The sequence below is a fragment of the Mytilus trossulus genome, chromosome 8, assembly GCF_036588685.1.
Source record: "Mytilus trossulus isolate FHL-02 chromosome 8, PNRI_Mtr1.1.1.hap1, whole genome shotgun sequence".
Lineage (NCBI taxonomy): Eukaryota > Metazoa > Mollusca > Bivalvia > Mytilida > Mytilidae > Mytilus > Mytilus trossulus.
Genome location: NC_086380.1, coordinates 24,764,306 through 24,908,484, shown reverse-complemented (window position 1 = coordinate 24,908,484; position 144,179 = coordinate 24,764,306). Strand labels below are relative to the sequence as shown.

At 32.1% G+C, this 144,179-nt stretch overlaps 1 protein-coding gene and 3 long non-coding RNA genes across 4 annotated transcripts; all 4 read left to right on the top strand.

Annotated features, from left to right (window-relative positions):
* The first annotated feature begins 59,123 nt into the window (after positions 1 to 59,123).
* On the top strand, positions 59,124 to 106,411 carry LOC134680735 (probable serine racemase). The gene is made up of 9 exons (XM_063539945.1): positions 59,124 to 59,364; positions 78,027 to 78,068; positions 78,873 to 79,039; positions 80,469 to 80,550; positions 82,433 to 82,559; positions 83,419 to 83,469; positions 84,855 to 84,982; positions 87,715 to 87,765; positions 106,228 to 106,411. The coding sequence occupies exons 1-9, from the start codon at positions 59,182 to 59,184 to the stop codon at positions 106,387 to 106,389; spliced, it is 993 nt and encodes a 330-aa protein (XP_063396015.1). The 5' UTR covers positions 59,124 to 59,181; the 3' UTR covers positions 106,390 to 106,411.
* On the top strand, positions 73,922 to 77,100 carry LOC134680736 (uncharacterized). Its single transcript, XR_010100490.1, has 4 exons — positions 73,922 to 73,971; positions 75,857 to 75,961; positions 76,266 to 76,547; positions 76,582 to 77,100. It is a non-coding gene; the product is annotated as an uncharacterized LOC134680736 (long non-coding RNA).
* LOC134681766 (uncharacterized) lies at positions 99,392 to 103,932 on the top strand. Its single transcript, XR_010100683.1, has 3 exons — positions 99,392 to 99,548; positions 102,311 to 102,398; positions 103,068 to 103,932. It is a non-coding gene; the product is annotated as an uncharacterized LOC134681766 (long non-coding RNA).
* A 12,539-nt stretch (positions 106,412 to 118,950) lies between the features above and the next one.
* On the top strand, positions 118,951 to 121,255 carry LOC134681765 (uncharacterized). The gene is made up of 5 exons (XR_010100682.1): positions 118,951 to 118,998; positions 119,263 to 119,290; positions 119,743 to 119,786; positions 120,382 to 120,518; positions 121,091 to 121,255. It is a non-coding gene; the product is annotated as an uncharacterized LOC134681765 (long non-coding RNA).
* The last annotated feature ends 22,924 nt before the right edge of the window (positions 121,256 to 144,179 follow it).

The window sequence follows — 144,179 nt, the reverse complement described above, 5'->3', positions numbered from 1 at the left end:
TTTATTATGCTATAAAAACGTAGGAAGGGATACAAAAAGGTTAGCCTAAAATTGACATATGTGCTTGTCAAACATTTAAAGATAGAGGTCATCATGGCTTGCTCTGCTGTGTTATAATTTTATAATATTAAAATCGAGACATTGAGTAATGCATAATATTATACACATATTTATCTTTATATTTGCCATTTCATGGTTTTTCTTAATGTGAATGAAATGATTGCAATTGGACGTTAAGAAATCGATAATTTATTGATTTAAATCAATTAAACGTTTATATATCTACAAACATTATCTTGTGGAGAAAGAGAAATTTGGCGGACAAAAATTATGTAATATTACATACAAAACATTTTTGTCAGAACATTATTTTTGAAACTGTAAATTGGCATTTTAGTTGTATTTTGTTTTTATAGTTTTACCTTTACCGCAAACTTTGTGTTAGAAATTTTTCAAATGAACTCGATTTTTTTTCCCTGTCATCAGTTTAAAAGAAAAATTTAGCTGAAAAAAAATAGAATTTCATTATTTTATTTGCCTTTTTAACTTTTTTAATAGAGTGTCGATTTACATGTATAAATGAAGTGTTTGTATCTTTTAAAGTATTTATTTTATGATGTATAATCTTTTATCATTTTGAGTGTAAAGATGTCACGTGAAGTATAAATATTTAACATCGTTAAAATCGTGTAGCAATTCATTATTTGAACATGTTGAAGAAGAAGCAATATTATTAAAGGCGCTTAGCCTTCAACAATATGTCAACTCTGGATGTCACTAATGCATCAGCTTCTAAACAGCAGTATTTTTGTCTTTTAGATTACTCCCACAATGCAATAAAATCAATTACAAAATCAATGAATTATCATGGAAATTTCAAACCAATACATCCCTTGAAAATTGATGGATGGTGGATGCGTCAAATAATTCACTTTCATCGTTTATTGATGCCTCATCATTGCGTTTCCTCGGCTTTGAAAACCTTCTATTTATCGGGAGATTGTTTTCCTATGGATTTGACGGTAGAGATAATTCTTGGACTTGTGATTGTAATATTTATCCATTTGCAATTGCAGCAGAACACCTTGCGTCTACAATGACGCGAGATTACTTCGACGTTAGATGTTTTACCCCGAATAGTTTCAAGGATGTGTCAATCTTTACAATTATCAAAGAACGCCGATATGATGGATTAATTTGTAACTTGTCTTTAGCTGATACATGCCGCTGTATGTATCAACCAGCTGTTAGAAATAGGACTTAGGTTGATTGTTCTGCGTCGAATGTTACAAAGATTCCAAGTGTACTCCAAAATAACAAAGTCTTAGAGGTTGATTTATCAAATAACTACTTACAAGAACTGCAAATTCAGTTTAGACATGAACATTACTATGACACGTCTATTAAACATTTCAAACAACAAAATTCATGTATTACCACGCCTACATTGGTTTCGCTTTAGGTCAGCTGACATAAATTTAAGAGGAAACACTATCGATTCATTACACAGATCTATTGGGGAACTTAACCCTTGCAACATATATCTTGACACTATATTAATGCAATGCAAATGCAAAGATGTTTGGTTGCAACAATGTCTTCCAAAGAGTGATTCTAAATGTAACAAAAATGTACAAATGCTTTGCCGTTTCAAAGGACAATTAATTCCCATACAGAATATGACAAAGAACACCCTTGGCTGTAGAATACCGGATTATAATGCTTCATGGATCAGTACAGTTATTGTTGCGGCGTTCCTTACTGTCGTACTACTATCGGCATGTATATTTTCCTTTCGATTCGAGATATTTATAATTGGACGGAAATTCATAAAATATTTCAGGGGAACTTCTCATCCTGTGACATTATTTTACGACGTATATATTGCCTGCAATGAAGAAGATGAAAAGATTCGTTTGTGGCTGTTGACGCAATTACTACCTACTCTAGAGAAGAACAACATACTTAGGGTGTTTTGGCCCTGCAGAGATAGTGCAATAGGAGTACCTCGAGAAGAGGTAAGGATAAACGTTATGTCACACACCCAAACCTTTATCATCATTTTGAGTGAAGAGTACAAGGGACCTGTTCGTTGGAATGAGAAAGAATGGAAACATATCTGGCATAATTATACACATGATCTGAACAGGGAAATTATCATTATTAATTACGACCTACTAGAGGCAAATGAAATCGCAAAGCGATATCTGGGAGCTTTTCTACGAATTGGACAATATATTGACTTTTCTAATCACAAGAAGTCGATACAGGATGAAATAGCCTCCTTACTTACAAAACAAGATAAAAATTTAAAGAAATACGAAAGCAAAAAAAAATCTCATTCTCAAATAGATGATGAAAATTTCCCATTTCTGAAACAATATTCTTTATATTCAGAGTTTCGATGCAAGAAATAACAGATATAAATGAAATATTGTATTATTTTTCCTTAACGTATTATTTGTTATATGTAAACACATCTAAAAAATCTAAAAGTCATTTCTCCCATTATGTATTAGCAGAAATAAATTTTGTTTATGGATAGCATTACACTTTTTGAAGTGATATGTTGGTTTAGTGTAGAGGGAAGACTTCCTACTTCATTTTAAAAAAAAACTGCTGCACAGAAGTTAAGTATTTTATTACATACCATCTTGAATGTTAACATTTGAAATATCGACATTCATTGCAATTTATGAGTAGTTTAAAACAGGTCGGGACCACTCCCTTATATGGAAATGCATAAGTTAGCATACTTATGTTCTCGCACATGTAATTGTTTATTTACATGTGACGCAATTTATTTTTACCTAGGTTTTTCACCAATCCACTAGATGAATCGCAATGCATGATGGACTACTACGGTACTGTAGCAACTTTACCTAACCATATCGGGAAATAGGTATTTAGTCGGATCTTAACACGTACTTGTGATTTGTTTAAACCGGTTTTCGATAAAAATATACGAAGAAATGTCAAAATGTTTAGGACTTAATTAAATCCGTATTTCGGTAAGATTGTGCAAGCATACGATTTTTTATTGCGTCTTACACTTTGAGAAGCGAATAATCTGTAACTACTTTATTCAAATATTCTGTAAAAACGTTAATTTTGAGCTATGAAAGTCAAGTGGCTCGAGATTTTTTCTGAGGAAGTTTTAAAAAAGTGCAAAAAAATATTTTTACAGTGAGTTAGCTTTCATTAGTTTTCACTATCTATAAATTAACAACTTTTGGTTATATTTATAATTCAGAATCATCATTGCAGGTGGAGCACGATTGCGCCGTTAATTAATTATATGGATGTGCCAGTAATAGTTATACACCGAGGGAAAGGTATGTCTGGATAAGAAACCCCGTCGGCCGGAGGCCGTAGGGGTTTCTTATCCAGACATGCCGTATCCCGAGGGTGTTCGTTCACACTTTGACTAGTGAGTATGTTTTACCTATGTCAAGGTTGTTTTGCATATTCCAAATACATCCTTGGGTTGATATGGATCAGCAGGTCAAGGTTGACCGTATCGTGTATTTATATCAAAAACAAAAAATACGTCATGCTCCTTAATAGTTATCCCATAAGGACGCGGTGTGTCAGTGTCAGATCACCCCGATGGCCGGAGGCCAGATGGTGATCTGACTCTGACACACCAAGTCCGAATGGGATAATTATTTTACATCCCCGCTGTTTTAGGTTAGACGGAAAACCATTTACAATTCATAAAATCTAGTTTAGAGGGCCACACGACCATTATAATATACTTTATATATTACTATATGATGTATACCCTTAATGAACCTCAAACACGATGAGTAGATATCAAATAATGTCAACTCGCCCCACTTGCCAATCGGCCCACACTATATCGCCACTTTATAAAAAAATCGCCCCACTCTTGTTTACCGACTCGCCCCACTTTTGAAAAAGTGTAAAATCAAATTGAACAATCAGTCTGAAAACTCACTTATTCATGTTATTAACGAAAAAGGTTTTAACCCCACTGAATAAACTTTAAGGTTTGACAACTCGCCCCACTTATAAAAAGATCTTGCTTCCTTTAAGTATGTCAACTTACTATTATTTCGTATCCAGTCGTCCTGGTGTAGTGGTATGTGTCGTGGCTTGACATGCTTAAGGTCTTGAGTTCGAATCCCAGCATGTACACTGGATTTATTCTACGTGAACTTTGATAGATAGTCTTTTCCGTATAATTAATTATAAGTTTAATAGTGGATTCGACATTCCCGCCAAAATGTTACAGAACAAAGGAAAGCATGTATAACAAAGAACTGGGGTGATCTGGTAGGGGTGATCCGGCTCAGATCACCCCTGATAGAACAAAGGAGCTGGGATGTAATTGTATTAAGTTGTCAATATGGAAGGATATGAGACGGACGACATTTCTTAGCAAGCGTTGGATTTGGTAGATGAGACTTATTTAAAAGGATAAAGGCAATATTATAACCCAAAGTACTTACCTGTATCAGTTGAATAAAGGTAATCATAACTATATTTTCTATCTTACGGTTTTATGGAAGAAAAAAAGCTCCCCTCTTCTCGAGAATGAATAAACATTCATATTCGGACCTACAAAGGGATAAGTGTGTCTGCAATAGAAACCCGACTTCCAGGCACGCTCAGCATGCAAAGATACAGATTTAATATTTCGTAACTCTCTCTTTTACGGAAGAGGGGCTGGTCCAGCTGGGGTTCCCAACTCAAAAGAAAGGGGCCGGGGTTCAAAAAAGTCAAATACATTGATCTTTTAAGATCTGGTCCAACCCGCGGAACCCCTACCCCTTTGCGGGATGTAGAAGCAGGGGTTTCCAGAAACCCCGCTTGTCACAGCCTGTGGTCAAAATCCATTGTTATTCGTAACAATAGATCTATTCAATTTACACGTGTTTCAAAAATAGAAACTGTGAAGTATAACAATAGAGCTGGGGTGTAATTTGTATGATGAGTGACATTCCGTGGTATTATGTACCAATTCGAAAAAGTTATACGAGAATTGTCTCCCCTTAACAGGTTCATTTTATAATTATGTTTAGGTTTCTGATATAATTTTGAATAATTACAAAATGAATCAATGCAATATATTTCAGTTTTTGTTATTGATGTATCAAAACAATTGATGTACGAATATAATTTAATAAATTTGAAACATTTAAAATTTTTACATACCAATATAAAGAACTTTTTATCATTTTTGAAATAGACTATGAATTGCCCACCGTGCAAGGGCTGTATAGCCAGTCAAGGTCGTTATAAGCTTCCATTATATAAGCTTCCATTTGTTTATGCATGAACTTACTTCCCATTATTATAGATTTATTGGGAAATGAGATAATAAAGATAAATAAAAAGATTGGGAAATGAGCCAGAGATATCTATTTGTGATGACACAGAGGGACAAGCAAGCAAATTTTAATTGTAGCTAATTCATTGTTAAAACAATCTTCCACTATAAACGAATGTTATTTTATACAAATATAATGACTTGGGTAGCTAAATCTACAAATTTTATTTGAAATTATGAATTTGTATTGCAATAGATTAATATGCTATACTACGAGTTTACAATCAACCAAGAACAACACATTTTTTCGTGCAGTGCGGGATTTACAATTTCGCTTAGTTTTTCATTTTGTGTATCCTCATTTATAGTTCGTGATAAAGAGTATTACTTCCATGCTCAGATAAGCGAAGAGTTGTTTCTATGCGAAGAAAAAGGGGTTTGAATTACCCGATATATAGTCATTAACATGTTTGATGATGGCACAGAGATTTCATGTATTTGTCCACCAGACAGCAACGAAACAACAGAGAAAAAACACAATTACCCAAGAGACAAACTTACTAGTGTAAAGTAAGCCGTCGCTGATATTCACGAGAACAGCAATGTTCGTAAAGATAATTAAAGGCAAATGTGGGATCCTTGAACTTTGTGTTCGTAAAAAAGGCGAAGAAATATTTACATACATGTCAGTGTTAACAAAATCTATAAGTATTTTTTTGGTCACATTTCAGTATATGGGACTTCCAAACTGTTCCCTTTGTTTTGAAGGTAGTGAAGTCAGCAACTGTAGTTTCAGTTTGTTCGTTTTTTAACGGGCTCGGACATTTGCCAAACTGAATAAAATCATAACAGCTGATTTCTTAAACCTGCAAAGTAAAACTTTGTTTGGCTTGCTTGCTTTGTTTGTATAGTTGTTTATACAAGCTTTGAAAATAAGATTGACATCTTTAAACAATATATATATAGGCATTGTTTAACTTGTATATTTTATATTTTGTACAATATGCAAACAAAGCAAGCAAGCTAACCAAAGGTTTGCTCTACATGCATTATGTAATAAGCTGTAATGATTTTATCCATATGTATATGCGACAAGGTGGAAAATTTGATATGTTTTGTGAAAATTGCAGCGTTTGATCTATAATAAAAAAGAAGATGTGGTATGATTGCCAATGAGACAGCTGTCCACAAGAGACCAAAATGACACAGAAATTAACATTTATATATCACCGTACGGCCTTCAACAATGAGTAAAGCCCATACCGCATAGTTAGCTATTAAAGAACCCCGATATGAAAATGTAAAACAATTCAAACGAGAAAACGAACGGCCTTAATTATATATATATAAAAAAAATGAACGAAAAACAAATATGTAACACATAAACAAACATCAACCACTGAAATACAGGCTCCTATACAATATATATTTTTTGATGGGATATATTTCTGGTCCTTTTATATCTTTAATGGGGCCGGTTTTTTGTTTAATTTTGTTTGAATTGTTTAACACAAGTAGTTTTTGGGTCATTAATAGCTTACTTTTCAGCATTGAACCTAAGATGACTGCTTACTTTACTGAATTATGTCTTTGTTGGAAAGATGTTTTATTTGGCACTCAATCCTCATCTTCTTATTTCTATATATACAAAGCACGTTTAAAGAAAAAAAAATAGATAATATGGCACCCACTATGATCCAGAGACTTTTAATATTGGAGATGTTTTACATATGTCAACAGGACAGCAGCCGAACGATAAAAAAAACCTCTGAGGTATATTTTGTAATAAAATTAGCAACGAACGGATATTATCGATGGATGAAACTATAAAAAATGTATAGAGCTATATACCGTACCCGCTCAGTGGCGGATCCGGGGGGGCGGGGGTTCCGGGGGATGGACCCCCTTTTTTGGACGATCAGTGCATTTGGATGGGTACATGTAGTTGTAACCCCCTCCCCTTTTATCCAGGGTTAGGACCCTCTTTTTAAAATGGCTGGATCCGCCCCTGCCGCTTTCCTAATACTTATTTTAGCATACTGAATAATATGATGTTCTTACATATAGTTCATGTCCTATTAAAAAAAAATACATATTCAGTACAGAAAGAAGTGTTTCAATGAAAGTTTTCGTGTTTTTCTAGGCAGAAATGATTTTGGAATCACATTATACAGGTTCAAAAGAGCTCAAATGTTTTTCTTACTGGACAGTGGTCACTTCATTGGATATTTCACTGTGTCATGTCGTTAAATTAATGCATGTTCAATTCATAACAATGCACAAAACCGGTTAAACTACTTTTGCAAGGCGAAAAAGAAAGTCGAATCGTGAAGCCAATAAACAATATTTTTTTAATCTGAGCATGCAAATTGAAGATTACGTTATATATTTTACATTAAATATATTTGCAGAATAAAAACTTTGGTAATGAGAGTCCCAGACAATATATTAGTAGACTGTTTCCCCACTAATTCCACGTGTTTTAAGTAGTAGTTTACTCGTAGTAGCCACAGTGCATTGTAGTTCATTGAGTCGATTGATAAGTTTTTGCAAGGCCATATTGGTCTTGTGTTTTGGAAATTAATATGCAAATATATTCTGACGTCAGAAAATCTAGAGTTCTCGACAAGTTAAAATAAACAGTTAAATGACATCACATGGGTGTACATGTTTATCATAGTTTCACACATTTTTGTAATGTTGACCTTTGTAAATAAACTCATCATAATCACCAGGAATTGAAAGTGTGTTCGTCTGACGCGTGTTTTGACGACAAACGACTCATAGAAAAAAATACAAAAATACAAAAAAAAAAGATATAGTTAGTGCAAATGAGACAACTCTCTATCCAAGTCACAATTTGGAAACGTATAGTTCAAAGTAAGGACTTCCAAAAAACAATCTATAAAATGCTCGAATTATTACTAGTGAAGAAGAAAAGGATGTCAGCGTTCAAAGAAAATTCAAAAATAAAGATGGCATCTGTTAAATCCAATTAGTTGCCTAATTCGTCATACCAAAAATATGAAAAATGCAAGTATAACGATGATCTACATTAATCATATATATAACTAAGGACCAAACACATCAATAGAATCCAACAGAACACAACAACACTTAGTGTCTGAGCTAGAATGTTAAAATTCTTGTTTACATAAGGTCATTATACTGTCAGTAGTCCTCGGAGATCATCTCGATGGTTTATTTAATGACTTCTAGTCTAAAGTACATAGGGAAAAAAATAAACATTGTAACACAATTGTATTATTGTGGACTTTTTGTAATTCGGATACATGTTTGTATATATCTATAATACTAAAATTACCAGGTCCAATTTGTCAGCCGTCATCACGTGAAAACGACGAATCAAAGAATTCAACTTTATATACAACTTATATAGTACAAAGGTGTAGATTAAAAATTGCACCACTCCAGGCCCTTTTGTTTTCCACGTAATTAATATTGCCAATAATTAAGAAGTTCCGGGTCGAGTCCGATACCGATACCAATAGTATAATCACCTGTTACTTATTACCTTATCTGTACGTTCCACATCTGACAGGGGCACCACCAAACAGTGTATGCAGGATTAATATGCTATATACACGGGTCGTAATCACAGGGTTGATACTACTAAATTGTCAAATTGTTACCTATTGTAGTATTTTAATCAGTAAGACTTTCTAAGATAACTAAAAATCTGGACTAAAAATAAGGCGTATAGGTACAGTTTTCAATTTGTTAGCGGGCATGAGTGACGTAAAACAGCGAATCAAAGAATTCAACTTAATTTATAAATAATATAGGACAATGCTGTTGATTAAAAAATACTCCATTCCAGGACCTTTTGTTTTCCAAATAATTAGTATTTATCATGACCAATAATTGATAAGTTCCAGTTCGACGGGTTCAAACAGAAAGATTTGAAAGCAGAGAAAACTGTGTATCTTATAATCGGCATGATTTTATCAGATGACAATACTAATACTAAAGTAAGGCTTGCGCATAGTTATATACTTTAATTCAGTCACGGACCCGCGATGTCACGGGTGTGTTCTAGTATATAGAAAGAGGATGAGGTATGATTGTCAATAAGACGACTCTCCACAAGAGACTAAATGACACTGACATTATCAACTATACGTCACCGTACGGCCTTCAACAATGAGCAAAGCCCATACTGCATAGTTAGCTATATATAAAATACCCCGAAATGACAATGTAAAACAATTCAAACGAGACAAGTAACGGCCTAATATATATTCAAATAATGAATGAAAAACAAGTATGTTACACATAAACAAACAACAATTACTGAAATACAGGGTCCTTATAGTCCCGACTTGTCACCTGCTTTTTCTTTTATAGAAAATGGTTGATTTTGCCTGGTTCTATAAATAGCTTATTTTTTTATATGTACATGTAGGACAGTAGCATAAAGTTCAATTACATGGACATCAATGTGTAAACAAAACACACAGACAAAATAGGTGAACATGTCAAAAAGAGGGATAGAACAATTATCATTGCGTTATACTCTTACTGTTAATATAAACAAATATAATGTTGCACTATTATTTCATGTTAGGGTTATAAACCAATGCATTTGTTTTCACCTATCCTAAGCCAGGAAACTGTTGTGCAAGGCTCCTTCATGACCTATGATGCAAGCAAAACGAAAAAAAAAAACAAAAGAAATTACCAGAACATAATAATACAATGCATATAACGGGATATATAAATTCGGAGCCATGTCGAATGGATATTACCATAAACAGTAAACAGTTGACTATAGTTGTCAACAGTAGATATAAATTGATGATTATGTATCTTACATATGTATGTTCTGTGTTTTAATGGTATGTACATTTTAGCTACATTCGATAAAAAGTTCCCAAGAGCTTATGTCTGTATTGTTATATTTGAACCGAATCAAAATAAAACTTCCGTATACGTATCCTTATATAAATTGCTTAAAGGTAACTATACATGTGGAATCACGTGGGAGGTTAATTCTAGCAGCGTTCATCGTACGAATGTATTAATGTGAGCCAATTTGAAGCATAACTACATATATATCGGTAATGTTATGATGTTGTTGTTACAAGGCAAACAAAAAATATATGGTATATTAGAATTAACTATATTGTGGCATATTTTTTTTTTACATATTTGTTACATATTTGTGTTTCGTTCATTTTTTTACATAAATAAGGCCGTTAGTTTTCTCGTTTGATTTGTTTTACATTGTCTTATCTGGCCTTTTATAGCTGACTATACGGTATGGGCCTTGCGCATTTTTGAAGGCTGTACGGTGACCTATAGTTGTTAATGTTTGTGTCATTTTGGTCTTTTGTGGATAGTTGTCTCATTGGCAATCATACCACATCTTCTTTTTTATATTTGTACTTTTCTGGTTTAAAAGCCTCTGGTAGCTCTTTTGTGGACATAGCGGATTGCCTTTTTCATGAATTTTATAAATATATTTGAAATGCTATTTCTCATTTTATTTCTGTGTCTGTTTATTTTTTGTTTTACATTAGAAATACATGACAGACGCAGTAAAAATGGTACTTCGGGAATCGCACTTTATATATACTGTATTTTTGAACAACTACTTTTCTTATAACAGAAATTATTCGTAAATCTGAACATATAACATTCCTGTAAACGGAAAATACAAAAAATAAATAAAAAGTTCAGAAGATAGTTTGTTTCCGGTAATCTGTGAAACTTTGAGAGGTATAACCACTAAAGCAGACAAAACACCTGCTTTATTACTGCAATTTTTCAAAGGAAAGTTTAGGTATTTTATAACTTATAAAGTAAACAAATAATAATATTGACAGAAGAAATATCAGCTAAATTAAGCATGGCAGTAAAATGTAATGTACAAAACACAATAAAAGATAACGCCATGGCAAAAAAACGAAAAAAAACCCAAAAACTATAAAAAAAAAAAATGCGATGCGAGATATTTAAAAATCAAATTGGAAATAAAATGCTACCTTTACGAGTTTAAGAAACCTCAAACTTGCAACAACACTTAAAGGGTCTGAACATGACCTCTTGCAACACAAAATCAGTGTCCCCATTTTCAATACCATATGCTTTCCGCATTAGACGTTAACCAACTGCCTTGACCCAAATCGCGCTACTATGCAGAACTTGGGTATTGAAAATTTTAATGTTTTATTACGTTTCGTCATTTTAAGACATGAACTATTTGTAAAAAATCCATCAAAATGTAGTCTAATGAAAAAGTCATTTTCTCAAGAGATCTTTTTCAGTAGTGAATTGTCTCCCCTAGATAAAAATCGTGTTGATTTCAATAATAGGGATAGGCAATTAAAAATAAGAAAATGTAAATCAATTTTAGTTGATGATTTTAATTTCCGCTGACCAAATAAACACTAGACGTCTAGTTTTGTTTTATAGTTCATTTGCAGTTGACAATAATCATTTCTAGAAAATAAACTTTTGTTGCAACTGTTGTTCAAAATGAAATTCATTTGATTAATTAAAAATATTTCGGAGTGGATTGCGTTTCCGCTAATTTTTCCAATACTACGTTTCCGGATATTTTATATTTACATACGTCTTAAGAATTTGTATTTATTACTTTTCCGAAAATATTGAATTATAAAAATCACTTCCTGACGCCGGGCAAAACAGAACGACCAGAGAAGAACGAATGGTGCCGAGTCTTTTCGTGGACACTAGAACGAGCAGAGCAGTTTTATACTAGTCATCTGAACATTTTAACTTTGTTGGGATGCTATTAAAACTGCAAACAGCATCATACACGAGGATAAGGACTTTATCTTTTAAAGCACCCGTTCGAAAATAGGAAAAGGAGAAGATGGTCTTCCTTGTTCCACACAAAACCTGTAAACAGTGAAGGTAATGCTACGGACTGTATATGACGTTTTGGCTACAAATGCTTCACCAGAACTGATTTATAAGCTGATTAGTGCTGACGTTTAAACATACGTTTTAATATTAAAGTATTCTACAAATAAAAAGATGTTTACCTTTTAGCTTAAATATGAAAGTCAAAACCATTATAAAATTAGTAACTTTTAACCGTTATACTAACACATTCATAGGATTTTTAATTTATAAATAGAAAGATATATAAGTATCTTAACAATTTAATTCAATTATTCTTCTCTAAATCTATATATGTCAATAAGTATATAATAAGCTGAGTTGTATGTTTCGATTTTTCTCAATAATAGCCGGTTAATTTTATAAACAAACGATCACAAACATCAACACAGTGGGTGGTCATGGTTCGATGAAATCTATCAGTTTCATCTATACGAGTATAACAGGTCAGATTCAGTACACGTAATTAAGAAAAGTAAGTACGTTATTTGTTTTATTAATATTTATTGAATAAAAATAATGTAGATTTTCATATTTGATTAAACAATGCTCGATATGGTTTTTGTGTCCGACACTTTTTGTATTATTTTTTTAACACATCGACAATTTTGCTTTCATTTAGGCACTTATTTATCATTTTTTATTTTATCTTATAGAGAATAAAGAATCAAATTTTACAGCAATTGTATAACTACGATTCTAAATAGAACCCAGTATTTTTTCACACAAAAATGCACATCCTAAAAATATTTTTATATAGTGTAGTGTACTACTTATGGGAACAGATTATATCAAAATTATATAAAAAAAAGGGTATATCAGCTTTTATAAAATATTTCTTGTTTTAAATGGTTTTTTTCTTAAATATTTTTTTTTTTATTTCAATTACTTCTGAAAGAGATTGTAGATTTACTATTTTAAAACTTATCAGATGGCTGTCAAAAGTGCGAAACTTAGTACACGCAACTTCAAAAGAAGCAAATATCGCTATTTTTCTAAGTTTAGCCGACGAACAATAATCCGTTTATGATTACATACTATTAGACAATGCTAGAGGAAGTTTATGGGGATCTTTTATAATGTTTTAATATCCTTAACTTTGGATTACTTAATTATTGTATGTTTTGTAAACTGTTGCTTGGGTACTAATACTATAATATTTCAACTCGTTTGGCCGGGTGAGATGTATAAATACGCAACAACATTCACAAGGGATATGGATGTTAAATGACGACGAGTGCCATGCTCTCTGTAAGTTAAATATAGTTGCACAACTGTTACTCCCTGACGAGTCCATAGCAAAGCTGTTGCAATATGAAACGCTTACATTCTAATCTATATACTACTGTCGATTATAATATGACGTCTTTCATTCGCTTTATGAACAAAGTAAACCCATGCTTTAAATCCAATCAAATTTGTTTGCACATGCGTACATTGCCTACTACAGAATAATAAATTTTATCAAATTGGCAAGCATTAAATAATTTGATTATATTAAAACATTTCTTACTTATTATATGATGCACATGTTGTTACTACATGTAATTCATTTATTGTGACTGTAACGTTTTACACTTCCTAATTGACATATTTGACCTCGATACGACAACCGTCCATGCTGCTTGTACAAACCCCTCTCTCTGAAAATTCACATTGCCAGTCGTTTGCTTGTTTAAAAACAGTAATGGCGGTTCATGGAAGAGCATACACAAACGTTCTACACCTACAATGTATACACAATGAACATAGAAATAACCTTAATTGTACATGTCCTTATCAGAATCGAAATAATTGATGCAAGCTATACTTTATTTTAGTTTTAACATGGGTTGACATTATATTCGTGTTATTTTAACCCTCTCTATCGCTCGGGCACAGAGGCTTGTTACAATTGCCGGGTTTACTATCCATACGAACCCCTAAAAAAGTGTGTTTTTTAGGCTTGTTACAATTGCCGGGTTTACTATCCATACGAACCCCTAAAAAAGTGTTTTTTAGGGGTTCGTATGGATAGTAAACCCGGCAATTGTAACAAGCCCCTGTGGCTCGGGCAAACATAATCACGAATATAATGTCGACTCATGTTAACATTACAATAAAGTATTATAGCTTGCATTATTTATTCCTTAATTCACCCTTCAGATGAACTTACTTTTGAATCGGTAGTTTTCTCTCGTTCTGAAAATGCATGAGACATTTGCCACTGGAAATAAAAAAATGTGCGAAATTCAATTGTCATTTTTCCAATTTACTGAATTGATTTTGTTTCAATCTAAACGATTTGATAGATCGTAATTAGACAATACTCTTTAAAGATATGTGCAATACTAGAATACGCGGGCTTACAGCCAAGACATGAAAGAAAATTGTATCAAATAGTGAAATTATCAAAAATCGTTTGACGCACAATCGTTTAATGGCAGAATCTCAGATAGATTTACAAAGACAACTGGACTCCTTATATGAATATTGTGAGTTATGGAAACTAAGAGTAAATGTGGAAAAAAGTAAGATTGTAATTTTTTCACAAGGTAGACTACCGCAAAATATTGTTTTTAAGTATAATAATATAATACTAGATATTGTGAGTGAATTTACTTATCTTGGTGTATTACTGTCTAGATCAGGAAATTTTTCTAGTAAGAGCTAAAAAAAAGCAATGTGAAAAAGCAACACATGCTATGTACGATATTATTCGAAAAGGTAGAATACATAATCTGTCAATTGAATGCCAACTTGATCTATTTGATAAAATTGTTAAACCAATACTTCTGTATGGGTGCGAAGTTTGGGGTTTTGGAAATAATTCAATAATCGAGAGGGTTCATATTAAATTTTGTAAAATATTACTTCGAGTAAAAAAGTCTACTCCTGATTTTATGATTTATGGTGAATTGGGAAGATATCCATTTGCTATTTCAATTAAGTTACGAATGATAAATTATTGGTTCAAGTTGGTAACCGGAGAACCTGACAAATTGCCTTTTATTTTGTATAACTTAGCAAATGCCAAATATGGTACAAATATTTTATGGTTAAAACAAGTCAAGTCAATTTTAGACACGTGTGGCTTGTCATATGTATGGGACAATATATTTTTTGTAAATAAAACATGGCTACATGTAACCATCAAACAGAATTTAATAGATCAATTCAAACAAAAATGGCTAGCAAGCCTACAGGAATCACCAAAAGCATTAAATTATCGTTTATTTAAAGATACTTTGGAGTTTGAAAAATATTTTAATATTTTGGATGATAGGCAAATATCCTTATTTTTTAAATTTCGAACTTTGAACATGAAATTTCCAATAGAAACTGGAAGCTGGCAAAAAATAGAAAGAGAAAACAGAAAATGTGTATTATGTAATTCAGATGCCATTGGTGATGAATACCATTACATTTTTAATTGTTCAGCTTTTGATAACTGTAGAAAACAATGTATTTGCATTTTACTATAGAAATAGTCCAAATACATTGAAGTTTTATGACTTAATGAATTCAAAAAAATGTTCAGAACTGAACGAACTATGTAAACTTATTAAGGAGATCAATAACAAATTGAATTTTTCTGGGTGAACAATTGTGAATGCCTCTATCTACTTTCGTACATTATTTATTTATGTAATTTTGAAATATGTATAATTATCTCTATACCTTTGTAATTTGGTTTGTGAGAATAAAGATATATATATATACATATTGCAGTATTCAGAGTACCACCCTGAATAGAATACCATCATTCAAATTTGTGAATGTATAGATACTTCCCTTCCGGGCTATCAATACAATGTACTTAAAACGTATTGTCTATCGCTGACATCTAAACATCTTGATTAATTAAGCATGATCTTTATTGACCAATCAAATAAAAATCATTGGTCAGTGAAATTAAATTTGACAAGATAAGTTTAATATCATAACTTAAAATCTTTATTTGATTAAACAATTTATAAATCAAAGAAAATAGTTCATTGGGGACGATAGTGACGAAAGAGACGAGATATAATATTTGTCTTTCTTAATTAGGCGTAAAATTCAACCCAAGGCCTAGCCAGTATTTAAAAGTACAGCTAAAGCAGAGTGTAGATAGGTATTGCAGTTTAGAGAATGCTGGCATAAAAAAGTATATGTAAAGAAAACAGAAAACATCATATAAGATCATATAAAAAAGGATGGTGTATACTTTATTTATAAAATAAATTAGGAAATAAAAAAAAAGATAACAGAAATATACCTTGTACAGAATATAGATTTCAAATAATTACAGGTAAATTCAATAACAAACTATTTTTCATGAGAATTTTATAAATTAGGGGATATTTGTAAAAAAGGATGAAGCATGTCCCATAAGGTGGTATGGGGGTCTTTCGCCATCTTGGATTGTATAAAAACAAAGAATCTAAGGGCCAGATTTTCAATCAAATAATCAAAATTTGATGTAGGAATGCAGATAAATAATGTGAAATTAGATTTAAGAGAACAAATTAATTGATAATGAATTATAATTATCAATAATTTGTAGATTGTGTAGATTGATTTGTTTGATTTTTCAATGTTTTCAAATTTGTATTTTAAGGGGAAGTAACTCTGAAAAAGTTCATTTTCTGTAGAAATCTACATGAAATTTTGCTTTTTTCAATTTTTGCCGAAAAAATACTCATGATGACCCTATCTTTTCTTCTGATATTCTCAAAGAATTTTCTAAAAGCTATCTGCTCGTATTTTATTTTACAATTCTATCATTTAGTTGTTTTTTATGTTTTCCCCTGTATAATCCTTCCAATTAACCACATTAACAAACGACAACCATGCACTTAACATCAGGTTCCTGACTTATGCAATTTATAGGAATTTTTCATTTTTCAGTTAGTTTTCCACCGCTGAACAACTCATCACCTACGGAATATTGACCGGCTCTGCGGTATAAATTGTGAGGGTCTAATGTTTCCTCTTTGCCATACCCTTAATTTAGTTTAGAATAATATTTAGACATAAGAAAACATTACAATGCGTATTTGAAAACAATTTTAACATTTCACATTTGACCCTTTGTAAGATGACAAACGGAACAAGCAGCAAACTATTAGACGTCTTTGTAGACATAGAAGAAGATGAGAGAATTAAACGTATTCCGGTTGCCGTGTTTATTGGAATTTTAACCATAGTTGGTATCCTTGGAAACTTTAATATACTTGTTATATTTTCTCGAAACTCAAAACATCATAGTACGTACCACGTTTTAGTTTCCGCATTAGCAATGTCCGACCTTGTAGTGTGTATTACTCATCTTCCTGTTGAAATTATAATGGTGATGAAGCCTATATCTTTTGATTTCGACTTAGTTTGTCGTCTAGTTATGATGAATAGTTACGTGTGGGGATGTTGGACCGTGTTTTTAATATTATTAATAGCAATAGAACGATACAGACGCATTTGCTATCCTTTTAAAGATCAAGTGTCTTGTGCGCATGCTAGGAAGCTTTGTGTTATACTGTTTGTACTTGCCGCCATTAATGCTGCACCAATGGGATACATATCCGGTACTCATACATTTCCGTTATCAAATGTAACCAATGGTTTTGAATGTTTTGTTAATGACAGTCTGCAGGATTCATATTTTCCAGTTACATATTTTATTATATTACTAATTGAAGTGGTGTTAATAGGAGTTGCCATTTTCTGCTTGTATATTCCCGTTAGAAGTAAAATAATAAAAAGTAATATTATTCGAAAACAGATGACGAATAGACATGTATTCAAAAATACTCTTAAGGGGGAAGTATCTTGTACTAGCATAAGCAAATGTTCATTCACAGAGCCAGCTAAAAAAAATTGTCAAGACGAAAGACAAATTTTCGAATCATCATCTAATTCTACCCTTAGTTCAATGTCGACACATTGCAACACCAAGCAGGAAATTTTAGACAAGTATTCGACTAATAAAGACTTAGATAATACCGAGATCCTGAGTCCTAGCAATCTGTTACCTAATTCAAGCGGTTTACACAACACATTGAGTGTTGCGTCATCAGTAGATAGTATGGATACAAGTATTTTACAGAAAACTCGAAGATCGTCTGCTAAAATGCTTTTCATTAAGAACAAATATGAAATCACTAGCAACGTAACAAGAGTTACAATAGGCCTGGTTGTTATCTCGGTGATATTCTTTGTTACGCTTATCACGTTCATGGTACTGACTTTAATAAGGATAGTTTACAAGGAAGCTCTCAGTATAATGTCACCAACTGAGGCATACATATTCCTGTTTGGATTTGAGCTGGGATATTTGAACCATGTTGTTAATAGTTTTATATATTTTTATAATGACAGACGATTTCGAAAGGAATTGAAGTCACTTTATTCATTTAAAAGAAGACAAAATGAACCAAGAGGATAGAGTTGAAATAAATCATGATCATTGTAGCGTCTTCTAATATGTGCAAATCATTAGATATTCGCAACCATAATTACCATGCTTGGATATATGGTCACGTATGATGACAGAGAAAAAAATATTTAGGACTATACGTCAAACTCTATAAAAAAAATACTCCAAAAATTAAAAAAAAAAGGTGTTTTAAGGATTATAAATCAAATACTACATATGAGATTGCAAACTTCAGATATGGTCACATATTTTGAGGTCAACACGTCAAAGGTCAAAGTCATACTAAAACACCAACATTTTGTTGAGATACGCGGGTTCCAGACGCTTAAACATATATGTATACATGTACTACATGCAGATTGCACCCTTCATTGGATATATGGTCACATATAGATCGAAGTCAAAAAGTTACTTTTATAGATTTGCGTAACATAATAATTCTATTTGAAATCATTATTGAAAAGAATCATACATTAATTTAAACATAATAATCTATATGAAGCATGATGTGAAGTTTGTGATTTAAAGATGAGTTGATGTAGTACAAACATAACAGACATGAATCAATGAAAATCATAGCGCTACAACCTCCTGATTTGGAACAGGCACATGACAAATTGGACTAGATTAAACATGTTTTCACATATGTAACAGCACAAGAACGAACAGTAAAAGACAGTTTCGATTGGCTTAACTCAGAATATTGCTACGAGTAACATAAACCACTAACATAAAAACATCAGTCTGACCCTAAGCACTTTATTCAGAGAATTCGCAGTTACTAAAAACCTTTCTGCCGGGGCACTATTGAGAAAACTTGAAAAAGCTAAAAAAAAAAAAAAGATAATATAAGGACTGAATTAGAACTCTTACGACTTAACACGTCAATTATTCAATATTGCTTGATGGAGTTGCATCCTCAGCTTTGACAACTCTATGATTGTATTGACTACAAATGTAGGAATTTGCAAAGAAAATGTATCATAAAACCAAAGACACTGTACTATTGGTACTGTAAATTCAGAAATTATTGCGTGCATTTATTATTGCGATTTTGTGATTTTAGACTAATATGCGATATTTTTTTTTAATTTTTGCGATATTTAGATAAATCATGTTTGATTCATATATAAAGTTTTAATTATGGCGATGATAATCCTGTCGCATTTTTTCGCAATAATAAAAACATATAATTCCTGAATTAACACCTTATAAGACTGCTAGATTAAAAATCTGTGGTACTGAACGAGTGGTATGGTTGACCAAATCTCTTTGTATGCCCAAACTAGGCAGCAGGCTTATAATTTTTTAATTTATTTTTTTACAGACGATTTAGAGTTTGGCATATTGTATTGGACACAATAGTCGTTTATTGTTTAAGGTTGTGTTTATGCCTCTATAATACTAAAATTACGAGGTCCAATTTTTCAGCCGTCATCACGTAAAAACGATGAATCAAAGAACTCAACTTTACATATAACTTATATAGTACAATGGTGTTGATAAAAAATTACACCACTCCAGGCCCCTTTGTTTTCCACGTAATTAATATTGCAAATAATTACCAAGTTCCGGGTCGAATCCGACCCGATACCAATAGTATATTCACCTGTTACCTATTACATGTACCTTATCTGTACGTTCTGCATCTGACAGGCGCACCACCAAACGGTGTATTTAGAATTTTGCTGTATACTGTTGAGTAAAAGATACTCCATTCGAGGCCCTTTTTTCCAAATTTTTAATATTACCAATAATTGATACATGTAGGTTCCAGATCGACGGGTTCAAACAGAAAGATTTTGAAAGTAGAGAAAACTGTGCATCTTATTATCGGCATGACTTTATCAGATAACATACCAATACTAAAAAAGGCATACACGTAGTTATATATTGAAATTCAGTCACGGACCCGCGATATCACGGGTGTGTTCTAGTTTAATTTATATTTGTCTGGTTTATTAGGTCTTTCAACCTTTTCGGCTGAAAGACCTATTGGTTTTGTTCTGATTATTATTTTTTTTCTGCCGCCAATTTTTTTTCCTTTGCTGTTTTTTGTTTTTTTTTGTTTCGCAAGATGTCGCTTAGAGAAATGAAATATGATATCGAACAGTTTATGCGCTTTTGAAACTGACACCGCGAAACCGAATACTTTCCAATATAAGAGTTATCTCCCTGAACACTGTTTTGTATTTTGTTATAATTGCTTAATCTTTACAACCTTTTAAGAATCAGACACATTTATTTTTCCAAATGGCGTGTTACATTCTCAGGATGTTCTGTTTTATTTTGACCGAAGTTGTATAGAGATTCCATATGAGTTATTTACCCTTTTCTTTTTGAAATATTGAAGTGTATTTTAAACTGGAAAACCAGAGTCTTTTGATTTGAGATCGTTGGTTCAAAAAATGAAAATTAGGTCAAGGTCAAAGGTCAAGGTCGTATTTAAGATATTTATTTGTCTTTGATTATCCTATCACTTTGAAACGGTTAAAGATACAGAAAATTTACATAGTTAAAAATGCTTAGTACTTGAAGGGGAAACTTTGTGACATTTTGACTGTATTGGTTTAACCATTGTGTAAGGGACATAATCCCCATTGATGGTTTATAGAAAGCCATTCTTAGGCAAAACTCTTAAATAAAATGTCCATGACCCATAAGGGTCTTTTGCAATGACATTGTGCAGCAAGGACGTTGACAAAGGTCACAAGGTCAAAGATCAAGGTCATGTACAAAGGGACAGATTATGTGATTTTTGGCACTACTAAAAGAATTTTATGTGTGTTTGCAAACCAACCAATCAATCAATCATGTTTCCGTCTCATGTGTTTAACATAGGGTCCAAGATCTTCGTTGTTTCTTTTTCGATGTTTCAATTGACCCTATCTAACGTGTTTAATCAACCAACCTACCAATCAATCAATCAAGCAATCATTAATTGATCAATCAATCATGTTTCCGTCTCATGTGTTAAATATAGGGTCCAAGATCTTTTTTGTTTCTTTTTCGCTGTTTCAATGGACCTATTCAACGTGTTTAATCAACAAAACAATCAATCAATCAATCAATCAATCAACCAACTAACTAATCATTGCATGCATGTTTCCGTCTCGTGTCTCGTTATGTCTATTTCAAACCTTAGAATGGCTTTAATGTTTCATCTACACAGGTACCATTATATAAAATCAACAAAACTTGTCTTAGTGGTGAAAGAGCAGACGTTAACCCTACGTTAATATTGTAAACCGAGGCAAAGCCAAGGTGAATAAAGTTTTTTTAAGGGATAACAATCTAATCAATCAGCCTCTAAATTTTGTGTTATTTAATTTATTATTCTGAATATTCAGTTATAATTGTATTTAATTTGTTTGCGGTAAATATAGACATGATTAGCTTTGGTAACAGATGTATGGTACTCACCGTGTATGCTAGACAACGAACATGACTTGTGGTATGTGTAGATTGATGGTGTGCTGCATTTGAGGGCTCTCATTACATAATTTTGATCAGCACGTTATGCAGTAGTCTATAGCTAATAAGCGAACTTCTAAATACACATGTACTTGTATTGCGTACATTTTTGTTTGTTTGTGTAAACAATAATACGATTTCACTTTATATTTTTCATATTTTTAATCATATCTGATAAACAACTTTTTTTGTTGTTTGCTTACTTTTTTTTTTACATAATTCAACCCGTTTAATTTTCTATTTTTATTTTCAATTTTACATTTTGCAAACATTTGTCTCTGAAGAAGAAAAAAAACACCTTAAAAAGTGTATACCTTTATACTGGGATCAGTACATCTCCATATCGTGTAATTTATTTACTATGACCCGACAATCAAATCCATTATTATTAGGTAGTGTCAAGTCCCGTCAGTATATATGCTTCTGCTTTTATATAACAAAAAATTGAACAATGACACTTGTTTGCAACTATTATTTATCAATCATTTCTCGGTATATATTATAAAGTAGATACAAAATGGTACACAACACGTGACTACCTTCGTTGTCGGAATCATTCGTAGCAAGCCTATTAAGTACTTCTATTGTGATCATTTCTTCTTCTCACAGCAAAATGGCAATGTTTGCCCTTCAAAAATGCGAGATGTGTAACTTGTGATATGTAAAGTTGTATACAGGTTAAACAAAGTTCCATATACAATTGCCCTTTTAAAGCTAACTATACGGTATGAGTTTTGTTCATTGCTGAAGGCTGTAAAGTGACCTGTAGTTGCTTACATCTACATCATATTATTTGTGATAGGTAGTCATCACATTAAAGATCATACTACTTTTATTTTATTCTTATTTTGAACAGCTAAAAAATAATGTTATCGTGAGAAAGACCTATTTCTACGATTCAAGTATTAATGCTGGTAAGTTTTGCCTAAATTTCCAAATATTATTATAGTTTAAATGATTGCTTCAGACTAGAAAATCAATCAGGGGCCTGGTTTTGGAAAGTATCTTATTACTGAAAGTATCTTGTAATGATCTTAGGACATGTCATAGTCGTAAGATATGTTTTCGAAAGGGTCACAAGTAACGATTTGTCATAACTTTTGTCGTAAACTTAAGACCACTCACCACATGACTTATGATGGTCTTAATATGATTGTCAACTAAAATTTTAGTTACTTTTCATGTATTATTGCATGTTAATTGTAATCCAAATATTTGTTGTATTTCGCAGTTATAGCTATATAGTTAAACAAATATTTTTCTCAACTACGTGAACTAAAATTTGAATCTCTTTTCTAACTCATGGTTTTGTATATAAGATATACATATTATTTTGTTCCTAGTATATTAAATAGCACGGGCATTTCGTTAAGCGGGTACTCGATGTACCAAATCTAAAAAGTATTCACAGTTAAAAAGCAATGCATGTATGATTAATACACGAAAGCGAAGCTCAAGATTTATTACATACGAAATTTAAACAAATTAATAACTCATATTTCAATTCCTGTGTGTGAAAAAAATTATGTTCATTATAATGAAAGAAAAAAAAATATTCGTAAATATTTAAAATGGTTATAATTAATATGTTCATACTTTTCATTTCCATTTTTATATTTATCACTTTTTAATCATTATTTAAAATAATGTTATTTATGACAGTCATAAGAGCATCATAGCTATGACTCTCTTAAGACAGCTTTGATTTACATCCTATGACATATCATGTGATAGTCATAAGAAGATCATAAACTTTGTTCTAAGATATATCTTATGACAAATCTTATGATACTTTCGAAAACCAGGCCCCAGGGTATTTGGACATACTAAATTAAAACATAAGCCGACGTTTTTTTTTTCATTTCGACTGTCTTCGGTCTAAAAATGGGCGTAGGACATTTGAACGAAAAAAAATTTAACTACTAGTTGACATTTGAGCGCCAACATCAGAGCTCATTTAAGCGCCGGATTAATCCGATCACCTGTATTTTCCACATATTCATGTATAAAGATACGAGGTATAGAGGAATGTGCACCACGATCGAGAAAAGATGAAGAAAAAGAGCAGTTCCTGGTGCAATTCTATAAACAGTATTGTACAGGGGATATATCTAGACCCATTACGTACGTTCGCTAGGTTACAATTCCAGCCTAGAACAGACTTTTAACATTAGTGCTTAATTTTAATGGACATGTTTATATATGTTTTTTTATATTGTGCTGTCTTGAGTCTATTAATTTTTTTAAATTTATTTTATATTATTCATTTACTAAGGGTTAAAATTATTTCGCTAAAATGGGCTTTGACAATTTTAATTTTCGCTAAAATGGGTTAAAATTCTGGCGCTCAAATGGGTTCTACTTTGGCGCTCAAACGTCCTATTTTTCTCGCTCAAATGTCCTATCAATGCACTCAAATGTCCTCCGCCGCTAAAAATTACGTTTGGTGTGAATCGAACCAAGTTCGTTTTTTTCTATCAAGCATTACATTTTATTTGGTTGATTCTTCACTGATATTAGTATTGATTGAAGTTTCAATTTGAAGCTTTTCCAATATAATCAACTACAGAATATTAAAATATCAGAAGCGATGTTAAACAGTAACGACTGATGACTGTATAGTTTAGTTTCTTATTTATTTAAATAAGAATATTTCATTGTGTAGACCAAAGCGTAATTATTAAATTTTTTTCGAAACGTTCTTCATTGTGATTTTAGTTGAAGTAACTTATCGTGAAGAGATAATCATGGTAAAACTAAGTAAAAATTAAAAACACAAAAATACCGAACTCCGAGGAAAATTCAAAAAGGAAAATCAAAAATCAAAAGGCAAAATCAAAAGTCCAAACACATCAAACGAATGGGTAACAACTGTCATATTCCTGACTTGGTACAGGCATTTTCTAATGTAGAAAATGGTGGATTGAACCTGGTTTTATAGCTAGCTAAACCTCTCACTTATATGACAGTCGCATCAAATTCCATTAAATTGTCAACGATGCATGAACAAAACAAACATACTCAAAGAGTAAAAATGTCAAAAATAGGGGTACAACAGTCAATATTGTGTTATCATCTTAATATCTCTACATAAACAACAAATGTAACAAAGAAGCACAAAAAGGCATACATTAATTTAACATTCTCATTTTGCTTTTCTTATACGGCTGAATTTATCTATGTAAAGTCTACCCATAATGATAGAAGGTTTCATTACTGGTTTAAAAATGCGCGTATGAAATTCGCACAGGTAGACATAAAAATAATTTTGTCGTATGACGGCATACATAAATGAAGACTTACGTAAAGTTTATATAACAAAAACAGACTTAACAGTAAAAGTAATAATAATAAATAAAATAATGGTGTGCTTTAAAGTATGACGGGATACATAAGTACAGTTTCACGTCAAATACGCTGAATTTATCTATGTAAAGTCTACCCATAAATGATAGAAGGTTTTCATTACTGGTGTAAAATAGCGCGTTTGAAATTCGCACAGGTAGACATAAAAATAATTTTGTCGTATGTCGGCATACATAAATACAGACTCACGTAAAGTAGATATACCAAAAACCAGACTTAACAGTAAAAGTAGTAATAATAAATAAAATAATGGTGTGGTTCAAAGTATGACGGGATACATAAGTACAGTTTCACGTCAAATGTATATCATGAAAAACAGACTAAACAGAAAAAGTAGTATTATTGAATAAAATAGTTTTGTCATTCATAGTATTCAAGATCCTTAAGTAAAAGTAATATCAATCAATGAAATAATTTTGCCGTTCAAAGTATGTGGTTTTACATAACCACTGAGTCACTTCAAATGATTATCTAAAAAAGACTTATAAAAGAATTCTATAATACGTAATTAAGATGATAACAAACGTCAGTACGCAAAATCTACCCTTCAAGACCATCTTGTATTATTTGTGAAGTTGATACGGAATATTTATCAACAAGTTCTGGGTATCTTCCGATGAACTTTTTTAGAAAAAGGACGAGACGTTCTTTGACATACCCCTGGTTCATCAACTTTCTGCTCAGACACTGGTGACGTTTTACAAAGTCTGAATAGGAGCTGCAAGCTCTTGAATACCTAATAAGTTGGGAAATGTATATTCCATATGCAGGTGAAGTTGGTATATTACTACTAAGGTGGGGGAAATTGATAATTTCAAAATTAAAATCGTCTCGTTTGTCATAGATTCTGGTACTGAGATGACTGTGTATGTCAAATTCGAGGTATAAGTCTAAAAATGAGGCGGAGGAAGCCGTGTCTGTGGTCTCTTTAATTTCTAGTTCTGGTGGGTATATTAATGGAATCCAATCAGAAAAGTTCGGATTGTTAATGGAAAGAACATCATCAATATATCTGAAAGTGAAATTAAACAACCTGGCTTCTTTGATCTTCTTGTTTTTGACAAGTGTCTGAAGGAACTCCGATTCATATGAAAATAAGAAGAGGTCAGCAAGGAGAGGCGCACAGTTCGTTCCCATAGGAATGCCGACAATTTGTTGAAAAAGTCTACCTCCAAATTCAACAAATATGTTGTCAATAAGAAATTCCAGCATACTGATCACTTGTTCCTCTGTGTAGTATGTTTTACTCTTTTGTTCCTTATTAACAAAATATGCCTTATGGTATCCCAAAGTGATAAATTTATAGCGTATGCTACCATTTTTATGATGAAAAGCATTGTGGATTATTTCTTTTAGACGGTTTTTCAATTTCACATGGGGAATGGTTGTATACAAGGTTGAAAAATCAAAAGTTTTAATAGAACTAATTTCAGAAAAAGACCGAGATTTAAAATTATCAAGAAGTTCTTTAGAGTTTTTCAGAATCCACATATGGTTAATACCACTACGTGAGTAAACAGTTTCACAGTATATCTGAAGACCCTCTTTAACTGCGGACAGAATTTTAGTCAGTCTAATGGACAATTCTTTAGTAGAACAAGCAGATGAGCCGGCAATGTACCGTTGTTTGTACGGAATTTTGTGAAGTTTAGGTATCCAATACAAACAAGGTAAGTCCTCCGATTTGTTGTTCAATGCAATGTTCATAGAAGCCATGAAGGACTTATGATTCGCCAAAATCTCATCCTTGTCAAATGATATGTTTTTGTATGTGGGATTACCTGAGTGTTCATTTATTCCTAATTCTTTTATAAGACACTCGTTATAATACGATTTACATACAAAGACAATATTATTTGAAGCTTTGTCCGCAGGAACAACAACATACTTATCTTGAAGAGATGATAGACATTTCACAGCCTCTTTGTCACTGAAAATGGACTTAGGTCGATCATTCACACAGTTTTTCAACTTATGAATGCGACGTTTTATCAGAGACCTGATTGTTTTTACCCATTCTGACAAAGTGTCCAGTTGAACTTCTTCTCGCTAAGGTTTTTCAAAAGCGTTGTTTTTTTCAAATAATTTTACATAAAATTTTCCTCTATATTTGGATTATTTTTGGAGATTTGGATTTGATACCTAAAATTTGTAGCACCATACTGCAAAATAAAAAAAAAGATAAACAAGTTTAAGCAGAAAATTCCGTATTAAATTTGTCTTGAATGCATTATGAACAAATTTATTCTTAACGCTTATATATAATAGCGTCCATTTATACCATTATTTTGTATATTTAAACAGTTAAATATTGTGTCACCTATCTATTTAAAGTTCAAGGCTACATTATACGGTATGGGTCAGTACATTCGAAAAAAGAAACTAAAATAAACATTTGATTTACCTGGTAATCAATAAGGAAGTACATGTATCTGTTTGTCAGGTGCTATTTTCGAAAAGAAAAAAATAATGAAAAAATAAAGATATTACAAAAAAGTTAACAATCAACTGCTCATGGTTATACGATAAAACAGCATCACGACATTTAAAACATTTAAAAATAATCCGTATCTGTTTAATATCTAACGCATAATTTCGTATCGGTTAATAAGTCCCTACAAACTGATAGCAAACGTTTGACCATATCAATATCAGGTTGGAACATACTAACATGTGCACTCTAGCGTTTTAACATAATAAACTGCAAAAAAATATATAAAAAACGACATATTTAAAGAGTGAATGACAATACATAGAGGGATGATATTGGTCGAGGGTTTTGCCATGTTTTCTAAGCTCTATCATATATTTAAACAGGAGAGTATATGTGAACTGCTTTCTGATCCCTAGCACCTGAGTTACCTTATGATTTACTTTTGTCTTGTTTTAAAGTTTAAATTAATTGCTTAATTATTCATCCGAATCACCTGGGTAACCTTTCAATTTGCGTCCTGTTGTTCATAGAAATATTTTGTTTATTGTATTTTTTGTGTGTTTTGTATGGTATTTCATTTAGTTCTTTTTTATAATTGCATTTCGTGTGCCAGAAAATATGAAAGCTCGGCGTCTACAGTGGCGGATTTACCGTGGGACACAGGGGGCACGTGCCCCCTAGTTCATGTCACCAATAAAAAAATATTCTAACATAATTTTATTGCTACTAAATCTGCTTATCTAGAGCGGAAATTAATCACAGCTTGATTTTACTTATCATCTGGTCGTTAATTAACCCCTGCTCAACATACGTGATTTATGACAACTTACTGGTGGGTGTGTAAATATTGACACCTATATGTACTGTCTCTTTTTAAAAGATTTGATGTAAAGTATAATTTGTACATGTTGATTACGAATATTTTATTGGTTTTTTTTTTTATACAATATCATCAATTAAAATCTTCTGATCAGGAATGAAATTAATAACCAAAGTCTGTGTTTTAAGCAATTTATACCAATCGATATATGGGATATGTCGTCATAGCAAAACTCTCGTTTTACCATTTTTGTGATTTTTTTCTCTTCAAAACTGTCTTTTTGTGACTTTATATTCAACAACAAACTTTTTTTTGTCAGGCAAGACTTTTTTTCAAATGAATGAGTACTGAATGTAGTATTTTCTTTTCGCTTCTATTTTTAAAGGAAACCAATAATTTGTTTTTAAAAACTGCCTTCTCCCCCCCCCCAAAAAAAAATAAAATAAATAAAAGTTTGGTTGTCATTGTCAGCGACTTAATGGGACCAATAAATATAAATAACAGAAACAAGAATTGATTGTTTGTTGCTGAACTTCCAGTGGCATATATTACATGCGTGCACTGTCTTCAGGACACTTATGATATTATACAGATCAATTGGCACAAGAATAAAGAATAGTGTAAAATGAGAGAGACAAAAAGACGTACCCCCCTTACTTTTCCCAACATACTAACACACATCATATCACCACCACCATTACCACCTATACTCGCATAATATACATCTCTAAACAAATATTTAATTTGGGTCTCATGGTGCCCCCCCCCCAGATATGAAGGTTCTGGATCCATCCCTGACGTCTGTGATGTCACATGCCAAATATTGATACATTCAATAAATGACGTCACGCCCTAATGACCGTTTCATTTAGGACCCGTTGAGGGAAAATATTTCTTGAGAAGCTTGCATAAATTTAAAAAAAAATCACGGACTTCAAGTAAATTTTGTCGGAATCACTACTGAGCAGGAATGTGATAAGGTGTGGGACAAAGGATAAGGGTGTAATAAATGAGAAATTTGAATAGAGGTGTGATAAAAGGGTGCGCGTTAAAGAACAGGCTATTTATCAAATATTCAAAACTACTGTATTAACTACTAAAATATATGATAAAGAATTATATCTAATTTATATAAATACAAATGACAAAAATGAATATTTTATTATTTTTCTAAAGTCATTCAAAATAAAAAAAAAAATGAATATGAAGGTAGATCAATCAGGTTTAACTCAATAAGCAGTTTTCTTAATGCTGTGACCAAATAGACCTTTTCCGCTAAATTCGAACTTGCGACACATTGTTGTAAAATGCTGCAATAAACTAAAAAAAAAACAGAAATAAATTAATATTTATTTTATAAATTTACTTTTAATATGCGTTATCAACACATTTATTCGTAACGCGAGCTATTTAACTATAACCAATTTAAACCGTTATGTTATCAATGTATGTAACCTATCTATTTAAAGTTCAAGGCTATGGGATTGGTCAGTATATATTACCAGGTATTCAACAAGGAAGTATCTGCTTTTGTCAGGTACAATTTTTCGAAAACGAATAAATATAGATCTTACCACTGTCCTACATTGACACTACATATATAAACCCTTTCATCCACTAATCATAATCAGGTATTACTCTACTTGATAAGACTGGCACAGCTACGTTTTACTCACAGTCGCCTTATACCAATGGCTTTTGCTCTAGGCTTTCGGGACATCGACGTGAAGAAAACTGGTGTAACAGCCACAGTTCCAAATCATGCTAAAGCGCGTCTGATGTATTACTTGAATTGTATGTGCACTGCGTTAGATTTGAGCCGGACAAGTCAAAACCTTCGACGGCTTCGTGATTACAAGAATTATTTCTCGCTCAGTTCCGACGAGACAAAAGAGTTAATAGTACTTTGTACTTTGCTGAATCCTATCATGTTAACCAATAAATGTATTTTTCATTCTGAGGAGGCATGTGGTGATTCGAGTAATGAATTTTACGAAATCAATTCAAGGAGGACCACGTTTGCTGCTGTACAGTCCGTGATGATTGGATCAGTACGCGCAAATGTGTCAAACATAATGTGCTACAAAATGAGCTGGCTTAAAAACAATTATATTGAACCGATGCAAAGCTTGGTTGGTTAAGATTGAACTATGTCTGTAAATAACTTTTGACTTTCATCATAATTACCGTGATATACTGTTAACCAACACATTTGGGATTAGGTTTTATTATGTTTCTTATTATTGATTGATTTTTGTTTGCTGTTTGCATTTTATCTTTATCTTTTTTAATAATATATCATTTGTATTATGAATTGAAAGATTATGTTTCAGCTTGAATGTATATTATTTAGATGCATTAGTATTAATAGAGGTCGGTCATTTACAAACGTATCAGCCGTATCGTATACGTTGACGTATCCGCATCTGTAGATATATCAAAAAATATTATGTGATCCCGAGCTTTTTGATAAGACCATACTTCATTTAAAAAAAAATAATTGGAATCTTTTCGAAACGATCAAACATACACTTTTAATATTTGTAATGGTGGTGTTTTGTAAAACAAAAATATGAGGTTCTAAAACTACTTTTACATGCCCTTAAAAAGGAGCCAATATAGGGCTGGTACACGAATATCCTTTATTAATCTAGTTAAAAAATATTTCAAGATTGTAAATTAATAAACACAGAAAAATCAAATGTACTACTTATGTAAATGTAAGGAACTTTGAATATTGTTCATTCGATATTTTATCATAAAAGGTAATAGAACGTACTGAGTATCACTTTATTTGTCAATTAACAATTTGGTTCTACGTGAGCACAAGTTCATACCGGCACAAACAAACGATTTTACCGTATTCACTCTTATCATACCTGTGAACTGTTCCAACTATCCGGAATATCTTTAAAAGTAGGGTTACATATTCAAATACAAAAACTCGATATTTCCTTATTGTTTTGTAAATTTCTGCATTAGAAATTAAACAGTCGCCCATTTGAATTATTGAAAGTACATAAAATCAAAGCTCGGGATCGTGATATACTATTTTTTTGTAAATCTGCAGATGCGGATACGTCAACGTATATGATACGGTTGATACGTCTTTAAATGACCGACCTCTATTGCTATCATACATTTCGTATTGTGACAGGTTTCTATTAAATTTATTGGCGTTTTGTTATTAATTAGCTGTCGACTGAACAGAGCTTACTTTGTCAAACGGACAATACACTTGTTAAAACAGATTAAATTAAAACATCTACCAGCAAAGGGAAAGTCGTACTGACATAAATGGCATCTTGGCATGGCGTAATAAACGTCGGAAGTGATAGTAAACGCATCAAAATGGTAAGCACATCTACTCGCATGCGACACTCAAAATTATATATATTTTGTTGTACATCTAGTTATCTATTTTCATGAATTTGACTGGTAATTAGACGTTATTATTTCGCTTCTTATCCTTCTGTGTTTTTCAATCAAAGGCATTTGTTTCTTCTTTTGCAATATTTCCGTAATAAGTGGACTCTCTGTCCCCGATGAATCAGAGGTTTTTAAATATGATTGATAACAAATCTCGTTTCATTGTTTGTTGACCATTTTAAGTAATTGGAATTTAAAACTAAAGTTTCAACACACTCAATCTTAACCTTAGATGGACTGCAGTAGCTGTCTTTTGTTGCTGTATATCATATTTGTATTTTCATTGCTTCACACTTTCTATTTCTTGGTCTTTTATACTGACTTTGTGGAATTAGTTTTGCTCATTGCTGAAGCCCGCGTGATGACCTAGAGTTTAAATTTCTATACCAATCGATATATGGAAGAGATTTGTCATGTTTTTATATTAGCTATTATTTCATGTCCCTGTTAGTCCTTAGATTTCAAATATTATGATTTAAGCGTTACTGATGAAGGAACATCCAGAAAGGCGATTCGAACGATTGAAAATTAAAAGATGTGTTTCCTTTTTAAAAAACCAATTACCTTTATCAGATATCAGCATTTGACTGTATTTTGTAATACCATTGTTATTTGCTGCGATGACAGAAAAAGACGATTACTTCAGCAACAGGATTTGCTTATTCTTTAAGATATAACCCAATAGATTTCTGTAGGGTTCATTTTTCTCGGTCGTCCGTTTTGTATGTAGTCTTTTGTGGAATTGCTTATATTTTTGTCTTTTGGGTTTTTTTTCCATTATCATGGCGATTAACATTTCAATATGAAATTTGAGTTCTCAGTGTCCGATCAATATCATATGTTTTGTTTACAAATTAACGATTTCATGTTAGAAGAATGAACATAATTCAGTCCGATTCCACTTATTGAGTCTTAAACCAGAAACTTCACTGATTATCTTCCAAGCAATTCAATATTTCTTTAAGATTTTGTCTAGAAAAAGAAAGTTTTGTCCATGCCTAGCTAAAATTGTTTATTAGGATTTGCTGCTACTTTCTTGTATAGCTAGTTGTGAATGGCCATACTCATTAGTTTAGGGTTTGGGATTTTCCAATATGTCAAATTCGAGAAACATATAAGTAAACATGAGAAAAGACAAATTAAAGAGATAAAACATAAAAGTGTGTACATTTCATAAATTAAAATGAAAAAAAAACGCGACAAGAGGCAAAAGTTAACAAAGAGACATTAAAACTTTGCCGAAAAAAATGATATACATTTAAGTTTTATGTAGTTTTGTAAAACTACAACTGTGTTTGAAGGATTGAAAGTATGCAGTGTAAAAAAGTATTTGAAGCTCGCAACTTTGAGCATCAGTATAGCATTTTAATTCAGGAAATGGTTTTAGACATAAACACAGGAACCTTTAACTGTTTTCAGATAATGTTGTTCATATCTAAGAAGATAATGTCACCAATACTCTGGTTTTGTCCTTCTAGCTATTGTGAAGTTTTCCAGTAGTTCATAAAATGGTTTTCAGACAAACAATGTCAGAAAACAAGGAATTGTATACTTAAATTTAAATATACAATTCCTTGCAGCAAAGACAATTTCTAGCATTTACCTCCATAATTTTAATGTAACAGGTGTTTGATGTGTGTTCAAAATATGTCTTGTCTTGTGTACACGTTAAATGATTTTTATGTTAATTTGTAAATGACGCTGTTGAATATATTAATGATCAATTGTTGTACTTTTTCTTTTTTGGGGTATTCCACTTATGATTTTTTTATTGCTTGCGTTAACGTTGTAGCTGTATGCGTTTCGGTTTACATTCTCGGTGACTTTTAAAGTAATTTTGAATATATAGCATAGGAAGTGATTACTCACAGATGATAAAACACGGAATAGAAAATATTTTTTGCTTCCTATAAGTTTAGTTATAAAAGGGAAACACAAACAAATGATTACAAAAGAAGAAGGAATAATCTTCTATAGTAGCTATTATTGTGTTTATTCAGTCGACAATAACTATTTTAAATGAGATAACAAATACGGAAAAACGGACGGACAAATACGTTTTTTTCTCTCTCTAGCGAACACAATGATACTCAGTTTGCACCTTTTTTGACATTTTTTCTACTTCATTCGTTTATGATTCCCATTCTGTATTTTTTTTATTAGATTTCTTCATATTATTAACTAAATAGCGCCATCGTTTTATTTTACATTCATTCTGAATCATAGAAAACTGGCGTTGAACCGACCTGCTAACAATAAAGATTCTGGAAAAAGGAGTACCTTATTTGCACAAGTGCTTATCCGTAAAAATAAAAAAAAGTTAAAATAGTTTGTTTTATTTCTCTACATTTTCTTTTTAAATTTAGTTCATGCTTTTTTAATTTTATATTTATTGAGTTATGTGACATTTTACTTTCTCATTTTTTTAATAGTCAACCTTTTACAGATGACGCAAGGAACATTTCTGTACATTTTCCTTTATTTCAATGGAGACTTCACCTATTGATATCTAAAGAGACTATAGAGTACTGAAAGAGGTGCATACAAATCAATGATGAAAGTACGGAAGGTTTAGTCTCTTAGAAATATATAAGGTAACAATCGCTTTTAATGAAAAAATGGGAGCAAGTTGTGTAGTTGGTGCAATTTGGATACTGATAAGTTTGACCTCGGTCTACTCGGAACTCGGGAGGTAAATATTTGCCTATATAATTGTGTTTAATTCTTTAACCTCATATACAAGATTTTATATAAACTTGAAATTAAAAGTAAAATTGTGTAGGTCACATTAGAAAAGTAACAAATATAAGGAATTTATTACATTGGTTGCAATGAATTACATTGATTTCCTAGTTAAATAAAAACCCATAATTTCACATGTGAAATAAACGTGGTTATTTTACTCTCTAACGTCATACAACAATATCCGTTGTCAAGGCGTCGATAACGGCGGATCAAAGCAAATTGTGAATGCGTAGAAAAAAATTATAGTTCCTTACATGTTTTACATTTTTTTCTTTAAAAGAAAAGCCATTTGCCAATGTAATAACAAGAATAACTAATTAAAGAATTCAAATATCAAGAAACATTCAGCTCGTGACCGAACAACACTAATAATTAACTCATGCGCTACATGCATTCGTGAAATATTGTGTTGTTCGGTCACTCGTTTAATAGTTTTCTCTATTTAAAATATTCGATTAGTTATTCTATAAATAATACGATCTATACTAGCTTCACAATAATTGCCATTTTCCCAATTATAAAACATATCTACATTCAACAAAATCTGTAATAGCGCAACCATGTACACCTATAAACATTTGAATATCAAATTGTACTTAAACAAGACACTACGTGTGACAACATCGTTCTTTTTATTAAATCTAAATTATCAAAAACCTACCAATTGAATATCCGTTTTTTTTAAAAGATTATTTATGAGTGAATCATACCAGAAATAATATGAGCAAGTATTTCTGTTAAACACACAAAAATTATTTTTCTAAAAATCGGCATCATGGACCTTTCCAAAATGTTACCCATATACAATGTATGTCTTACGCTCTTCTTGACGCATTGTTGTTAGTTACTTGAGACTATGAACAGCTGTCCTTTCAATATCTCGGTTATTATTGTCTACAATGCCAATTTTAGAATTTCGAAAGGTAAACATTTGGTACATTTGCACGTAATTTATGTATTCTGAGGATCTATTTTACAAAGTTATAAAAACACCAATTGCATTATATGTTCTCCTCTGATATATGAAAAGAAAGGTAGTGTGCAGTGCCGAAAACAATAGCTTCATATTACCAGAGCAAAACAAGTTGTGTTAATTGCATGACCTGAAGACGTACCGAGTCATCTCTTGTTTTGAACTATAATAAACTAAGATAATCAGGAGTTTGAAAGACAAGCAAGTCATAAATAGGCACGTAGGAGAACAAAACGTACTCAGTATTTTAAAAATGTATAACTCTCTTCTTTTCACGAAAGAACAGGTTTTTTTTCTTGTTCAAACGATATAAAACAAGATTACCGGAGGTTTTTCAATTGTTGAAATATTATTATATTACAAGTTGCTGGAGGTCAAAACAGATTATTAGAAAGTGCTGTCACAAACAAACTGAAGTACATATTGGTTTAAATTTAAATTTGGGTTCAATATGTTTTCATTAAAAAAATGTTGAAACCAAATTCATATTTTATTTTCATACCGAATGATGATATGTTATTTTTGATGTAATTACACCTTATGTAAGAATATCCTGGATTTTGATTGGTTGATAGCTAGTGTATGTTTCGCCAAGTTACTGTTATCAAATGAATATCGTTCATTTTTGTAACGCCGCCATGGTATTTGCCAAAAGGATATGCCTTTTTTACCCTCTCTGCCGTGGTATCTGCCAAAAAATACTGTATGACTGGACGCTTGTAACGTCACAATCATCAATGTGTTTTTCAACATTAACATTCTGTGTAATTAAACAGATATAGCATGTTCTTGTGGGATATTTGGGAAAAATACCAGTCTTGAGAATGAATTTCCCTCACTTAACGGCTCGCGAAATTTATTTTTCTCTCGACTTGAATTTTTCGCAAATACCCCTCCTTAACATGATATATCTGTTTAGAAACATATTGACTATCAAATTAATTTCGGTGATTTTTTTTACTAGGTATTAAATCAATTTAAAAAATACTGTAGCTGATATAAAGGAGTATTATATGTACTTACAAAAAGAATGTACACCTATAAACATTTAAATATAAAATTGTACTAAAACAAATTACTACGTGTGACAAAATCGTGCTATTTATTAATATAAATTATGGAACACCTACCAATTAAAAAATCCTTTTTTGTAAAAAGATTATTTATGAGTGAATCATACCAAAGCTTGCCAGAAATAATTTGAGGTAGTATGTCAGTTAAACAAACAAAAATTATTTTTCTAAAAATCGGCATCATGGACCTTTCCAAAATGTTACCCATATACAATGTATGTCTAACGCTCTTCTAAGATAATCAGGAGTTTGAAAGACAAGCAAGTCATAAATAGGCACGTAGGAGAACAAAAAGTACTCAGTATTTTAAAAATGTACAACTCTCTTCTTTTCACGAAAGAACAGGTTTTTTTTCTTGTTCAAACGATATAAAACAAGATTACCGGAGGTTTTTCAATTGTTGAAATATTATTATATTACAAGTTGCTGGAGGTCAAAACAGATTATTAGAAAGTGCTGTCACAAACAAACTGAAGTACATATTGGTTTAAATTTAAATTTGGGTTCAATATGTTTTCATTAAAAACATGTTGAAACCAAATTCATATTTTATTTTCATACCGAATGATGATATGTTATTTTTGATGTAATTACACCTTATGTAAGAATATCCTGGATTTTGATTGGTTGATAGCTAGTGTATGTTTCGCCAAGTTACTGTTATCAAATGAATATCGTTCATTTTTGTTACGCCGCCATGGTATTTGCCAAAAGGATATGCCTTTTTTACCCTCTCTGCCGTGGTATCTGCCAAAAAATACTGTATGACTGGACGCTTGTAACGTCACAATCATCAATGTGTTTTTCAACATTAACATTCTGTGTAATTAAACAGATATAGCATGTTCTTGTGGGATATTTGGGAAAAATACCAGTCTTGAGAATGAATTTCCCTCACCTAACGGCTCGCGAAATTTATTTTTCTCTCGACTTGAATTTTTCGCAAATACCCCTCCTTAACATGATATATCTGTTTAGAAACATATTGACTATCAAATTAATTTCGGTGATTTTTTTTACTAGGTATTAAATCAATTTAAAAAATACTGTAGCTGATATAAAGGAGTATTATATGTACTTACAAAAAGAATGTACACCTATAAACATTTAAATATAAAATTGTACTAAAACAAATTACTACGTGTGACAAAATCGTGCTATTTATTAATATAAATTATGGAACACCTACCAATTAAAAAATCCTTTTTTGTAAAAAGATTATTTATGAGTGAATCATACCAAAGCTTGCCAGAAATAATTTGAGGTAGTATGTCAGTTAAACAAACAAAAATGATTTTTTAAAAATCGGCATCATATACTGTTCCAAATCGTTACCCATATACAATGTATGTCTAACGCTCTCCTTGACATTTTGTTTTTAGTTACTTAAGACTATTGACAGCTGTCCTTTCAATACCTCGGTTATTATTATCTAAAATGCCAATTTTAGAATTTTGGAAGGTAAACATTTGGTACATTTGCACGTACTTAATGTACTCTGAGGATCTATTTTACAAAGTTATAAAAACACCAATTGCATTATATGTTCTCCTCTGATATATATATATATCTATATATAAAGGTAGTGTGCAGCGCCGAAAACAATAAGTTTAAACTACCATAGGTCAAAACAAGTTGTGTTTATTATATGACATGAAAACGTACGGAGTCATCTCTTGTTTTGAACTATAATAAACTAAGATTATCAGGAGTTTGAAAGACAAGTAAGTCTTAAGTAGGCACGAAGGAGAACATAAAAGTACTCAGTATTTTAGATTTGTATAACTCTTCTCTTTTCACGAAAGAACATTGTTTTTGTTTTTTGTTAAACGATATAAAACAAGATTACCGGATGTTTTTCAATCGATGAAATACTATTATATTCCAAGTCGGTGGAGAACGAAAAACATTATAAGAAAGTGCTGTCACAAACAAACTGACGTACAAACTGATTTATATTTGAGACTTATTTAATTTTAGATCTATTGTTTTCTCTTTGTTAACCCTTGCAGTATACTTGGTAACTTATTCAATTAAATAATTTAATAACCTCTCTTATTTTCATGTCATATTTCAACATTAAGTTGGAACATACTAGCATGTGTACCTAGCGTTTTAACAAAAAGCTATTTTCAGGAGGTTTTGGCGATAAACCCCTTTTTTTTTTGCAATTCGAACTTGATGCAACATATTGCTGTAAAATACTGGAATATCTCAAGAAAAATTCAATATTCATTTCGTCAATTTGTAGTTTGACTTTGTATTTTAACACATTTATTTTTAACGTTAGCTATTCATGCTATTACCGATTTAAACCGTTATGTGATCAATGTATGTACCCTATCTATCTTAAGTTAAAGGTTATGGGATTGGTTAGTATATATATCCAGGTATTCAACAAGGAAGTATCTGCTTTTGTCAGGTACCATTTTTGGAAAATGAATAAATATAGATCTTACTCATGTCCTACATTTCATCAACATATATAAACCCTTTCCTCCACTATCATGATCAGGTTTTGCACTGTTTTATAAGAATAGTAAATTTTAGTTTTACTCGCAGTTGTCTTATAACAATGGCTTTTGCTCTAGGCTTTAGGGACATCGACGTGAAGAAAACTGGTGTAACAGTCACAGTTCCAAACCATGCTAAAGCTCGCTTGATGTATTACTTGGATTGTATGTGCACTGCATTAGATTTAAGCCGTACAAGTCAAAACCTTCGCCGACTCCGGGATTACGAGAAATATTATTCGCTCAGTTCTAACGAGACAAAAGAGTTAATAATACTGTGTACTTTGCTGAATCCTATCATGTTAACCAATAAATGCATTTTTCATTCTGAGGAGGCATGTGGTGATTCGAATAATGAGTTTTACGAAATAAATTCAAGAAGGACCACGTTTGCTGCTGTACAGTCAGTGATGATTGGATCAGTACGAGCTAATGTGTCGAAAATTATGTGCTACAAAATGAGCTGGCTAAAAAAGAATTATATTGAACCGATGCAAAGTTTGGTCGGTTAACATTGAACTATGTCTTTAGATAACTTTTGACTTTCATCATAATTACCGTGATATACTGTTAACAAACACATTTGGTTTGAGGAATTATCATATTTCTTATTATTGATTGATTTTTGATTGTTTGATTGCTGTTTGCATTTTATGTCTATTTTTTTTAATAATATATCATTGTTAATTTGATTTATAAGATTCTTTTTCAGCTAAATTGTATAGTATTTTGATGCATTAGTATTGTTATTAATCCTTTTTCATTGTCCCTGGTTTCCATTAAAATTTATTGTCGTGTTGTTGTTAATTAGCAGGAGATGATACCGAGCACACTTTGTCAAAAAGACAATTAAGATGTAAATACAGATAAAAATTCAAAACAGTCGTATTGACCTAAATGACTTGTTTGCATAGCATGATAAACCTTGGACATTTATATTAACTCACCGAAATGGTAAGCATATCTGTTCTCGCATGCGACATTCCAAATTATAATTATGTTCATCTATTTTTCTATTTCATATTTCTATTAGTAATTAAAGTTTTCTTAAATTAAACTTGAAATGTGACGTAATTATTTCGCTTCTCTCCCTTTTGTGTTTTGCAATCAAACGCGTTAACTTTGTTTCTTATTTTGAAACATTCCGTGCAGATATTTAGTCATCTCTTCTTCACGTTTGTCTTACTATGTGCCACCTGTCTATCAACGTTTTTACCTTTCAATTTTGTGATGGTGTCGGGAAAATCAATGAGACAGCAACGCAACGACATAACAATACGAACATTAGCTTAGATGTCTTTCATTCCTGCGATTTCAGAAGTTGGTATACAATCAGTCCCCGAGAGTATCATCAGCTCAGTTGTCGTACTTTGCATACTGACATGTAGTTACTTACAAGTTTGACAAAAACTCTTGCTTTAATTGTCCGATGAAAAATTTAGAAACAATCAATTAGAAACCCAAGTTTCAACTCCTTCAGGTTAAATGTCTTTGATGGGTTGTCGTCTGTTGCTGTATACCATATTTTTATTTTCGTTCAATGTTTTTTGTTACATTTACATTTGTAATTTCGGTGCCTTTTATAGATGACTATGTGGTATGAAAAATATGTTTATAAAAAGTGGCCATGTAAAGAACGTACATTTCACAAATTAAGATAAACAAAAAGCCTGACAAGAGGCAAACGATAAGGACGGCTGTCGTGTATTCTGGACTCGGTTCAGGCATTTCCTTATGTAAAAAATGGTGGATTATACATGGTTTTACATGTGACGTTACTTTTTGTGGCGTTTATCCATTCGTGTTAGACACACACTTCGTAATTCTATTAAGCTTTTTTTGTGTATAGACCTAAATTATTTTAGTTATTCGTTGTTATTCTGTGGTTAACATATCGAAATGTCCTATTGTATTATTGATTTGTGTATGTCTCTGTCTTTGCTTTTATTTGTACTCTGTTCCCATCATGTAATGTTGTCATTTTAGCGGTGTGTTTAACATTGCCATAAAGCGCGGAGCTTTGGATAGCCAGAAAAGCAGATTCAGTTACCATATTCTACATAAGAAAATGCCTGTACCAATTCAGGAATATGACAGTTGTTTATCCTTTCGTCTGATGTGTTTAAGCTTTTGATATTTCTATTTGAGTAGGGACTTTCCTTTTTGAATATACCTCGGAGTTCAGTATTTTTGTGATTGTACTAGTAAGTTATTTCACAATAGAAGAAAATAGGAGGAAATTGTGATTTTGATAAATTGGAACATATCCTTAATCATCTGTGACAAAGTCATTCCATGATGATCAATTGAAACCAATTCCAGATGACTTCGACCTCCCCATTTGTTATCCCTTGGTTCAATAAGTTCATTTGAACAGCTAATCTCTATCATGTTAATTATGATTAAAAATGAAATATCCAAATCGGGAATACTAACTGGGAGATATATAGTTAAACAAAACACTGCTGAAATGTTGCTACGTTGAAATATAGAATTCAAAATTCTGAAACTGACAATTCTCCATTATTAAGCGGATATCTTCTATGTAGTGAAACGTTAAATTAAACAATAATCATAACTTCTTTCAATCTTCTTGGAAAGCTCTGGTACGGAATATGTCCTCCTATGAATAAACAAATAAGTTGTCAAGTAAACAACACAATTAGTTCCAATAGTAATGCTGATTTTTTGTCAAAAAACTCGTCCTCCAAACTAAACAAATATGTTGTCAATAGGGAAATTGAGCATTTCTACGATTCTTGTATCAGATATTTTTTTGTTTTAATTAGAGTGAATCATTTTATATGTAATTTATTGGACAATAAGCGAAACAACTCAGGAAAACGTATAGATAAATGATGCATTTTATGCGTATACGAATACATTGATTTTACAGATAATATACGTTGTAGCTCTTTTGATAGTAATAAGGACACACGTTCAAAACAAAACAAATGATATACGAGGAAAGTGGCAAGAACGAATTTAAAAAAAAATGCTAGAAGAAATGTTAAATAATGTGTGTAAAGACAACAGCATCTAGTCTATATATTTGACAAAGACGAAATAGAGTCGGTTGACAGTTTCAGATACCTCGGAGCTGTTATAGATACCAGTGACAATAGAATGGTCGAAATACAAAATTTAATTAAAAACAAAAGCACCAGCACCAGCACGAGCATCTTACTAAAAGCTGTGAAAAACCAATACAGTTAGAATACTAGTACTTAAAAATGGAATTCTATAAAATGCATCAAGTGTTTTTATACCGGGCATGATGTTTGAAGATAAGCAAGGGACTCTTTTTGATTTTTGTTTTTTTTTTGCTATTTGAATACTTAAACATTTTAATTACTTGCATGTAGGTTTAACCACTACAGTCAATACTCACTAGGATTTTAAAATGCTAACATGGTGTTTTAAATTGAACTAATAGTGACATGCAGTTTAGTAAAACTGCAACTGTTCGAAGGGTTGAAAATATGCGGTTTTAAGTATTTGAAATTGGCAATTTTTAGCCTCAGTCTAGCTTTTTATTTCAGAAATTCGACATAAAAACAGATAACTTTTCAGATATTGAAGTTCACTTCCAAGAATTTTTACTGGGTTTGTTTATCTAGCTTTCTTAAATTTGGCTAGTATTTTTGTTATAAAAATTAGACTGAAACCGGCTAAAATTTAACTAAAATGCTGAAATTGTGAAGATTTCAGTAATTTAGCATGACTTTATGATGTTAGTACCAGATATATGTGCATTATATTGTCAAAAACAGCCAATATTTATGTAGCAGAAGCATTTTTCTTTCCAATAAATAACTAAAAGATTACATTTCCTCAATTTAGTAAAACTGCTTAATTTTGGGGCCAAAAAGGGGTCTTACTGAACCATCTCTTTTTTACTTTCTTTTCAATGGAGACTTAATCTGTTGATATCTAAAGGGACTGCAGAGCCTTTTTGACGATTAATAAGCGTTGTTAACTTAAATAGGTACAACTATTTTTTTGTTATAAAAATAAAAATTGTTTAGTCTCTTAGATAATCTTTAAGATATTAGTCGCTTTGAATGAAAGAATGGTAGCAAGTTGTGTAGTCGAAGAAATTTGGGTACTGTTACGTTGTTCGTAACTCTAGAGGTAAAGATTTGACTGTATAATTTTTCTTATTCCTTTACGTTGTATAAAATCTTGAATAAGAATTCGCATATTAAAAGTATTTTTTATAGATCACGTTAGAAAGTTAATCAACATATCAAGTAACATAATAAGTTCTATAATACTTGTTTCGATATTAATTAACGTTCTCCCACTTATATATATATATACCTGCATTCTCAAACAAAACCTGTTATATCTAATACACATTTAACATTTAGATATCAGATTGTACTAAAATTTTATTTTATATAAACTGCTACGTGTTACAATATCGTCCTATCTATGAAACTTGAATTATTGAAAACCTACCAAATAAATAATTGTTTTGGTAAAAATTATTATTTATGAGTGAATCATACCAAATCTTACCAGGAATTTTATGAGGAAGTCGGCTATTATTTCAGTTTAACAAACAAAATGATTAATAAAGAATCGGGACGAACTTTTTAAAAATGTTATTCACATATAATGTATGTCTAACACTCTGCTTGACGCATTGTGTGTAGTTACTTCAGATCATTGATTCTTTTTATAATTATCTACAATGACAGTTTTATTTATAATTTGCGGAAGTGAACAATTGGTACATTTACAAGTTCTCTGATGATATATTGTACAAACGTTTTAAAAACTGATTGCATTATGTACACTATTTTTATATAAAAATTAATTGTGCAGTGGTGAAAAAAACCAACTTTATATTACCTGAGTGCAATGAGAGTACATCTATACAATTATCATATTTTTATGTCCTGAAATCATACCGGGACTTTTTTTCTAAACAATAAACTTAACTAAGCAGGAATTCTAAAAGTAAGTTGGTCATAACTGAGCATAAAAGAGAACAAAACAGTACCACATATTCTAGAATTGTATAACTCTCCGTGTTTCACGAAAGTTTTTTTTTTTGTGTCAAACGATATGCAACATAATTACCTGATGTTTATCAACCAATGATATAATAATACTGCCAGTCGCTGACGAACAAAAATGCTTTATCAGAAAGTGCCGTTACAAACGATAAGGATACGTCGAATTAAGCAGATTGTTAGCATTTTCTTTCAAATGAAAATATATCTCAGCCGTTTATAAAAATTATATTCAATTTTTCCACACAATCTAAAATCAGTCAACGTACACGAAGATATAGCTTTATACCTTTTAGTATTTTTTACAGTTCTTAAACGTTACAATTCACTTCATTCATATATGATTATTTGATTTGCAATGTATTTTATTTTCCAAGGAAAGAAGGAAGCAAAGAAGACACAGGCTTAACTCAAACATATATATTGAAAAGCTATTCGTTATCATGTGTTGTATTCGATTGATTGAATGCTGATTCTTAACGTCCAATGGCAAATATTTCATGAATGATTAAGCGTACCAATTTGAGGTATTCATCATGATATTCTGATATTATTTTAACATTAAAACAAGTAAATATATCCTATCTGTGTTCATCAAGACTCTTTTTTATGGGGAGGGGCAAGAGTTATATAATACGTAAAAACTATCTTTTTGCATATTAAGTTCTTGTATTTTTTTTAGATTTATAATATTTCATACACTATAACTCAGCAATTTTCTCTAGGTAAACTTGACACATTTACTTCCATTTAAATCTAATAAATTCGCTTTATTTCCAATTATCTATATTAACCCACAATCATTGATATATACATTTTGTAATATAATGCAAACACTTCTGTTATGTTATAAAGAGTTTTAAAGAGAACAGTACATGCAAATATATCTATCTTTTGAAAAGAGTTCTATATGGCTATACATGACATATTTCAAAACATAATAGTTCAATCGAACTATTTTTGGTATCCAAAGAGGAAGTATTTGTCTAGATACAATTAACATATATATACTTTTCGTATTCTAATTTGATTTTTTGAAAATAATCTCTATTCAGTTTAGGGGCATGTTAAGAAATTGATTTCGATGTATATATATCTAAAATATTTGAAATAACTGTTATTTTTTTTTTATATTTAGAATTGATTAAAAAGAAAGACCAATTAAGTGGGTGTTTTGAAATGCACTTACTGATATAATTTACTTACAAAATTCGTTCATGCTATGATCTGTGCTAAATTTAACATGGGTAGAAATTACATTGCTAATATCTTAATACCGAGCGTAAGCGAGGTGTTAAATGTTGACAAATACAATGTCTATCGTTGTTGAAATGAGCATAGAGCATGCCATGATAGAATAATTTTGAGTTTAAAAGGGACATTTTGAACTTTTGTACTTCGAAGCGGACCCATAAAATAAGTTCATTTCGTTCAATCTTACATTTTGCATAACTTGGTAAAATATATGATTGTTTAAGTTTTGTTGAAAAATCAACAAAACTTATCAATAATCCATTTTAGGATTAAATCCCTGACCTCTGGTGATAAATGAGAACAAGATACATTGTACCATTAGACGGTTTAAAACAGACGTGATTACTCATTTAGTCACATGTTTAAGGTAGATGTTTATATTTCGTTCGGTACGCAGAAATGCGCAATTAAATGAAATTTGAAAAGATTGATTCAACTATTTCTTTAAGGAAATAATCGTACAACGCAATTTTTTTTCATTTGAGCGCTTATTATTTGTTTACCTGAAAGGTATACGAATGTGATTTTATACTGATGTTTTTTTTTATGTTTATTTGTTGTTGTTTTTTTATGGAGGGTTGTGATATTTTGGTTTTGTTTTTGTTTTCTTGTTGGTTTTTGTTTTCAATTGGTTCTTGTTGTTTGTTTTTGATAAAACATATTTTTGGAGAAGGGTACAATACTTTTCATATATACATGTATGTCTTGATAATTTTTCTTTTTTCCAAGTTATATAAGATTAGTTTTAATTGCTTGGATTCAAATTTAAAAACATTTGTTATGGATACAATTTAAAAACAGTATTATTACACAAAGGCCCATATCATACGACGTCTATAAACAATAACTGACTTGGATCCATAAGTATTTCTGTATAATGATTTAAAATAGCCTCATCATGGCCTGTGGCTACTCCTATAACTTCAATATCTGATATGTTTAAATTTAGTATTGTGTCTCTTATTTCAGCGGATTAATCAGAAGTTAAGGCGGAAAATATCAGAATTATTTTCCTATATGATGGTCGTACACCATATATATGAACTCGAAAATGCATCAACGCCTACAAATTGAGGAGCATGGCTTAGAATCGATTCCATAGGCACTTTGTCTAAATCAACATTATTGGCAAAACCGATAAGTTTGTCTAAGTTGTCCAACCACGATAATTTGAAAATATAATCAGCATGATCTGAGTATGCTGCCATGCCTACTCGTTTGTTAGACCCATCATTATTTAACTTTCCGTAAATTCTCGATGACCTTATGTCGGTACTGCAACTCGACAATTGACTGGTTCTTTTGGAAATCTAAAAGTACCATGATGTCCGCCTGTGTGTTACGTTTGCACACTAGATAAAATAATAAAATAAAAACTAAATTAACGGTCACTTTAATACAACTAAGATATGTCATTCAACACTCCGTGTATTATGATATATAAATACATGTATATTCGTATATAAATACTACAGGACTAGTATGAGTGCCAATGAGACAACTTTTTATCCAAGTAACAATTTATAAAAGTAAACCATTATTGGTCAAGGTATGGCCTCAAACACAGGGCCTTGTCTCACAACAAGCTGTAAAGGGCCATAGAAGAAAAAAATATTTAGATATCATTGATTTTAAGAAAAGTAGTTCATATGTTAACTCAGAATCGGTGCTCTTCCATTACATTAAGAATTGAACATGCTAGATACTAACAAATCGTATTGTACAGCTGATAAAGTTCAGGATGAGCGTCAATTTTTAATCGAATGCTCACTTCATAATAATTTGAGGGAGGAACTCTTTCACCATATTTCTAGCACATGTAAGAACTTTACAAAGTTAGATAAATATGATAAATTTTCGATTTTAACAAGAGAAAACTTTACTTTTATGGGGGTAATGATGATTACATTGTTATTTCTTTTGAATTATGTAATATATGTCTAGATACGGACTGTTATTTGATATCAATGTGTTAGTTTCTTTTTCTTTTTGTCTTAGCTTCAATTGTGTCTGATGCTTATAGTGCTAAAGAGATAATTATATCTTATTAGTATTGCAATGTCTTAATGTTGACCCAGTCATTAGACCACCGCTTCGAAAAAGTAGGGGTATACTGTTTTACCTCTTTCTGTCCGTCCGTCCAACCGTCCATCTGTCAGTTCGTCCGTCCGTCCCATAAATATTTTTGTTGCAACATTTTCATGAACTACAATATAAAGATTTCAAAAATGTTTGTTGAAGTCGGCTTTATCGTGTGATGTGTTTTCAAATTCATTACTCATTACATGACAGCCAAGTTGAAAAATTTCGTCATATTTTTCTCAGGAACTACAATACAATGATTTCTGAAATTTGGTTTCAAGGTTTACTAAAGTAAGTTATAATAGTAATGTGTGATGCTTTTTCAGATTCACAACTCAAAACTATCTCGTCTACCGAAATGTTTGGGCGGGGTGTCATCAGTAGCTCGTACCAATCATGGTTGTTCTTGGTTCATATGCTCTCTAATAAAGATCCTTTAATTTGGAAAAGGATACTTTTCTGTTATATTCTATATACAGATTTCGAATTTAGTATATAGAAAGTATTTGAACTACATGTTCCTCAGCCTTATGTTATATATACGGAGTTATTTCTTAAAATATCTAACCGTAATAATACAGAAACACAAAATTTATTTTACCCTGATACCCTGATGAATGACTTGATAAGTGTCGGACTTATGGGTTGTCGGAGTATTGGGCTGTCGGAGCAATGGGTTGTTGGACTATTGGGTTGTCGGATTTATGGGTTGTCGGACCAATATTCTGGCGGAATAATGGCGTGTAACTGCAAAATCAAAATACAAAACGCATCAATAACGAATAGACAAGAACTGTCATATTCCTGACTTAGTACAGGCATTTTCAAATGTGGAAAATGGTTGATTAAACCTGGTTCTATAGCGCTTACCCTCTCACGTTGATGACAGTATCTTCAAATTCCGTTATGTTTACAATGATGCGTTAACTAAACAGACACAATAAATAAATTAGTCAAAATATGGGAAAATCAGTCATCATCGTGTAACAATCTAATTAAGAGGAACAATTTAACAGAACACAAAAACATCTATCTACAAACATATTAAATTAAAGAGTTTGTTTTCATATAATGCATTGAACTTGCGAATATGACTGCTGTACCCAAAGATACCTCATCAACACGAAAATAAAATTATTGCTTTCTGTGTTATTTGTTCAAATGATACTTATCATTGAGCTTGAAAATTGAATTTATCATATAACGATAGCTGAAAAGATTTATATGATTTAATTAGCAGTATATCATTATTTTAGTAAGACTATGTTTTGTAGCCGAAATTTACTATATTTTGAACAAAAGCAAATTTTGTTGCGTGTTACTTTCACGGGAATTTTACTCTGATTACATCAATAAGACATGGTTTATATGTGTGCCAAATATTTTTCGCGTTTCGTTAATCGGTGAGAAGAAAATAGCAGTTAAAAACACAAATTTAGTGATAATTTGCCTTGATTCAAACACGCCTTTTCTCGTGCCGTTAATCATTGTGTACCTTACTCTATTATGTTATTAACTAGGACAATTGTCACTAACTTTATTTCTCTTTTTGCTTGTTGTATGGTCAATTTGTTTGTTTTGAATAGTCCAGTTTGTTAGAAGATCTTTGTTTAGTAACTTGAAATATTATTTTGTTTGTTTTTAATCATGTTGTACCTTACTCTTTTAGGTCATTAACTAGGACGATTCACAGGTGCTTGCGGACAGGATCCTGTATGAGCCCCATATAGTCCCTCTCCCCCCCCCCTTTTTTTTATCATAAATCTCAGATTTTTCGATATATATCACTTATTTGTACCATATATATACTAATATACCATATTTATACTCTAAATATGCATGTTTACTATCAACATGAATCTCGACTATAGAGCGAAGCGAAAGGTTGCCAACTTCGTTTCAAGAAATTGAATAATTCATAATATATTACTGTTTAAACACTTTTAATTAGTTTTGTCGCTGGCGGTGTTGCAGTTTTTTTGTCCATTCAACTTCGATCAACGAAAGTTACTAAACAACGACATCTGTGTGGTCTTCAGCTCAAGAAGGATAACTCCACCTGAAAACGAAGGAAATTATATGAGTTCCGGTGTAAATGCAACGAAAGAAAACATACGAGAATTTCGAATGTGTACATTTCGAAAATCTCTGAGTTTTTCTACCCCGGAACTCATCTTATTTCCCGCGTTTTCAGGTGGAGTTATCCTTCTTGAGCTGAAGACCACACAGATGTCGTTGTTTTGTAACTTCCGTTGATCGAAGTTGAATGGACAAAAAAACTGCAACACCGCCAGCGAAAAAACTAATTAAAAGTGTTTAAACAGTAATATATTATGTCCGGATATTGATATTCAATAAGGATAATTATATGGGAACAGCAAGTACTCGTTGATTAGACCGGTAAGTGACATTTTATTAGATTTTAAAACATCTTTTCCCGACCAATGCCCCAATTTCTTGAAACGAAGTTGGCAACCTTTCGCCTCGCTCTATAGTCGAGATTCACGTTGATAGTAAACATGCATATTTAGAGTATACATATGATATATTAGTATATATATGGTACAAATAAGTACAAATAAGTGATATATCGAAAAATCTGAGATTTATGATAAAAAAAAAGGGGGAGGGACTATATGGGGCTCATACAGGATCCTGTCCTCAAGCACCTGTGGGACAATTGTCACTAACTTTATTTCTCTTTTTGCTTGTTGTATGGTCAATTTGTTTGTTTTGAATAGTCCAGTTTGTTTGAAGATCTTTGTTTAGTAACTTGAAATATTATTTTGTTTGTTTTTATAACTTTAATCATGGTTTTTTTTTAATTGATAGTTTTGTTATAATTGTAATATACAACACAAATCCTTCGGTCCCGTTTCAGACCCGGAATATGGCACACATTCACAGTCCTGTAAAACTATGATAATCAAACCCTAAGCGAAGTAGGACTGAAATACAATGGGATAATGGTGTGATATAACTTATATGTCATGGTTCTTCTATTGAATTGCTTATTAATATGCGAGGCTATGGGAGGATGGAAAAATCATTGTACATTTTAGTATATTGCACGATACTTCAGACCTAGACTATCTTCGTACTGATGATAACAAAATATTGTATCATCATTCTTGCAATAAATCTTACATTCCAAGACACAACACTGCAGTTATTTTTAAGCTGAATCAAGTTTTTGTTCGTCTGTGAAGTGTTTCGGGTCATATTTAGATGGTCGTTAAATTGCTGACTGGATAAAGTTTCTTTGTGTCAGTGAGAACCAGCAGGTCTTAATCAGATTTCTTGGTGAATTGATTGTTCGGCATCATGGTATATCAACAGTTACTATGATACATGAAGAAGTCATGTTCTATTTAGCACTTCAAGGACCCTAAATCAGCTCAGACGGAGTATTCAGGTTTTAAGAATTATTTTGTTTGCCCGATGAAGAAGATACTCGCATAATTTTACATGATTTTGTTCATGTAGACAAACAGTTTGGTGTGTAAAAAATCAAGGGTAGGCTTAAACATAAAATCACAATATACAGAGTTCTGATTTTATTAGTTCATATGTACAAGTAAGAGGTTTAGCGCTATTACACAAGGTTCAATCAACCATTTTCTACATTTGAAAATGCCTGTACCATGTCAGGAATATGTCAGTTGTAGTCCATTCGTTAACGTTTTTGATGTGTTTTGTCATTTGATTTTGCCATGTGATTAGGGACTGCCCGATTGAATTTTCCTCGGAGTTCAGTATTTTATGGTTTTCCTTCCCCTCAATGCAGCATACGCATGAGCTATGGTTTCAAACATGCAATATAGCTTGCACACAAGATTTGCGCCGCTATTTACCTGTCCATGACACATGTAAAAGTATCGGGTTTGCCACCTGTAACATCGTACTAGCCGCAATGCTATTACATGATGCGATACAATGTAATCGGTCCTGTTTAGGATCGATAAGAGCACTGTTTATTAGTCTTGAAGGACAAGTCAGATGATTTCATCGATTTTTAAAACCTTTCTTATTGTGACATCGATGAATCGATAGATGCAGCTCGAGATATTGTTGTTAGGTTGGATGATCTCAAGCCAAAACTTAAAAAAGATCATTGTGCTGAAATAAATTGAGAGTTAAATTGGCTACATTTCAAAATGTCTCCCTTTTCAAATTTCCTCCTTGTGAAACTACTTTTAAACAATATGAAATAAGCGCTTCACTCAAGACGTAAAGATATCTTCCAAACACCAAAACTAACCTAACGTTCTCCTCTTCAGTTCGAATGGGAAAAGAAAAATGCCTTATCTTTCTCGAGGGTCAGATGTCATCCTAGTTTCTGCAAGATTTATTAAATTAAAGAGTTTGTTTTCATATAATGCATTGAACTTGCGAATATAACTGCTGTGCCCAAAGATACCTCATCAACACGAAAATAAAATTATTGCTTTCTGTGTTATTTGTTCAAATGATACTTATCATTGAGCTTGAAAATTGAATTTATCATATAACGATAGCTGAAAAGATTTATATGATTTAATTATCAGTATATCATTATTTTAGTAAGACTATGTTTTGTAGCCGACATTTACTATATTTTGAACAAAAGCAAATTTTGTTGCGTGTTACTTTCACGGGAATTTTACTCTGATTACATCAATAAGACATGGTTTATATGTGTGCCAAATATTTTTCGCGTTTCGTTAATCGGTGAGAAGAAAATAGCAATTAAAAACACAAATTTAGTGATAATTTGCCTTGATTCAAACACGCCTTTTCTCGTGCCGTTAATCATTGTGTACCTTACTCTATTAGGTTATTAACTAGGACAATTGTCACTAACTTTATTTCTCTTTTGCTTGTTGTATGGTCAATTTGTTTGTTTTGAATAGTCCAGTTTGTTAGAAGATCTTTGTTTAGTAACTTGAAATATTATTTTGTTTGTTTTTAATCATGTTGTACCTTACTCTTTTAGGTCATTAACTAGGACGATTCACAGGTGCTTGCGGACAGGATCCTGTATGAGCCCCATATAGTCCCTCTCCCCCCTTTTTTTTATCATAAATCTCAGATTTTTCGATATATATCACTTATTTGTACCATATATATACTAATATACCATATTTATACTCTAAATATGCATGTTTACTATCCACATGAATCTCGACTATAGAGCGAAACGAAAGGTTGCCAACTTCGTTTCAAGAAATTGGGGCATTGGTCGGGAAAAAATGTTTTAAAATCTAATAAAATGTCACTTACCGGTCTAATCAACGAGTACTTGCTGTTCCCATATAATTATCCTTATTGAATATCAATATCCAGACATAATATATTACTGTTTAAACACTTTTAATTAGTTTTTTCGCTGGCGGTGTTGCAGTTTTTTTGTCCATTCAACTTCGATCAACGGAAGTTACTAAACAACGACATCTGTGTGGTCTTCAGCTCAAGAAGGATAACTCCACCTGAAAACGCGGGAAATTATATGAGTTCCGGTGTAAATGCAACGAAAGAAAACATACGAGAATTTCGAATGTGTACATTTCGAAAATCTTTGCCTTTGTCTACCCCGGAACTCATCTTATTTCCCGTGTTTTCAGGTGGAGGTATCTCTTTTTGCTTGTTGTATGGTCAATTTGTTTGTTTTGAATAGTCCAGTTTGTTTGAAGATCTTTGTTTTTATAACTTTAATCATGTTTTTTTTTAATTGATAGTTTTGTTATAATTGTAATATACAACACAAATACTTCGGTCACGTTTCAGACCCGGAATATGGCACACATTCACAGGCCTGTAAAACTATGATAATCAAACCCTAAGCGAAGTAGGACTGAAATACAATGGGATAATGGTGTGATATAACTTATATGTCATGGTTCTTCTATTGAATTGCTTATTAATATGCGAGGCTATGGGAGGATGGAAAGATCATTGTACATTTTAGTATATTGCACGATACTTCAGACCTAGACTATCTTCGTACTGATGATAACAAAATATTGTATCATCATTCTTGCAATAAATCTTACATTCCAAGACACAACACTGCAGTTATTTTAAAGCTGAATCAAGTTCTTGTTCGTCTGTGAAGTGTTTCGGGTCATATTTAGATGGTCGTTAAATTGCTGACTGGATAAAGTTTCTTTGTGTCAGTGAGAACCAGCAGGCCTTAATCAGATTTCTTGGTGAATTGATTGTTCGGCATCATGGTATATCAACAGTTACTATGATACATGAAGAAGTCATGTTCTATTTAGCACTTCAAGGACCCTAAATCAGCTCAGACGGAGTATTCAGGTTTTAAGAATTATTTTGTTTGCCCGATGAAGAAGATACTCGCATGATTTTACATGATTTTATTCATGTAGACAAACAGTTTGGTGTGTAAAAAATCAAGGGTAGGCTTAAACATAAAATCACAATATACAGATGTTCTGATTTTATTGGTTCATATGTACAAGTAAGAGGTTTAGCGCTATTAAACAAGGTTCAATCCACCATATTCTACATTTGAAAATGCCTGTACCATGTCAGGAATATGTCAGTTGTAGTCCATTCGTTAACGTTTTTGATGTGTTTTGTCATTTGATTTTGCCATGTGATTAGGGACTGCCCCATTGAATTTTCCTCGGAGATCAGTATTTTATGGTTTTCCTTCCCCTCAATGCAGCATACACATGAGCTATGGTTTCAAACATGCAATATAGCTTGCACACAAGATTTGCGCCGCTATTTACCTGTCCATGACACATGTAAAAGTATCGGGTTTGCCACCTGTAACATCGTACCAGCCGCAATGCTATTACATGATGCGATACAATGTAATCGGTCCTGTTTAGGATCGATAAGAGCACTGTTTATTAGTCTTGAAGGACAATTCAGATGATTTCATCGATTTTTAAAACCTTTCTTATTGTGATTTCGATGAATTGATAGATGCAGCTCGAGATATTGTTGTTAGGTTGGATGATCTCAAGCCAAAACTTAAAAAGGATCATTGTGCTTAAATAAATTGAGAGTAAAATTGGATACATTTCAAAATGTCTCCCTTTTCAAATTTCCTCCTTGTGAAACTACTTTTAAACAATATGAAATAAGCGCTTCACTCCAGACATAAAGATATCTTCAAAAACACCAAAACTAACCTAACGTTCTCCTCTTCAGTTCGAATGGGAAAAGAAAAATGCCTTATCTATCTCGAGGGTCAGATGTCATCCTAGTTTCTGCAAGATTTAGTTTGAACTTGTGAGGGGAAATCTGTTTTTTCAAAGGGTTGCATTTGCTTCGACAAATCTATCCTGTACAGATGTATGCCCATGTCAGGCAAATGATATATGTCAAAATATAAATACTCGTCTGGTTGCAGTTAGAAACATTGATGACGACGAAGATGACGACGTATAAGATTTAATTTTTTCTGTATGTACCTTATAAATCATTGTTAGCTATCGAATGAAATTAAGAAGTCCATAATATTTTTTAAACAATAAATACAACATATAATCAATTTTGATATCGCTGGAAATATAGTAATAATCTTTATAGTGGGGATTCCGAAAGATATGTAAATTAAATGTGTTCTCGGACCTTGGCATGGTTGGTGGGCTTAAACTATAGGAGACCATAGAACGTAGTAGGTAATACTAGCCTCGATCATAGTTTCTACTTGCATTTGATCTTTTTTTTAAATGTGTTTTAGCCATACTGTACATGTTGTCTGCTTGTTTTCATTTATAAGTTTTTAATGTTCCTTTGGTTTCTCACGCCTTTTTTGTTTGCATTTGTTTGTAAAAACATCGGTGCTGTACATAACCCTCTCCCTTTGTCATTTTTGGAAAACTTATAAACATTAAAGCCAATTGTTGTTCATTTAGGCATCTGTATATGTAGGAAGGGGTGTTGTACCTGTTCTAATAGACGTGTTGTTTTCATAACTTCCCCCTTTCTCTGTTTGCAGTAATTTTTACTTCTTTAAAGCAAAGCTATAAACACAGAGCTTTAAATTCAGCCAAGTTCGACGTTAATTTCGGAACAAATCATTTATATATACCATTTCGCACCCAATAACAAAAAAATGATATTTACCTAGAAATTGACGAACACCTTAATTACTATCAAAAGACGTCAAAAACACATTGTGTTTTCAACAAATGATTAAAGTTAAGATCTAAAAAGCATCTTTAGATATTACTTGTAACAAATTAAATACAAAAATAACAAATTTAGAAATTGAAATAGGTCACGGTCACTGTTATTTAACAGCTGTTTGAAATTTTCACCCTTAATGCAAAAAAGTCATGCTAAAGTAATTTTTGGGGATAAAAATATAAAATAAGTTCTAAATGTTGATACAAAAGCTATTTTACTATAAATTATTTGTTTTTATTTTGCTTCAAACGCATAGATCTAGAGGAATCAAGCTATCTAAATGTGACTGTGCATTTTTCTTGCATTTGTGTTTGACCTTTTACCCTGATTTAAAAAAAATCCGAACCACGGTAGACAACGAAGACAACGCTATTTCGATGGCACAATGAGGCTTATTCTGCTCTTTCCAAAGGTATAGAATATAGTCGTGTGTTGTTCCGTTAAGGCAAATCGATAAAATTTGTTGATAGGACACCCTACTATATCTCCTTTTATTCCAAACCAACTGATTCGCTTGGGTATAGAAATACACCGGTCTACAGTATATCCTTACTAAATGTGTGCGTTCGATTGGCCTGTGGGTTCTATAAATACACAGTTTTTTCCGATATAGAAGATGAAAAAAATATAACATTTTAAACCGATCAGCAACACAATATAAAAAAAAATGTAACGCCCAAAATAAGTTGAATCTTTTTTTATAAATTGTTGTCAACTATCATACCATGTATACCAGTCTGAGTTATAAATAAACTTGAAACAGCAAATGTTGTCACCTAGACGAGACAGTCGTCATTGTACGCTTCAATATATGAGTTATTGCCAATAAATGAAGATTGTTTTTCTGTTTAGGTCCCTCCCCTATTAGTTTTTGCTAGAAATTATACAATGAATTTAACCCCTGATGTGTACTACGACAACGGTTATTTTAATTTAAAAAAAAGATTAAATGCAAAGAGAAAAATGTTGGAAGAAATGCTAAGATTTAGGCATAAAAATTCAAATGTAAATAATAATGAAATATATAAAAATAGGAAAACTGTTTGAGACTATAATCAACTGAGGACAAATGATTATACATCTCTAAATGAAGCTGATTAATGTATTGCTCCTTTGTGTCAAGTGGCGAATATTTCATGCATATTCACGACTAGATTCAAAGTGGATCAATCTGAAGCAAATGCTTACAAATTTAGAGTAGTACTTTTTACAACAAGGCAGAGCGTTCGCTAGAGGTAAAACGTATGCCGTAATAGAATAGATTTGAAACATAATGATGGAACTCGTAAGTAAACTTTTTAGCCCTCCTTTCCTCTTTTTTCTCCACGATAGACGAATGCCATAAACAAAATGTTATGAACTTACAATCAATAACGGCCACCAAAGGTAAATGAGATATGGAATTTTTTTATAAATAAATTCCTATTGCAGCTAAAATCTCCAGGTTCGGGACAGGTTGTAATTTCCACAAAATACAGCCTAATTATTGATCGGAGATATTTAAGCAACCAAAAGCACTTTGAATCAAACAAATTCTTAAATTGTAAATTAAGGTATTTTGCTAGGTGTTTTTTCCCGATCCTATTTCGGACCCCCTGATTTTAAGAAGGCGTATCTCATTAGCCATGACCGATAACCTTTAAGTAAATTAAACGTCAACTTAAAGACCTACATCGGGTAAATAAGTTCGAGGTACAATAAGTAGACAACAGAAATCCGATGTGAAATGAAATCGTCCCAGGTTTCTAAGATAATTATTTTGCGTTGAATAACAATGAAAAATGCACGAGCAGGTTTATAATGTATGAAATGTCATGTTCATTATAAAGAACATAAACTATTCGTAAATATTAAGAATGATAATAATAACATGTTCAAATAAACTCATCATAGATACCAGGACTAAATTTTGTATAAACGCCAGACGCGCGTTTCGTCTACAAAGACTCATCAGTGACGCTCGAACCCCAAAACGTTGAAAAGGACAAATAAAGTACGAAGTTGAAGACCATTAAGGACAAAAATTCATGAAAGTTTTGCCAAATACAGCTTAGGTAATCTATGCCTGAGATAGAAAAGCCATAGTTTTTAAAAATCTAAATTTTGTAAACAGTTAATTTATAAATATAACCATGTCAATGAAAATTCATGTCAGCACAAAAAATTGCTGACTACTGGGCTGGTTATACCCTCGGGGGAATAAATCTCCACCAAACTATTTATTTTCTTTTTTACATTTATCACCTTTGAATCATTATTTAAAATAATAGAAAATAATTTTCACTTCTGACAGTCATAAGAGCATTATAGCTTTGACTCTCTGAAGACAGCTTTGGTTTACATCCTATGACATATCATCTGATAGTCATAAGATGATCATAAATTATGTCCTAAAATATAGATTATGACATATCTTATGATAATTTCGAAAACCAGGCCCCTGAATGATTTTACCAACGAATGATAATTAGTAGGCCTTCAGTATACTTACTGAAACTCGTAAAGAAGGTACAGTAAACAATTTTATAAACTTATCACTATTTTAGAAAATCAAAATAATTACGATTAATTATGTATGAGGGAAATATTCTTGACACAGATACGTTCACTATCTGTGTATTTATAAATTGGTTTTTGAATTTATTTATTGTTTGCATTTTTTGAAGCGTGTTAAAGGAATAATTTGTGATACAAAATGTTAATCAAAGTGCAGTCACCCGTTTATTTAATATGGTCTCATTAAATTAATGTTAACTTGTGAATCAAGTTTAATCATATTAAAACTATTTTGCGATGAAAATTTCCTCAAATATACTTAGTGAAGCATTTTATTTTTTGATTTAATATTAAAATATCGTGTTTCAGAAGTTGCGCTTAGGCTAGTGGGACCGGTATGGATTTAATACTAGTTTGAACACAGTATAAAACACAAGTTTAATCACTTCTTTTAAATAGAAAGGAAGTTCGAAATTTTTGTCTAAAGTGTACTTGTGAATCAAGTTTAATAATATTCCAACTATTATGCGATGAAAATGTCTTCAAATATACTTAGTGAAGCATTATATTTTTTTATTTAATATTAAAATATCGTGTTTCAGAAGTTGCGTCTAGGCTAGTAAGTATGGATTTAATATTAGTTTGAAAACAGTATAAAACACAACTTTAATCACTTTTTTTAAATAGAAAGGAATGTTCGAAATTTTTGTCTAACGTGTACTAGGCAACAAACTGAAATATTGTTCTGAATTGTACTGTGACTATGTCGAGTCGGACAACTGTCAATGATATTCACAAAGCACACGAAAGGTTAAAACCGTTTGTTCTCAGAACACCTATTTTCACAAGTTCGACTTTTAATAATTTAATTGGGAGAGAAGCATTTTTTAAATGCGAAAATTTACAGAAAACTGGATCTTTTAAAGCAAGAGGAGCACTAAATTCAGTAAGTATGTAGGTTGTTATAAATCTTTTTTAAGAGATTATTTTTTAAAAGAGAAAACCATTTTCAGATAACGATAAATGCATACCACAATATGCCGGTCTGCATTTCATAAAAAAGTTCGTATACTCATACAATGTAACATTCAAAACAATAGTATTTTTTTTCTAGTTTGTAACGGGTTTACAACTCGTAAGCACGTGATATCTCGCTTAGTGTAGTGATGTGCATGTGTTTTTTTTTTAATATAAGGTCTATGATTGGTTGAGCAACAACAACATCTTTGTATTGTGTAGAATTATATACTTCGAGAATGTAAGGATTTTCGTATTTGTCAGATTTTGTTCTTGCATGTCATGTTTATACTCGTTAACTGCGTTCGTCCTGAACATGCATGCCAGATTTTGCCATTGGACGTTAAGTAACCAACAGTCAATTAATCACAATTAATCGTAAAATTCGTAAGGTGCTGGGGAATCACAAAAACAAAACCAAAATATTTTTAACTGTTGCTGAAGGAAAATTTGAGAGGTTTTTTAAAATGAGGCATTTCATTACATGGTGGAATGTATCGTATAAATTGAATATCAAATTTACACCTCGTTTGATTTGAATGTAACAAATGTGGCGAAATCAGACTAACACAGAATCTTTTAATATCTTTTATCCAATAGCTAACAGTTATACAGAATGCATAATTGTACAATTAATAATTACCACTTTGGAATAATCCGTCTTTTTCTTTCTAGTTAAACTGATATTACTTCTATACTTCTGTTACTACTATTTTTACAATGATGTTTATCCATCAAAACCATTATCTTATGTATACTAAAATCAAAAGAACATTCTAAATCTAGAACAAACTATTATAATTAACTAGAGAAATGAATAACTAATCTATTTTTAGTAACTGGGTAAATTCCGGAATTTGCCAAAACTTTCTCAAACCTAAATATACATAATTACTTTCACTATCAATCAAGAATATTCTAGTATGATTCATTTACTATAATTAAAATAACAATGTGATAGTATATAAACAGTGTCAAATAAAAGTCCAATGTCTTATAATTGCGTACTATTCGCAACACTCCAGAGGCCAAAGAAAGTATATCACTATTCAAACTGTTCTTGTATCTTCTTCATTGCCGTTCGGGCTGCTTGTCTTTGTGTTCTATCTCTTGTAGTACTAGTATTGTCATTTATCAACTCAGTATCGTTTTCCGTATCTGAGTTTGTTAAGCCCTCATTTAACTCTTCACATTCTATAGGATATAGCATATTCAAAGTGTAACGGCCAGAAATCGCCTTTAAATTGTAGCCAACAAAAGACACAAATCAATAGTAAAATTTAACAATATCTAATATACAAAAGTTCACAAAAGGTATTACACAAATATTACTGTTAACTTAACTGTCAGAATATGAGTCCAATCTGTTATCTTTATCTGTATCCGGAAATCTTTCGGATTCCAATTTGAATATTACGTTCACTACTAATGTCACAATCCAGTATGTTGTTGTTTGTAGAATAAAAGGGTCAATCCAAATGTTGTGAATACTAATGTCTATCAATGTCTATGTCCAAGTTTAATAATGAGAGTTTAACTTTAGTGTCTGTATATATAGTGTTGTCATGGAAAATTCTAGAACACTCTATAATGGAACATTGTGGAAAATCCTGGAAAGTTACAACGGAAGTTTCTGGAATAACGTAGAAGTTTAAATTACGCATCTTTTATAAGGATCATTCTAGAAAGTTCCAATCATTCTGTGATTGTTCCAGTGATTCCTAGTCTGCACAGTTATAAGATTATTTGGTAAACAACTATCAGGCCATACAACACAAATTAGGCCAACATAAATAAACATAATAATTACAATATCATAACATCTCCCCCCTTAAAAGAAGTTTTAGTGTAACAAAAACTTATCATGAATAATATGAACAAAAATAAATATATATACAAAGTGATTTAATAAGCTCTAGATAAAGCATCAGCTATTACATTATCTTTACCCTTAATATGTTATACAATTACATCATATTCCTGTAACAATAAACTCCACCTAGTCAACCTCTGATTCTTGTTTCTCATTTTATGCATGAAGGTGAGAGGATTATGATCAGTATAAACAAGAATAGGATATACAGTGGGATTCAAATATACATCAAAATGTTGAAGTGCTGACAACATTGCAAAACACTCTTTTCAATAGTTGAATAATTTTTCTGATGTTTATCTAATTTCTTCGAAAAATATGATATAGGTTTTTCAACATTATCATCTGTCTCTTGATATAAAACAGCTCCTATTCCTACATCGCTTGCATCAACGGCAAGTTTAAATTGTTTTTCAAAGTCTGGAGTAATCAGAACTGGACTATTAATTAAAAGTGATTTGCTATTTTCAAAAGCTTTTTGACAATTTTCGCTCCAGATAAATTTAGAATCTTTCCGTAAAAGATGAGTCAATGGTTGAACAACAGTAGCAAAATTTTAACAAATTTTTCTGTAAAATCCAATCATGCCTAAATATCTCATAAGTTGTTTTCTATTTGTAGGAGGTGGAAATTTGTAAATAGCTTCCACTTGAACCATAATAGGTTTTACTTGACCTTGGCCAACTGTATGCCCTAAATAATCAATAGTGGCCTGACAAAATTCACTTTTACCAAGATTAACAGTCAAATTTGATTTTGACAATCTATCAAAAGTATCATACAAATGTGTTAAATGCTGTTCCCAGCTATCACTACATACAATAAGATCATCAATATAAGCATAACAACAGTCTAAATCTTTTATAACATTATTGATCATTCTTTGAAATGTAGCTGGAGCACTTTTCATGCCAAATGGCATTACATTATATTGAAATAAGCCATCTGGTGTAACAAAAGCTGATATTTCACGAGCTCTCTGTGTCAATGGAACTTGCAAATAACCTTTCAATAAATCAAATTTGCTCACAAATTTTGCTTGACCAATATTGTCAATACAATCGTCTATCCTTGGAATCGGATAGGAATCAGATTTTGAGACTGAATTTACTTTTCTGAAATCAGTCACGAAACGAAAAGTTTTATCTGGTTTTGGCACAAGGAGACAAGGAGAGCTCCATTCACTGTTACTCGGCTCAATAATATCATTGTCAAGCATATATTTAATTTCTTTTCTCATAACTTCAAGTTTGAGTGGATTGAGCCTGTAAGGATGTTGCTGAATTGGAGAAGCATTTCCGACATCAACATCATGACAAACAGCAGTGGTTTTGTTTGACACATCTGGAAAAAGATTTTTAAAAGAAAATACCAAAGTTTTTATTTCTTCTCTACGATCAAAAGACAGATGTGCAAGTTTTGAATCTAAATTTGACAAACTTTCTGAATTCTTCAATCTAACTGTATCTTCCATAGTTTTACAACTAAAAGTTGGTTCAATTACATCTGGTTTGTCATAATTGTTCTCAAATTTAACCATGCCTAAAGTGGCAACTGGTTTACTATCACATAGTACATTAGTACGCTCAAAATATGGTTTTAACATATTAATATGACACACTCTATTTTGTTTGCGCCGACCTGGAGTACAATATAATTCAAATCATTAATTTTACTCTCTATTGTATAAGGACCACAATATTTAGCCTGTAAAGGATGTCCAGGGACAGGCAGAAATACAAGTACCTTATCACCAGGCTCAAAAACTCTGTCCCTGGCATCTTTATCGTACCATATTTTCATCTTGTTCTGTACATTTTTTAAGTTTTTCTGAGCAATTTGACAAGCAGTATACAATGTTTCTTTAAATCTAGATACATAGTCTAAAAGATTCAAGTCAGTATGTTCAGTAAGCCACTTTTCCTTAATCAATTTTAACGGTCCCCTTACAGTATGACCAAATACCAACTCAAAGGGACTAAATCCAAGGGATTCTTGAACAGCCTCTCGGACTGCAAAAAGTAGAAAGTGAACTCCATCATCCCAGTCTCTGTCAAATTGAAGACAACAAGTTCTAATCATGTTCTTCAATGTTTGATGAAAACGTTCTAAGGCACCTTGAGATTCTGGATGATAAGCACTTGATCTGTACTGAGCAATCCCTAACTGGTATACGACTTGCTGAAATAAACCTGACATGAAATTTGATCCCTGGTCGGACTGTATAGACTTAGGAAGTCCTACTAATGTGAAAAATTTGATCAAAGCTTTGACGATAGTAGGTGTCTTGATATTTCTGAGCGGAATAGCTTCAGGAAAGCGGGTAGATGTACACATGATTGTCAATAAATATGCATTTCCAGTCTTGGTCTTTGATAAAGGTCCAACACAGTCAATTAGAACTCTGCTGAAAGGTTCATCAAAGGGTGGAATAGGCAGAAGTGGTGCTGGTGGTATTTTCTGGTTAGGTTTACCAACAACCTGGCATATATGACATGATTTGCAGTATTCTGCAACATCATTTCTAAGTTTAGGCCAGTAAAAATGCTGCAAGATCTTAAGTCAAGTCTTCCTTATACCTAAGTGTCCAGCCAAGGGGGTGTCATGGGCAAGACCAATAATTTCTTGTCTATAAACTTTAGGCACCACCACTTGGTATAGCACTCTCCATTCATCCTCTGGAGTAGCATCAGGAGGCCTCCACTTCCTCATTAAAATACTGTCCTGATGGTAATAGCATTCGGCCACTTTGTCTGCTTCTTCCTGTGGTTGAGCCCTCTGGCTGAGCTGAAGAACCTCAGGGTCTTTATGTTGTTCTTCGAGTAAATTCTTTCGGTCTAATGAATGGCTGTTTACATCTGGCCATGGCATTATCACATTTTTGTTATCACTAGGTGGTTTTATAATGGTCTTTTCTGAGTTACCAGGATCTTCAATATCAGCTATAAAAGTATCAGAAAGGTCCATGTAATCAAACTTGTCTTCTTGCAAATTCTCATTTTGTTGTTTACTAGCAATCGCCCTAGTAACAACACAAGCTGGATACAATTCAGCATCATCTTCAGGTGATTTAACATCCACCATCGGTTCACTGGTAACAATTGGTTCAGCAACCACTTTGTTCCTAGCTAGATCATTTCCTAGCAATAAGGTAACACCCTCAACAGGGAGACTAGGACGAACACCTACAACAACTGGTCCAGTTATTAAATCTGACTTCAGATAAATACGATGGAGAGGAACATCTATACAACCTAACTCTACACCTTGTAACAAAACGGAGGCACCAACAGAAGTATTCTCGGACAAAGGCAACACACCTTCTAACAATAAAGTCTGAGAAGCTCCAGTGTCCCGTAAAATCTTAATAGGCTGAAGAGTGGTATCATCAACAATAGAAACAAACCCATCAGACATAAAGGGTTTGTATTCCTCCATGTAATCACAAAAACTGGATTTAAAAGCCTGACGCGCAGGGCATTCCAATGTACTGGTAATATAAGGTGTCGTACAAGCACTAGTCTTCGGATTATCATCTCGTTCATTCTTCTTCTGGAGTCTAAAACAATCAGCCATCAGGTGACCAATCTTCTTACAATCAGCACAAGTCAGTTACTTCTTCTCAAAAGTATAAAATTTTGGAATAGACATATTATAACTGGACTGACTCTTATTCTGTGGAACAGGTTTTACTATCAGTATGCTCAGTGCTTTGATTTTTGTAATTTCCACTGGAAGTATTAACAATTTGACCCTAATTATCTGAAATAACAGCTGCATCATGTATTGATTCAACAGTTTTGTCGTCTAAATGTGTATTTAAGTCTAAATGAACACATTGTTTGAACTCTTCTAATAACATCAATTGTCTTAGGTTATCAAAATTGTTATCTGTTTTCTTTGACGTAAGCCATTTATCAAATAGATCTTCTTTTTCCCGAGCAAATTCCACATATGTTTGTGAATCAAACTTTTTATAAGATCTAAATTTCTGTCTATATGCTTCTGGTACTAGTTCATAAGCTTTCAAAACTTCCTGTTTTACCATATCATAATCAGAACTTTTTTCTGATGGAAGTGCGGAATAAATTTCAGCGGCCTTACCCTCAAAAACACTTTGCAGCATCGTAGTCCAATATGGCTTCGGCCATTTCAAATTATTTGCAATTTTCTCAAACTGTGGAAAATATTTATCAACTGTTTTTTTCACAAAATTTCGGAACCAAACGTATATTTTTTGCTGCATCAAAATAATCTGATTTCGAGTGAACTTTAGTGTTGCTTTCTTCTTTGACCATTTCAATTTTCAGTTTTTCCATCTCTAGCCTTTCTCTCATTTCTAGTTCTTTTAATTTTAATTCATCTTCTTTTATTTTTTCTCTCTCCTTCATTTCCAATTCTTTTATTTTTTCCCTCTCCTTCATTTCCAATTCTTTAAATTTAAATTCATCTTCTTTTTCTCTTTTCTCCATTTCTAACCTTTCCTTCATTTCCAGTTCTGCCTGTTTTAATTTAAATTCATGTTCTAATTCAAGCTGTTTTAACTTAAAGGCGTCAACATTTTCAACCTTGAGTTCAAGAGCCTCTTCGCCTAAAATTTCTGCGTCAACTAATTTGTCTATAACCAAATTTTTAATAATTTGTTTTCTCATAGATACTTTAAAACCGAATTTCAGTTGTTTAGCAAGCAACACTAATTCCTCTTTCTTTAAATTATCAAAACTCTCCAGGTCTGGCGTTTTCAAAAATTTACCAGCATCAAATGCCATTTTGTAGAATTTTGTTGGCTAGTTTTAATAAAAATACTAAACAAATTTTGAATAAATATTTTAAGATCCCGGACGAGCCCCCAATTTCTGTTACGGCCAGAAATCGCCTTTAAATTGTAGCCAACAAAAGACACAAATCAATAGTAAAATTTAACAATATCTAATATACAAAAGTTCACAAAAGGTATTACACAAATATTACTGTTAACTTAACTGTCAAAATATGAGTCCAATCTGTTATCTTTATCTGTATCCGGAAATCTTTCGGAATCCAATTTGAATATTACGTTCACTACTAATGTCACAATCCAGTATGTTGTTGTTTGTAGAATAAAAGGGTCAATCCAAATGTTGTGAATACTAATGTCTATCAATGTCTATGTCCAAGTTTAATAATGAGAGTTTAACTTTAGTGTCTGTATATATAGTGTTGTCATGGAAAATTCTAGAACACTCTATAATGGAACATTGTGGAAAATCCTGGAAAGTTACAACGGAAGTTTCTGGAATAACGTAGAAGTTTAAATTACGCATCTTTTATAAGGATCATTCTAGAAAGTTCCAATCATTCTGTGATTGTTCCAGTGATTCCTAGACTGCACAGTTATAAGATTATTTGGTAAACAACTATCAGGCCATACAACACAAATTAGGCCAACATAAATAAACATAATAATTACAATATCATAACAAAAGCTCTATTTAATGTCTTCTTTTTAGGTAGCAAACTTTTCCAGACCTTATTTGACCATCTCGACTGACTGCTAATTGACATATACGGCCAGTTTTCCAACTTCCTCGTGGAAGGTTTCCTTTATTAACACTATGTTTTCAACCTTAGCTGGAGTTTTGCACTGAATTCTTCCACCTCTTAGTTTGTTTGCAGTCCTTTCACGTAGACTAATAAGAAACTCATCTCTCACGTTTTTCAAAACATAGTTAGATGTTTCTGTCCTTACTTCCATATCAATAGCAATTTTTAGCACTACTGATTTGCGGTTAACATTCTGGATCTGTATAATCTTCTTCGTTATGATCTGGAAATCCTATTTTAGGGGTCAGAGTTAAAAAGTGTGCTGGTGTAAGAATAATATTTGAATTTATGTCATCTCCAATATATACAAGTGGTCTAGAATTCACTACTGCTTCAGATTCAGCTAAAAGAGTTCTACATTTTTCATTTGTTAGACATAACTTTCCAATTGTTTTCCATAAACATCGTTTTACAATACCAAATAATCTTTCATAAAATCCACCCATCCAAGATGCTAACTCAACAATGAATTGCCACTGAATTCATTCATTTGCCATGTATGTTTTTACGCCGTTATCTGAAATTATTTGTTTTGGGTTACCCCAGCGAGCAATGAACATTCGAAAGCCTAGTTAGAATTCCTCTGCTGACCTGCTTGCATTAATTCCACTAGAACACACCCGCGAAATCGCGGGCATTTAGAGCGTGGTTGAAAGTATGTAAAGTGTTGTAGGAAGAATTTTGAAAAGATTTACTGACTTGTGAATTTCAGAAAAAGTATCAGAAGTAATAGGTACTTGGGGACAGGAAAATGTTTTTTTAACCCTCCTTCTTCATTTCCAAAATTCCTATTTTTTTGTTTTCTATTAATTTCATTATGAACATACATGTAGTATATTATGAACATGCAATTCAGGGTCCTGTAATTCAGTGGTTGTCGTTTGTTTATGTGTTTCATATTTGTTTTTCGTTCATTTTTTGTAAATAAATAAGGCTGTTAGTATTCTCATTTGAATTGTTTTACATTGTCATTTCGGGGCCTTTTATATCAGACTATGCAGTATCGGCTTTGCACATTGTTGAAGGCCGTAAGGTGACCTTTAAATGTTAATGTCGGTGTCATTTTGGTCTCTTGCGGAGTGCTGTCTCATTGGCATTCATACCTCATCTTCTTTTTTTGTAAAAAACTTATTGACTGGAGAATTTCAGAAAAGGTATCAAAAGTCATAGGTAATTTGGGACAGGATAATTGTTTTTCCAGCCCGACTCCTCCTTTTTCCACAAAAGAAATCCTTTTTTTTTGTTAGTTCTCTATTGATTTTAATGACACATGGATAATTTTAGCGCTTATCTGTAGATTATGAACATTCATAAAAGGGGGGATCGCACTGGGAGGGGTCCTGATCCCGATATCCCGGTCTTAAGAACATGAATTTCCGAAATTCCGAATTTAATACAAATTAAATATCTCGACATCCTGAAATTCGAAAAAAGAAATCCCGGATCCAGAAATGGTCAATCCTGAAATTTCGATCTTGAAAACACCCGTTCCCGACGTCCCGAAAAGGTCCTGCTTCATTTATCACTATTAATATTTTCTTTTAAATTCAATTCTCAGTTTAATAATTGACATTGATATATTGTACAGACACTCTCTATTTAATAAACTCTGTGACCACCGTGGATAGTAAACTTGAAAATGGTATCAGACAGAAAATACACTTTATTCCTAGTATATGTAATTGTTTCAAAGTATACAATAAACGCAAGCCGGAAGTCTAATCTGAATTAAAATTTCGTCCAATGACGGATATCAGACAGAAAACAGTTTATTCGTAGTATATGTATGATAAAAGTATACAGAAAACGCAAACCGGAAGTCTAATCTGACTTAAAATTTCGTCCAATGACGGAAACATATTCGGACGCCTTTTTTCTCGTTTTTCTCCCAAAATAACTCAATCTGGATAATCATATGAATGGATGACAAATGCGATTATACACTGTACATATAGGACACAGAGGCATGAAGATTAGATTATTGTGGAAAGAAGAGAAGCGACACCCAAAATGAGGTCTTCTCGTTTAATAGTATAGATATGTATGGAACCACTAGACATGTATATAAGCAAACTCATACTTTTTTGCGTCTAGTGTCTGAATTCACAAAAAATGGTCCAACATAGTCTACTCCTGTATATGTAAATGGGACTGATTCGTTTACTCGTTTCTTTGGTAGTGGAGGCATTCATGGCATTTTATATGGTCCGCCTTCACACCGTTTGCAGATTGTACACTTTCTCCAAACTCTTTTTACTTTTAAACGTCCTTGTGGAATCCAGTACGTTTGAACCATCGCTGATAAAGTTTGTGAGACACCAACATGAAAGTATTTTATGTGCATGCTTTCAATTAACAGTTCAGTAAATTTGTTTTTCTTTGGAAGTAATATTGGTGTTTTTGCCCCTTCTGACAGTTGAGCTGCTTCTAATCTACCAATACAGCTGATAACATTTTCCTGGTCTAAAATGAGCCCTAACTGACTTACTTAGTTGTGTCTTTTATTTTCTTTAACTGCTATCATCACTTCTTCAAAACATTGATTTTGAACAGATTTTATCCACAATAACTTTGTATGTTCTAGCTCTGCAGCTGTTACAGTACCAGATATCGTCTCTTTATTAAACCATTTAACAAATATTTATACCTAAGCTGATACTCTAATCAAGAGGATAAATAAGGAAAATCTGATACAATCAATGTCTAACAGATACCCAATATTAGATTTCGAATTTCCAAAACTAAAATTAAGAATGGAAATGGGGAATGTGTCAAATAGACAACAACCCGACCATAGAAAAAAACAGCAGAAGGTCACCAACAGGTCTTCAATGTAGCGAGAAATTCCCGCACCCGGCGGCGACCTTCAGCTGGTCCCTAAAAAATATATACTAGTTCTGTGATAATAAACGCCATACTAATTTCCAAATTGTACACAAGAAACTAGAATTAAAATAATACAAGAATAACAGAGGCCAGAGGCTCCTGACTTGGACCAGGCACAAAAATGCGGCGGGGTTAAACATGTTTGTGCGATCTCAACCGTCCCCTATACCTCTAGCCAATGTAGAAAAGTAAAACTGTTTGTTTCTCCGTCAGGATCATCTCCAGCAAGCAATGTTGCTTCATGTAATACTTTAGATACCTTGTATTCTGATTCAATCGAATTTTAATTGTCAACACTTATATTGTGAGATCCCACCTAGGCTACTCAGTTCTGTGTTTTGTTAACCAAGAGGGACTGCATTCTTTTAACAGTGATACTGTTGCCTCTGCTTGCAATATCAGCTGGATTTTTTTTCTTAAAGACGTACTGAAATTGAATGTCTTACTGCTGCCTAATCTCCCTTATTCTATTATCAACAATTCATTTCAAATGTTGCTAGAGGTTTTTTTGTTCCTATCCAGTGTAAAAGACATTGAGAATCTGTCCACAAAATCGTCTCACAATTGATATTCTTGAACTTCTTCTAAATCAAAAGAGATTTATTTCCATTGCTGAATATCTTCCTCTGTCAGCTGTTCATCCCATTCCATTTTCTTGTTCCACAACATTTGCTTGGTTCTTAAAGTCACAGGTGTAAAAAATCGAAGTGGATCAAACACAGAAGCCACTCTCTTTAAGACTTCTCTTTTGGTGACTGGAAACATGTTATCAATTTTTGCACAATTCACAGTGAATGCATTCTAAAAATTCCTGTGAACTCGATGCCCATTCTCTTGAGTTCATTGATGCATCACTGAATTTGTTTTGCCTCTTTATATAATGTTATAATTCATACTTGTTTAAAAGATCAGGATTGTTCTTCATCTTCTGAAAAAGTGACTTTAGTCTTCCGTATGCAAGTTCCCTATTTTCAGGAAGTTCTGGTAATATTTCTTTTCACGGCCAGGCTACTTGATATCTTCCATTTTCCATTTGGAGTAAGGTGAGAAAGTAACTCAAAGTATTTTCGTTGTCTGATGTATATGGACAATCTTGTATTCCAATAGTTTTTAATTTCCAGAAATCTTCAATGGAAGGCTTGATTCGTAGACATGTGTCAATTGTAGAGTGGATACAACATTTTGTTATAGATAACAAGCCATTAACTGTCATGGTCGTTTTGTTCTCTCTTTCTTCATCATTTAAATGTGACCTTATTGTAAAGATCCACCCTAGCTTAGAGCCAAGTAGATAAAGCCCTTGTTGAATTTCTATTTTCTATGGCAATATGATATCCAAATAATAATCATTTCCGATAAGCATCTCAATTGTTGAACTTTCTAAGCAACTGGGCAGTGTGTCAGCAAGTTGAAGATGGTTACATAAGTATTTCACATTTTCACATACATCCATATGTAAAGGTCTTCTTAGTATTGACCCTGTTATCTTAAGAACAATATTAGCATTAATAAGTATACAAACGCCATCTTTTAGTCTAATCTTTAGTGACACCTTTTGTGTTATTAATGGTTTTTTTTTGCTTATCTGCACCAAATGTGACAAGAGTTATCTCCTCTGTAGCTTTCTTCTTCAAGTTTAATCTCTTAGCCAAATGTTCTGTTATATATGTTCGCTGAGATCCGGAATTCATTAATAGTCTTACTACTTCTGTTTCATTAATTTCTGTATTTGACACAGCTGTTTGTGCTGGATGCATCAAAACTATATCTTCAGAGAACAACACGCTATTTTCTGGTACGTTCTTTTCACTTGAAGCTATTTCACAAATTTCATCAGTTAGATGTGAAACTTCTTTTTGTTGAGAGGGAATTTTCTTTTGGCACAGCCTTCTATGGTGCCCCTTCTCTGTTTGCATCATGCTTTTTCAAATTTACAGTCTCTACTAACATGTACTGGTTTCAAGCATGTATAACAACTTCCCTTGATTTTCTGCTTTCTGCCTTCAATTGTACTGAACTTTCTGCTCTAATCACTCCAATGGTGTCCATCATAATATCTGCAAACCATTGAATTTCCACTGCCTGAGTTTTTTTCCAAATGGCTATACTGTCATCAGAGCTTCTGCAGATAAATGTTTTCTTGGTTGAAAAAACTGCTGTTTGACTTGATTTTAGACTGATGTTTTTCTTCAAAACTGGGACCAGTATGTATTTCCTTAGAATGACTTTCTGCAGCTTCCCTAGCAGTTATGTAAGTATTGTAAAACTGTCTTAACCTCCCTATTGTCAATCTTCCAATTCATCATAAAGTCTACGTAGATGTGTAGTTTGATTTAAAGCTGACTGAAGGTTAGTTACATCTGAATAGTGCTCGGTGACAACAGATTGAATATTTCCAAATTTTTCCTTTAGTATTGAAATTGCTACATCGTAATTTTCATGGGAGAGCGTTAAACCAGATATAGCAGAATTAGCTGTTCCAAAAAGTTTGCTTGTCAAGTAATTTAATTTCTGTATTGATGTCAAGCTTTGGTTTGTGTGCACTGCTGCTTCAAATGAATCCCAAAATTCTGTCCATTTTAACTTATCTCCATTGTACGAAACTAGTTCTAATTTAGGAATTTTAACTGCACTAACTGTTGAAGGTTGACTTTTCCTCTGTAATTTTTGTAGTTGTTACTATTGTAACTGTTATATCTGTTCTCGCATTTGTGTCTGCAATTGTAATAAACGTCGACTTTGTGGTCCGAGGCCGATTATGTTGTCTTAGTTTCTGAAATTTTATCCAGAATTTCTTCCTCGAATATTTTTAATTCGTCTGAGCGCTGTATTACACTGTCAAGCAATTTAAAATATATTTCGCTTGCCTTTGTTAAATTTGCAATGTCACCTTAGTTATCTTCTTTCTCCTCTAATATAAGTGAAATTTCTATCTTCATGTTTTGCTGCAAAATCCTTTTTCATCTTGAATTCTTTCTGCTATTAAATCTCCACTTTTATCTAATTCTTTAGCTAACAAATGACTGTACCTTGTAAAGAGTCCTTTCAAATATGAGACTGCCATCTTTTCTGTGGTTACTTCTTTTCCGTGTTCTTTATAATTTTCCTTTATGTAATTCCCGGGTTCCGGCACCGTACAATGTGGTGAAATCAGACTAACACGGAATCTTTTTATATCTTTAATCCAATAACTAACAGCTATTTACAGGAAACACGGTAGTATTACATTTTCCCAGCATTAGGTTGGATTTTTATGTACCCATAACAGGTGAAGGAAGTCAACTTAGGTGCGCTGTGATTGGTTGTAAGGGTACAATATATGTTATTAATTATCTATGAATAACTGCAGTGTGTAAATTAACAATATAAATTTTAAAACCTATTGCAATATTTTCTAGAGAATTATTCGAAAAGGCTTCCAAAATTTCATAAATTTGGTGCAAACTGAAGTTGGGCATTGATAACATAAAAAAGCTCCGTTGGAAATTGGTCATGCTACTATTTGGCTTCAATTTTTAGAATACAGTAATAAAGTACTAACACCTAACATAACTGTTTTATCCAGGTTATTATCATAAAAACTGGTAAATTTAGAAAATGTTAGTATTGTCGCCTATTGCAGAATAAATAGTATCGTTTTCCCTACAGTATGTACCCAGCAGGCACACAACGTTGAACCGACGTTGAAAATATGTTGAAATTTGGTTGTAACGTTGATCAACGTAAAATCAACGTTGTATCAACGTCAATTGTATCAACGTTTAAAACACGTTGTTGGATCAACGTTGATTTGTGGTTAGAATTTTCAACGTTGAACTGCCAACGTTGAATTTGAGTTGATGCTTTCAATGCTTTAATTGGTTGAAAATATAACGTTGATAAACGGTTAAGTTAAGGTTGGTGACTTTATGTGTCAACCAAAATTTCAATCAAGATGAGATTGATCGACCAAATTTTATGTATATTCCTTTTTGCTTAAATGATAATTTTTATATTGGTTCAATGATGTTTTTGAATAAATTCAACGATTAATGTTTCATATATAAATTAATCTTTTAATTGCGATAAAATTATTATATTATAATTACTCGAAACGGATATCTTTTTCTGATTGGCACATGCGTAGAAGACAGACATTTCTATTTTTTTTTGCGCCAATTTGGTTACCACATTAGTTGCTCTCGGCAGAGTAAAGTAAGTAAAATTTTCATTTATTGTTTGATTTAATGATATATTATAATTTAAGATATACAATCATTACAATAGCGTAGCGTTTACCCTATTTATATGAGTATAGGCCTGGTTATTTAAGCAGATCAGATATAATTTACAATTATACACACGTACATGTGTTTGTAATCTCGGGAACAGCAAGATTTACCTTAACATATATTTGTACATTGATTGGGTGCGGCAACTTATTATGTTTAGACATGAAGAGGAAGAGCCTGTTTTTATGAACATTGATTTGGTAATTTAAAGCAAAAGCGACTGGAAAAGAATGTTATCATTGACATTGAAGATACTGGGATGGCGGAGTCATAATATATCATGGAACATCGGTTGAAATTGAAAACAAAATATTCGTCTGGCAAATAATACAAAATAAATATTAAAGTTCACCTATGCGATCTCATATACTAGTTCTTTTACATGTTTTATATGTTTATATAATTAAAAGTCAAGGATTTACAACACATGGCATTCTTGACGTTAATTGCAACACATTCAAAACAAACAAATTCTTTTCTCTGGGTCAGAATAGATGTCACTCACAGCATGTATTCCGAGGATTTATCAATGAAGCAATACGGCAGATAAGAAACATGTGTGACCATAACCAATTAGTACACAATAATCTGTCCAATTTCAAAGTGGTCTATATGATAACGTCTAAAAAGATGCTTTATCAATTGACCGTATTGAATTATTACAGCACACTAAAAAATCAAGGAAATAAAAGAAACATTATTTTATTTTTAATGTCTAAACTTAATCCATATGCATGTTAATGAAAATTAAATAAGACGTATCACTAAAGACTGGAATATATTGCAGTTTGAAGAAAAATGTAAACACAGGTTCAAAGTTAAGCAGCCATGCCGAAAGTATCTATTGATGAAAGATCATGAAAAATTAAGATGTAAAATGACATATATTGATATAGTTAATTATGCGTGAATAATATTTATTTTGAATTTTATTAAAGTAAATCATCTTGAGATGACTATCGAAAGCACTTAAAATTATATAAGGACATTATTGTATCTTAGGAGGAGTGTGGGTTAGGATCGCGGTGCTTGCGGCGCATCATCTTATATTCATATGAGTGACTGTCAAGATCTCGGTGCTTGTGTTGCATTATTGTTTCTTAAGATGAGTGACTGTCAAGATATCGGTGCTTGCTGTGCAGTATTGTATCTCAAGATAAGTTACTGTCAAGATCTCGGTGCTTGTGTTGCAGTATTGTATCTCAAGATGAGTGACTGTCAAGATCTCGGTGCTTGTGGTGCAGTATTGTATCTCAAGATGAGTGACTGTCAAGATCTCGGTGCTTGTGGTGCAGTATTGTATCTCAAGATGAGTGACTGTCAAGATCTCGGTGCTTGTGGTGCAGTATTGTATCTCAAGATGAGTGACTGTCAAGATCTCGGTGCTTGTGGTGCATTATTGTTTCTCAAGATGAGTGACTGTCAAGATCTCGGTGCTTGTGGTGCATGACTGTTTCTCAAGATGAGTGACTGTCAAGATCTCGGTGCTTGTGGTGCATGACTGTTTTCAAGATGAGTGACTGTCAAGATCTCGGTGCTTGTGGTGCATTATTGTTTCTCAAGATGAGTGACTGTCAAGATCTCGGTGCTTGTGGTGCATGACTGTTTCTCAAGATGAGTGACTGTCAAGATCTCGGTGCTAGTGGTGCAGTATTATATCTCAAGATGAGTGACTGTCAAGATAATTCAAAAATCGAAAAGTCCCCTATGAAAGGTTTTGGATGTCCTAATTTTGTAATAGTGTTTTTTTAAGGAGGGAATTGACAATTTGAAAATGCTGCAATTCAATAAACATATTTTTTTTGTAGATGATGTCTTACCAAAAAATCCATGTCTGTAAAGTACATCTCATATAAAAAGAATAAATATGCCTACCCATGGTGTCCAAGCTTGACCGATTGAAATAATAAGAGGTGAGTATTGCAATATATACTATTGTTTGTTTTCGCATAAAAGTGTGTGAAATTTCGTCACAATTTCTTTTAAATGGGCTCTACATCTTTTTCTACTAAAATCTTATGGTTTGTTTTTATTAAATTAATTTATTATTTACTATCTGAACTCAAGTTTAAAAAAAACTGTCATGTTAGCTATTACTTAATATTCAAAGAAATAACTATATCATTCATATGACACTAGTCTTCTTTATATGGGCTGCATAATGAAATTAACAAAGTTATGTTAAAGATAGTACAATAAGTTTTTTCTCTATTGCAGATGCTGTAGTAACAAGTTTCGAATGTAAACATTAGACCTTAATATGGAACAACAGTACAAGATGTCTAGCAGATGGACTATTTTTTTCTTAAATAAAATTAAATATTCAAGTTGTGTTTGTTTGACATTGTAAGAGGCATGTGTGGGTAACTTGTTATTTAACTACTGTGTTATGTCACAAACATATTTTGAGTGTGAACACAATAGTTATTAGCAAAGCAAAATCATGTCTATTAGGAAAAGTGAAGGCAAAATGTATACCAACGACACTACATACTACATGTACACCAACCACCAACATATAGTTGTGCGACAGTTTTATTACACATAAAATGGCATTGATGGATATAATAAAGGGTAATAATTTCAGCTGTTAAAAAAGCTCAATTCAACCATTGTTTAACATCCTATTCTCCACATGTACCACATTAAAAGTTTACCTGGACACAAATCCCACCTATTTTCAACATACACTGATCACAGTTCAACAAATATTCGACCTGATTTCAACATACACTGACCACAGAACAACCAACATTCGACCTGATTTCAACATACACTTATAACACTTCAACCAACATTCGACCTGATTTCAACATACACTGACCACAGAACAACCAACATTCGACCAGATTTCAACAAACAACAACCAAAATTCAACCAGCAATCGACTTGTTTTCAACAAACCTCGACCAAATTTAGACCGAAATTCAACCTATTTTCAACGTTGAAATCTGACGTTGAAACAACGTTATGTTTTCAGCGTCATATCAATTTTCAATCCAACACTACTTTTCAACATGGATTCAACGTTGAAATCTGACGTGTATTCAATGTTGATTCAACGTTGTTGTGCCTGCTGGGTACGGTTAATAATTACCACATTGGAATAATCCGTCTTTTTCTTTCTAGTTACACTGATAATACTTCTATACTTCTGTTACTACTATTTTTACAAAGATGTTTATCCATCAAAACCATTATCTTATATACTAAAATCAAAAGAACATTCAAAATCTAGAACAAACTATAACTAACTAGAGAAATGATAAATAATCTATTTTTAGTAACCGGGTAAATTCCGGAATTTGCCAACACTTTCTCAAACATAAATATATACAATTACTCTCACTATCAATCTACAATATTCTAGTATGATTCATTTACTATAATTAAAATTACAATGTAATATTACATAAACAGTGTCAAATAAAAGTCCAATGTCTTATAATTGCGTACTATTCGCAATGATCAACAACTATAGATAGAAAGAAAAGGTCAGATAGTATATATGGCTGTTAATGATTGTTTAAATATCAAACTTGCAAGCAAGCATCTGGCAAAACTCTAACGACAAAAGATTAGACAAATGGAATTTGGTGAAAAATATTAAGAACGGAGTGTTGCTATTTTACAAATTTAAAGCATAGAAAATACAGTGTTGCTCCATGAAAATATCATAAACACCTAATAAGAAAATGAAGGGGAAAAAAAAGACCACGGCCGAATTTAGGACATTAAAATTTCTTAAATTACAATGTGTTGAATTTTAGCCATTATAATTTATTGTAAGTGTTATAAATACATGTGCATAACCCTTAAGAATATGTATAGGAGCATTATATGCATGGTAACGTATGCCTTTAGTTCCATTAACCATCAAAATGAATATTCCTCTTGAGTTTGAAAAAAAATAAAAACGTTAAGCACTATAATTACTAAGACTTGCATATCTTACATGCATAAAAAATCATATTTCAGATTTTGAAATTGAAAGAAACAGATCAAGATTTAAAAGGAGTGGTATGTAATTTTCAATTCCGTTTTGATGATACATTTAGCGTTGATTTGCTTGTCTTGAGGCCCCGACAGCCACTCAAACCTTATTGTCATATTTGAAGTATATTTGTACGTGAATAATATGCCAAATATTTATTGATATTGTAAATATTTACTTTCACTGTGGTAAAATAATAGATTTATTATATAAAGAAAGAGGTAGGTGCCTGAATATTTGTTAAAACTACATGTATAGAATTGGTCAACTACTTGCGTTTCAGCGATCGACAAACTATATCGACTAGTGGGTTACAGGTTTTATTACCAATTGTCGTTACAAAACAACTATGATTTATCTACATAACATGTGCCTTTAGAATATTGAATAATACCCTTGAATAGATAACCCAACAAATTATTCGATAGTTGCCTGTACCAAGTCAGCAATATGACAGTTGTTTTACCTCGTTCCATTGTTTGATAGCGTTTGATGATGTCAGTAACTGTTTTACGGACTTCTCCTTTCTGAATTTACCATGTATTTTTTATACGTTTTTATCTTCACTATATGTTTATGTTCCAGGTCAAATCAAAGATGTATTGTTCTCCGTCAAAAGATAGATATTTTGTCATCTGTGTTCAGTTTTTTAAAGGCTATGTTTGATTTAGACTTTCTTAAGTGTAGTAGTTTGGATACTTGACAATGCCGTTGTCAACTTTTGGAAATATTTGTTATATTGTTAAAAAAAACCAAGTTCCTGTTTCGTATAGAATTACCCAATTCAAGTACTAGGTACTTATCATATAATTTCAATAAATTTACTACAGGTAACTCACAGCAGTGGTAACCACGGGCAGGCAACAGCTTGGGCTTCTCGTATGTCAGGTGTCGAATGTTCGGTTGTTATTCCAAAAAATGCTTCTAAAGTCAAGGCTGCGGCTATTAAAGGTTATGGAGCAGAATTGATATTTTGTGAACCTTACCCAAGAGGAAGGTAACTTTACACAGCGTTTTAATGTAAAATGAAGTGTAGGATCATGAGATGAGGTATGAATGCCAATTAAACAAATATTCACAAGAGACCAAATGACGTAAATGTTAGCAACTATATATTAGTAGCGTACAGCTTTCCAACATACTTTGCCATGCTACGTATTCTGGTTAGGTCCCTTCGGCTTTAAGGCTAACAGACGTATCTGGGTTTGGAACTTTTGGTATCATGCCTACCTTATCAAAGGCTAATTATGGCGTGAACATAGTTGCTGCATAAACGTTGTTCAATAGTGAACAAAAGTAGAGAAATGAATAGAATGACGAGTATAAATTAACATTACGGGAAAAACAATCATGTTGCTGTTAAAAGCATTTTTTTTAATCAAATGCTTCAACGAATGACATTACTAACCAAAACTGAATTAACTTGTATTCGAAAGACAATCCATAGCTTAATCTACAACATAATTCTGTTTTGATATATAATAGTGAAAAATTGGCAATCTCTCAATATTGATGTTTTTGGCTATCTTCACGTGTTTATAATTATAAATTATAACATGTCCTTTTACATATCGGACCTGGTATCATCCAAAGACTCCCGTAATAGCTCAAGGCGCCAGCCAAGGTCTCATATTGACCGAGGGGTGATACAAATGCTATTTACGGACATATCATTTATCTCATATTTTACAAATGCTTAAAAAAGACGAAAGAAATAAATAACTCGTGTCTGTCAAGAATATATACTTTTGTCGTCCACTCAAATATTCCGCTGTCATTTTAATCGACGTTCCTCATCCGCCATTGATGTTATGAAAGCGTGTGACGTAATAAAAGGGCACACCAATCAGTTATTTTCCCCGGGCAGGAATATGACTATTGTAAATGTGCAGTTATTGCATATGCAAAACTTAATGTTTTCGCATACAATATGTGATAAATGATGTTTATAAATGGGGAGCTTTAGCTCGACATTGTCTTTTATAATATCATTTAATTTACAATGGAATTATGGAGAAAAATATTTCAATGAAATGTGATATGATAAAGCTCTGTGAATGATCACTTTTAAATAACACTGAAAGCCACTCTATCTTTTCATCAACTTGCTAAGAGCATACAGCCAGTAATTCATAGTTATACAACTTTTTTTGGAAATACATTTAAAAATTGATTTATTATAAACTCTTTCCCCTATAATGATTTGTTTGTGTGGAGGGAGTTGTAGTAAATGACAGATACGGCATTTGTTCTCTCGTGGAGATTTGTCTCATTGGAAATCATACCAAATCTTCTTATTTTAATATAAACGTTTTTAATGATTTCTCAATAGAATTGATTATGTTTCTTAAATTGATTGTATTTATAATTATATGTGTATCACTGTAACAGTTACTATCGTTTTTATTTGATTTTATCTAATATAGAAAAGAAATCTGTGACAAGGTAGTAGAAGAGAACGGATATGCAATTGTTCACACGGCAGACCATGATATTATCGCTGGACAGGTATTATATTTTGATATCACAGAACGATGACAATGTCGACGATGTTGAGGAGGATGATCAGAGCGTGTATAATGTACAAAATGAATATATATATAATCAAACAGCACTACTCAGTTGCATAAAATTCACGTTCTATGGGTATCGTGCTTATGATGTTTTGATTTCACAGAAAAAAAATCTTCAATATGTCATTAAAATTGAGAATGGAAATTGGGAATTTATGTCTAAGAGTCAACAACCCGACCAAAGAGCACAAAACAGTCGAAGGTCACCAATTCAACAAAGCGATAAAATCCCGTACTCAAACTTTTAATTTGATCATGTTCGTTTATTGTATCACTAAATTATTGATTGAAGCAGTACTTAAATGTTATTTTTTGTTTTTTCTGCATTTAAATATTTATTAAATGCTTATTCTTGGAATTACACAAGTTTGTATCTTTTTTAACTCTTTGTAGACAATCTACTGACGTCATTGTTTATGTCAGCATATTAAGTACTTTGAGTTTGCTTTCAGAAACGTAGAGCATTATTTGATTAGGGAAAACTTTGATTGCATTCTTTTTTGTAGTTGTGTGTTCTGTTACCTATACAGTTATTTTAAGTTATATAAAAATTAAGATGTGGTATTATTGCCAATGAGACAACTATCCAAAAAAGACCAAAATGACACAAACATTAACAATTATAGGTCCCCGTACGGCCTTCAACAATGAGCAAAGCCCATACCGCATTTAGTCAGCTATAAAAGGCCCCGATAAGACAATGTAAAACAATTCAAACCAGAAAACTAGCAGCCTATTTATGTAAAAAAAAATGAACGAAAAACAAATATGTAACAAATACACAAACGACAACCACTGAATTACAGGCTCCTGACTTGTGACAGGCACATACATAAATAATGTGGCGGGGTTAAACATGTTAGCGGGATCCCAACCCTCCCCTTAACCTGGGACAGTGGTATAACAGTACAACATAAGAACGAACTATAAAAATCAGTTGAAAAAGGCTTAACTCATCAGATAGACATAAAATATAAGTGGACGTGGCCGTGGACAATGTTCTTTTCTCATACCGATTTTATTGTTTGTTTCTTATTTACATATGTGTAAAAAAAGTTACACCTCCAGATTCATGAGATTTAAAGGAGGAGATTTTCAAATTTCAAAACACTATTTTACAAGGTCCCCGCCACACACTTATAGTCATGCCCCAAGTCAGAAACCGCCGAATTGATACCATTGATCATATTGCATGTTTTAAGTTAGGGCAAATCTTCCATAGATTCTGTTTGATTCAACCACAATTTCCATAGACTGCAGACGATTTAGACAGATACCTGTCTATTGTTTCTAAAAATACGTAATGTTGTCCTCTGTATGTATGTTGTTTGCTTAGTCATTGGATGGCAGTCTCGTTTACCTTGGAACCTCGGTTGCCAAGTGCTCTAAGTAGTTCTTCCACTGTGGGTGAAATCAACGACATTATGTCAATAAAAAAGACATAACACAACCATGTCTAACTTATCAAAACTATGACAAAATCACTGTATTAAACACTTCTCGATATGACGACCTTACTCCCCGTGAGCATATTGTGAGTTTATAACAAACACGAATTAAGTGGGTTCGATTCAAATCCTTATTTACCAAGTTTTTTCCTGTTTTCCCGCCGAAATTCGATAGTTCTATCCGATCACTCCTGCTTGCTCCACTAATTCAAAACTGGCCGCCACGATCATGATCACGATATTGGGGATTACATTCCAAAAATCTTTCAATCTTGTTTACATTGAAGAAAATCTCTGCCTTCGAAACTTCGATAACTTATTCCTTGAATTTACATTACATCTGATTTAAACTCTTTTATAAATATTCAGGGTACCATAGCAGTGGAGCTTTTAGAAGAAGTACCAGATTTAGATGCGATATTAGTATCGGCTAGTGGAGGCGGAATGATATCTGGTATATCTATTGCAGCTAAAGCTATAAACACAAATGTTAAAGGTAACTATCGTTATATCATAATTTTAACATACATATGTGTCTTGTCTGATCTGAAACTGGACATTGTTTAAAAATGACATTTATCGAATTTTCACTTGGTTTTTATTTGATAAACTCATTAAAAGTTTTTTATTTTACTGGCAGATATATTTTCAAAAAACTATTGTGTTTTGTAGGACCTTTTGATCTTATTTTGACCAGGATTGTATTCACATTTGGACTAAACATTACTAATCTTCTATTTTAAAACAGTATCATACGTTCTGTATGCCCATGCTATTCATATATCAGTTCATGTTATACTCTCCAGAGCACGTGTTCTTCAATGGGAGTAAATGTGCTCTGGATTCGTAAAAATGCTCCATAATATACATAAGCCAACAAGAATTGACGGACTGTTACATCATTAATTTACTTCATCTTTTTACAGAACGTAAGACATGCAAGTGTTTTCTCTGTCAAAATTCTTGTTGCATTTGAGTTGACGCTTTTTACCAGAAATGGTTTTCGAAACGCATAAAAATTACACCAGCCTAGCAGACGATACTTCATTTGTATAAACGTATGGTGTCAAGTGTGATTTATACTGTGTATAACGGTTCATCTCCTGTTTTAGGAGATTTTAAGTGGCTTGAAATTACAAATGCTAATATGTAAGAATCAAGGAGAAATTTAACATGAGAAGCAATGCATATTTGACAATGCATATTGAAACCATTTATTTTCTTTGTAAATATTAAGTCATCAATGACTTATGCTTCATTTCAACCTGTGCAGATAGTATTGCAAAATGAATACAATGTATTGAGCAGTTTTTATGTTTAACGTATTTCTCAAACTAACATTGCTTTCTTTTCAGTATTTATGGTAGAACCTGAAGGCAGAATGGTTGAGAAGTGCATGCGATCAGGTAATTGAAATACTGCAATAAGAATATATATCCTATGAACAAAAAAGAACAAAACAACGCCAAAAAAATAGAATCAAACGAATACTAGTATTGTATTTAAAATAAATTCAATATCAGACAAAAACAACAACAAATAATAATAAATGTAAAAACTAACATGCTCTCTTACAATCTCCTTGTCAAAGAATTTTAAGTTAATAAAGACAGTTCATGTATGCTCTTTTGTCCTACATTCGACCAGAGTGTACTGTATTATCTTATCCTGACTCTGTTGAGAGGTAATGTTTACATTAATTTTACATTCAGAGTTATGTTTACTTCACAGTTCGATTTATTGTTTTCGTCGTGGTTTTACAAAGTTTTTAAAGCCCTGTCGATTTTATTCAAAAACAATTCAGCTGTACGGGAGGGGGGGGGGGGGTGCATAAAATATACAACTGTGCATGCTAGAATAAATATCCGTACATTGAAGTGACATATAAAATATAAACTAAGATCGCTACGAAACAAGATAAAAGCACGGAAAGTCTCGGGTTTCTTCCTGTTTCTAACGACCTACACACCTCGTACTATGTTTCCCGTTAAATATTGTTAATTAAATCAAGTGATCAAACATAGTTATTGTATTTATAATATCGTCTAATATTTTTTCGCGCCTTTAAACTGCTCTGAATCAAAACTAATGTTATACAGTGATATCGAAACTTTCCAAATCTCTTAATTATTTGAAATAATGAAATACATACTATATTAATCTTAAAGCAGAAAATCAGTCTCTTACTGTTTACAAAACTTTTGAATTTTTGAAATTATAAGGCCTTTCTACCTCATGATCAGGAATTGATTATCTTAGTTGTATTTGGCAAAACTTTTAGGAATATTGGCCCTTAATGTTCTTCATCTACGTAAAACTTTATTTGGAATTTTCAACTTGTTTGGATTCGAGCGTCACAAATGAGTCTTTTGTAGACAAAAGCTCGTCTGACGTAAATACAAAATTTAATCCAGGTATCTATGTTTATTTTATTCTCTACGAAGTGTTGAAGACGGTAGAAATCCGTCTTTTACATTGTACAACTCCTTTAAATCACACACTTATATCTATGAAACTTTCAGAAAATTGATACTTGAAAGTATTGATGCCTTGTGGACTTTTGATTTTCTTCATTGTAACTTATATTTTATGTTATGCTGTCTTTGTCCAATGAACTACATGTACATTGATTGTTTATAAAAGATATATTTCAGTTGTTGATGTTTTATAACTTTACCCTCAGGTGAACACTTACTTAACCGTCATTTTGCTTTGTCTTCTTTATTAGAATAAGTCAACTTTTAATTCGAGATGTAATAAAAAAAACATCATAATGTATAATTAATTTTAGGTGAAAGATTGTGGCCAAACCCTCCAAAAATTCTGGATACGATAGCAGACGGGATTAGTCAACAGCAATTAGGTCATCTCACTTTTCCTATTATCTGTGATCTAGTAGAAAAGGATGTCTTCACTGTTGTAAGTCAGACAGTAGAATGAAATATACCTGTATAATGCATTTTTGTATTGTGTCGGCTTCAGGCAGTGTTGAGTAATAAATTAAAAATGACACAATTTTGTACCCTTTCTATTATACATGTTTCGTTCACCATGTTCGTGATGTTTTAAACGTATAGGTCCAGAGAATTCTTTTATTTCATATTGATGATACAGAGGAAATATGCACATGTATTTTAGAATAAAGTATGAGACGATTGCTATTACATGTATTAACTTTCTGAAGATAAAAAAAGAAAGAAACATGGATTGACAACAGTCACTCTTAATGTATAACAAAAAGTAGAATCACAAAAATGCTGAACTCCGAGGAAAATTCAAAACAAAAAGTCCCCAATCAAATGCAAAATCAAAAGTTCAAACACATAAAACGAATGGATAATAACTGTAATATTCCTGACTTGGTACAGACATTTTCTTATGAAGAAAATGGTGTATTCAACCTGGTTTTAAAGCTCTCAGTTGTATGACATTCGCATCAAATTACATTATACTGACAAAGATGCGTAAACAAAACAGACGAAACTGTGCTACAATGTGTTTTATTAATACCGAACTCTGAGAAATATTTAAAACGGAAAGTCCGTAGTCAAGTAGAAAAATCAAAAATTTCAAACACATTAAACGAATGAAAAACAATTGTCATATTCCTGAAATTAAACCAAACTTTGTAGATTTGATACCATGATTTTTAGTATTCTCAAAGCATATTTTCCAAAAGGTAAGATGACATAAAAAAATATCAATCGTATCAAAATGCATTTCTATATCATTATTTACTAATTAAGTAAACATCCATAACTTCAAAATACTATTGCATTAGGTTAACAATTAAACCAGGTCATGTCCAAACGCATAGAGGAAGACGTAGATACTCATATGGGTTAAATCCGTAGGGTCGTTGAAACAAATTAGAACTGAAGAACTGAATGGTTTTATTAAAGCACAAGCTACATCGATCTTTAAATATTTACTGCAAATAAATCCCCACTAAAATATTGTTTGTATGTGAAAAGCAAATGACATATACTGCTTAATAAAGAAATCAGGTATTGAAAATTCAACTGAAAACTCTTACTGACGAGAAAATCTTACATAATCATATGTCTGTGTTATGTTCCTACTTAATTGCAACCAGATATACAAACCTGGGTCTTCCATCACTGTATTGGATACCTAAATGACCGACATGCCATAACAAATAACATGTACAGGTTATGATTTTCAGCAAGCTTTCTGCATTCCAATGGTAACCAACTGTTCCCTTTGTGCATTTTTTTATGCAGCTGATTTCGCAATGAGCTTCTTATTGAGAATGAGAAGACGCTATCATTATTGTTCAACTTCAGATTCATCTCACTAAACAATTGGATGTAAATTGATTATATTTAACGCCTCTATCGTGTCTATACCACGAATTTTAGACAAAGGAGACAGCAGTTACAGTTAAGTCTGCCTTAAATATAGACTTACATGTACATCTAGAAATTGACAAGAGACATACCCCCAGATGTTTCGATATACCAAAACTTGCATGTATTACCAAGATTTCTATGACAGTGATTTTACATTTGTTTGATGTGTTTGAGCTTTTTATTTTATCAATTGCAAAGAGACTTTTCGTTTTAAGGTTTTTTTTTAAGTTCGGTATTGTTGTTGGTTTGTCTTTTTCCTTGTACGGAAGTTGCTAATTAGAAACGTATTATACGAAGATATTTACTTCGGGAAGTTGAAATCGCCTTACAAAAATATACGGACGAAATCACGAGTATGGTGAACGTTGATTCACAGATGACCATAAATCTTTTCCAATTCGCCTTTTCAGAAATCTCATTGCTTGTACACCAAAATGAAAATAACGTTACGTCAGTTGTTGAATTTTAATTGTTTAGAATGTTTTTAACCAATCACAACGTTTTGGTGTACGCTTTTCCATATATTACCCATAATGCATAAGATTCTGAAACGGCGAATTGTTGTAACCACAATCCCGATCTTTTACCCTAAACCATTACTTAACGAATTAGACTTATCAACGGGTTGCGTTTACAAGAGCAAAAACTCGGGTATCACACGAGGCCAAAAGATTACTTACCCTTCCGGAGCACATAAGATCCTCCCTGGTTTTTGATGGGACTAGTGTTGCTTAGTTCTTATTTTCTATGTTGTGTAATGTATACTTTTTTTTAGTCTTTTGATTGTTTTTTGTTTGTGTCAAACAAATTTCAGTTTGTTTTAGACTTCTGAGTTTGAATATGCCTTTTGGAGCTTGTGTACTGTAGTTTGTTTTTATTGTCAGTGTTTTTCCAACTCTGGAAGTTGAATTTCCTATTGGTATATTTTGACTCTTTTTTGTATGTTAAAAGTTTCGTCTTCCTTTTAATTCCGAAAAACTATGCAGTCAAGAAACCAACAGACGCTTGTCTTATTGATTAATTGTTTGTAGTACACAACGTTGGATCTTAAAAGTCTTTTTATTACTTTACGCCAATTCAATTTCCTTATCTATAACTTGCAGACATACGGAACTCAACCCTTCGTCAGTAGTATTCTATCTTTACATTTTAGTATGATACCTTTATGTATTATATTTGACGAATCGGTCTGTTTTTCAATGAATAATTATATTACCACATCAGTAGCTACTAGAAGTATATACCAAAAACACGTGACAACCGCTTACTATTTTTCAGGGAAAAGAAGAAATTATAAAGGGTATGCAGTTTGCATTTCAACATATGAAGGTAAATGTCAATTTATATTTTAGTGCAATAGTATGAGTTATATTGTTTGCTATTGATCGATGGAGGGTTAGTAAAACCCATAGGGGGTGAGGCCGTAGCCCGAGTTTCCTATTTATTTTACTTACCCGCTATGGATCCGTAGGGGGTCAGTAGCGAACCGTATAACGAATTTATCGCACTGAGAGCGTTTTGTGTCAAGTTAAGTATAAAATATCAAAATGATAACAATAACAATAGGAATTTATTAACACATTTTCTAACAAGTATTCAAAGTATTTTCTTGTATGAATATAGAACTTGGAATGAAAGTCATTTGTTCCATGTTAGATTTTGAATAATTGTCACTGTACATTTGTGAAATAATTGGGGACCGGCAGCTTGTCTTGTGTAGCTAACGTTTATAGATGATTCATTATAAGCAAAGTCCTCTAATATAGTGTTCAAATCAAATCCTTCGAAATCGGAATGTAAACTCTGTGGAGTGTCTGCTTGAATCTCTGAGCATCATTAAATTTATTTTTTACAAAATTGAAGCTCCCGTTGCTCTGATTGAATGATTTGTATATTTCTGGCTAAGTTTACATGTCAAACTCAGGTCACTCATAAATGAGGGCCCTCATGGGGTTTTTGATTATGTGATTACTTGGCCGTTTTTTTAATGATTATTTGATTATTAAGTCAAATATTTCATGATTATTTGATTACCTAGGACTGTATTTTTAGTTTATGATTATTTGATTACTAAAGATAAGTAAATATTTAATGATTATGTGATTATATTGGCAAAAAAATGGTGATTATGTGATTACTAGGACCCCCCCCCCCCCCCCATGAGGGGCCTCATAAATGTGTTCCGCTTTTTCTCCCCAACAGGTGCGTTGTAATACCATATTTCGTTGTCATCATCAACAACAATACAGTCTTATATCATACTTGACCTTATTAAATAGTCATGTGGGGGTAAGTGTAGAAAAGTAAACTGACTTGTATAGATTCTCGCTGTCAGATTCCTAAGTTATTGGATAGTGTTGTACGTTTCCTTTTCCAGCTTGTTTCACTTCGGCCCTCGCAGCGTCGAAGCTCATGTTTGCTTATCGGAATATTGAATCTTTAATAATGTCAAATACCTTATTGTTCGGAGGTGCTTTAAGGTGGCGATCTAAGCCATGTCGAATCGATTCCAAGGAAGAGGTTTTGTACATTGAGCAATCTATTTTCTAACATTAAGGTAGAAAAGAGACAACGCTTCATCCAAATGTTATGTTGTAAATCCTTCAAAGTCCGCTTCATGGTTTTTACTGGTAAGATATTCAACAGTCTCCGGGACAAGTTTGCAATTCCGCTGAGTGCAAAAGTTGTCACCTTAATTTTTGGAGTTAAGTCAAAACAAAGTTGATAACTTGGTTGGTATTGGTTCCCTGATATTTGTCCTAAAAAAATTTGGCTCTAGCACCACTGTTGAAAAAGTTATGCCCCTTTTTTCAACAATTTCCTCAGAGGAAAAGTACTTTTCCTCAAGGGAAATCAAATTTCCCTGAAGGAAAAAGATTTTTCCTCAAGGGAAATTGTTTTTTCCTCAAGGGAAAAAGATTTCCCTTAGGGAATTTGCTGCATAATTATTTCCTTTGAGGAAATTCTATTTCCTTAGAGGAAATTCTTTTTCCTTAGAGGAAATTCTTTTTCCTTTGAGGAAATTTGCAGCTTCAAATTTTCCTTCGAGGAAATTTGCAGCTTTAAATTTTCCTTTGAGGAAATACTTTTTCCTGTGAGGAAATTTGTAGCTTCAAATTTTCCTTGGAGGAAATACTTTTTCCTGTGAGGAAATTTTTGACAAACACTTTTCCTTGGAGGAAAATTCAAGACAACAAATTTCCTCTGAGGAAATCATTCACATTGTATTTCAAATTTCCTCTAGGGAAATTTCTGAACATCAAATTTCCCTTAAGGAAATGTGTTTCCTCTATGGAAATCTCATAACAGTACAAACAGTATTAATATATTTTCTGCTAGACTGAATTATTGATACAAAAGATAATTAAAACTTTAATACTGTAATATAAATTTTCATGGTGAGTATTTAACATACAAAAACAAAAGGCTGAATTTTTTAAACTAAGATTTAAACGTTGATGATGTCACGAATTTTGAAGATTTATTGCACTAGTGCAATATTAGAATTTATTGCACACTAACTTTTGGTTACGTTCTGTAGGAAATATTATATTGCTATACAATAATAAGCAAAACGCTATGAATAGCATACCATTTGTGATGTTATTAATATTGTGCTCATATTTGAATATTAAATAAAATAAACACTTTTCATGTCAAATTAACTTGTCTTCTGTTACAGCTGCTGTGTATTCAACCCCCTACATAACAGTTCAGTGCATAAATAATTCAATCCACAAGACATCTTCCTTCAATTTGTTGAATAAATTTTTTGCAACATGTTCTTCAAACATCTTCTTTGTATATTTGATATGATGGAGCCATATACATGAATGGATAAAGCAGGTGTTTATTTCGACAACAAACATGACAAAGACACTATTATTTTTCTTAATTTCTCCATAATCCATCAGTGAATATGAATGTAGGTTGTTACATTTTACACAATTGTGTTCTTTGATAGTACTCCATTTTGTTTATAGCAATTTTGTAGGATTTTTTTCTATTTCTTTTTCCAGAAAAACACACAGTTGAGTTCATTTCACATTAGTAATCCAAATAGCACATTATGTAGAAAAGTATTAACAATTAAAATTCCTCTTCAGTATAGACCTGCAGGACCTGTTGATGATCATAAAAACCAAGATATCTGACCTATAAATACACAAAATAAAAAAAAAATGTTATAAATTGAGAAAAAAACAGCAATATAAATAAGCTTATTTTATCACGTTTTAATGAACATTTTGAGAAACTTTCATTTGATATTCTTACTTGTCATGCTTATGAGTTCTCTTATTTCAGTGCTTTGTGTAAAAGATTTAATATTCTTTGTTTAGTGCCTTGCAGGGATATTTAAAGTTGAGCCACTTGCAATAGTTGTTATAGAATATTCATATGTTGTGTTAATATTTGAACCACTGTCCTATATTATGGTCAGGTTGAGTGCTCACAGAAATGAGGCCTAAATTAATATATTGTTTGTTTCCCTAATCCCTATTCTGACAAGCCAGGTGTGGGTAGGTAGGTAGGTAAATAATTTTCTTTTTCCCAAAAGCCTGAATATTATCTGATGATCCGGTAAGCCCGAAAAATCAGAAATGAATATAATAATATTTGGCTTAGTTTTGACAATAAAATTTTATGAGTAGGACCATTTTTGCAGGGTCGGTCGAGATTGGAGAAACAAACAATATTTTATATTAGGCCCGATTTTTTTTTTTAATTGTTATTGCCTTTGAACAGAACATGTTGAAATAAATTGGATTGTTTAAATCTTTATATGTTGGGATCTTTAATGAATGACCTATAAAGGAAGTGTTTTCTCATTATTGAAGGCAGGCCCATGATTGACCTTTAATTTCTTGCATCCGCTTCATTGAACTCTGGTGGATAAGTCACTCATTTACCATACCACATTTTCTTATTTTTATATGATTCATCATTCAAAGGCAATTTCTTTTATTACTGTAATTCAGAAATTATCCAAACTTTTTAGTAATGCGAATAATGTGACTGGGTGAGTATCGCAAAAATAAGAAATCATATTTTGATAACAGAAACATATATATATGATATATATCTTTATGCAGTTTTTTTTTGTAATCACAATAAGTTGTCCATTCCCTGAAAAATCTGAATTGACAGTATATAGAAGTGGTCTTACCATTTAGGCCTTGTTGTATTCTGTTTATCTTGGTTTGCGCTCATTTCTATTGTAACTGTTTATATTTTTCATTATTTTTCTATATTTCTTGTCCTATAAAACATAAAAAGGGTAAAAACTATTATTAAACATCAGTTTGTGCTTTTCTTTATATGCAGTTATATTTAAAAAGAATGGAATATTTGTGCTTTTTCATTTCACAGACTTTTTGCCAGTCATGACTTTCGCAGACTTTCACCCTGGTCAATAGTTTAAAAACAAACATTCCCATACTTTTTCCTTGTGTTCGTACTAATTTTTCATTTGACAAAAAAGACATGATTCAACTATTCTTCTATAATTTGTTTCGCTTGACTACGTTAAACTCTGAAATATTGTTAACAGTATAATCAGTATGTGTCTCACTCGTCAAAATTTCAAATTAATATATAAATAACCAATAAAAATGCTATGCATGGCTCAGCTTGATACAAACGTACAGGTTGAACCCAGAACAGTTTGGGCAATTATGGACACAACATTCAAGCTCGATACAACTCTGAATTTTAAATTTTTATTGTGATTCAATAGTTGATGCAGCATAGGTTTCTGACACAGAATGAATGTGGTCCATGAGTACTTAAAAAAAATTAAATTGACAATTAACCTCCAAAATGGTCCAATATTTAAAATCTCAATACATGGTTAGATGCAGCATATCAACATGATCAAAGAAACCCAATAATTCATTTTTTGATGAAATCAAATAAAGTTAAATTTTGGACCCTTTAGAACTCAATGTGGACCAATTTGATAATGGGACAAAATATAAAAAATCTTAACGAATGGTTAGATTCAGCATATCAAAGAGCCCCATATAATCAATTTTTGTTGAAATCAAACAAAGTAAAATTTTGGACCCCGATTTGGACCAACTTGAAATTTGGGCCCATAATAAAAAAAATCTAAGTAAATATTCAGATTCAGCATATTAATCAGAACACCAAGAATTTAAATATTGTTAAAATCAAAATAAGTTTAATTTTGGACCCTTTGGACCTTAAGGTAGACCAATTTAAACAGGACCAAAAAAACTAGGAATCTTAATACACAGTTAGATTTGGCATATCAAAGAACTCCAATAATTCAATTTTATATAAAATCAAACAAAGTTTAATATTGACCCTTTTGGCCCCTAATTCATGTTATTCCTAAACTCTGAACAAAAACTCTGGTCACAAACCTTGTGTTTGAATTTCACAGATTTCTATTAACTTGTACTAAAGTAATTAAGCGGAAACTAAATGTCCTGGGACAACGACGACTACATGATAAAATTGAGAATGGAAAAAGGGAATGTGTCAAAGAGACAACAACCTGACCATAGATTCGAGGGTTGGAATCCTTTTCTTTTACCGACCAATGCATTTGAATGGGAGATATAGTTGGAACCCCTCTTTACTCATGGTTGGGACCCCCCTTTGAAAATGGCTGGATCCGCCCCTGAGAAGCATTATAGAAAAATCTATAAGCTTTAACTCAAAATAAGGATCATTTTATTTTTAAAGGGCAGGCACAGATCCAGAGGGGGGTTCAAGGGATTGGAACCCCCCTTTTTTTGGATTATCAATGCATTTGAATGGGGACATGTAATTGGACCCCCCCCCCCCCCTTTTCCCCTTTTGTCCTGGTTAGAATCCCACCCCACCCCTTTTTAAAATGACTGGATCCACCCCTTAAGGGTCTATAATTAAGTTTGACAACATCAGACATACTACTTTAACAAAAACAAATGCCACATTTCATCCAATTTAATTTCATCTCTTACTTGCTATTTCATCCATAATATTTAAAGAAATATAAATTTGGGAGTAGTATGATTTTAATTTGCAAGTTATTAACTATCCAAACTAGAGACCTAATCATGCTAATAGAGTAGATATACTTGACTAATTTAAATCAAACTTGGGGTGACTGGGAACAAAGATTTAAGGGAATAGATGCCAGTTTACCTACAATGACCTAGTTTCATAACAAAGCTAACAATTTCAACTACATACAAGTATCAAGATTTGATCCTACATTATTTAAATATTGAAAAAAAATAGCTTTTTAAATTTGGATCTAACATTATATATAATTGTGTATGTCACATGGGTGTATTTTAATGTAAAGCATCTGAAAAATCATTAGCCGTCTCATATTAATTTCAGTTCTTCAAAAGGCAAATTTATATGAGCTTATGCTGAAAATAGAGATTTCTTATTAAGAAGAAATCCCTGCCCCCCTTTTTGTGTTAAAAATTTTGTTGATTATTTAGGGAATCACAGAAACATGACTGAGGCAAGCATCCCCCATCTGAACCCCCCCCCCCCCCCGCCCCCCCCCCCCCTGTCCAAATAATTATGACGTCTTGAAAGGCTATTATATTTTTTTCTACGTCGATGTTAGGCGTCATTGGTGAAGAGTTGTCACACAAAATAAATGATACCAAATATTCATATGAATATGTTTTTAGCTAGTGTAAGTCAGTCAGGAGAGGAGGCAACCATTTGATTTGTAGGGTGAAAAATGTGATTAATCTTGTTTGGTAAACTTGTGCTATAAATAAAAATTACCAATCCATTAAAAAATCCGTGAGCCCAATCTCATCCAATGAAATAGATTATTGTCTGTTTTCGAAGTTATATGGAAGTAAGTTAGTAGTCCAGATAAATATGACGCATTGCAAGGCATTTTTTCTGAGGAGAAGTGTAGAATGGGGGAATGGAACCAATAAATTGATCGGATCCGAAATGCCCTTCCCAGTGAAGGAGCACCTATTATTTTGTAGGTAATTATTATTAGTGTCGGTGGTCTCACAAGTAAATCAGAGTGAATATTGCATGCACATTAAAATTAGCAGAGAAGAGACAATTATCAACTTGTGTTTTATTAATTTTCTCGCAGTTATTTACGGTAAATCAGCTATATAGACATAGGAAGATGTGGTGTATGTATATATAACACAAAACAGGTGTTCGGTTCTAGTACTATATAGTGGCTATAGTATATGACTTTTAAATAACAATTATCAATTATATCTGTATTCTGTGGCGGGTCGAAGGGGATGGAATCCGGGATTGGACTCCCCTAGCTTTTTGTGAGCAATCATTGCATAAATGATAATCTCGGGAATCCTCTCAAGTTCCTACAGAAAAAGGGAGAAGGTTTGGATCCATTAAAACGTTTAATCCTGCTGCAAATGTTTGCACCTGTCCTAAGTCAGGAATCTGATGTACAGTAGTTGTCGTTTGTTTATGTTATATATACGTGTTTCTCGTTTCTCGTTTTGTTTATATAGATTAGACCGTTGGTTTTCCCGTTTGAATGGTTTTACACTAGTAATTTTGGGGCCCTTTATAGCTTGTTGTTCGGTGTGTGCCAAGGCTCCGTGTTGAAGGCCGTACTTTAACCTATAATGGTTTAATTTTTAAATTGTTATTTGGATGGAGAGTTGTCTCATTGGCACTCACACCACATCTTCCTATATCTATATACAAGGTGATAGGACGTTCCGTTTGAATAGGTTACCTGTGCATCAGGAAAAGTTTTAATATAAGAACCTTAAATATATGTGAACAGGTCGGTAAAAACTCTCTTTTGACACATAGGTAGTGCACTGTTGCATTGAACACCAATCAAAACGCTAACAATATGTGAAAAGATAACGTTTTAACCTACACAATATATGAATAAGGTATACACTTTTGAAATCTAAATTATATGAAAAGGGTGAGGTAACAGAAACCCAGCGGCAATGACACCCCTTATTTAATGGAGACATGTAGTTGGAACCCCCTTTATCATGACTAGATCCGCCCATGATTTTTACATGTAAATCAAGCCTCGGGTATTTGTTGGCATAACGGTAACCACGAAAGGGGGGGGGGGGGGCTAATTAAAAGCACGAGGAATTATAAATATACAATTCAACAGGGGTAGAGTGCATGGAGGAATGGGAATTAAAATTGTCTCTTCACGATAATCGAAAAAAGTATCTTGCACGTTATTTTCATCATCTTGTCTGAAACACTCTGAATAATGAGCTTTAAGGCGAAAACAAGGCATGTGAAATACTATAATAACATACACTTCTTTTTTTATACGTTGTATGGACAAACCCATAAATCCCTCAAACAATTTGCTTGATTCATGTCATATAAAATAAATTACAGCGCGGAAAGGTAACTTTAATTTAATATCAAACCTAAATTTTTGTTATATTTTTCAATAAATTTAAAAATCTTAATTAGGCATGCGTGAGTTCCGTTTCATGAGACCTACACAGATGTCTATAAAACAAATTAAAAATTATAAATACAGTTTTTCAATTCTTTCCGGCATAGATTAAAAAAATATGTATATAATCTTTATACGAGTTTGGTTGAATTATTTCACTTCATTATAATGATAAATCTTTTAGTTCTTAAATTTTCGATTAAAAATGAATTTATCATTTTGATATCTAACGATAAACTTTTTAAATTGAAGTGACATGGTCAGTAACCTAATTAGTTGCATGGCTGATTACCATCTTACAGGTGACCCAGTAATTTTCCATATGACAGTAGCGTGTGCCCTCGGGGTTATATCGGGGTGTGTATAACTTATTTTCTGGGGAACATCCTGTCCACGTGTAGTACTTAGCATATATTGCAACAGATGACATTAAACAAATTTTCTTTGTAGCATCGGAGGCAATTTCATGTTCGCCGACCACACAAAATATTTCACAAAAAAAGATATGATAAAATCAAAAGAAAAAGATAAAGAAATATTAACAAATAAAGGTGAAATTGAGTAAACGGGGATTCGTGTATATGAGCTTATTTTCAGTGGACAACAACAAATGGAAGTTTTTAACGACCTTGTGTGACCTATAGTTGTTGATGTTTGTGTCATTTTGGTATGTTGTGGATAGTTGTCTCATTGGCAATCATACCACATCTTTTTTTTTAATATTGACTGGTTATATACATGATATAATATATATAGCCCTTGCACGGTCAGTCCAGTGGACATATTTCATACTAGATAACTTATACAGTAATTCTTTTTATATATATGACAATAATTGTCCGATCTGATACACGTACCTATAATGTACAGAATTTTGAACAGCTTCAAATATATGGGGTCCGTAGAAACACCGCAAAGGACCTCCTTAGTGCACTAAGAACAAAAATGTGCACTAAGGACCTGATGGAATGATACAACTGTCACAAAGGATATGGCATATAGAAATAGACTTTGTAAAAGGAGAAGGTCCGGTAAGACACCTTTTAGGCCCCAAAATATAGCAGCTTTACAAAATTGTTAAAAGTAAACTTTTAGTTATTTTTTGGACAGTAGAATGCTTCAGCTTCATAAATATGTTTTTTTTTTGACAATACGTGCATGGCACATATATCGGGTACTGGCACCATAAAGTCATGCTAAATGGCAAAAACCATCTGAAAAGTGACATTTTCCGGCATATTTGCTGGATTTTTCATATTTGAGCTTGAATCGGATCGTTTTTAATGACAAAATCAGTGAAAATCTTCCACATACACTAATATATCAAATAAAATAGACACTTAAGTGTTTCAAAAGTGGTCAAAATCTTTCGTCAGATGAACCTGAAATTTGAGGCCAAAATCGGTCCTAACCGGACCTACTCCTTTCATAATTTTAAATTATATCTTTTCTATAATGTTTTCTCGACACGTACCTCAAAAAGTTGAGTGTCACCTTTAGTATAATCGGTAGAAATTCATGTTCGCTCAACCTTGAACCATGAATAATCTGCTAGTATACTGATTAAACATGTAATAGTATATGGTATTTCAAATTGTTCTCTATTTTTTTTCATTTGTTTGTTTCTGTCGTATTTATTCTGTCTGCTATATTTTTTACTTCTAAAGTAATACCGTATTTTCAACTCTTTTCAGTTTGGGATTTTTTCATCCTTTTAATTTTAAAAAGACAAATAATTGTGAACACTTCACGGAAAAGTGAGGATTGATATTTGGTTGCCAATACTCCATTCATTTTTCTAATGTCAGGAACTATGCCATTTATCAATATTTCGATTAAATAATTAAACTTATAGAATTATATATATATATATATATACACTTAAAAGTTTATTTAGAGTAACCATATGCCGGATGAACAAAAAGTGTGCCATTTATTGAAAAACATATGGTTTGGTATAACAAGAAAACTTCTCTAATGTTCTAAACATTTCTCACATAACCCCTCCCTCCAAACCCCCACTTCAAGCTCTGGATCCGCGCTTGCCCATAGTGCTTATTACATTATAAAATAAAATGGTATTCATCTTCAATTGTTGAAATAAAGATGAATTGTTAAAAAAAAAAGCATTGACACCAGTTTAAAGTTATCGTTCATAGAAGACAGTTATGATTTATTCTATAATTCTCTTTTTAAAACGTAAAATAATTTTACCTCTTGGAGTTTTTCTATATTACTTCTGTAATCGGATTTTGAAGAACCCCATGGACACCACATACTCTCAAATGTCTTTCAAGGAATAATGATAGTATGTAGACTCTTGTGTTGTTAGTAAGGAAATAAAATATCAAAAGCCTTTGTTTCTCAATTTGTATATTAATAATAGAGTTTGTTAATTAAAAAAAAAGCTTGCTAAGCAATTTCCTTAAAAACTAAATATATATAATAAAATATTGAATCTGAAATATATATAACAAAGGCAAAGTTTTAAAACACAAAATTTATTTTTTATTTTTCTTTCATAAACTTGAAATTATACCACGCTAAATCGTTAGGTTAACAACCATTGATTAATCAATAAGTAACGATCAAAAGACAATTGTTTATTGGATTAGGTTGATTGAACATGATGATTCGGGAATCTGCAATAAACCGTTGGTCACGTGGCGAGTGGCACGCGTTTATTAAAAAGTCATTTAACTTCAAAATAACAAAATCTATTGATACCTAACATTATAGCTTTGAGGTTTTTAATCATACCCTCTTATATTCATGCTCGCTGTGATCTTAAAACATCGTTTTAGTGTCCTTAATGCAAAAACTTTCTTCTTAGTGCACTAAGAAGTCTTTTGCAGTATTTCTACACACCGAAATATAAGGCCTTATTATTGGTAATATACCATATAAGTGTCACTTATGGCTTAACGTGTTACCAAATTAAGAAGAAGAAATAGGCTCAAAACCGCATTTTTAACTTTAGATTTTTTTTCAATCCCAAAATAGAGAAGAGGTCCGGTATACAGACTAATTAAAAAGTCCAGATGAGAAGTTTAACTTTTAACTGTTTCTTGACGCATGCAAAAAAAATGCAGTACCTGGTTACAGTTGCTCATTGAGAAATTATCATCTTTCGATTAAATGATCTTCAATCTATATGGTCTTCATTTTAAAAGTTATAAAATCTAAATGTGAAGTGATCTAAAATGTTCAATATTAATGAGTATTTTCGCTGTGAAATGAATCTAAGGTCGTCTAAAAGTATATACATGTGTATTTTACCCGACTACTGACTACATAGTAAACTATTCATTATGTATGTATAAGGGGGTCTGAGCGGGACTCGGGATTGTCGAGGCGTATTTTTTGTTGTGCAGTGAAAAAGCGAAATGAAGTTTAGCGGGACATGGGAAATTACAAAAATATCAGAATTGTTCACTTATATAGTGTAAGCGTAATGGCATCATGCGGGAATCTAAAAAAATAAATAGTAACTAAGCGGGATCCGTGAACAGAACCCCCAATGAGACCCCCATTAGTTGTGGCTTATTTTGGTTCTTTTTAGTTCGTTTCTTTCCCCTACATTACTTGACCGTTTTTGTAAAACAACAGCACTCGAGGTCTGACAGTATTTTACCAAGAAATGCACAAAATATTCAAAAAGAAGGCCTAGAAAATTTAAATATTGGTATGCACACACACTCCCCTGTCAGCACAGACAATTATATGTTTGTAAACGCGCCAAGCTCGTTTCTAATATTTATAATAGAACTGAAAAGAAAATTGAAATGGAAATGGGGAATGTATCAAAGAGATAACAACATGACCAAAGAGCAGATAACAGCCATAGGTCACCAATTGGTCTTCATTGCAACGAGAAAATCCCAAAACATGAGACTTGGGTGGATCCTGAGTCAAATAAAGGGGTTCCTAACCCAGGACAAATTTGGGGGGGGGGGGTGTTAAACTACATGTCCCCATTCAAATCATACTAGTTGAGTGATAATGGACGTCATACTAAACTTTTCAATACAAAAAAAAAGAAACTAAAATAAAAATCATACAAAGGTCACAAAGGCCATAACTTCTGGCTCCTGAATAAGAAAAAGTGCAAAATGCAGTGGGGATAAAAGCCTTTACTGTAAATTCCTGAAATTACAATTATATAAATCATCTCGCATCTTTGTGCATTTCTTGAAATTGGTCATATTAATAAATGCATGCAATATTTTCAGAAAATTTCAATATATAGGCTTTTTTTTAAAAAGTCAATCTTGTGCATGATTATCAATGATTATACTTGCACAATTAACACATGTGGTTCTCAAAACTCAAAGGTGTCTATGCTATTTATGACAACTTTTATACCCCCGCTTTCAAAAAAGGGGGGTATACTGTTTTACCTCTGTCTGTCAGTCCGTCCGTCCATCCGTCCGTCCCATGAATATTTTTCTTCGCATTTTTCGCAGGAACTACAATACAAGGATTTCTAAAATTTGGTTTCAGGGTTTATCTAAGTCATTTATACCGTGTGATGCGTTTTCAGATTGATCACTTGTCAACTTCCTGTTAACCGAACACTTGTATGATTTTACACATGATAGCCAAGTTGAAAATTTTCGACACATTTTTCTCAGGAACTGCAATATAAGGATTTCTTAAATTTGGTTTTAGGATTTATATAAGTCAGCTATACCGTGTGATGCGCTTTCAGATTCATCACTCGACAACTTCCTGTTTACCGAACATTTGCATATTTTTACACTATTTACATGATTTATATTATCCACTTGCGGCGGGGGTATCATCAGTGAGCAGTAGCTCGCAGTTTCACTTGTTAATAAAGTATAAATTTACAAAATATGTTTAGAACTATATGATTTTTATGTTTTTAAGCATAGATATAGTAGGTCAGGATCTGCCAACTCTCACTGACTGACTGAGCACATAAATTCAACACAAGTTTTTTGGTGTTGCTTAGTGTTTTGTTTTGTTTTGTTTTTCTTTTCTGCATCTTATGTTTTGCCTTGGCATTGTCAGTTTCTCTTTCATTGCCTTTGTTTTTTTTGTTATGTTAAATAACAAGTCACATATAATCATGATAATTAAGGTCCTTTTTAATTTTTAGGGATTTTAAATTTTTAATTTAAAGTTAGGGATTTTATTCATAAAAGGGGAGATTTTCCAGTACGTATACTACATGTATTAATAATTTGAGCAATTTTAATGAAACTTGGTGAATTATTTTTGTATAACATACATGACATAAACATGATAATTTTCCTTTTAATTTAAAAAAAAAATCTGATTTATGTCATTGTACTATCATGACATGGGATTAGGATAGTCTCAAGAATGCTTTCACAAATTTTTATGAAACTTTGGTGAATTGTTTTTATATCTTGACATAAACACCCTTTTTATTATTATGACCCAAAGTGGAGGGGGCATAATGTTTAACACTTGATCGTTTGTCCGTCTGTCCCAAAGTTGTTTTTTGTTCTCTTACATTACTTTAGTTTGCCTCAAACAAATTCAATTAAACTTTTACAAAAGCTTGTTATCACAATACTCAGATCAAGTTTGAATTTTGGTGATGTCAGTGTTACTGTACTAGAGTATCAGAGTTATGCCCCTTTAGAAATGGGGAAAATATGCTGAATTTTTGGTTTCCTGTTTTCTAAACTTTAGTTTGTCTCAACCAAATGTTATGAAATCAATACACAATGCTTATAACCACAAAATACAGATTAAGTTTGAATTTTGGTAGTGTCTCTTTTACTAAATTCTATAGTTATGTTCTTTAAAAATGGAAAAAAAATGTTTCAGCCTTCTAACTTAAGTTTCCCTCAACCAAATTTTATTAAACTTTAAAACAATACTTTTTTTCACAATTTTAATCAGATCAAGTTCAAATTTTTGTAGTAAAACTTTTACCGTTCTTCAGTTATGTTCCTTTAAAACTTTGAATAATATGCAAGCTGGAGTATCATTCCCTATTTATCATGTATATTTTTTTATAAGATGCAGAGTTAAGGAACTTTAGTTGTTGCAAAGTTATTTAAAATTTGTCCATTTTCAAAATCTTTGAAAGGTTTTAGAAATGTATTTGTTAAAAAAATCGCAACCTTAAACTTATAGTCACTTGAGAGATCTATAAATTGAGCCAAATTATATACATGTTTTATGTCAATGAATACCACTGTTTGTGCATGTTTAGTTTTTTTTGGAGGGCGGGGGTCTTATTTGCGCAGTGCTCATAGTTTTTTAGTAGATCAATAAAATTCATTTAAAGCTTACAGACCAGCTATAAGGGCAAGAAGCTTATCAAGCACTCATGGTTTAGATTTTTATTAAACACACATTAATAATAATATACATATAAATGTACATTAAACAGAAAAAATATTGATGCAAGATGTCATTCAACTTTTACTCTTTTATGTATAGGACAAGAACTATAGAAGATACAGAGAAATAATATACAGCAGAAATGATAGGCAATGTAAAATTTGCAGAAGCCAACTAAACCTAAATGGTAAGGCACCTTTTAATTTTAAAAAGTTATTGAACTTGAAAGATGATTACTAGTATCATGATTACTATAAAAATTCAAAGATGTGGTATATTAAATATGAAAACTATCATGGCTTTGAGAAAGAAATTGTAGGCCTGTTATGACCTTCAATAATGAGAAAATCAATACCCTATACTATAGTCAAAGTATAAAAGACCTAAAGAATTCAAACTGTAAAACTAATCATGCTAATTGCCTAGTTTATAACAAAATAAATTACAAAAAATAAATATGACCCGGTATGAAACAACAACAACAACCACTAAATTTTAGTGTCAGACTAAACTGATAAAAGCTACAGGCTCTGAACTTTGGACAGGCACAATAGGAATATGGCAAGGTTATATAAAAATAAGATGTGGTATGATTACCAATAAGACAACTCTCCACCAGACAACCAATGATGTAAATTTCCTGCAAACATGGACTTGACTACTGTAAATCAACTAATTTTTCGTGAATACTTTATCTTGCATTTTATACTTTCTAGTCTACATCGCAGTTATTTATTTTTCTCAAGTTCAAGTTTACTTAATGTATTTTAATAAGGAAAGATACACATGAAAAACATTTATTGCTGTTTCTCTCTCCATTTATAACATTTTATTTGCTTTTTTTGTGTATTTATAGGTGATCAGACATCTCGGTTTTCATGATCAATAGGTCATTACTGAAGAGGAAACTTAAAGTTGAAATTTATTTACATAGTGCATAATTGGATTAATTTGAAATGGAATGTGTGCTTTCCTGCAAAAAAGAAATAGGAAATTTCAACATGTGATAATGACCATATAAAACAAAATGGAGTTCTATCATAGATACCCAAAAACACTATTGCATAAAAGCAACAACATATCTTAATCAAAAGAAAGGAGAATGCAGAACAAATACTATTTTGTTGTTGAAAAAGGAACACCAGTTTTATCCACTCATTTACATCGCTCCCTCATATCAAATATACAGAAGAAGATCATTGAAGAACAATTTGCAAAAATGATTTCTCTTAGAATTGAAGGGAATTGTTTAGTGAATGGAATAATGTATTCACTGAATTCTTACATAGTGGATTGAATAACTGTACACAAGCTGAAACAGAAGAAATTCTAATTTAAAATAACACGAAAAGTGTTTATTTTATTATTTAATCTGCAAATATATAAATATTTTTTTTAGAACACCACAAATGATATAATGACATTCAAATTGGTTGCTTATTATTGTATCGCATTACAATTACAAAGAAAACAGAAGCATTTGCTCAAAAAAAATTATAAATCAAAGTTAAATTTATATAAAAAGTATAAACAATACCTAGATCTAAACAGTCAGACTGTATTATTTTCAATGTCATTAAAATTTTGAGTCAAACATTTATTAAAGTTTTAAATATCATTTGCATCAATTCTACAGTCTTTTAATAATTATATTCATACTGTTTGTATACATGGTGTAGTGAAGAAATGTTTAACAAGTAAAAATAAGGAAAAACATTTCCTTAAGGGAAATTTGATGTTCAGAAATTTCCTTAGAGGAAATTTGAAGAGCAATGATTTCCTCAGAGGAAATTTGTTGTCTTGAATTTTCCTCCAAGGAAAAGTGTTTGTCAAAAATTTCCTCACAGGAAAAAGTATTTCCTCCAAGGAAAATGTGAAGCTACAAATTTCCTCACAGGAAAAATATTTCCTCAAAGGAAAATTTGAAGCTGCAAATTTCCTCAAAGGAAAAAGAATTTCCTCTAAGGAAAAAGAATTTCCTCTAAGGAAAAAGAATTTCCTCAAAGGAAATAATTATGCAGCAAATTCCCTAAGGGAAATCTTTTTCCCTTGTGGAAAAAACAATTTCCCTTGAGGAAAAATCTTTTTCCTTCAGGGAAATTTGATTTCCCTTGAGGAAAAGTACTTTTCCTCTGAGGAAATTGTTAAAAAAAGGGGCATAACTTTTTCAACAGTGGTGCTAGAGCCAAATTTTTTTAGGACAAATATCAGGGAACCAATACCAACCAAGTTATCAACTTTGTTTTGACTTAACTCCAAAAATTAAGGTGACAACTTTTGCACTCAGCGGAATTGCAAACTTGTCCCGGAGACTGTTATTCCCTGAACAATTTTCCAGATAGGGTGTTACTCTTTTGTGTTTTGTAGGAGTTAATGTTCCGTCTTTTATCGTCAATGTCCTGACGTGTTGACGTCCCAAATCACTCCATGTTGTTGCAGACGAAAATATGACGTCACATGTTGTTTGCAATGGGAGATAACTTGTGTTAAAGGGCTGATTTTGTATACTGATCAACGGGGAACAACTCCAAAATAATTACATGAATCGATAAGGTTTTGAGTTTAAAATACCGTTTTGAAAATTCGAAGCGGCACATACGTCATCTTCCATCGCCGCCATGACACCTCCTATGAAATTTACTGACAACCTACGGGCCCATAGGGGGTCACCACGTGACGGCGTAAAACCAATCACAATGTAACTATTTACTCGAGGTGCGATAATATATTTTTGGCTGGTCTTTGTATTTCAGACCTGACATTATTAGTTACATAGTGTGTTAGTGACCTAATACGATATATACGGGGTCAGTAAATGCCATATGGGGTGATAGCAGAGCTTTATTTGTTGAAGTTAGACTTTGACTAGAGTAACTAGTTTGCATGCAAACCACATCTTCTTATATTTATATTTATGTGTTCATGTGTTCAATTTCAAGAACTTCTTCCATTGGTCTGCACAAACAACAAATGCCAACAATAACAATTTAATACCAACAACCTTGATATAACAATATTAAACTGCACTTTCAACACATTTAAATAACCAAGTAGTGTCCATGGCACATCTAAAATGGTCCTCCACTACTAACCGTGTATTAAAATAAGCCCCGCCTTCCTACTTGGCTAATACAATATACACGGTTTCCACGTGGACGCTTTTAACCAATAACATTCTTATGAATGTATTGGAGGTACGATAATGCACTATATGCAAATTTACAAATTCGGTAAACAAATTTCGGTGTATAAATTATGTTCTGCTTCAAATAAAAAAAAAATAGTAACTACCAAATGTCACAATCTTATATTTTCTTAGTGCGATCCAGCCCTAGGAGTTAGACCGGAGAAAAATATATTTGCTCTGTGTAAGAAGGATTTGTCCCTGTTACTTTGAGAGCTTCAGTTTTAACACGTTAAAAGACGAAATGGTTTTCGATTAAATCAGGATATATGTGTAACACATTAATATGTAATTATAGTCTTGACCACACAATGAAATATATTTCTTTAGATGCTAATTAGCCATCAGCTTAATAATCTATCTTACAAGACCGGTTCTCACAAGATTCAATTTAGAAGATATTGCTCTTGCAGTGTTTTTGTTGTGCATTATACATGTATGTCAAAACGTGTGTCTGTATAGCACACGGCCTTTCACATTTTACTAAGCGTCGATAATATGTAATTATCAATATAGATTGAAATGCTCTTTTTTTTTTAAAAAAGGATGTTTTCCTCATAGAATGGAATAATCAAAGTTGAAGTGGAAAAACTAATTACAAAATCTGATAAATTTTACTGCACCAGATACTCGTTTCATCAGTAAATGTCTCTGTAGTAATGCTCAAGGCCAATATATTTTAAAATCTAAAACTATTCAAAAAACTGTAAAATCCAAAAAGAACAAACATATAGTAATAACCAGGAAAGGAATCCGAGCTTTGCACGAGGAAGATATATTCCCTCATTTAATTTTTTGTGACATTTTAAAACTTTATTTTGTTTTATTAAAGTTGGTTTTAGAAGCGGCTTCTGGAGCAACAGTAGCTGCTGCCATGTCAGAAAAGTTAAGACAAATGGATCCTAGTATGAAGAAAATTGGCATTATAATATGTGGTGGAAACGTTGACATAGATAAACTACCATGGTTCCCGCAGAAGGAACTGAAGGGATAGCGAGCTTCAAAAATACGAGCAGTTTAAATTGTATAAATTAATACTATATGAATCAATAAAATATGCCTAATATACTTCTACATGATGTAGCTGTGTCATATCGAAAAAATAGCGACTAAGAATTTATATCAATATTAATGTTCTTATATTTCAAAATGAAATATTGTCACAAGACAACTTACAATAACTTATAAAAAGAAGATGTGGTATGATTGCCAATGAGACAACTATCCACAAAAGACCAAAATGACACAAAGATTAACTATTATAGGTCACCGTACGGCCTTCTACAATGAGCGTAGCCCATACCGGATATAGTCAGCTATAAAAGGCCCCGATAAGACAATGAAAAACAATTCAAGCGAAAAAACTAACGACTTAGTTGAACATTCACATGCATGATTTAAAATCTGTGTTTGAATTTATAAATTGTAGGTTTAGCATGTTTAATGTCTTCAAAAAAACTTACCTAATATTTTTTTAACACAAACTGCTTGTAATATGACAATAAGTCAAAAAAAAGATATATGAAGCTCTGTTTTTATCTTGACACATATACATGTATATAAAATAATTAAGAATAAACTTAAAAATCAAGGTAATTCCCTGAACATTTAAATTAACACGTAATTGATACTCACAAAAACTATAAGATACACAATATTGACTTTCTGTAAGACCTGGAGAACAGCATAAGACACAGCTTTGGATCGGATGTTCACACATATTGAAATGGAGCTCTCTGCTGTCTTATATTAGGTTCTACATTTCGTTTTTGCTAACTTGAAATTCGTTTACAGAATTTCATAGATACATTCAATTTGTTTTGGTTAGTAATGAAACATTAGGTTTGATATCAACTTCAAGAGCTAACTACGGTTAGCTTTCGGCTTCGATCCATAGAAATTGTGTGGCTTATGTTTGGATATTTTACATTCCATTATCAATTTCATATGTTTTCTGTAGACCGCCAACTGATTTTAATTATTTAAATAGCTATTTAAAAATTCGAATTCGCAGCTTAGAAAAGTTCATATTTTATGAAATCTTTGTTTTTGCTTTTTGAATGTTATATTTCAAAATTTAGAAAGAGACAGTTAAAAAACACAGTCACAAAATGTATACCTGACCTGAAGAACAAAGACATAGTCAACGAATTTCAATAACTACTAGAACACACCCGCGAAATCGCGGGCATTCAGAGCGTATTTGAAAGGATGTGAAGTGCTGTAGGAAGAATTCCCGACTGAATTCGAAAAACGAAATCCCGGATCCCGAAATGGTCAATCCTGAATTTTCGATCTTAATTTTTTTTTTATTTGTTCTCTATTAATTTTAATGACACGTGAATAATTTTAGCGCTTATCTGTTTATTATGGACATTCATAAAAGGGGGGTCGGGGCAGAGGCGGATTTAGGGGGCCCGGACCCTTTTCTGGAAAATAATTGGTTGCTTTTATAGGGAATCACTGGGGCATGACCGGAGCGGGCCCCACTTAGGCAGTCAACGGCCCCTGCGTATGAAAATTTCTGGATCCGCCACTGCGGAGGGGCCCTGCGCGGGTACGTTAAGGCTGTTTCAAATTATAATTCCTTTAAAATTCTATCAAATCGCTATTTATTCTAAATATTGCTGAAAATCGTTTTATTGGACATTCGAGGCATTCATATATGGGTGATATCAATTCAAAAGATTCTAAAATTTCATTTTTTTCTACTTTCACTTTCATGGGAATTTCCCCGTAGCTGTCACGTGACTTATTTGATATAAATAAATCTCTGCACCTTTAAATGATTTGCACAACCTTTTATCTTCATATTTATACAGTAAACTTTGGATGTATCAACTCTTTTCTTTATATATTTTCAGGAAATTGCTGGCGATAACAGTGCTGACAGCGTGAATGAATGTAAAAACGTAGTTTAATAGGCCGGAGGTTGAATTTCTACAAATTCTACACCTGTCAAGGATGATAATGTTCTACGACAAAATGAGACAACCAAGCGCCAGATGTGTTGCAATTGTCCAATAAATTCTGAAAAGATTGGTTATCTGTACAAGTATAGACGTTTCGGATAAAAGGTTGAACAGATCGAAAATAAAAAACTAGATAACATTTCCGACAAGGTCGTCATTGTTTACAAACGCTCGAGTGATCCAGGAGAAAGAGCAAAGGGAAATAATCGATAATAAAGTATTTTTGGCGCAAATTTTTCAAATTGTATTAACTATTACTAGTTCATTTTTCTCACTTATTAGTGTTCAATAAATATATAGAATATTAAAACATGGATAATTGTTGTTTATTGTTAATTATTAGCACTTATATTTATATAAAATAAAAAAGGGGGGAGGGAGCAGTTCTGTGTTTTATCTCAAGTATTTTGTACATCTCAGAATACCGTACACAGCAGACAAAAGTTTTAACTTACCTTATTAAAAACCATCACTCTTTTTTTAATTTCCAAACAAGAAGAAAAGTTGGCATTTGCTCATAAAATACTTTACTGTCCATGTCTTTGTCCATTGAAGGATCCCATAAATTGGTCCCATGGTAACATAAGAAAGAAAAAAAAACTCCTCACTATTAAAAATGCATTTTTTTCCATGTTTTTTTTTAATGTTATTTCATCAGTTATGTAGTCGAAATCTTTTTTTTGTTGGTTATTTTTTTCCTGAAATATTTCTTTATAAAATAATCTTTTTTCACTTTGAAAATCTCAATCCACACTTCTCATAATTTAAGAAAAATTATGTACAGCTTGCCATCATTTTATGAACACCCTGAAAATATTTATTTCATTTATTAACTTTCTTTTTCTGCATTACTGATCTTTACTGCATACCACTTCCTTTCCTGATTTTTCCTGATAAGAAGAATGAGTTAACAAGAATTTTTATCAATCTAGTTTATTAGACAACATCAATGGATACAACATGAAGCAAAAGTCATAGTAACAGTTATATTCAAGAACATTTTTCTATTTAATAATTATTTTTGACATTTACAATGAACATCTGCAATTTTGCAAAAGTGATTATTTCAAGGTCAACAAAAGATTCCACATCTATCAACTATTTCAATAACCCACATAGCAGATCGGAGCAAAATACTTTGACCCCTGTATATAATTCATCTTTATCACTGAAACAGCGCCATGAAAACTATTCTCTATTTATGCATAAATATCCATCTATGCAAATCAACAATTTTAAGTTATATTGTCAAAAAACAGCAAGGATTCAGGAGTATGTAACAAATGCAAAATACTATGAAAACAGAAATCAAGGTGGAGAAAGGGAGACATTTATTAACCATTTTAAATTAATTCAATGGTTGAAAATTTCTGAAACAGAACGCAAACAGCACAAACTAGAAAACTGTATGCCTTGTAACACCACACATATAGAAATTTCTAAAATTCATAAATCTGTCTCAGAGACGTCCATTCAAATCTTGAATTTAAGTGAACAGATAGTAGAAAATGTTTCATCTATATTACCAACTAGCACAGCAACAAAAGGTAAAAAGACAGCACAAGCTTTAATTAATGTCTTAAATCCATTGTTTGAAAACCAGTTCCAAAAATCTTTTGAAAAATCTGCTGCAGAAGCATTACATTTATCACCTATTGAGAAATCAGCTGATAAAAATAAAAAAGAACTAACTTTACTGAAGAAAAACAAAACCCAAATTATTGAAGCTATAAGTGTCAATGACAGAGATGTTGAGAATTTCCTAGCTTCAGGAAAGTCATTTAGACAACATGATCGAGAGAGAATGCATCTGTTCGAGAGCAAGGCGAATGCTGAGGAAGAAACCAAAAATAGACTGGAAAAGGAACAAAAGGGTCAAGTTGTCCTTAAGAAACATCATGGAAACTTTTCGAATTATACCTTTAACAAAGATGAGTTCCTTGTAGAGATTAAGTCTTTAATGGAAAAAGGTATTGTTAATTGGACAAGACTAGGGAAAAAATATGACGTCACAAACAAGATAACAGGAAACAAGCCCCAAAATGCTGGCCAAGTTTTATTTATGTTTGCCAAAGCAAATGGAATAGATATAATGTCTTTTAATAAACATAAAGCAGTTTTAGGCAGGGATATCTTAAGGAGGGTGAGAAGACCAAAGAAAAAGATAATGAAAAAATTATCTATTCCAACACCAAGATCATCAAAGAAATTTAAAGAAGTTATCAAACAAAAACTTGCTGATGGTACAATCTATCTTGGAAACCAAATTGCCCCGAAAACGGTTATTTCAAGTTGTATAAGTAAAGAGGGAAATCTGACGGAAAATAAAGTAATTGTTTACAGTCGAATCATTGGGTTACAAAAAATCATCTTAAGTGAATTATCCCGTCTTCAGAAATCAGGGATTTTGTTAGTACATACTGATGAATATTACGACACGTTGACAGAGGATAAGATAAGACAAAGATTACAATTTCTAGGGGAGGAAACGAGCGTTAGCTGTCAAGATATGAGACTGAAGTTAAAAAATATTGAGAGAACCTTCAAATTGAAAATGTGGCATGACCACTCTGATATTTTGAACCACTCCTTTGTCAATTTTATGACCACAATCATGTATGATACAGCCAATTTCATGACAGACAATGAATATCAAACACTAGCAAGGACAACATCATCAACCAATGTACAGTCTATTGTAGAGAAACCCCAGTTATACATACTTGGGAGATCAGGTAAATTGATAAATATATATATCTATATAACAATAATAACTTAAGTAATAATAAGTTATAACAAATGAAAAAACTAGGCTTGGAACAATATAAACAAGAATGTGTTCATAGTACAGGGATGCCCGACTTGCATGATCATTTTCTTTGTTCGGTTCACTTTGAAAAACTCCAATTTGGCATAAGAAATACCTCAACCAAAAACATTAACATGGTCGAACAGTTGCAAAAACCAGAAAACAGTGCCCATAAATGGGGCAAAAGGTTAACCAGAACTAAAAGGCCAAACAAATTAGTGAAGGAATCAATATTTAACAATTTCATAATATTAAGGAGTGGGTATCAATGAAACCTGTGACTCAATTCATATTCAAAATGTAGCAAAAGATATTCATAAAAAAAAGTATTAAAAAAATGTTTGAATGAAATTATCTCCCCTTATCAGGACAATAAAATGAAAACAGATAGCTATTATAAAGTCCACAAGATTTCTCTATTTCACAAAAAAAAAGTTGTCACTTTGCAATAACTATAATCCCATCTTCGCTAGCCAAGGGTTACGATCCACTCCCGCTCTCTTCACCCTTGGCGGATTGAGCCAACATTTGTGATAACAATGTTGCGCCATCTATCGGAAGATAAAAACCACACCCATTCCGAATACATTATTCTTGACCAATGGTAGCACTTGAGCTCTTCAATTTGGAGGTAAAAAAACGGTAGCGTCTAGATTCTACACACTTGGAAATCCGGAAATGAAAATTTACGTCAACATTCATGAATTTGTGCATGAAACATACTCACGAACTTTTATTGGTTGATTATAAACATTCTAGTTGTCACTGAATATCGTCGTGTGTTTAGGGATGTACAGACTTTTTGCACAAAAAACACGTGGTAATTGTTTACAAACACTTTCTACATTTACACGTGATCATGTTATGGGTGCTTTTTGATTGGATGCAGCGAGTTTCGACTGCAACCAATAAAAATCCTGACCTTGTGTCTCCGAAATGTTATCTCAATCCGCCAAGGGTGAAGAGAGCGGGAGTGGATCGTAACCCTTGGCTAGCGAAGATGCTATAATCCTTGCGTGCAAATAAAAATACAATGAACCAAATTGGAAGTTTGAGAAAAAAATCCATATGATCTTACATTTTTTTTAGTATTGTTGATATACTTTTTTCATACAAAATATACATATTTTCTTACAATTGCCAAATTAATATAACATATGGGTCTATACAACTATTGAATGGAAACCCTGATATCAAAACAGGCATTACATTTTTAAATACAAAAAAAAATAATTCCTAATGAATATAAAAAAACAAAATGCTTTCAATTCTTAAAATAAAATCTCACCAAGGATGTACTTGGGTGAAATTAAATAAATTAAGAATTTAAAATTGATACTTTTACCCAAAAGAGCATCAGATCAGGATCAGGATTAAAATGAGCTAAAATATTGAAAGCTCTTAAAATGTGGCGGTATAAGACAGACTCGGATTTTTACATTATTTGGGTCTAAAATCCAAAGAAAGAAAAACAATTGTCTGCTTAAATTTTGGAAAATAACTTTTATGAGCTATCAAGTCTTACATATATATATATATAAATATGAAAAAAATAATGTGTCTTATTTGGCAAAATAGTTTAGATAGTATTGTAGGGAAAACACCAAGGAGTCTTGAACATCTGAAACAGATTCAAAAACCTCACCCAAGTTCATCCTTAATACAATAAATTATTTATATAAAAAACAAAAACATTGTGCAGAAAAACATCATGTTTTTAGGTGTTTCTTTTCCTAATTTACTGACCTCTACAAACAATAATATAAATGAAATGCAAATTTCTTATAAACAACAACATTGCATGAATGCAACACCTTTAATAAATATTTCAATCTATTCATATGCGACCAAAGATATGTTTCAAAATTTACATGATTTATGAATTTTAAGGTATCAAAAACAGTTTACATACAATGCATTAAAGTTAATTTACACACCTTAGTTACATAGTCATGATAGTCATCAGTACAAATAAAGTGAAATACTTCTAATAATTTAAAAAATTACAATTTTTCATGTTGCAGCAAGCAAAGATATTGACCAGATAAGTTACACTGAACCAAGGATTGAAGACCTAAAACAATTGACAAACAAAATAAGGTACGGAGACGTCGATCTAGTTTTCAAACTTAGACTTTTCAGTGGTGATGGACCAGCCAGGCAATTTGAGGCAGGACAACAGAGAGGGGGAAACTATAGCTGTATTTGCGGTGTAGAAAGTAAAAGCCACATGAATTTGGAATGCTGCTATCAAATGACGCCCCTAGATCTTGAGGATAGAAGAAAACTTGTTGTTGAGGGTTCCTGCTGGAGGAAAATTAAGGACGGAATAATAAATCCATTTCAAAACTTAAAAAAGGAAGAATTAATTGATGAGCTTGAAGAAAGGGGGGTTGATACTTTTCATATGAATTTAAAGTCAAGATTACAGGAAGAGTTAACCTCAGTACTCCATGGAATATGTAGACCCCCTGCGTTACTAATGACACAACCCGATAAAACATCAACAGAAATGAATATTGAAGGCTATGAAGTAATGCCCTGTGAACCATTACATGATATATGTAACATCGTACAAAACATAATTACTGAACTTCCCCACCATGTAGAAAATAAAGAAACAAAAGCTGAATTAGAAAATTTTTGTTCAAAGACCATTGGGGTTAAAAATCAAATTAAGGGTTCTGACGCAAGGCATTTTGCTATACAACTAGCTCAATATGTATCAACTGAACAACAGCATAATAAAATTTCTGAAGATACAGTTAACCTTATTCAAGTATTAGTTGAAATAATCAACATTGCATACAGCTCAGAGGAGAAAAGATCACCACGGCAGATACTACGGTTGTATAACCTTACTTTTTTATTTGGAGTATTAACAAAATCTGTAATAGGAACACCAGTGAAAATAACCACCAGAAAACTGTACGGTTGCCATTTCCACAGTTTAGTTGTTCATTTACCAGAAGTGTACCGGATTATAAATACAAAATCAATTTTATGTGAACAGGAAGAACGATCATTTGGAAGCTTAAGGAGAATCGCGGAAACTACAACTAATAGGAAACCCGGTTGGATAATAGACAACACAATTATACGATACAATGCGCAACAGAAAAGTGATGATAGATGCGACTCATTTGCAAAGCAAGACTCAACCATCAGTCGTCAAGCTAAGCGTCTACCACACAGGAAAAATACAATCTTCACAAAGAAACTGCTATCAGGAAAATCATCAGTTGTCCAATCTCATTTGGCAAGAATAGCAGATTTCATTATCCCTGGTGATCAGATCTGGTGGCATTATGATGGTGAAAATGTTGTATTCCACGACAGCACTGATGAACCAAACTTCAGACTGGAGGGTCCTCCACTGTCAAATTACCGTTCAACGTCACTGAAAAAAGAAATAACTAGTGTAAATAGAATCTGGGAAAGCTGTATTGCATCAGTCAAATTACAGAAACTCATTGTACCAATACTAAGACTAAAAACTAGGGAGAATGGAAAGCTTGTTTTCCTTGACACACAGATCAGATCAGGTGTGTATAATTCTTTTATAAAATATAGAGTGCTTAAACATCAATTATGTATAAAGTATATAAAAAAATTGTTTACATAAATTGTAAAACTTGCTACATAATTGTCAAAAGTTAAAAATAGTAGACTGATGTCAAGAAAACCATGAGATATGAATATTGTTATTTGACATATTATTTAGAAAGATCACATCCTAAGGAACATATGTACCAAAAAGCTTCAAGCTGATATTGCTTAAACTCAACCATTTACCATTACCAAATAATTTAGCCAAATACAGGACTGTAAGGCAAAAAGAGCAGAGACTGGAAAACTTAAGTTTTTTAACATTTCCAATTTTTTTTTTATCACTTTCAAAGTTAGAAACCTTTGAGTCATGCTAATTAATTGGGTGGTTACTAGTAATATTTTGCAAAAACAGAACATCTTTCTTTTGAAAGAAGATTTTAAAAAACATGAATTCTCATTTTTTTCAGCAGCAGTAAAATCCGTTGCAAAAATTAGCAAAGAAAAAGCAATAATACCACCGAAGAAACCTAATGGTAAGCCAGATATACAAGAGTAATGATCAAAATGCTTTGAACTTTACAAGAATGTGACTACAACTTTATCAATATAAAAACCCTACATAAAATACTTTTAATTTTTACAGATGTAAAGGTTGAAAAATTGACTGATTAAAAAACAACCCCATGTTAACTGTTTAATTCATACCATTAATTGTTTGATTATTCCTTTTTATCAAAATTCTGCATTCTTGATGTCACATCAATAATATTCGCTACATATGTCCGCTGAAACATAAGGGTAAGCATTAGTAATTATAAAAAGCATATTTGGTAAAGTTCTTCAACACTGAACTAAGTAATAAACATGTTCTGTTGTTCATTCTTTTTATATCATGGGGCCCTGCACATGATCCCAATATCCCGGGCTTAAAAACATGTAATCCCGAGTTTCTGAATTTATTATACAAATTAAATATCTCCACATCCCGACTGAATTCTAAAAAAGAAATCCCGGATCCCGAAATGGTCAATCCTGAAATTTCGATCTTAAATTTTTTTTTTATTTGTTCTCTTTTAATTTTAATGACACGTGAATAATTTTACGCTTATCTGTATATTATGAACATTCATTAAAGGGGGGGGGGGGGGGGGGGTCAGGGCAGAGGCGGATTTAGGGGCCCGGCCCCCTTTTCTGGAAAATAATTGGTTGCTTATATAGGGAATCACTGAAGCATGACAGGAGCGGGCCCCTCTTAGGCAGTCAATGGGCCCCTGCGTATGAAAGTTTCTGGACCCGCCACTGCGGAGAGGCCCTGGTCCCAATATCCCGGGTTTAAAAACATGAAATCCCGAGGTTCTGAATTTATTATACAAATTAAATATCTCGACATCCCGAAATTCGAAAAAAGAAATCCCGGATCCCGAAATGGTCAATCCTGAAATTTCGATCTTAAAAACACCCGTTCCAGACGTCTCAAAAGTGTATTTTTTTTACAGTCAATTCTCAGTTTAATAATTGATCCACAGCGGTCATTGATATATTATTCAGACCCTTTCTATTAAATAAACCCTGTGAGTGCCGTGGATAGTAAACTTGACAATGATATCAGACAGAAAATACACTTTATTCGTAGTATATGTATTTGTTTCAAAGTAAAAAGAAAAACGCAAACGCACAAGGATAATAGATACGCTGAACGGTGCCCACTGGTCACCCTATAAATAGTACTCTTCTATGTAGTGATATTGTAGTTCTAAAAATAGAAAACTAAAAATAGACAATTCTTCTTTCCATTTAGCAATATACCGTAGACCGGAAAATATAGATAAGAGTGGTATGTATGCATTTAATTTATTGTATCAAACATTTAATATGATGGCAACATACACTATGTTTATATATATAAAGCTGCAACTATTAATCTTTTTGAACTGAAAATTTGCAATTGTTTCTGGTTAAATGGCTACTTAGGCATGATTGAACAAATCATTTTTTGTTTCATGATTACCTTACACACACATTTAATTGTGGTAATCTTAACCAGAAATGGGATTTGATAACCTCTGTTGGCCTCAATATGCTAGAATGGGATAACTTCTGGTCACCTTATTCATATTGGATTAGGTGACCTCTGGTCACCTTATGTAAATATTGGATTTGGTGACCTCTGGTCACCATATGTTAATATTGGATTTGGTTACCTATGGTCACCTTATGCAGATTTCAGATTTGGTTATCGCTGGTAATTAACATTTACATACAACTAGTTGATGTTTTTCATCTCATTTGAAGAAAGTTTGAGACAATCAAAGAAAGAGAGAAAAGAAGAAGAACAGGTTTGATATACAGTATGGGTTCAACAAATATAGAATATTATTACATCAAGTTTGATATATCTATATTTATATATTACTATCCTCATAAGATAGAAAATGTAGATAAGAGTGGTATGTATGCATTTACTTTATTGTATTAAACCTTTAATATGATGGAAACATACACAATGTTTATATAATGCTGCAACTATTATTCTTTTTGAACTTAAGAATTGCAATCGTTTCTGGTAAAATGGCCACTTAGGCTTTATTGAACAATTCATTTTTGTTTATTGATTACCTTACACAAATATTTGATTCAATTACATGTGGTCATCTTAACCAGAAATGGAAATTTATAACCTCTAGTGGCCTTAGCATGCTAGTAACCTCTGGTAACCCTAATCATCATTGGATTTTTTGTGACCTCTGGTTACCTTATGTCAATATTGGATTTGGTTACCTCTGGTCACCTTATTCAAATATAAGATTTGATGACCTCTGGTCACCTTATGTTTATTTTTGATTTGGTTACCTCTGGTCACCTTATTCATATGTTAGATTTGGTTATCTCTGGTCACCTTATGTTTATATTGGATTTTGTTATCTCTGGTCATCTTATGTTTATATTGAATTTGGTTATCTGTGGTCACCTACTTGTTTATATTGGATTTGGTTACCTCTGGTCACCTTATGGTAATATTAGATTTGGTTACCTCTGGTCACCTTATGTAAATATTAGATTTGGTGACCTCTGGTCACCTTATGTTAATATTAGATTTGGTAACTTCTGGTCACCTTATGTTTATATTGGATTGGTTACCTCTGTTCTCCTTATGTTTATATTAGATTTAGTTATTTCTGGTCACTTTATGTTTATTTTGGATTTTGTTATCTTTTGTCACCTTATGTTGATATTAGATTTGGTTACCTCTGGTCACCTTATGTCTATATTAGATTTGGTTACCTCTGGGCACCTTATGTTTATATTAGATTTGGTTACCTTTGGTCAACTTATGTTAATATTGGATTTGCTTATCTCTGGTCACCTTATGTTACTCTTAGATAAGATGACCTCTAGTCACCTCTGGTCACCTCTGGTCACCTTATGTAAATATTGGATTTGGTTACCTCTGGTCACCTTATGTTTATATTGGATTTGGTTACCTCTGGTCACCTTTTGTAAATATTAGATTTGGTTCCCTCTGGTCACCTTAGGTTAATATTAGATTTGGTGACGACTTATGGTCACCTTATGTTAATATTGGATTTGGTTATCTCTGGTCTCCTTATGTTTACATTGGATTTGGTTATCTCTGGTCACCTTATGTTTATATTGGAATTGGTTATCTCTGTTCAGCTTATGTTTATATTGAATTGGTTACCTCAGGTTACCTTATGTTTATATTAGATTTGGTTATTTCTGGTCACCTAATATTTATATTGGATTGGTTACCTCTGGTCATCTTATGTTTATATTAAATTTGTTTTTTTCTGGTCACCTTATGTTTATATTGGATTTGGTTAACTCTTGTCACCTTATGTTAATATTGAATTTGGTTACCTCTGGTCACCTTATGTTTATATTGGATTTGGTTACCTCTGGTTACCTTATGCTTATATTAGATTTGGTTACCTCTGGTCACCTAATGTTATAATTGAATTTGGTTACGTCTAGTCACCTTATGTTAATGTTAGATTTGTTAACCTCTGGTCACCTTATGTTAATATTGGATTAGGTAACCTCTGGTCACCTTATGTTAATATTGGATGAAGGTTACCTCTGGTCACCTTATGTTAATATTGGATTAGGGTTACCTCTGGTCACCTTATGCAGATTTCAGAGTTGGTTATCTCTGGTAATTTACATTTACATACAACCAGTTGATGTTTTTTTATATCATTTGTAGAAAGTTTGAGACAATCAAAGAAAGAGAAAAAAAGAAGAAGAACAGGTTTAATAGACATTTTGGGTTCAACAAGAATATATAATATTATTACATTAAGTTTGATATGCCTTAAAAACTTTACACAATGAACATTATCTTTCATGATCATCTGCAAACAAATCTTAGAAAAATCCTTGACCTTGCAAACATTGTCAAGATCATTGACAGTTGATAATTAAGTAAAATAATACTGATCCTCATAAGATACTTTCGGATAAATAAAACTGAATTTACTTATACATTTATCATATATTTATCTTCTTTTTTCAGAAGTCCTCAGAAAATGTAGATGAGAGCGGTATGCATGCATTTAATTCATGGTGACAAACCTTTAATATGATGGGAAAATGCACTATGCTTATATAATGCTGCAAATATAATTCTTTTTGAACTTAAATCTTGCAATCGTTTCTGGTAAAATGGCCACTTAGGCTTGATATAACAAATCATTGTTTGTTTCTTGATTACCTTACATAAATATTTAATTTGATTACATCTAAATCAGAAATGGGATTTGTTAACCGGTGGTGGCCTTAACATGCCAGAATGGGGTAACTTCTGGTCACCAAATTCATATATTGGATTTGGTGACATCTGGTTACCTTATGTTATTAGATTTGGTGACCTCTGACCACATTATGTAAATATTGGATTTGGTTACCTCTGGTCACGTTATGCTGATTTAAGATTTGGTTACCTCTGGTCATAAAAACATAAGTCAGGTAATGTTTTTTTTTTTATCATTTGTAGGAAATGTAAGACAATCGAAGAGCAGGAAAAAAGAACAAGAACAGGTTTGATATACATTACTGGTTCAGCAAGACTAAACTTTATTGTATATTAGTGAATACACTTGATTCTCAAAGAAAACAGTGTAAGTTGTTTAAAATACATAAATTGGTGATCTCGTGGTTTTTACAAAAATCATTTATAGAGTAGTAGGTAAGGAATGGTGAATGGGTCGAAAGGAACAATCAAACTGAAATTTGGAGAACAAACTGACAAAGCTGGGCAAAAAAAAAAAGAAAAAAAAGATTGAAATTCAAATTGCAATCATTATAATTCAAAATAGAAAAATTAAACTGAGGAACATAAACCCCACCAAAAACCAGGGTGGTCTCATGTTACTTAGAATGGTTAGCAAATCCAGCTCATTATGCGGTGCCCATAATATTTTTCATGCTTGATTTTAGGATCCCTTGGTATATTACTGTATCATTAGAAATCATATGTCTACTGTGAATCATATACATGTCGCTTTGCCAATCTGTAAAACATTTTTTTTAAGTTGTAAGAATATTCATAACGATGCTTAATATGTCTTATGACATGTATTGTTTTAGCTTGACTGCAAGAAAAGACCACAACTGTATTTCACTTCATTTTCAGGTGAAGTTGACTATCAAGTTAAACATGTTAAATACTTTAACCGAGACTCTTGTCGATAAAGAATCAACCAAAAAGGCTGTATGCCGAAAAATGAAAGTGATATCTGCCCCAAAAAAGGGTGACATTGAAAAAACTAAGTAAGTGTTTGAGGGGAATTCAATTGTTCAGATTTTACGAACATTGGATCTATAATGGCTACAAAGGCAATCGTCTTCTTGGCATCTTTATTACATACTAAGAGTTTAGAATAAAATACACAATAGAAAATGCAAACAACTAGATTAACATGAAATATATAAAACATACATTTTCCAAATACCATGATCATTATATTCCAATAAAGGTTGATTAATCATGCATTGTGAGCAGAGGTTACCAAAGCAAATATTTTTAAACGGTGACCGGAGGTTACTAAAATTAATATCTGTGTATGTTGACCAAAGGTAACCCCATTCCAAATCTGTAAAGGGTGACCAGAGGTAACTTAAATTAATATATGTATACGATGCCCGGAGGTAATCTCATTCAATAATATGAAAGGGTTACCAAATTCGAAATCTGTGTAAGGGGACCGGAGGGAAACACACAAACATAGCTAATATCTGTGTAGGGTGACCAGAGGTAACCACATTCAATATCTTTTTAGTTGACCAAAGATTTCATTATTTATGAATTGTAACCATAAGTAACATAAGCCAATTTGTTGTAGGGTGAACAAAAGTAACCATTTTCAATATATGTGTAGGATGACCAGAGGTAACCAAAGCCAATTTCTGTGTGGGTGACCAGAGGTTACCATGTTTAAAATATATGTAGGGCGACCAGAGGTAACCATAGTCAATATCTGTTTAGGGTGACCAGAGGTAATCATATTCAATATCTTTGTAAGGTGACACGAGGTAGCCTTATTCAATATCTGTGTAAGGTGACCATAGATAACCTTATTCAATATCTGTGTAGGGTGACCAGAGGTAACCATATTCACAATTTTGGTAGGGTGGCCAGAGGACACCATAGTCAATATATGTGTAGGGTGACCAGAGGTAACAATATTCAATATCTTTGTAGGGTGACAATAGCTAACCTCATTCAACATCTTGGTAGTGGGACCAGAGATTACCAAATTAAACATCTAAGTAGGGTAAATAAAGGTACCTAAATTCAATATTTATGCATGGTGTCTAAAGCAATTATTTTTTATCTGTGTATGGTGATCCAAGGTAACAACATTCCAAAAAGGCCAATTGCTATATATATTTGTTGACAACGGCAACATAATTAAATATATGTGTACAGCGACCAGAAGTTACTAGATAAATATATTTATTATAAAAGTAGCGCAAAAAGTGTGAATCGAGATAACCGATGCTAAACAAATTCATTTTTGGTAAATTGTAATCAAGGGTAACATAAGCCCATTGATGGAAGGTTGACCAAAGGTAACCATTTTCAATATCTTTGAATGATGACGAGAGGTAACCATAGCCAATATATGTGTGGGTAACAAGAGGTAACCATTTTCAAAATATGTGTAGGGTGACCAGCGGTAACCATTGTCAATATATGTGTAGGGTGACCAGAGGTAACCACATTCAATATCTTTTTAGGAGACCAAAGATAAACATATGCAATATCTTTGTAAGGTGACCAGAGGTAACCTCATTCAATATCTGTGTAGATTGACCAGAGGTAACCATATTCAAAATGTTGGTTGGGTGACCAGAGGTCACCATATTCAATATCTTTGTAGGGTGACCATACTCAATATATATAAAGAATGACCAGAGGTAATCACATTCGATATCTGTAATGGTTTATCAGAGGTTACCTTTTCCAATGTGTGTGAAGGTTGATCAGAGGTTACAACGTTCAATATATGAGTTGGGTGACCGAAGTTTACAAAATTAAATATAAGTAGGCTAAATATACGTAACCAAATTCAATATTGATGCACGGTGACTAGAGGTAACCAAATTTTATATTTGTGTATGAAAAGAGGTTATCACATTCAAAATATGTGAAGGGTGACCAGAGGTACTGTAACCCCATTCAATATATGTGTATGGTCACTTGAGGTATTTAAAATTCATATATGTATAAGGTGACCAAAGGTCACCAAATTTAATATTTTAGTAAAACATGTATAATTAATTATATAAAAACTCCACAGTCATCAGTACACTTTCGTTATTACGGGACTTACGAAAGAAATCACACGATGGGAGCGTTCAAGGCATATAACATCATTCACATGCTTAAGAAGATTCCTGCTGTTCCTTACTTTTTTAATGTTGTAAATGTCTTCTGGTATATCTGTTTACTCCTTGGTTTTTATTGTTTTTGTCTTAGTAGGGGGACCAGAGATTACCAAAATCAAGACCTATTTAGGGTGACACACGGTAGAAAAGCCAGTTTATATGGGTTTTTTTTACCGAAAGTAACTCAATTAAAAGTACTTTAGTATGTGAAAGGTGTCTAGATTTCTATAACCGTGATCATTATCTGTGAAGGATGGCAAGTTTATAACTTATTCAAAAATCTGTGTAGGGTGACCAGAGGTTTCCATATTCAATATATGTCACCAGAGTTCATTATGTAGAACGTGACAGGATGAAACAAAATTCAATATCTGTTTAGGGTGGCAAGGTTGGCCAGTGGTTAATAAATTCAGTATCATACATGTTATGATGGTATGATACTAAACCCCTAACGGGAAGGATTGTGCCTGATGTTCATATGATGACATCATAATCTTTCAGTCAGTTTAATTGAAGTCTGGAGCTGGCATGTCAGTTAACTGCTAGAAGTCTGTTGTTATTTATGAATTATTGTCATTTTGTTTATTTTCTTTGGTTACATCTTCTGACATTTGACTCGGACTTCTCTTGAACTGAATTTTAATGTGCGTATTGTTATGCGTTTACTTTTCTACATTGGTTAGAGGTATAGGGGGAGGGTTGAGATCTCACAAACATGTTTAACCCCGCCGCATTTTTGCGCCTGTCCCAAGTCAGGAGCCTCTGGCCTTTGTTAGTCTTGTATTATTTTAATTTTAGTTCCTTGTGTACAATTTGGAAATTTAGTAGGGCGTTCATTATCACTGAAATAGTATATATTTGTTTAGGAGCCAGCTGAAGGACGCCTCCGGGTGCGGGAATTTCTCGCTACATTGAAGACCTGTTGGTGACCTTCTCCTTTTGTTTTTTTATGTGGTCGGGTTGTTGTCTCTTTGACACATTCCTCATTTCCCATCTAAATTTTATCTTATAATTTGTCGATAAATTCAATATATGTGAAGGGTGACCAGTGGTTATCAATTCAGTATCTAATTATTTGTAGGTAAATTCAGTATATGTAAAGGATGATCAGAGGTTACCAAATTCAATATATGTGTGGGGTGACCAGAGGTCATCACAATTAATAATAAAAAAGGTGACAAGATGTAACGAAATTTAATATCTGTGAAAGGTTGCCGGGGTGACCAGAGGTAACCAAATTCAATATCTTATAATTTTTAAGCGAATTCAATACATGTGTTGGGTGACCACAGTTAACCAAATTCAATATATGTGTAGGGTGACCAGAAGTCACCACATATAATTATCTAAAACGTGACAGGATGTAACAAAATTCAATATATGTTTAGGGTGGCGAGGTTGACCAATGGTTACCAAATTCAGTATCTGATAATTTGTAGGTAAATTCAATATAAGTGAAGGGTGACCAGAGGTTACCAAATTCAATATATGTGTAGGGTGACCAGAGGTGGTCACCACAATTAATTAGGTAAAAGGTGACAAGATGTAACGAAATTCAATATCTGTGTAGGGGGGCATTCAATATCTATATTTGTGTCAGGTAATTGGAAGAACCACTATAAATTTATCTGCAAAGGGAGTAAGGTTAATAAAGTAACTATGTATTTGTATCAAATGACCAGTGTAACTGTAAGCACAATTAGTTTCTGTGTAGGGTGACCAGAGGTAACCAATGGCAGTTTAAAGTAGCCTGAGTGCGAGGCATACCATCTTTTTAGTTATATGTCATGAGAGTGCAATATAGGCCATTAGGTTATTTTTTTTCCTAAAAAATAAGCCATGTCACTCGCTTTAAGGTATTAATAGAGTAAAGGGTGACTCTTCTATTCATTTTTAATTGTTTCGTTTGAGTGAATCATTATGATAATTGATTATTTGTGTATTTTCTTTACTTTATGTAAGTCTCTCAACAGTATCCTTTGAAATATGGTAATTCCGTAACTTTGCATTAAGCTAATATCCGTATTACATAGCATCAATTATAAATTTTGTATCCCCTTAGTAACGTACTTTCACTTTAAACCGGAAATCATGTACTATTTTTTGTCGCGTATAGACTCAATTTTAACCGTTTCTGTTCAGGTGACCAGTGGACACCGTTCAGCGTAACTATTATCCTTGTGCAACGCAAACCGGAAGTATAATCTTACTTAAAATTTCGCCCAATGACGGAAACATATCCGGACGTCTTTTTTTCATTTTTCACCCAAAATAACTCAATCTGAATAATCATATGAATGGATGACAAATGCAATTATGCACTGTACCCATAGGACACAGAGGCATGATGATTAATTTATTGTGGAAAGAAGAGAAGCGACACCCAAAATGAGGTCTTCTCGTTTAATAGTATAGAAGTAAACTTACACAATTTATTCTTGTATCAAACGACATTCCAAAAGGCTTAAAAATATACAACACACCGCTTATATTGTTTTATTTTTCTTTCAGTGTCAACGAAATCATAAAATCTAAATAAACTCCAAACATGAAATAAATCGTCGACAGTTTAACACAGCTATCTTTAAATACACAGTTCATACCTTCAATATTGATTTTTTGTTTGTTATAACTGTTAAGATATTATCAATTTACTGACATTAACAATACATGGGTGTTTCACGTATTTACTAAGGTTAAGAATACTATATAAACGAAACATAAAATAATGTATTTGTAAACTTAAAAACTGAATACAATAGAAAAAAGGCGAATTCTCGGTAGGTGTTTACCAAGTTGATTGTTGATACAAAATACAATTCTTTAATGAATATTTAATGCACTTATTTTTTTTTATAGAAAATCCTGTTTAACATTTTTATCTCTAGACATATTTTTTTCATTGATCCCCGAACTAAGTACATTGAAGTATGAGTTTTGAAACAAAGGGGCTTCGTATGTGTTTCTAGTCATTTAAATCAATCACTATTATGATATCTGATATTTTCCTAACGTCGCCAACTCCCTTTCCTTTTCATGATTTTGACTTTGGTCAATACACCATTATCTACTTTGAACATGTTCTTGGATTAATTTGCACTTCTCATAAGTGCAAATTGGAACCACACTTTTTTTTGTCGTAGAATCATCAAATTTGACAATAATGTACCTCAGGGTATAGATAACACAATACACAAAAACAATTGGTGTGGCTAGCCCGGTTCGGCAACTGGAGTGAAAACAGTGTCAAAATCCTGTAGGATATTTTTTTCTCCCATAGGATTTTTAAAAATCCTACAGGATTTTGAGAAATCTTACAGGATAACGTCATCATCCCATAGGATATTTTTTATATCCTACAGGATATTTAAATCCTAAGAGAATTATAATGCCTTAGGAGAATAAAAATATCCTATAGTATATAGTTTCTCCCTTAGGATTAAAAAATCCCTTAGGAAAAATAAAAGCATTTCCTATAGGGTATTTTTTATCCTACAGGATATTAGTCTAATAAAATAATCACATGGGATTAAAAATATCCAATAGGAATAATAAATATCCTAAGGGATTTCATTACAGAAAAAAGATCCTGTGGGATAAAAAAAAGAATCCTAAGGGTAATAAATAAATCCTAAGGGAGATTAAAAATCCTATGGGAGAAAGAGATATTCTTTAGGAGAAATAAATATCCTATAGGAAAAAACAAATATCCTATGGGAGAATGTAATATCTTTTTACAGAAAAATCTATTTGTGAACAAAACCAAAGAACAGTTTTATATGTTTTTGTAGTAAGTAAGAAAATAATATTTTATTGGAGCAGACCAAATATTCCCAGATATTATTGTTCAAGAATTGTTAATTTTTCTACCAATGACACAAATTCCCGATAATTGAAATTCAAACATGGAGCTTGCATTGAGTTACTGCTACTGGTCCGTTTGTTATTTTATGTTTATTATTGCCATTTGCGTAGTTTCTTCTGTTACCTTTTTCTACATCTGACTCTGGCTTCTTTTAAATCGAGTTTTCTCTTGTTTTATGCATTGTGATTGCTTATTCCTCATTTGCTAAGTAAATTGGGCCGGTTGAGATATCAAAAGTCATGAGTATCAATCATCGCCTGTCTCAAAGCAGAAACCTAATCCTTTGGTAATCTCATGTACTTTTTTTTCAATTTAAGTTCAAAAGTGCATTCTAGTGTTTAGTGTAGCAATCATTTCACTGAACTATTATACATTATTGTTTAGTGACCAAAAGAGGCCCGCCTCTATGTGCGGAATTTTCTTTTTGCATAGAGGACTTGTCATTTTGAACTCATCAGGGTTCCAGTACTCAACCGACTTGTTATTTTACCGAGACATGACTCTGACACCATCTAAACAAAAACTGTGAATAAAATCAGAAGCAATTTTAAAACAACACATGGTGTTGGGGCTAAGAATACCATCAGCTTTTCATTGAAAGTAATGACAAGATAGAAACATGCGTCCAACGAGTATATCCAATACACTACAATTACTTAAACAACTTTGAAAATCGTACATAAGTGTTTTTAATTTTTATTAAGTATAGCTTGATTTCCGTGAAGTAATTTTATTGTGGAGATGCCTGAATATATTTGCCAGTAACCATACTTCTTCGATTGTGTCCTCAATATGCATGTAGTATTTGCAACTGAACATTTACATTAACTTTCAACAATAATTCAATTTTGGATGTAACGCGTCTTCTGATTGGCTGACGTTATTTTCTTATGAGACCATAGCTACGCGCGTTATTCAGTGTGCACCAAATTTTTTATGTTATTTCTTCATAGACAGAAAAAATATTACAGTCATTCCTTAAATAAATTCTTTAACAAAATTTGATAATAACTGAAATTTTATGGAACTAAAAACTAGATGTTCTAAAGACAGTATTGTTAACCTCTGCTATGTGCAGCTCTGACAGCAGACACATCAACACGTTAGGCTGGAATATCATTCGTAACTAAAACTTTTAAAACAATAAGTATTGCTGATAATTTCAGAGATTAAAAGGACGTCAAATCATTTTGCTTATGTTTTATTTCTCTTCCGATAAATATTTTCGTGTGCATAGCTTTGATGGGCGCCAACTCTTAAATTAGAATATGGTCAGCTTGTTAAAATGTTTATGCATGTATTAAAAAGTTTTATCAAGAAAATGTAATAGAAATGTCAACAATAACAAACTGAGATATTCTATGCTAAAATAGATATTAATATATTCAGTGGTATGAGTGCTAATATTACAATTGATTTGGCAATGGAGAAAAAATGTTTCTATCCATCAAAAATTTTAAAACTTTACACACCCTCTGTTCTCTTTGAATTTTTTTTTATATAAACCTATTTCAATTTCAAGTTGTGGTCCCTTACGCGGAATTTTGATAAAATTTGAAGACTATTAAAAATTTAATAGGTCCAAGAACAGCCTTCAACATTTGAGGCTTTTGATAGTCAAAGCTCCGTTTAGTTTAAACATATTTTATTTAAAAATTGACAAGGTCAAAGAACAGCCTTCAACACGGAGCCTTGGAAATTAGAAAATTTGCAATTAGAGGCCGCAAGAATAGTAACAGGTCTACTAATATTTACAAAACCTGAAACGTTATATTCTGAGGTTGCCTGGGAATCTCTTTTTGAAAGAAGAAGAAAAAGAAGAAGAAAATTACAGATGTTTTAAAAAATGAACAAAACGCATGTACCAGAATATCTATGTAATCTTGTACCTCCTTGTGTACCAAGTACAACCAACTACCCGTTCCGAAATAGTCATGATATTATTGTTCCATTTTGTAGACTTTCCCTTACTACTGAATCGTTTATTCCTTCTACTATACGTGAATGCAAGGCCGTATATGTTAGTTATACGTCCTTGGTGAATGGAATAAACTTGATCCAAACATTCGCAGTGTCGACTCTATTTCTAAATTAAGAAAGAATTAAAAAACGATAGTCTATTATGTAAAACTGAAACGTTTTATTTGTACGGCCCAAGGAAATTCAATAGTATCTTAACGCAATTGCGATGTTCCGCTTCATTCTTAAACAATGACCTATTTAGAGCTAATATTATACATGATCCTTCTTGCCATTGTGGTTCTGATATTGAGGATGTCTACCATTACTTCTTCATTTGCCTAAAATACACATTATGTAGAAAACCTTTTTATAACCTTAAATGGCTATCTGAAAACTTTTGTTTTATATACAAAACTATTAATATGCGGACACTTGGAACTTTCGAACGAACAAAATATCCAAATTTTCAAACAAGTTCAAAATTTTATAAAAAGGTCAAACAGATTTCTTTTTACTTGACAGAGCGTTATTATTACTGACACGGAACGTCGTCGTTGTCATCAATTCACAAGTCATCGCCACAGAATTATACGACTTTTCAAACTTTCTTTTCCTCTTTTTACTCTTTCCTCTTTATTCACCTATGAAGCTAGTATTATATTGTATAAACTGTTTGTTTTATGTGCATGTCCATTATATTATACTATTATTATAACTTTATATTGTACTATGGAGAAGACTTCATAAGTATGATTTACTTGTGTCTAATCCATTTTGCTTTAATTCAGCAAATACAATTTGTTTAATTTACGGAGCCTTGGCTATACAAAGCCTCAAATGACACGTGAACAACCGTTAAAACAGGAAAACCAACTGTCTAATCTATGAGGGAAACGAGAATCACTTATGAACTATACATGAGCAAACGACAACCACTGAAACAGTTATCTGACATAGGACGGGTGGAAGCAAATACAGTTTAGGTGTATTTGTTTAAAAGCTTAAGTATACGAATAACTCCAAAGACTTAAGTTACAATGTTCTAAATGTTACCAGAACCGTATGTGTTAATTAAGAGCAAAATATATGATATTTCTAAGACACCTTCTTGTCCTAAACATGCATGAAATACTAGCCACTGGACATTAAGCAACCAACAATCAACCAATCAAATTTTGCTTTAAAACACAATTTAACAATATAAACCACAATTGTGTTCATCACTTGTTGTCTGTTGTCTGTTTGTACAAAATATACTGAATTCGTATTTGTCCAGAAATATATCCTTAAGACAAGTTCAAGTATGTAAATTAATGCATAAAATATCGTGAGGTAGTTGAAATTATTCAGTTTCACGACGATCTATTTTCAATTCGAAATGACAGTCACCCCAAACGTGAGAATAATACACACATCGCAGAGTTAGAGATAGTAAAAGGCCAATACTAAGCTTAATTTAGATATTTACTTTATTTGTCCACCATATCCGTCGGAAAATCAAATATTATAAAAAAATAAAGATTTAATTTTTAACAAGGATCTCTAGTTTAGAATTTACCTTTACCTTAGTTACTTTCATGGAACATCCTGATCAACAACAATTAAACCATGAATCAAATAATAAGGGAACGAATATTTAACTTCAAAACGAACGGGATGGGGTTTTGTTTTCGTTCTAAATAAAAAGATATATTTTGATCCCCAATTCTATGCACGAAACAATTGTGTCCGGCGGTGAACAATAATATTTCAAATAGATTTCCCATAACTTATAGTGATAAATTTAGAAAAATAATTTGATAAATAGCATTAAAATCTTTATACAGAAATCTAAATCAGACAAACACAAGAATGTCCCAATCACACTATCATTTGCTATGTTCAGGTTGATTGGATTTCAACTTCATAAAAAAACTACCTTGACCAAAAACTTTAACCACAACTTTAACCTGAACTTAGCACTATCATTCTCTACGTTAAGTGAACCGTGAAAACTTCACATATCAAAGGGAACATGTGTACAAAGTTACAAATTGATTGGACTTCAACTTCATCAAACACTACCTTGACCAATAACTTTAACCTGAAGCGGGACAGACGAACCGACACACAGACCAGAAAATCATGACCCACTCACTACTATTGAAGTAACAAAGTTGCTCTTCAATAGTACCAACTATATCATTGCACATTCATTATCCCGATTAAATCGATATTTGAAATTATAAAGTTGGAACAAGGAGGTTCATATAATCTCCTTGGTTTTAAAGAGTCAGTAGAATGACAGTATATTTAAATTTATCAAGAATAGATAATGTTTATCTTCGATTGTTGAACGAAATGAAATCAGTTGTTGACAAGGGATAACAAATTTAGAATGAATCCAGATTCATACACAGATTGATGTTCAATAAAAAGGCGGGAATTGTCTTTTTTTTAATTAAAATATATTCGTGTCTCTCGTTTAATTTCATATTGAATGATTTCGTATACTATAATAGTATTACGTTTTCTGTGTCTCTTAGATTTTTTAAGAATACATTCTCGCATGCTTAAATATGATAAAGAAAGCAGGTTAACTGTTTGACTCGTGAAAATATTTTTCAACTTTTTAAAGCTTCATCTGTGTGATCGAAATTGTCGAAAGATTCTGATGAAAACTTTAATAAAAAATGATGCAAGTACAAGGAACCAGACGATATGATATAGTTGGCACTAAGGAATGAAATATAGAAATAAACTATTTCAAAATAAATAATTCAACATTTTATATTAATTACGTCTTTAAGAATTACAAAATTTAATGTTTTATCGACACGTGCCACGTTCAATATTGATTGCAATCTGTGTAATCGATTGAAATTCATGATCATTCAACCATGGACCGCTAATCACGCACGTGTGTACAAACAGTTTGACTATGGATATGTTTTTTCGGCGACCGTTTTTTCGTCATGCGTTTGGTATTTCAATTGGTTTATAAAACAAATTATGGATATCAATAGGTCAATCGAAAATTAATATACTCCATTTATCATAAAAAGCTTCACAAATTCCAAGAAATGGTTTGACACGAATTAAATATATGTATCATCTTTTAAGCTATTCTATAAAATATCTGAGACTACTTTAATACACACACTGTTATAGTAGTCTCAGAAAATATATATAACGTTATTAAAACTGCGGGGAAAAAACTGAATACATTTGTCGGGAGAAAACGGACAAACGAAATTGTAAAAAATATATATATTATCTTTAAAATTTATTAGTATATGTATTTTAGTTTATTAATCAAAGGTTGATCACTAGCAGTATGTGTGCTTAAGGATCCACTAAAGTCAAAATAGAGGACACTTCATAAACATCTAAACTTTGCCTGTATTTTTCAACCTATAAGGAATAAAGTCATAAACTATGAGAACATATGTTCATTTAAACATACTTTACATATACACACTGTATAAATTGTAAATAAACTTGAAATTGTACAGTCGGAAACCAGGTTGAAATAGAACAAAAGAATCGAAGCTCTTTGTTAGAGAAGGCGATAAATGTTTACCGTATTGTTTACTATAGTGACAAAATTTTTAAAAGATAATAAAAACAAACAAAATTGCAATTTTCTTCTCAATTACGAGGTGTTTTATTCTAAAAACACCATTTGCATAGGTTTTCAATTTATCTAGTACATAGTTAAGCAGAACAATTAGATAGCAGGTCGACGACATGGGTATCTTACAAGTTGGATGAAGAAAATGCATAACCTCCGATTTTTTGGAAAAAATTACCACGGACGGAAAACATATCACTCTATAAGTTCAGTAATTTTCGTGTCTGCCCTTCCATTATGTGACTGAAGAAAAAATTCCAAAAAATGGGTAACAATTGTACCGAAAAGAGAAAATCGAGTGCACCTTTTTAAGTTAGGGCGTGTTTGAGTTGAGTATTTTGTCTTGATATCGTACAAAGTAAGAATAGTTCATACATCGTCTCGCTTCAGATTCTATCATTTTTATATATTAAAGCTACAGGTTGACTTTATAACACAAAAACATCACAGTACTAAAAGATGAAATATATGGGTCAAGTGAAATACCTATCTAATGAGTCACAAAAATAGAGAAGGTGTGTTCGAATAGCTATTTTTTTACTGAAAGTACTTGACGACAGTCTTTCAAGTTGGATGATGAAAATGCATATCTTCGAAAAATTCTATTTTTTTGTGTGTGGTAACTAGGGTTTATAGTCTTCATACACTTAAAAAATCTAGTCTGCCCTTCCACGAAATATTTAATTAGAATTTTTTTAATGTTTATGAATATTCAAAAATTCCACCTGACAACCGATCAGACAATAGTTTTAAGTTAAATCAATGCAGACAAGATTATTTACTGATGCTCATTAGCTAGTTGATACATTTGTCTTTTAAAATACAACTGACATATAAGGATCGTAATGGTGCAATGTGGATAAATTTATCGGTTTCCACGAGCAAAATTGGTAGCGCGTCATCCCTACAATGGCTTCCATTTCTGCGATTATGAAAATGAACTGGCGTAATGGGGAGATAATTTTGACGAAGTAGAATCATTACTGTGTAATGTTGTGGCCAAACCGGTTCTTGGGGTGAACAATAAATTTTCAAAAAAATCTAGAGGCCTGCAAGACGACTTAATTTGCTTAAAATTGGTATGGACGAATACTATTACATGTAATGCAGGGCAAGCGCATGTTGATTTTTTATAAAATGTATTGATTTTCGAGTTTCAGTTAATTTCATGTATCTAAGTGAACGAATATCGAAGGTACAATACAGAAATTGGACAAATATGTTATTAAAACATATGTATGTGACAAATCAGCATGCGCTTGCCCTATAATAGACGACGGATGCGAAGTGATGAGAATACTTGACCTAAGAATTACGAGACACTCAATTTACAATAAGATTAATTAAAATATATATAATTATGAATAAGTTACAACAAGGATATGTATAGTTAGACACACATCTTAATCAATGAAATCCAGAATTTGTTTAGTAAATCTTTGATGAAATTAAAATAATATCCACATTTGATATAAGTAAAAAAATTAACGAATAAAATCTTTTTTTAAATGCTAATATTCTGATGATAGATATTATAATTAAAATTGTCAATTGAAATGACCTTTTCAAACGAAAATAAAGGTATATAAACTTGGGATTTTATTTGAAATACATCACAGTAACCTTTATGTAAGATACAAATATGCACAAAGAGAGACAAACATAATACTGAAGATATTTATTGTTTGTTAATCATAATCTCATAAAAACTTTTTTCTTCTAATAAAAAAAATTATTTAATGTACGAGCTAAAAACTTTTGTATGTATTTACAGTTCATATGAGCAATACATCTTTTCTCTGTGTTCATTCTTTCAAAGTCAATATATTCACGTGATTTTTGAAAAAAGTTCATATCGGAAGTCTGTAATAAAGGGCAGACCATTAAAACATGTATTTCGTTTTCCACACAGTTCGTACTACACAATTTACAAAGTCTATCATTAAATGGTATCTGCGGTATGGAATATCGTTCCGTCTTAACGGCTAGCGAAGTTATGATTTCGCAGATAAAAATATGAAGATGTTAAATAAAAATATTCAAGGTGGTATGGGAGTCTAAAATAAAAATGATAGAATTTGTTCATACTTTGCCAAAACGTAGTATCTATTGATATATGTTGAAATATATAATAAAAATGATAGGTCACCGCGCATTTTCTCAAGCTACAGGACGTGACAAAATGACAAATTGTGTAAGGATTATACAGGAAAAAACACCATTTTGTGGTTAGAAACTAAACAAAATGATAGAATTATTAAATACTTAAGGAAAAGATGGCTTTCAGACAATGCTTTGAGAATTTCAAAAGAAAAGATAGGGTCACCGTGAGTTTATTCCGGCTAAAATACAAAATAGTAAAATTCCATGTAGACATAAGACATAAGACATAAGACATTTTATTTCACTAAAGCCCCCACATGGGGTATGTTAGTACAACATTTGTTTAACAAACTATAAAAGTATGAACATATTTACATGTTTACATTAGAACATGGTTAACAAAGGAGCAATAATAGTATTGTAATGCGGGAAAAGGGGGAAGAATCGCTGCTCTGTCGGGTTGTCTCCCCTTTCCCTCCAAAACGTTAGTTACACTTAAATGTCGGGGGACTGACATCTTTCACTGGGGACTACTGTGTCTCTCTTTTATCTATACGGGGATTCTAGCTTCTTTCGGAGAATCTGGTGAATACTCTAGCTCAGTCTGGTCTAGGTTATACCTTCTGCTGTCGTGTCCCTCATCTCGGACACTTTCTCCTTTCGAGGCCTGGCGCTGGTGAATAAAATACAATGATGTTTCAATTATTTATTCCAAACAGCTATCTACATTTAAGTGTGATATGTGATCTGTGATCTGTGATCTAAATAGTAAACTTTGTTTTAACTTATTTCTGTTAATGAAAATCTTTTATAAATTTAAGTTAAGTTTTAAATACGAAACTAAGTTATTAAATCAGAAGCTAAATTCTTACTTTTAAAATACAATTTGAAATAGTTTATACTTTAATAATTTACATACCTGGTGAATAAAATACAATGATGTTTCAATTATTTATTCCAAACAGCTATCTACATTTAAGTGTGATATGTGATGTTGGGAAGTTGCGGTCTTCCCTTTTTAACCCCAACATCACGTGCTGATTGGAATTATTTTATTCACCTATGAAATTTAAGCGTCAATTTTGAATTTTATAAAGTTACTTTTTATTGGTCAACTATTCTCTTTTTATGTTATAGATTTATATGATTAATATATATTTTATTTAGTTACATAAAAGCAATTAAAGGATTATCAAAATCTTAACTTACTTTACAGAATTATTAAGTGGACAATAGAAACACTTTAAGGGTTATTTTCCTACGGCAAATTACAAACATTTCTATTCTTTAAAAAGATGACAGTTTATTTGATTTATTTCTCAACGTCAGATTAATAGCTTTGATCAAAAGAACTCTAGAAATGAGATTAACTATATTATTAAAAAAAAAACGAAACTATTTATAACTTAATCTTACGTCACATACTTTGCCTTGGAGCTTTAGCAATACGATTTAATTCAATTTTATTTATTTATTAGTTTATTTGTCTAAGTTTACTTTATTTTATTTTCCTTTTCCAACATACAATTTTCCATCATTATAGTATATATAATTAATACAGATATTTGACAGGAAGTACAAAATGTAGTAACATGATTAAGCACATGTATTAAAAGGTTTTAATAACACTTTTACAAAATTTTGCTATTCCAGTAAGTGTGAATAAATCTGATGTATTCATCAATTCTTTGAATTTCAAAACATTTGGGTTTTTACATATATCTAAAGGTAAACATTTAGCTCTAACATTGTTGAAAAAGGTACATTTGAATAAGTAATGGAACTCAGCACCAAGTTCATTAGCATTACAAAGATTACAATGTCTTTCAGATCTATCAATATTAAAAAAATCTCCCCGTTTCAATGGGCAATTTATTACTAAGGCAACGGAATTTACATAAATACATTCTTAGATCAGATGGTAACAGAGTTAAATATTTCTCAAAACAAAAATCAGACTTATATATTTTGTAATTAAGACATTTTGCAGAATTCATAACATTATTACTCCATGCCCAGTTCAACTCAAATTTATCACTTAAACATTTCTTGACATTCTTACTAATATTATAAGATTTAGCAATTATTTGATTATCCCACATCAAATTAAATCCACATTCATATAAAGTATTTTTAATTTCTAACAACCATTTAGAGTGGTAGATACCCCTTTTACTAAGCTGATACAATATAGAATAGAGTGTATATGGAATTTTTTTTCCTCTTTTACCACACATGATACATGTACGTTGCCAGAAACCAACCATTCTAGCTTTAATAAGAATATGTAATGGTATTCTACCCAATTCTCCATAAATCATACAATGAGCAGTACTTTTTTTTAACATTCAAAATTATTTTACAAAATTGCATATGCAAGTTTTCTATAATATTACAATTTTCAAAACCCCAAACTTCTGCACCATATAACAAAATAGGTACAACCATTGTATCAAATAGTTCTAATTGCATATCAATTGGTAAATTCAACTTCCTAGCCTTTCGTAAGACTATAAACATGGATTTTCTTGCTTGCTGTACAAGATGTGCTTTGGCGTCATTAAAATTACCCTTACATGAAAATATAACACCAAGGTATTGAAAATTTGTAGTATCCTTCAGAAAATGCACTATTTTAGAGGTACCTCCCCTTAAAATGGCAATTTAAAAAATAAATAAAAAACAAAAAAAAATAATCCACATTTGCAAAAATATTAAAAATTATAAGTTATATTCTTATAAATTGGTTCTTTTAAATGAAAATTCATACTAAAAATCTGAATTTATGCATCACATTTTGCTAACTTGAAAGAAAATCTGGACCTTTGATTCCCTGTTTTTTACAATCCAAGATGGAGGAAGACACCCATACCACCTTAAACCTTTTTCACAGACTGTTTCCCAACGTGTACGCTTGGATGATATTTTTGTGACTTTCATCCTACTAATAAAAACATGTAAATCATGGGATCCGTAGAAATACCGCAAAGGACCTCCTTAGTGCACTAAGAACAAACATATACACTAAGGACCTGATGGAATGATACAACTAACACAACGGATATGGCATCTAGAATAATACTTTGTAAAAAAATCATAATTTCAAATTTTATAATTTCGTCTTTTTTAAAGGGAAACTTCGCAAAAAAATCAAAAATTGATATTATGTTCATTCTGTATAAAAACCTTAAATTCATAGATATTAAAGTTTCATTCCGCTTGATAAGCGATCACCATCGATTTTACATTTAGAGTATCAATTTTCTGCGTTCGGCCTTTTGTCTTCTTTCCCGATTAACAACGATATGCCTATAAACCACATAGGAACAAAACTACAGTAACCGATGTAGTCGTAATTGCGTGTCGATATCTTGTCAAACGTTCGGTTGTTTTATCCGACTAACTAACTTGATACGGAAAATATTCTTATTTTTTTGAATTACCATGGTCTGTTGTTTTTAAACTGTTGATATTGGAATTAGGTAAAAAGTCAAAGCTGAAATCATAAATAAGTGTTCCGTGAAAATAGTTTTCGAAAATCTAATTTGTTCATAATTCTTTAAAGTAATAAACTTTTTTCAAATAAATTCTGATCTTCACTCATCTGATCACCAGCATGCCTAAAGGTATTACTTCCAAAGGTATTGTGAGGGGTGTGAATGACACGTCCAGGTATTCAAGCGATTTCCTGTCGGGCTTGCAAGTTCATGCATCGTTTCACTTCTGCAGGTATTGCTCAGTGTACACGGCCGATAACTTATAACTTTCCATTTTGAACAATCAGATGTATGGCAACTCTGTCTTACTTGTTATTACTAAACTCATACGTTTGTTTATAAATCACATTTCTGTTGTAAAGAATATGATTCATAAAAATATAAATAATACCCAAAAAATAAGATTTGATGAAATTGAAAACTATTAAAATATTTTTTCCAAGGGTGAATTTGGGAAAATGTAATATATACTCGTTGCCAATTGTGAAGGACAGATTGGAACATACCAGAAATATTTATTTTAAAAAATGTACGCACCTGTCGACGACTCGTCTATACGACTGGGTAGAAAGTTACGGAACTAAAGCGCAATTTAAAATATATACATGTATACATTCATTATCACTGAACTAGTATAGATTTGTTTAGGGGCCAGCTGAAGGACACCTCCGGGTGTGGGAATTTCTCGCTACATTGAAGACCTGTTGGTGACCCTCTGCTGTTGTTTTTTTATTTGGTCGGGTTGTTGTCTCTTTGACACATTCCCCATTTCCATTCTCAATTTTATTTTATTGAACATAAGAAATTTTGAATAAATTGGGGTAAAAGTTTTGTAAATAGACTAGTCCACGTATGGCAACAGTATGTAATCATCGAATGTCGTTAGACTATTGTATACTAAAAGAAGAAGACGAAAAAGAAGAAGAGAACCAATTTGATATAAATACAGGTCGATGTTTAACTTGCTTTGGTTTATCGAAGTTGATGACAAAGTAAAATCACAGATTTATATTTCAATAAGATTGTTAGCGAACAAAGGAAGGATTTTCGTCATCACAATTATTATATATGCCACTGGACGAACACTTATTATCCCCAGGGGATGTGGATATTTTGCTGATAAACTATTGAGTATCAAAGTTCCAAATTAATTTCGGGATTTATTTTCTTTCTTGGTATTCAATAACAGAAAAAAAACTAAATTGCTTGTCCGCTAAAAAGGGGTATTCTTGTCAGATAAAAGACTTTTAGTTATATTAAAAAATAGGGAAATATAACATTAAATTGGTTCTGTCTTTTTTTAAAACATCGTTAAAAAGATGTGTGTGTCTAAGGTGAACGCCACAAGAACCCTGTAATACTAGTACGAGAGTACAGCATGTAAACTTTCCTTCTTAATAATATGGTTTTATTGGAAATCTTTTCATACAGATTGACAACTCATAGTCCGATATGCATGTAATATTATATATATTTGCCACATGACGCCCATGGTTCTTTCTACCATCATCATCTTATTCTTATTCTTAAAATGGGAGTAATGTACCTTCAGAGCTTCTCCGTGTTATACACTTGTAAAACTTAATATATAGACGAGATTTCGATATTGAAATGGATCTACATCTCACAAACAGGATGTTTAAATAACGATTTTGAGTAATCACCTAACAAACCAATATAAACATATGGCAAGATATAACCATGAAGGAATTTAGTTTTTGTCAGACGCAAGAACTCGTCACTACCATAAACTTATTCGTATATATGCATGCAGTTTCAAATATCAAGAACAAGCGGTCGATGTCGATAGTCCGTTTTCTAACTGTTCAGAGTTAGACATGTCACTTGTTCATTCTTGGAAGCCTTCATATTCCCCGTCCAACGATGGGAACTCTTTCTGGTTGTGTTGACTATAAATGCTTGTATGGTAATGCTGTCGTTCATCTGTACAAGTGGTTGCATTTCCTCTCCTTTCCCAACAAACAAACTAACAAAACGCTACTAGTCTGCTTTCTCTGGAGCTCATCCTCAACGGGGCTTATACGTAAGGAAACTTACATGTATACTAATAATGATTGTTTCAAGAACAACGATGTAGGGACGAGCTATTCTAATTTCGTCAATATCAGTTATGCATGACTAAAATATAAGTTTTATTACAACTACTGTATTATTTATTTGGATTAATGACGGCTATCATGCATGTTCAATATTGCACAAATATTATCATAGAATTTTAGAAAGTTATCTTATATTTTCTCGACACGTGCATCAATCAGTTGATTGTCACCTTTAGTGTAATCGATAGAAATTCATGTTCGCTCAACCCTGACCCGTTTATAATTTTTGTTTCGTTTGTTTGTTTCTGTCGTGTTTATTCTGTCTGGTATATTTTTTACTTCTAAGTACAAGTATGGACACAGACGCAAATTGTCAGTGGGGTTAAAGGTCGTTACAAATGTATTGAAAGCTAGACTGGAAATGTGTATTAACAAATTGAGTTGATGTGTACATGTCTTCATTCAAATGCATTGACTGATAAAAAAGGGGGCTTCAACTTCCATCCCTCTCTATGAATTAGTTGTTTGAGTGTTTGAATATGGAGTTTGTTAATAAATAGCTGCACTCTAAGCGCATGATATGTCTTGATTCCTTTATAGCTTGCTTAAAGGTTGAACTATTTTGTTTTGTACAATTATTAGTCTATTTGTTTTCTCATTTCATTTGTTTTATATTTGTCATTTTAAGGTCTTTTATAGCTGACTGTGCTGTATGAGCTTTTGTCATTGTTGAAGGCTATTTGGGGACCTGTAGTTGTTAATCTTGTTTTAAATTTTGGAATGTAGCTGAAGTCAACAGACATAGACAATTCACCCAAGTTTTATAAAATGATGTGGAAGTGTTTATGTGAATAATTAAGATGGGAAATAAGGAAAGTGTCAAAGTGACAACAACCCAACCATAGAGTAGACAACAGCTGAAGGCCTCCAATGGGTTTTCAATGTAGCCAGAAACTCCTGCACTTATAGGTGTCCAAAAACTATAAAATCCCTTATTTTTTTTAGCATATATAAAAATTCATAACACAGAAATGTATAATCTGAATTTTTTACAATCAAAAGGGACCATAAGTCAATAGTGTAAACAATTCCCCAAAGTTTAATTAAAGGTGATGGATGCATTTTTGTGTTATTGTTCAAAATTGGAAAATTCTCTCTTTTTTAAGGATAAAATCTCTCTTCATAACATGGAAATGAAAATTCTAAAATTTATAAAATCGATGTGGAGCTAATGTCAATAGATATAAACATTTCAACAAAGTTTCTTGAGAGTAGGGGGAAGTGTTTTCTAGTTATTGTCTGAAGTGTGGATGATGGACTGATAGACAACAGTATACTATAATATGTTGTGTGTGAGGCATTGGTATAATAAAATGGTTTTGAATGAATAATGATTATAAACTGTTTAATGCAGTTATTGAGGGAACGACAGTGAAGAAATTGCTGAGATCAATGCGTTTGAATCCTAAGAATTCAATTTTTGTTGAAATGAAACAAAGATCAATTTTTGGCCCTTTGGATCTTAATGTAGACCAATTTGAAAACGGGACAATCCTGTGCAATTGAATATTTCTGGCTATTGGCAATACTGTGCAATTGAACATTTCTTGCTATTGCGCAATATTGTGCAATTAGATATTTCTTGCTATTGTGCAATACTGTGCAATTAAAAATTTCTTGATATTGCACAATACTGTGCAATTGGAGATTTCTTGCTAGTGTGTAATACTGTGCAATTGAAAATTTCTTGCTATTGAACAATACTGTGCAATTGAAGATTTCTTGCTATTGCAGAATACTGCGCAATTGAAAATTTCTTGCTATTGCACAATACTTAGTATAATAATTTTTGACCCCGATTTGGACCAACTTGAAAACTGGGCCCATAATCAAAAATCTAAGTACATGTTAAGACTCACCATATCAAAGAACCCCAAGAATTCAATTTTTATTAAAATCAAGCTTATTTTAATTTTGGACCCTTTGGACTTTAATGTAGACCAATTAGAAAACAGGACCTAAAATTAAGAATTTGGACATGGTTAGATTTGGCATATCAAAGAAGCACAATACCGTAATTCATTTTTTTGATGAAATCAAACAAAGTTTAATTTTGGCCCCTTATTCCTTGGGACCAAAACTCCAAAATTAATCCAAACCTTCCTTTTGTGGTCATAAACCTTAATAGATTTCTATTAATTTATACTTAAGTTATTGTTCAAAAACCAAGAAAAATGCTTATTTGGGGCCTGTTTTTGGCCCCTAAATCCTACACTGTTGGAATTAAAATTACTAAAATCTATCCCAACCCTCCTTATGTGGCCATAGACCTTCTGTTTACCAATACTTAAGTTATAGAGCAAAAACCAAGAACAATGCTAATGTGGCCCCTTATTCCTAAACTGTTGAGACCAAAATACCCCAAATCAATCCCACCCTTCCTTTCATGGTCATAAATCTTGTGTCTAAATTTCATATATTTCTATTTTACTTTTACTGAAGTTAGAGTGCGAAAACCGAATGTCTTTGGATGAAGACGATGATGCCAACGTGATACCAATGTACAACCAAAAAGTTTTCAATTTTTGCGGTTGTATAAAAATGATCTCAAATCAAATTTTTAATGGAGTTTGCAACAGTAATTATTCAACTTCTCATTTTAATACATCATAAAGTATTAAAGTGTAAATGTCATACAGTCATGGTGATGATGCCTCCGCTAGCATATAACGTTATAAAGGTACATAAATCAAGAACTGTAAAAGTGAAGCTGCTAAAAATTGAACTTAAACCGAGTTTAGAGGTACCGGTAATAAGCATTGTATACACATTTCACTAAATTTAGTTGAGACAAACTTGAGAAATTTTTCCATTTGTGAAAGGGGATAACCCTAGAATGATAATCAAAGTGCTTGTAATCACTGAATGGCTATTAAAGACTGCTTAAATTTATCAGTTGGTAGTAAAGTGAATTTTGCATTGTATATTGTATATATAGCATTATTTTAAGTCGATTCAACTTCTATTCTGGACAGAGAAAGATAACTCCAATTTTCAAAGAAGATTTCATAAAGCAATGGTTTGAGGTAATATTAATTCAACAACCATTCTGGACAAAGAAAGATAACTCGAATTTATTGTCTTGAATCTACAAAAATGTTTATTTTGGGCCCTCAATTCCTCTACTGTTTGCCCCATAACCCACAAAATAGACCCCAAGCTTCTACTTATGGTATTAAATATTATGGTACAGTTTCAGAACAACTGAAATACTTATACACAACTTTTTGTACTGACACAAGATTAATGTGTGTATTGGGCACCTTTGGAACCCTTATTCATAAACCTTAGGGACTATATATATATAACCGCCCCAAAACAATCCCAAGCTTCCCTTTATGATTATAAATATTATGTTATAATTTAATGGCTTCCTTTTTACTTATACTGAAGTTATTATCTGGAAACCATCCGTCTTGGGAAGACGACGACAGGATACCTACATGTATTTCAACTGCAAAAATTTCTGTGGTTGTATAAAAATGTCAAATATGTACAATGAAATATAGTTTTAGAAATTGATAAGCCTAGATAGGCCTTATAATTTTCCCCCATATAGTTGAAGGACCATTTACACTCAGGACCGAGTCATAAGTAGACAGTACAGTCTACAGATGTATTAAAACAACCTAGCATCATATTGCTAGTAGTGGGAGTAGCATTCTTGGGTAAATTTGTTCTTTTTTTTTTATAAAATGTTTGGTTCAAATCAAAATTGAATGCTTTTATCTCCCTAATACTTACATTGTAAATAGAGGTGGTACTACTTTGACAAATCCTTGTACATGAGAGTTTTCTGTCAAATCTTTATTTCACAAAGAATGAATTGCATAACAATGAACTGAGCTCAAAGCAAAGTACTTTAATAATACACTTAGACAAAGAGCTAAATCCAGTGATATACTTTGTACTACAGGTCCTTCATTAACATCCATTGACCAAAACCATATCTCAACAACAATCCATACTACATGGTTGGATTTGGAAGTCCTGAAAAAGACATGATTTTTTTTTAACATATTTTAAGTATATATACACAGGTTAAAACTTTCTTGTTGTATAATCATTCCGTATCTCTATATATATAGCTAGAAACTATCAATTTGCTTAATGCACATATTGATAATCATATATGTTGAGTGTACCTCTGTTGGAAATAAGAACACAAAAACCTCCACCTAGTTTTAGTCAATGGACAAAATATTCATAACTATAAAATATTATAGATCTAAGACTTGTCAGTGTCTATTTACCATTGCCACTGAATCAGTGATATATGAATTGTACACATAATTATATACATGCAAGACTAAAATTATAAAGTACATACATGTTTGTATATAAGACTAAAACTGACATTCAGTCTTTACAACATCTTCA

What these genes read in the sequence shown, in the direction of transcription:
- LOC134680735 (XM_063539945.1), top strand. Translation starts at nt 59,182, where the DNA reads ATGTCGAGTCGGACAACTGTCAATGATATTCACAAAGCACACGAAAGG. An exon ending in TGAGAAGTGCATGCGATCAG is followed by an intron (nt 83,470 to 84,854) that starts GTAATTGAAATA and finishes AATTAATTTTAG; the next exon opens with GTGAAAGATTGTGGCCAAAC. An exon ending in TTGCATTTCAACATATGAAG is followed by an intron (nt 87,766 to 106,227) that starts GTAAATGTCAAT and finishes GTTTTATTAAAG; the next exon opens with TTGGTTTTAGAAGCGGCTTC.